Raw genomic sequence first — 140499 nt, forward strand, 5'->3', positions numbered from 1 at the left:
GCAAGGGCCAGTAAGATCTGTGTCCTGTATAAAGCAATATGGAGTTCAGTGGCGGCCACAGGGTTAATAAGAGAAATAAAAAATAAAAGGCTAGAAAAGTTTATTTGGTTTACACTAAAAAACAAGAGGTCGCCCGTTGAGATAACCAAGAGAGGAATTTTCACCCAAAGCAGCAAAAAATGTATTCTTTACCAATTTACGTGATAAATGATATTTAATTTAACCCCTTAAGGACAATGGGCGGTTCCTATACCCATTGAAAACAATGCATTTTGAGCCCGTACATGTAAGGGCTTTGTCATTAAGGGGTTAATAGAGAAATATATTCAGAGTGCGTTGGGCCCTTATACCACAGCTTTACGCCAGCTGGGAAACAGTCCACAAGACAGCGGTCCAGTCGTCCGCCCGGCCTGCCAATGTATTTTCTCTCAAAATAAATTACAGAGATATTGGCCGGCTGAGAAATGCAAATATTTACTCATTCTCAACTTTATTTCCTCATCTCTTGTAGGCGCTTGAAAATTCAACACAAAAATCAAAGGTCGATTCATCAAAGTGAGATTTTTTAAGTTAACAGCCACACACCTTATAAAGCCAAAATAAATACAGACTTTATAAAAGAAACAAAAAAAAACACACGTTCTTTGACACGTTCGTGATCAGGAATATCAAACGGATATAACGTACGTGGTTCATTTTCCTTTATGGTTGTTCCAAGGTAGGTTTAATATATGTTGTGAGCGGCTAACATCGGGCTGCAGTAATCTATTTATTTATAAAAAAATAAAAAATCCTATATTAAAAATTAGCAAAGGGCAGGACAGTGATCATTGTAAATGGAAAACAATGTAGCAATGCGTTTGCAACCAGATTTTCTGGATATTTGCAGTTTGGAAACGGACAATTTTTAATGGAATCTCTTTATAGGCGTACAGAGGCTCTTTATCATTCCCATCACTCCTGTGTTCCAATGGCCCTTTATCATTCCCATCACTCCTGTGTTCCAATGGCCCTTTATCACTCCCATCACTCCTGTGTTCCAGTGGTCCTTTATCACTCCCATCACTCCTGTGTTCTAATGGCCTTTTATCACTCCCATCACTCCTGTGTGCCAATGGCCCTTTATAACTCCCATCACTCCTGTGTTCCAATGGCCCTTTATCACTCCCATCACTCCTGTGTTCCAATGGCCCTTTATCACTCCCATCACTCCTGTGTTCCAATGGCCCTTTATCACTCCCATCACTCCTGTGTTCCAACGCCCCTTTATCACTCCCATCACTCCTGTGTTCCAATGGCCCTTTATCACTTCCATCACTCCTGTGTTCCAATGGCCCTTTATCACTCCCATCACTCCTGTGTTCCAATGACCCTTTATCACTCCCATCACTCATATGTTCCAATGGCCCTTTATCACTCCCATCACTCCTGTGTTCCAATGGCTCTTTATCACTCCCATCACTCCTGTGTTCCAATGGCCCTTTATCACTCCCATCACTCCTGTGTTCCAATGGCCCTTTATAACTCCCATCACTCCTGTGTTCCAATGGCCCTTTATCACTCCCATCACTCCTGTGTTCCAATGGCACGTTGTGTTTGCTGAAGTTTAAGGTTTAAAGGCTAATTGATGGTTAGAAAACCCTTCTGCAATTATGTTACAGCCAGAAATGTCCCACACAGTGGGGTATTTTACGTCAGTGCTGCCCTAGGCCTAAGCCTGAGAAGCACTAACGCCTCCCCACCCCGCGTTGGGGGGTCCTCCATAGTGTTAATACCCTGTTAGGGAGATCAATAACTTCTCATTTAAGCAGCGGGTTGAGCAGCGGTGCTACACGGAGTCTGATCCCCAGTAGGGCTATTGGCTCCCTGTTAGGTGGCAGAGGGGCTTCTGTCCCCCTCGGACCTGCCGCCCTAGACGTTTATATAAAGGCTGATAATTCTTATTATACCAAGTAAATTCAAAGCAGGTCCCTGAGACAGCACCCGGGAACAGACATATGCAGAAACCAAACATGAATGGCACATTGACACAAAAAAAACGTTCTTTTTTTTTTTTCAAAGCACCAAGTTACTTTGCGCCCCCGAGCCAAATTCCGATTATGGCAACGTTACTTTAAGAGTGCAGCAGTTGGTGGCATCTCTTTTACCGAGGAGGCTCAAAGCTTAAGCACAGATCAAAAGCAGCAAAAGTGTTTTAAAGTCTGAAACATTCAAAGCGCTACCGAGGATTTCAGACAACGAAACTGGCGCTGGAGAAGAAAGCAATTACTTTACACGGCAAAGTAGCTTATAATCATAATAATAATTATTATAAATAATAATAACATTAAAATGAATAATTTAACCCCTTCTTTACTGAGAGTGTTTTATGCCCCAAAAACCCAACACTTTTTTGGCATTTTTACACTATGATTCTCCTTTTTTACATTTTTCGTGCACCCACACAAATTATATATATATATATTTTTTTTAAGGACAGATAGAGTTTTCTTTTGATACCATCTTTAGAGTTAAAATTCTAATCTGTTACTACGAGAATGGCCTCCAAACAAGTTCATTTGACCAAAATACCACAAAATGATGCAAAATATAATATTATATATTTTATTTTTTGGACACTTTGAAAAAGCCTTTGTAAAGGCAAAACACGTAGTGTGCTGTTTTATACTTTTTATTCTGCAAAGTATAAATAAATAACCTTTTTACATTGCTCCTGGGACCAAAAAGGAAACCTGCTGTTCCGATATCCTTGGCGGGGATCATAGCACCTACGCCTGTAGGAAAGAGCAACCTTCAATTTGCTCTTAACCCCGATTTTAACCAATACCTGAGTACCACACCATTACTGCTATTTCATCCTTAGGCGAGGATTGTATCGCCGATAGCTGCATTTTGGAGCTAGGATAGCTCCAAAAAATTGTGAATACCACATTTTTATCCATTGTGCTGCTTTTTTTTCTATTTTATATTTATTATATTGCGCAACCACTACCCCCTTTGTGAAGGTTTTAAGGAGTTAACACGTTAGAACTACTAGTAGCGAAATAGAAAAGGATCCTGCCCGTGTGTACTAGTAGTCTTTACAATCTATAAGGAGGTTGAGTGGGAAATGAGACACAAAGAGAGGAAATCAGTATTAGGTCATAATTCTTTACACATATAATATATACACTTCTAAGATGATGTCATAGATGGGGTATCCAAGAGTAGCCTAGGTTCCTTAGCACTTTCCATCAGATTGATTCCTACATATGACCCTTATTAGCCAAAAATGCAAAATCTCCCCTCAAGGGCACTAATGTTACCAGTTACAAGTAACAATCTGTATTATTGAGTAATGGGGCATTTTGTAGCTGATTCTCTCTTGAATCACCATAGTAACGAATGTTTCTGAAATGAAAACCTTAGGTTGTTCTCCTGGCCTGGGGTCCTTCTTGAAGTTGTGATTTCTCGCTTTGTGAACGTATATCGTGTTATGACAACCAAACAAAACGGGCGCCGAATACTGGAACATGCTAAGTGACATAATTCATTCGGAGGAAGAGGTGAATGCATTTGAAGCGATTGTCAGAGTTTCCAGGCATTTTGTGAAAATGGGTCCCAAGGGTCTAAAATCATTTTTTTTGATTCATGGGCACATTAACCCTTTGACCCCCAGAGATATGTGAAACCCCAGCTGGGGAGATTTCAAGCTCAGAAATCTTTACATGAACCTATCAGTTTGCAACAAGCCCTGCTTCCGTATAAGCCAAGCTTAGGTAATTCATATATATGTATATATAATAAAATGTTACGCTAAGTCAATAATCCTGTTTCTGCTCCTGAATAATAGTATGATAGACCCCAACATGTACCAATTATATAAAAATACCAACCCAGTCGTTGTTTGAGGACCGACGCTAGGGGGAGCTCCAGAAACCTGCCAAAAGGGGAATCATCTACTATTATTATTATTATTATTTATATAGCGCCGGTTTCCGCATCGCTTCTTATAGTCCATACATTCAGGGTCTGACCGACCAAGACAAACCGATACATTAGGTAAAGAGGGCCCGGCTCACAAGCTTACAATCTACACATTTTTTTGCATAATTAAATTGATTAATTAAAAAAGTAGCAAATAGGTACATATATGGGGCCAAACTAGACCAACAGCTGCCCTCTCCTCTCTCCTCACTCACCATTATAAAGCCCTCTAGAGTAAGCCTACATCAAACGGGGGAATAACTTAAAATACAGGAGCAATCAGGGGGAGCTTAGAGGTTCTGACCCAGGGGGCAGGTAAATCCAAGTGGCCATATCAGCCCCTTGCCCCCACGTAACTTACAAGCACACGGGCACAGATACTTACACACGCAATCTCACATTTACACAAACGTACACACTCAGACTTACGCATACTCACTAACACACACACACACACCCTCATGCTAACACATACTCCCTCTCACACAAACGTAAACATACACATCCATGCTCGCAATCACTGAAACATACACATTCATGCTCACACAAACATTCCCACTCTATCATGCATACATACAGGTATGTACATACTCCCTCCATTACCCACGCACTCATTTGAAAGTCAGTAAATTACTTTAGAGAGATTTCCCAGATGCATAGAATCACAAACAACATTTAGGCTTTGGACAAACAAGCAAACAATGGCCAAAAACGCATTCATCAGATAATCCTTCTTAGCCAGTCCGACCAAGCCACACTAACCAAAAGGGGGTGTGTCGAAAACCCTTAAAATGAGCACAGAAGTGAATCAGTCGTGGTATAATTGCTGCCTAATGCCCTCTTATTCTAGATAATCTCAGTGTCATATAAAGAATAACAATGCACATAATAAGTTTTTTTTAATATTTTGCTAAAAACCTCAAATCGCACAGCACAACGGGAATTGCCTTCCTTGCCAAACACGCACCGCTCAGATTTTACAGTGGGGAATACATAATACATGTAGGAAATAGGGGTTTCGGTAGCGCTATGTCATTAGTGGGTGGGGCCGATGTCATTGTAGGGCAGGGCTGACATTGTTCATGGGCGGGGTCAGGGACATTGTGGGCAGGGCTAGCCCCAACCACATTATATTTCTATAGAGGTGGGAGGGAAATGGCCTTGGGTGGGGAGTGTGGCATGTCTAAACGGCGTATATATGGCATATATATATATAATAAGTATAAGTATAATAGGTATAATAGGTATATCTACAATGATTCTCAACTAAATGACAAAAAAAGAGCATAATATCTAAATATGTAATTTCAGTCATATGGTTAGGATTCGGAAAAGCCTTGAAATTTTGGTCTAATTAAAAATGATGGAGTCCTCCCTATACACGAACATTACGTATACCTATACGTCTTTTTGAAAGAAGACATTTGGGATCAGCGAGATCATTTGGAGTCACGAGTACATCTGGTCAAATCAATTCCTCTGCGAGAGCGGATAATCCTGAAAACCGTTTTACTGCATTTTTCTTTCTAATTTATTGAGTTTTTGTGGCATGATCCAGCTACGGATACAAAACTTAGTTTAGCGCTTGCTTCCTTTATTCTGCTTTGTTGTCCTCCTGGTATTGAAAGATCATTCCAATCCAGAGCAACCTGAAGTAATCTATTATAGTCCTCCACCCAGGCTTTTGGGACAATAATTAAGAGGAAAATATTCAATAAAAGCCGGCCCCAAGGGAATTTGGATAACAGCTAAGAATTACAGCGAATGAGTCAGTATGGGTGTTCACTGTTCCACTTTTTAACGCTATGGTTGAAAAATATCACAAACCCAAAAGACAGGGAGTATAATCTATGAGAAGAAAGGGAAGAAAGAGCTCAGCTCTTTATATATATTTGCTAAAAGAGGTCTCCGTGCTCAGGGTCAATGCCAACATGCAAACTGCCCAAACTTATTAGTGGAACTTGGTAGAAGCTCCTGGAACCTTGTCCAATCCAGTTTGACCTTTTGTAAATGTTGGAGTTCTCAGAGCTGACAACTGATTTCTTGGGTACCTCGAAAGTGACTCGTAAGAACTAGATACATGGGTCAACAGCATCTTCTCCTGCAGTGAGTCCTAACTTGGAGGAGAAATCTCAGATTTTGGCCAATCTGTGTCATTATTAGGGGAGGGCTTGTAATCCTCATTTTGGAATCAAGACCTCCCAAAGGACCCTGTAATACAGTAGCTGAAAATGACAATTTTCTCAAAAGTTAAAAGGGAATTAGAGGGAAACCAGCCGCACCTCCCTAGCAATGACACAAGATAAGTGAGCGTAACTGTTGAGATGCTCATCAAAGTGCAAACTACTCGTGCATTTGAATTCCGATGAAATAAAATTTTGCCAATTTCGTATGAATGTCCGAAAACATGAGGGTCCCCAACGAAACAAAAACGAAGCAGCGAGCTCCTAATTTTCTCTTGGATTTCACGTTTTTTTTTAAACTCAAACTCTCTCTCATGCTCTCGCACTCTTTCTCAATGTTTAAACATTTCAGCACCTCTAATTCTCCAATGGAAATGAATCTGACCTTTTGGAGTACTTATCCAAAAGGACAGAGCCATGGGGGGCCCATAGGGACAGCCTTTAGCAGGTGGGAAGCAGACCCCCCCCCCAAAAAAAAGAAGAAAGAAGACAGAAGAACAAGTAGCAGCGCTACTGCTGCTACTTGACATGGAAGACATGGAAGAAGAAGGTAGGGAGACATTGAAAGAGAGTGAGAGAAAGCAAAGTTTCCACTTTGCAAACATTCCGTGCAAAATAGATGCTAACATGCATTAAAAATATAATTTTAAGAACTAAATTGTCCTTTTTATTTATTTTTTGTCAAAATGAACTTCCAATCTCCTCGATGACTATCATATAAAAGTTTCCGCAAGGAACCCATTGAAGATACAGCTGTCTTTGAAAGCATGACACATCACTGGCATTTTTCCTTGCTGACATTACAAATAATTAAATGAAGGAAAAGTCTGGTTCTCATATAAAAAAATTATGATGTTTTTGTTTTGTTTTTTATCATCGCTGGTTGGCGGGTCTTTGAAACTTCATTGTTTATCTTTTCTGCTCTGTGAAGCTTTTAAGAACTTGATTTACAATTGTAATTGCAAATTAAACTTATGGACTCAAAATTCTCCCTTTTGAAAGAAAATTATCTTCTAAAAAAACACAAAATAAAAAGCATGATTTCCAGAGGTCTGCCAAACATGCAATTTTGTCTCACAAGAGAAAACATTGATTTTTATTGTATCCTTTTGACCTATTATTTCTCATAAGTAGAAAAGAGACATCTGGACACGCTGCAGAACAAAGGGCCCCCATACGTTAATTTATTTGTTGTATATGCTAATAGAGCCCCCCTCCCTGGTTTATATGCCATTCCATGTGAAGATAGACCAGGGTGTTGAATTTTGGCCTTGAGTGGCATGTCCGGGGGGGTCAACAGCACCAAAACAGTAAGCCTATCTCTCTCTTTGGGTGATTAGGCTCCCTGTAGCACCAGAGTTTAGCAGGTCAGGTAAAAGGGAGATAAGTGATCTCCCCAGCCGGCCCAGTAGCTCTATGGAGGACTGCACAGTCGGTACAGCCTCCATAGTTCACTTCCACCCAGTGCTTGCAGGTCCTGAAACTGCAGAGGACCAGGATATGACATCATGTCCTGGCAATGAGCAGTACGGAAAGGAGCATGCCTAGTCAATGCCGCACTGTATATATGATGTACGTTGGCAGACGTGCAGAGGACTGCACCACAGACTGCCAGACTCAATGGCCAAGGACAGGGAGATAAGGGAAGAAATATGCTGGGTGGGTATGGAGATGATGAGAAGTTATGTTAGGGGGAATGAAGATGGAGGGGGATGATGGTAGGGGATGAAAATTTTGGTGGTTGGGGATAATTATTGTGGTGGGGGGTGTGAATGAATTATGATGGGGGGGTATGATGGGGGGTATGATGATTGCCAGTGCAGCTGTACATTTACACATACACACATACATACACAAACCGCCACTCTAACACTATACACTTACCCATACATACATTTAGTGCACACAATCTTTTGTAATATGAAAAAAAATAGCATAACATAAGAATTTGGTGCACATCAACTTCTAAAACTTAGATCACAGGAGAGCTTTGGAGACCTGTGTACCAATATGGCATCAACTTTTCAATGAGCCTTTATCTTGGGAGTTCATTTAATATTTTTTTTCATAAAAAGTCTTATTTGCAGTTAATAAATACTGTATATATGTATCGTCAGCATCTACAGTCCAGCTAGTTAAGGGTGTGAATCCCATAACACTGCTCCTCAGTACACCCTGAACAATTCTAAACAGTTTTCTGAAATAACTCAGAACTGAGAACTGCCAACAAATCATTGCCATAACTGATGTCACTGAAAGATTCTTTTGTTCTTAGTTTCTGCTACAAATTCATGCTGCTCTTCCTTAGAATGTGGATAATATGACACAATCCCCTTGTTAATTTGATGCAATCAAGTATGAGAAACTGTAAAATGTGGTGAAGTCAATAAGTGTCTGGTAAGACCACTGGATTACTAAATGTAAAATTAAGCAAATCAACAACACGGCACTAGAAGCAGATCTCTTCTTCCATATCATACATTTTACAGTTTAATGCACTAAATAATGCTATGTAATTGTGCCCTTTAGTTTAAAATATGGGAGTACGTATATCAGAAATCCACTGGCCAGGAAGCCATCAGGCAAAAGAGGAGGTCAAGCAAGCCAGGTCGGTAACAGAAGGACACAGTCTACAAGCCAAATCGGGTATCCAGGAGAATGGTCCCAAACAAGCTGGATCAGAACCAGTAGATCAGTTAGGAAGCCACAGCAGTAGGCTGTGCAAAGGCACACACTGGAACAGTTGTCTGCTGGTGGCAATTCTCTTGCAAACACCCCCCCCCCCAAGGTGCACTAAAATGCTGGAGGTTTCTTATGCCATCAGGAGACCATAATTGACTAGTGGGATGCGTATGTTGGCGATGACACCCTTTGTTATGGGAATTACCATGGTGCTGATGATGTCAGCAGTTTAAGTCACATCCCTGACACCTATTCACAACACTCTAAAACTGAGTGTTATAAGGTGAAGAGAAGCGAGTTCCTTGTGTCCAACCTTTCCTATGGCTCCACCACTCCCTGCCTCCAACCACACCAGCAAAGATGTCCTGATTTTGATAACCGAAATTCTGGTCATAGAGCTATGGATCCAAACACCCCTTGTGGACCTGTCTGGTGATATATAAGAATATAGGTTGCTGGTGCACAAATCATCCATAGGCCAATGTCAACTTTTACCAAGAGCAAGACATCACTAAGTCCACATTGAGCTTTTGGATTATGACATGTGGTCACCATATTTTGAATGCTTGTCTTTACATTTCTCGCAGTGACGTTTGAGGTGGATATGTTTCTCCTTTTATTTCAGTTGCAACCAAATATTTCCTGTATAAATATTTATTCAGATTCTCAGTAAAACTTTGCTGGCTCCCTTTTTGACGGCTCAGCAGTTTGCTTGATGAAACAGAACTAAACGTAACAACAATTAGCCTGACAGATTCCACTCTTGGCACAGTTTCAGCAAGATTCCTCCTTAGCAGATTTTCAGCACCCAGCCTCTTTATTTTCAGACTGAGATGGATTTGTTTTACGTGTAAACGCATTTTTCATTACATTGGTCCAGCCAGGGCTGTCTTTATCACAGTGAGAAAGAAGTAGCACAGGGTCTAAACATCTTCAGGGGCCCATACACAGCTGCCCCTTTCCCAACCAATTGTATTCCCATGATCTGCGGGCCCCTGTTGGGGATTAGAGGCAGATAAACTGCAGGGGAACCAAGGAGAATAGATTCCACCACCCTTCCTGACTCAAATGGTTTGCTCCATGGGAACTTCCTGCCAGAAGCAGGGAGTGCTTCCTGTGATTAGGTCACCTGGGCTGTTGTGTCACTTAGTACTGAGTGGGTCTCTATTCCATGCTTGCTGTCTGATGCTCATTGAGATCCAGTAAAAAGGAAAAGTAAATGATGTCCTTCATTTGCTGACCACTCTTTCAAAGGACCATCAACCTTCTGCCCTGTCGCCCCACATCGCACCAGATGTGACACTATCCATAGAATCTAAAGAACCAAGCAAATCTCTCCCACTCCAGCGGCTAGCGACTACAACCCCTAGGAGTCTTGCTAACCATGTTGGGCGTCACCATCTGTGACTAGGGCCTCACATGGCAGAAGATGTGTTCGGCCAACTATAAAATGTTTAATGTTTCATGTATGAGGGGTCTGGAAATACGTGCTACATATGTAATGTTGTCAAAACATACTTAGCATACACTGACACAAAACATGCATTACAATTATACATTTTATGTTAACAGTATATCTAATTCTAAAGACAAAGACGAGAGAGTATCTCCAAAAGGGGACATAATTCACTGCAGCGCTAGGTAAATACGAAACGTTTGTGTCTTAAGCACAGGCTTTCAAAAGGTACGTTTCCAGAACATTTAAACCCAACGCTGCATGTATGTGCTTGAGATCGCTGCTGCTTGTGGTTGCACGATTAGAACACCAGAGAGAACATACTCACTTTCGCCCACTGTCTAGACAAAGGTGCCAATAAAAACACAAGTAGTTTATCTATGACTAAATGATGTCTTTCAATACGTTTCACGGCAGCAACTGTAAAAATATTCCCACTTCCTTCTGAGGTTGTAAAGAAGACACAAAACAGCAACGCCTGATGTGATAATTGAATGAAACTCGTTTTCCACTAACTGTGTGTATTGGGCAGCGCAATGTCCTCCAGCCATCTGCTTAGAGATGGCCCTTGTCAGCTATTTGGGAACAATACAGGGAACAAGTCCAGCGGGTAAAAAACAGTTAGAAGGTTCTTATCCTAAACAAAAGTAAAAAAAATAAGTTTCTGCGGATTATTATCACCCTTGTACTGGGCTCCCTGTTGAGTCCTACACCTGTCCCGCCAGTAATGATTACCTAGCTCTCGGGATTAGATAGGAGATGGCTGGCCCGGTATCTGATATTTGGAGGAACGCTGATCCATGACTATAGATTGCAGCAAATCTTGTATTCTGATTAAGGGGTGCTGGTACCCAATGTGGATTAATGTCTCACCTCCTCAAAACTCTCATAAATCCATGACGGAGAGTCCACAGCAGACAGTATCCTGTCCTACTGAGACACAGTGCTGATCTTTTCTTGGTCAATGAGGAGGTTTCTTTTATTTTATATTTTATTTTTTTATGTATTTTATAAATTGTATTTAAATTGAAAACCAACTGCTACAGGTGAGCTAGGGTGCTAGGACCTTCTTTACGAAGCCTGGCAACTTCTGCTCTTAAATTCTACAGTTGCAAAGTAACAGAAACAATGGTTTGTATCAGATTTGACACGTACAGAATTGTTTCAGTTATGGCTTTAAGTCTTCTAATCATTTTACCCAAGGAACCTGTGGTTTGCAGTCAAATAGGTGGGAACTTGGCAGGTTCCTTGAAAGGTTCCTTCTCTTTACAGCTGGACCTTTCATTCTCCGCAGTCATAGCATTGAATTATTTGTAAGCTATTTTAATATTTTATGACAATATTATATATAATAATAATTATATATATATATATATATATATATATATATATATATATCAGTTTCTTAATCAATAATAAAACTTGAGAAGGCATAGCGTGCTACATTCAGAGGTTACTAGGTGATTAACTGTTTTTGCTATGGCCAGTAGAGGGCAGTAGTTATCAGGCTGCATTGTTCTTCACCTGCTGTCAAAAGGCCACCTCCATAGCTAAGCTTTTTATTTCAAGTTAGGTGATGGTTAGTCGTTCATACAGTCAGTTGAGTCCCAGGAGGGACTTGGGGTTGGGGGGTACACAGCAGAGAAATTATAAGGCACTAACCAAAAAGGTCCACAGCGCATGCTCTGCCCCAGACCCTATATCACTGGTACATTCCTTAATGAAATGAATTCTTATTTTAATGCAAATGTTGAAGTGCCCTTTCTATCGATTGACACTGATAATAAAAAAAATAAAATAAACAATACAGTGAGTATCACTTACATAAATGAGATGTGCAAGAGATCCCTAAAGGTTGCAAAAAAGGTGCAAATAATAATAAAAATAAATACATATTAGAAAGCCCTTACATCCCATTGCCATAGCACTACATGTAGACATTATTGCCCCCTCCAGTTCCCTACCCCCAAACCCTCCTTAGCCAGCAGTGTTAAGAAATACTACCCTATAGGGTACTATGTAAGGGATGGATGGTCTAGAACATAAAAAAGGTATATGTGGGATATGGTGCTGAAAAATAAATGCGGTCATTGTTCATAAGTGGCACCTACCGCGTAGAAGAAACTAAGCGCAATTGCAAAAATAATTGATTTAGTTACGATAATTGATAATTTAAGTATAGTTCTTCGACATACCCACACACACAATTTTTATTTTGTCTAGGATTTCAAAGCCCTATGTTTCCAGTAAAAAAGGATGTACAATTTGTGTGGGTACAATCGCCATCTTAAATAAACCCACATATGGTAAAAATGTATGTTTACTTCTGCCGCTGAAAAGCCTTGGTCAGGAAAGGGTTACACTGTATCGGATGACATATTGGCCATCAAATTCTATATTTCGATGCAGGGTTTAGCAGCCGGCTGTGGTGCGGAGGGTCATATAGCCCTAAAGCGGTGGCAGTTGGATAACCCATTTTTTACAACCAGTGGAACCACCAGCTCTTCAGCATCTAGGACATCTCCAGGAGACCACCTGCTGGAACAAGTGATGGGGGCTAAAGTCCAGAGCAGCTGTGGTTCCGGACGTTGCCTGAGCCTCTTACACAACACAACACAAAGCCACTACAGTTCCTATTGCAAATGACAATAACGCATTGTATCCAAAGCAAAGATGAACTGGCGATGAATGCGCCTGGAGAGTAATGCGCTCCTCAATGGCTTGGTCTGAAAAATGTATTTTAGTGGCAGATTTATGGTTTCATTCATTTTAATCACTCTCTTTGCTTGTATTCATGCTGGGTGGTTTGCTTTGCTGGGCACTGACATCCAAAGCTTATAAACAACATGAATCACGAATTCTCGTATAACTTATTGCAAGGTCAACGCAGCGGGGCCGCACAAATCATTTTGGTGGAGAAACCACTGGTTTCACAATGGGGTCTTATGCCTCGAGTGGGTTCATGTTACACACTACACTTGTCTCAATTTAATTGAGAAACATGTTTTAGTATTCTACCTCGGCCACCTCTTGGCTATACACAACCCGATGATCCACTAATTGCGTGTCTTGCAATGAGATGTAGCATAGTGTTGTCCTTAAAAAATCTTATGACACAAAGACTGCTCTCTTATATATCTTCTAGCAATTTCAGTAGAACATTAGACATAATTAAAAAAATCTTAAAGGTATAGCGCTATACAGTCGCCAGTGTCACCAATAAATCTCCAGGTGTATATTAGAAGCATATTTATTCTTCACTCCCAGACCATAAATAAGAAAATCATTTTAATTAATAAAAAAAGGAAAATTAAAGCTTAAATTGCTTCAGAAGTGGACAGCAACCGGATTTTAAAGAAAAAAAAAATTGCAACCCAGAACTTGGGATCAATATAAAAATACTTTATTATATTTGATAACCTATAAATACATTATTATATATATATATTATAAAATTGAAATAAAAACAATCATTAAACAACCTACACGTTTTAAAAACAATTATGTTCTTCAGCTGGCGTTTGGTCTTTGATGGATTCTGGTCTTTGAAGCGGGTGGTTTTGATCCACTGCAAAGCTCTGATCCTCTACATGGAACTAATTGGTCCTTTCATAAAAAGAATGCCGGTCATGGGAGACCTGAACGATCCAAAAAGCGCAGTAATATTCCACTTTAGAGATTTTTATCCACATTTTTCCACCATCCAAATATTAGTAGCAACAAAACAAACACCAAGGCAAGGAACCAGCAGCAAATGGTACGGTACTTAAAAACACCTGTTGGAGATATCAGCGTTAGGCAATCCATCACATTCTACGGCCATACATTGCTTAACCCATTACTACATGCACATTTTGTTGCATTTAGGGTTTGTGCATCGCTAATGGTGTGTTTAACCGAGATGGTGTCCAAAACCTGATTTCAGGTGCCACCCATTGTCTCCTTGGCATGTATACTTCCCAGTAATAGCTCCTACAATTAGGTTCCCCAAGGTTTCTGTGATGGCCTAGAAGACATCTTCCTCTGGCATACAGATCCCTTGACCTGCTTACACTGCGCCAGGATACAAAGGGTATTCCAGCATTCTGAACAATACAAAAGTGCAAGAGAGCTAACACCAAAAGCTAATGGAGCAGAGATCTCTGATCCTCCACATGCTTTACCACTCGGATAGTCTGCCAGCCTATTGATGGTGCCATTCAACCATCAGTTACGTATTGGGAACAAAAGTCCCTTTAGAAAAACAATGGTGCGGCAACACCATACAAATTGCCATGTCCCATATAAGCCTTTCTAAGCTCCCTCAATGGTCACCTTTCCCCATAACGTTTCTTATCTGATGCTTTGGCTCATGTTTCCAAGGGTGGATAGTATATTGTACTGTCTCTGCCCCTTAGCCCCTGAAGGTGCTAAATAAAAAACGAACTGATTACTGATGGATTCTATGTCAGCTTTTGGTGTTCAACCTCTAAAAAAAAAATAAAAAAAAAAAATATGCTGCTATGGCAACTAAGCATTCCAGCCTTTAAGGGCGTATTCCTAAAGTCGTATTATCAGGTGCAATTTGGCCGAACAAAAATTTAAGTGCGGCACAATTTACAACAGAGACCTAATTATGCAGCTATGGCAAGAGTTTACAATATGAGCAATACGTGAATTATTACTGTGTTTGCGGTCAGATATTTGTTGCATTACGAGGTAATAATTTACTACGCGAAGAAGTCCAGACGTGCAGTCTGTTCTGATCAATAAAACAAGACAGAGAATTTCTGAACCTCACGATTTCTTATCTCAGCTCCCTGTCTTCTTTCCAAGACACCTTTATCAAAAGGACTTCAGGTCAAAGTATTTTATGGTGATCACACGAATCAAATTCATGTAGATTTATTCATTTAGAGAGTGCACGGTTTGGATTTCAGTGCTTTTACACATAAACATTAAACAAAGTTTTTAAAGTAACCGTAAAAAACAAAAAGGGAAGCAAAATCATAAAAATTCTGATTCAGGGGGTGCTGCTGAAATGACCAATATGTATACTCAATAAATCAAGGAATTAGTGCACACTCAACAAGTACTATTTAAAAGCCCCGATCTAGGGCTAAACATTGGGGATTCCGTCACACCATATGGCCATATGTCGTTTAGCCCGTTACTACATCAAAGTACGCCAAGTTTGGCGAGTCCTATCTGATTTTTCATGGATATATCGCTTACCAAGGAGGAGAATTGGTGGGACAGTACTGCACCTTAACACACTATGACTCTCATACAATTAAAAGCCCTCTCCAGGCATCCAGCCTCCAGGTTCTTCCCTGACCAGAATGTGGTAAACCTTAGTTCTTTCTATAACTTTTTCCAGTTTTCATTAAATTACCGAAATAACTCTCCAGCTCCATAATACCCCATAATGCCTTTTTACATTCATTATCAGGCAATACTTTCATCACCAGGACTATTGTTCTGCAATAAGCCTATTGTTCCTATACTAGTTATATTACCATTATTATTATTACTATTATATATTGATTTATACAGCACAATCCAAATCAACAGAGCTGTAGAATGGGACACGTCGTTTTTGTGGTCTTTCTGCACCTTATTCCCTTAGTAGACCCTACTTTTAATCACTTAGAAGTAGACTTGGGCACCAGGGGGCTCTTCGTGTTCATCTTCGTGCTCGTCTTCGGCAAAAAAAAAAACTTCGTATTCCGCGAATATTCGCCTGGTCCTGTCTTCTCTTCGGGCGAATATTCGCGGACATTCTTCGTGTTCAGGTTTTCTTCGTTTTCCCCGGTTAAGGGGTTAATACGGGGTTAAAGCCGCTCTGGCGCCAGGAGTTTAAATGTCCGTATGAGCAACTCTATTGGTCGTCAGCAGGGGGCTTGTCTGCCATCAACCAATAGGGTCGCTCGTACAGACTGTTATACTCCTGGTGCCGTAATTGTCCGGCAGATCCCGCTGGTCTCCCTGTTCTATCATTTATTAACTGATCGAACAGGGAGACCAGCGGGATCTGCCGGGTAAGTTGCAGCATTGGGGTTTTAAAAGTCTGCACGAGCGACTCTGTTGGTCGCTCGTGCAGACTTTTAAAACCCCAACAGGTTTTTTTTTTGTAAACACATGTATGACCACCTTCAGCCGCTATCCTTCTCCTTAACCCTATACTGCTTCCCATGTCTCACTTAGATGTATTGTTTTTGATAAAGGGAAGTTGATTTTCTCGAAAATTTAATTTTTGTCCGATAAAAAAAGTTATTTTTTTGCAATAGTCATTTTTTATGTACACTGCTGTACATTAAAAAAAACATTTTGAAACACTTTTTAATGTAAAAAGAACGGTAACGTGTGTACCTATTTACACTCGAATCCCTAGCGATCTGTGAAAGCTTTCAGGCACACTTGAAATTTTCCAAGTTAATTATTCACATATAATGGATCTGATTAAATGATCTTTCTAAACCTTAATTGGACTTAACAAAGTTGAAAAACGCACGGTTAGCAATTCAGTGTACGATGTATTAAATTAAGACGTTAAGTACCACAAAAGTCTACATGGAGATCAATTAAAGCATCCAGAGCCAATCAATTAAGTGTGCTAAATTATAGCATGTCTATTTTATACAGAGAAAGAAGCTGTTCTAGAAATGTATATATATATATATATATATATATATATATATACGTTTTAAAAATAACCCTTGCAATACTGGCATAATAAGAAAAGACATATTTTAAAGAGAAACTTTGCAGTACTGGCACCTTTTGAAGTTTTTTATTGCATTAAAATTCACCCTTTTACAGTTATTATTTTATTATTAGTATTTATTATTACATTACTACATATACACCTATTTAAATGACCACACTCATATCTATGCAAAACAGTTGTAACTTCAATAGAATGCCAGTGTGTGTATATATATATTCAGATTCAGTTGGTATCAAGTGGATCTGGACACACAAAACTTTTTTGCCCTGTAAGTTGACTGGTTTTTAATTGAGAATGTTTTATTTTTATTCTTTTTGCGTGTCTTCCTTTCATTCAGTCGATGGTGAAAGCCTTACAGAGCCACCCCATCCTAATGGATCTTTAACCCCTAGGAGCTGACCCATGTACCATGATGTGTAGTGTCAATCGGTTGACATCTGGCGTCATCTACGGTCCTTAAGTAGGGGGCTCCAGAGCTAAAAAAAACAAGAGTTTAAAGTTATTTGGCTTAAGTGAATTTTGACCAATTTAACGCAAAAGGCTTAAAACATTTGCTTTAAAAAGGTCCATGGATGGGTGATCAGTATGATCGCTGCCATCATGATTAATGGAAGTCTGCATGCTGTTTAGTGAGGGGCTATTTTGTTAGATTGACTACTCAGTCATACTCAGAGCTGGACCGGGGATATAATTTGGCCCTGACACTTTAACACCAGTAGCCGATAAGTGATCTATGTGCATATATATTTGGCTTGACACTTTTGAAGAGTGCAATCGCATGAATCCAACCATTGCTGCATACAAAGGACGAGACGAGCAGCACAAATGGCCGTGAAGGTGGTTTGGAGACATCAGCCAATGGTCCACTGGGCTTGATAGGCAATCCAGGCCTGATGGTACTAAGCAAGAAGCTTGTGAAACCCTTCAGTGGACAAACACTCACATAACCTTAACAAAACCTCAACATTTAACCATACGATGTAAGAAGAGACATTCTACAAACAAAATGAACCTCTAAGGTCTTGAAAACCTCTTTACACCATGAACATTCATCCACGCCATCTTTGGACATCTACAAGACCTAGATACATCATGCTACATTTTACTTGAAAAAGTATGCTTTGCTAAAATCCTTCTATATCATTTCTATATTTATTTTGCAAATATGGAGTTACCTGAACTGATCTAATGTTTTAAACACAAGATGCGCTCTTTGTACTTCAATGGGCAACTATTCTATAAAGCACTTTGTTTTTTGGCGTCTGGGATGAGCTTTTACAGCGGGAAACATATTGATTTGTTTAAGGAATCAAAGAAAATGGAATTCAGCACTATTTCATTGCCCTAAAATGATTCACTATAGTATATAAACAGAGCGTTTGGTTAGGAGACCTTCAAAGGCTACATATTTCTTTCATTTGGAATTGGGCTCGGAGCGGAGCTCCTCAAACTTCTGCTAAAAGTGCAAATTCTGAATTAATAAGTGGAAACAAGAAAATCTTTAATCTTACAGAACATTACACGGGTTTAACCCATAATACCCCAAAGCTTTTCATTTTAAGGAATGGTCAGAATATTGAGTTTCCCAAAACATCACATTTTCTTGTGTAGCTGTAGCTATAAATTTCCTAAATGGACAGAAATGAAGGAGATCCTTTTTTGGTAGGAAAATGGTTATGAAGAAGAAAATAAATATATTTAGACAGCACAGGTTCCACAACAAGTGCTTTAGTTCCAGGTACAAGGTGATAACCCAAGCTATAGGTCATGTTAATCCATGCTAAAGACTTAACGGTTCCTCTTTAAAGGAGCTATGGCCGCCATACTCAACATATAAGCCCACATTAAAGACAATTCCAATTGAGTTTCAAAAAGGGGAAAAAAATGTGATTTCACTTAAACTATATGTACTTAACCTTGTATTAACCCGATATTATATGTAAAGTGTTTGCTTTAAAAATGGTCACAGGGCAGGAGGTCAGATCATATTAATAATGCAGTTAACGATGGTTAATTGGAATAAAGGGGCAGCCTAATGTCCCACACAGCCTCAACAAACGTCAACGCATATTAAATACTTTAATATGTATTCATGATTTAATTAAGAAATATAATTAAGCCACTTATCTGCTGAAGATCCTGTAGCTGCAGAGCGGCAAAGGAAAGCCTGAATTTTGCAGCAATTTTGGTTCCTAAAAAGCAGCCAAGGGGGGTCTCGTTAGAACCCCCCCATAACGCTCCCATAAGTCAGCCCTGGAGCAGGCCGGTGGCCAGTATTTAGTTAAACGCATCTCGGCAACGCAAATAGCCGGCAATGGGGAAAGAGAGCAAATGTGTAGAGGGGACTCCAAAAATTAGAGGTCACACCGATATATATATATATATGTATACAGTATATTGTAGATATAATGTATACATATATATAAACAGCCCCAGAAGCAACGTGTTTCACATTATACATTAACACAAGGTCTGTACGATGGAAAGCGTTAACGCTGAGTTAAATTAGGAACACGTGCTGAGCTGCAGCCCCCGTGTTTCTGGGTTAGGATTGGAGGGGCAGGTGGGAGTGAGAGTTATGGAATGGAAAACTGGATTCCAACCAGCTACGTCAGGCACGGCATTGGCATGCGCAGGGACCGAGGGTCACCCAGAGCGGCGTATTCAGGAACCGCTCACGGGACAGGCTGCAGCTCAGGCTGAATGAGGGATTTCAGGCTCACGCGGCACAGGTAATGTATCTGCAAGTAAGGAATAAACAAAGACTAACAAAGGCCTGTAGAGATCAAGAAAGAAAACATTGTATATAAATGGAGAGAAAATAGACATTGTTCTATGAAACACAGAAGCATAGAAATCGACAGCAGATAAGAACTATTATAGTCTACCTGATCGGACTTTGGTCAGGTCCTATAGTGAGGAAAGCTTTATGTCTATCCCATTTATGTCTAAATTCCCTCACTGTATTGCCCTCCACCACTTCTGCTGGGAGACTGTTCCATTTATCTACTGGCTTCTGAGTAAAGTAGAACTTCCTTACGTTACATTTAAGCCTCTGACCCTAGCATTTTAGACCATGACCTCTTGTTCTAGTTGAAATGTTTCTATTGCATCCCTCCTCTCTCGTCTTTCCTTCAAGCCCTACATATTAAGATCCTTTAACTTTTCCTGATAATTTCTGTCCTGCAAACCACTCTGCATTTTGGTCGCCCTCCTCTGAACTCTCTCCAATGTATCAATATCCTTCTGGAGATGAGGTCTACAGAACTGAACCGGAGATCTGTAAAGTGGCAGAACCTCCTCCCTCTTCCTGCTACTCATGCCACCGACCATACACCCCAGCACCCTGCGAAGCTTTTTGAGATGCTCTATTGCATTGTCTGCTTGCCCTATAAATTTATTGATGTAAAACATATAGTAATTTTTTTATTTATTTATATATATATATATATATATATATATATATATATATAAAATATATATATATAAATATATTTTATTGTTAAATTTGATTTGATTAATTTTTAATTTTTTTTTTAAATTAAATTAATTAAAAAAATTTAATTATTTAAATAATGCTATGAAAAGTTAGTTGTCTAGAAAGCTATAAACCTGGGTCGAATTTAGGACAGCGCACAAGTTCTTCGATCAATTCATTCTCTCTGTTAAACACTTCTAAGGAAGCAAGAGCCATTTATATAATCAGCCAAATGTTAAAGTACAAAAGAAAATCTAAAAAGTGTTATTTTACAACATTAAGTTACAGAATATTTAAATGGACAAACATAATGCCCCCCCCCCAAAAAAAAATACTTGTTAATTTAACATTTAAATAACAGCATCCATTTATTTCGGTTTAATTCTTGAAAGATAAAATCTGGACTCTTGAAACCAGCTTCGGCCTCAAAGAGTCACAAGCGCTATAAAAAAAAATTTTTGCCTTACACTACTGATAACAAGTATTTTCTTTCCATTTGCAATTAGCCTTAAAGACTAGTAGCCCCCTCATCTAAAAGCATGTCAAATAAAATGGCCTTTGGCCCCCGTGAGCTCACCAGGTCCTTTTTTTGGGCCTAACGTTCCTGAATGCCACGTCAGACCCAATGTGGATTTTCCGATGCAGAAAACAAGCTGTTTGGGCAAATCATGTCAGACGTCCGGGGATATTTTTCACAGGGTCATATCACCTCAGTGCTGTCAACACGCACAATCTGTATTTCGTTACAAAGCTGGTGTTGCGCATGGACAGCGTCCGAAACTCTGACCTGTTATTGGTTAGGACGTTGGATTTTATGTTTTAAGTCATTGTTTAAGACGTTGTTTTGTTTAAATGTCCACGGACTATTTTACCTCATCAGACCCGAATTCATGTGGTGTTTAACCGGCATATAGTAACTAATTAAGAACATGCGCCACATATTACATACGATGTGACACAAAATAACAACATTTGGATCCTCCAAGAAACTTAGTGGATCTCTTAACGTTTTTTATTTCTAGTATCAGATTAAAATATGTTTTCAAAAAATTGTGATGTTTTATTTTATCAAAATAATTCTAGTTTTCATATAATATAATGTTTTCTGGCAGCCCAATTTACTAGACAAACACCCCGACTCATTTTCATACTGTCTTGAGGTAACAATAGAATAGCTCAGTCTTAATCACCCAGCTAGATACTCTGACTAATGAAAGTCTCTGGAGGGACAGATTTCGTTAGTGCTGCCATAAAGCATCAGCTCGGTGTGGTGTTTGAGGAGGAAAAATCACCATAAAATATCACATGACTGTCAGGAATGGCGGCTCCAGGTCTGCAGATCAAGGGAGTTAATTGGAACAAAAAGATATATGACGCAGGAACAGTTAAAGACCATAATTCCACACACAGAGTTATTAACACAGTTCCTTCATGAAGTAAAGCTGAGGATGTTGGGATTTGTAGTCAATGGACAGCTGGTGGGAGGCAGGTTGCTAAATCAAGCCTGATCTTCTCAGTTTACCTGAATGCATTATAATGGAGAACCCTATTAGTATTTGATTTATGTGGAGACGCTGACCCTAAGAGCTTACAGTCTAAAACACAGGTAGTTTTAACTTGGCTGAGCTCTCCAGCTTCTGACTACCACTAGGGTAGGGCTGGTACCTTCTGGCATAGGAGGCAGGTGAAGCCAAGAGGTCCCACCAGCCCCTTGCCTCCCTCTACTAACTAACATGAGCACTGGTACACATTTACACACAAACACTCACGCTTACGCAAACTTACAGAGTTACACACTCATGCTAACACACACTATCTGTCAAACACACATACATATTCACACTCGCACAAACACTTACACATACACATTCACGCTTGCAGAAACACTTACACATACACATTCATGCTCGCACAAACACACTTAAACATACACATTCATGCTCGCACAAACACTTACACATTCATGCTCGCACAAACACACTTACACATTCATGCTCGCACAAACACTTACACGTGCACATTCATGCTCGCAGAAACACTTACACATACACATTCATGCTCGCACAAACACTTACACGTGCACATTCATGCTCGCAGAAACACTTACACATTCACGCTCACACAAACACTCTTATTCTAACATACACAAACACAAACATCCTCCCTCGACGGTGTTACATGACCCTGCTGCATTCGCACCTCAGCAACTGGCCCGGTCCAGCCCAGAACAGCTCTTTGTGACAAATTAAGCCCCTGACTATCACTCCCGGACATATTTTGTGCTTAATTCTCTAATTCTGCGAGTAGCTTTTTGGTATTTTCTAAACAATAATTGATTGATTTCATACTCGTCGAGTGGACCCCCCCTCTCCCACTCCTGTTGTTTTTCTCATGTTTTATTCAGCGGAGAATTATCCAGACTATAGAAACAAATGCTCCAAATCCTCTTGAATTCACAGCGATATTATGTTATTTTCACGGTACCCTGTATCGTTTTTAATATTAATTCTGCTTTACAACATCTGATATGGAAGATTTACGCAGTAGATTTTAGCTGAGAGTTGTGTGGGTGGTTAATGCATTATTTCACTCTTTTTTTCTTTAGTTGTGCATAAATATGGCTCTTAAAGATACTCCGACCAGAGCCCTCGGATCGGTTCGTATTAGCGCTACGGACATTGTTGGCGCTATATAAATAAAAGATGATGATAATAATAATTCCCTATGCCTATCCTGGGCTTTAAATAAATGTTCTGTTTTATCCTTAATTTCTAAGTGCTTTATATAGACACTTAGTAGCTTTTTTAGAAAAAAAATGTATAACATTACATACATCTGCACCTTGTTTAGGTATCTGAGAGTGACAACCTGTGGTCATGGGGTATAACTCCTATCACCCTTTCCCAGCATGGTTCTCTGTAACTGAATCATTCTCCAGTTTAATCCACCGGTAGTAATAGTACGAAGGAGGAGAAATGTTAAAACAAGAGGTCAGAGGGTTACATGGGATGTAAGGAAGTTTTACTTTACTGAGATGGTCGTAGATAAGTGGAACAGCCTCCTAGCAAGTGGTAAAAGGTTTTAATAGAGTCACAGTATGACCCTGAGTCTCAGATTTTTTACCCCAAGCTCAGGATAAAGGGGCAGATTCTTAGGGTCACACAGTCTGGAACTGACTACCTCCTATTCTCCCCTGCCGTGATCGTATCTAAGACTTTTAATTGGTGCTTTTGCTACTCGTACGTTTTATTATTATTATTATTATTATCATTATCTTTTATTTATATATTGCCAACAGTTTACACAGCGCTTAATACAATACATATATTCAAGGGGTATGACAAGACGAGAATTGACAGACTAAGACAAACCGATACACTAGGTGGAGAGAGTTTTAGTTGATGTCCCTGCTTGAATGCAGGTGACTCTAATGTATCTTTAAATAACGACAAGTCAAGGTTCCTATGATGACCAATGTTAGAGTCATTCAGTTAATGCATTTGGTTACTACATACTATCCATGAGGGGCTATTTAAAGGGTTAATATTTCCAGAGTCTCTAGAAAGTTCCCAGATGTGACGAAATGCAAACATGTATGTGGCGCACGGCTTCCCGAATCTAAGACGAGACCAACGACTGATTAAGGTCGGAGTCTTTACAGCAGGAGCAACGGGCCGACTAGACGGGGGCCGAATAGGTTCGCTCTGCCGGCAGATTCTGTTTCTATGTTAACTATGTCTGCGTTAGCATTTTGTACTGCTCAATAAAGTTGTTGAAGAAAAAAAAAGAGACAGAAGCGGTCTCTGGCTCTGCCCTAATAAAGAGAGCTTTAGTTCACTTAACTCCTGCCGTGCCGTGTGCAGCTGCCGGTGCACGCCGAACGCCCGCAGGTAAACGCAACAAACGTCGCCAAACCGGCAGCGTGGGGTCTGCAGCCGGGGCCTCCTCTGTGTGTTTTCACGCGTGTTACAGCCTCGCTTTCCTGCACTTTTACAGAATTAATTAACCTTGTGCTGTTCCTGGCAGGTCTGTGCCTTGTATGTATGTATATAATAATAAATGTATATAATATATATATATATATATATATATATATATATATGTGTGTTTATAATAATAAATATATATATATGTATATATGTACGTCTGCGCTCGTCGTGTAGATGTATACAGATAGATTTTTCTGTATTTCTAGTATTTGTCGGATGCCAGGAGACTGCGGAAGTGACTCATTTTCTTGATGCCCAAAGCTGTTTAACCCTTACCTCCCAGAATAAATTAGTATCGACTCCCCTTAAGGACAATGGGCGGTCCCTAAACCCATTGAAAACAATGCATTTTGAGCTCGTACATGTACGGGCTTTGTCATTAAGGGGTTAAGATGTTTCCCCCCAAATATAATGTATTTACTTTGTACAAGCGAAGCCATTTTTAAACAGGGCGTGTGGATACCATTGGATACAATGTAATATAGAAATGTTTCTTTGTTACTTCACTGGATCCTCACCCGGCGCTGTCAATTTTATCGCTAGATGAAGCATGACGGCTGTTTTATCTGTTAACGTGGTAATTGCAGTAAAAACGTCTGAATGTTTTTATTCCTTTGAGATTCTCGTTTCTTCCCGGGCGTAATCATCTCAGCGGGTAAATACAGTAATTTATCGGGCATTAAATATCATTCGATTTATAGAACATATATGTTTTATTCTTTACTGGTGCAGAACGTGTTGTAGGTTCTGACATGGGCTCCTCGTGTGAAGCTCGGTTAACCAAACCTGTAGGGCTACAAACCCCGCTATTCCTGGAGGCTTTGAGAGGTCCTAATGGTCCTTCTTCCAGGCGTTGGAGTCTTCATTGTTTTACAGTAAGATAAAGTCTTGGTGTCTTTATTTATTGAAGAGTTCTGCACAAAAACTCCAGTGAAGAACATTCCACGACTTTCAATCTATCCAAAGGTCAACACACGGTCATTAGTGGTCCATCCCCAGGAGATGTGGAGATGGATGCTTAAGATTCTCCGAGAGGTTTCCTCTGTTCTATAAGAGCAGGTGATCCCTGTAGAGCGCACGTTGTTCAAACAGAGACTTCAAGGTCAACACAAACCTGCAAAGTCTTGGAGAGAGGGAGTTATTTGTCACTCTTAATCAATGAGTTGGGTCACTTTGAAGCGCCACCGGACCATGAATTAGGCGAGGGTCACAAGGTCAGGATTTTGCTACATATTTTTAATGGAAATCCCGTAACTGTTGAGTATACGTGTTCTTTATCTACTATTCTTTAGATTTGGTCTTCCTAGCGTGGGTTAAACCGCGATCTATTCACAAGCCAAACACAAACTATTGTAAGACTTCCAAAGTTTGAGGTCACTTCAAAATTTCTGTGTTTTTTTAAGAAAAGCACATTTTGTCCATGAAAATAACATGAGATGGATCCGAAATCCAGCGCAGACGGGGTTAATGTTGTAAATCACTATTGTAGCTGTTAATGGAATATCTCTATAGGCGTACAGAGGCCCTTTATCACTCCCATCACTCCTGTGTTCCAATGGCCCTTTATCACTCCCATCACTCCTGTGTTCCAATGGCCCTTTATCACTCCCATCACTCCTGTGTTCCAATGGCCCTTTATCACTCCCATCACTCCTGCGTTCCAATGGCCCTTTATCACTCCCATCACTCCTGTGTTCCAATGACCCTTTATCACTCCCATCACTCCTGTGTTCCAATGACTAGATGGTGAAAAGAAAATCGTAGCAATGCTTGACTCCTACATAATTTGGCTGAGAGTTGTAGGATTTATAGTTCAAATATACCTGGACATGACATAACGGCTATTCCTTTCTTTTCTCATTTAGATAGAAGATGAATTGCTTGATTGGGAAGCACGTGATGTCCGCTCGAGTTGTCGGCTGCGCAGGGAGAGCGCCGTCCTTATTCGCCCTTCTAAAGAATCCCCACCGGGCAACTTTGCCGAGAGTCTGCCATTCAGGGGCAGGAGAAGCCCAGCCGGTCCAAACACAAGCTATTAAGAAGAGGGGCTATGACATCACGAGGAACCCTCAGCTCAACAAAGTAAGAGGAGACCCCATCTGTTTGGGGATCTGAACCGATATTAAGTCTCGTGATGCAACTTATAATGTGAGAAAAAATATTAGACCAGTATGATCTCAAAGTTTATCTGGGACAATGTGTACATTATTCATGAACACGTAATGTGACACGGGAGCCGCTGCCGCCATAGAAATAAAATGACCAGTCAGCTGAGGTTTATTTGTTGAACGTACCAGACGGCTTAATCAATGATTGTTTTAGTGGAACAGCACCTTTAAATGTGGTATACTCCAGCCTGGGCATTGCTAGCGAGATATTAACCAGGTGGGGAGTCTGCCTGGTTTTTTTTTTTGATTTTTTTTTTTCTGGGTGCTATAATTTCCAGATTTTGTGTGTTTATTCCCTTAATCCTAATTCCTGCCCTTGAGGTTGCTTTCCCTGGGAAGATGTTTGCGTTGACCTTATATGTGCGCGATATGAGTTTGAAATGCCTTTTTTAATTTTAACTACAAACCTTATATCTTTTTTCACCCCAATCTGCGTAATGCACTTTTGTGAATGAAGAATTTTTTTTACGTTATATACAAAGTTAGACCAAGTTGCTCGGAACCGAATTCCTTTTAGATTGGCCTTTGATTTACAAATGGGGTAGAAATCATCCATCCTTTACCCTTGGTGAATAACAAGGCTGACCGGGTCCCCCCCTGGCTTTGCAGTGTGGGTGAGGATACTTGGACCCCGTGTCCACCACAAATGTTATAAAATCCACCCCCCCGTCACCCCATTGTGTTTATGATCTTATTCACAACCCTTTCCATCTTGGCCTATCCCACCAGCTCTCCTAATTATTCTCACCTTTTCCGATCCACTTCGTATGGATCATGAGGAGCCCATCCCAATGATCACGGAATACAGGAGGCCCTCACAGCAAAGTGTGGATTGCACAGAAAGTCCATACATGGACCACACAAAGGTTCCAGTAAGTGCGTAGCTGTGACCCTTATTCTATCCTTTTCTATTTAACACAGTAAGGGAAGGTAAACATGCATGGGATACGCATATGGCTCCTGAGTCGAAAAGATAATAGAGTAGTGGGCATTTCTAGCACTTTTGTTGCAAATCTTTGGACCAGCTTGCTGGGTCGTAATAAACCTCGTAATCATACTTATCCCTAAGATTGCCTGTTTTTGGTCGTATGATAACATTTGCTTAGGGAAACGGGTAGGGTTTTCACCAGAGTGATATGTCGTAAAATGCCCGTTACAATCGTCTACACGGCGGCTGTTATCTGCCTCGGCCGGTTTCATTGAACCATCTGAACGATCGCTTGCGGCTTCTGTTTGCTCACGCAGGATACGGACCTTATTGACAGATAACGAAAGCAAACACCGCTCCGGGGTTAAAACAGCAAATTGAGTAAGTGCTGGGTTAAAATGCCGTCTCGCACCTAGAAGCCTTTAGCAGGTTCTAACCTGTAGACACTGGTCGGATTGGCATATCTTGCCATACCTGCCCCCCGAGTATCAGGGGTTTTGCCCCAATCTCAGGGTGATGGGGAAGATTCTCAGGGTCGTACAGAGCGGAGCTGACTCCTTCCTGTTGTACACGGCCATGACCATATAGAAGACTTATAATATATATTATATAATATATATATATATATATATATATATATATTATGGTTGATATCCCTGCTTGAATGTAGGCTTTAAAGGATGTAAATGTTTATTTAACGAGCCAGTACATGGGATCATCATTATGGGCTATTAAAGGGTTAATATCTCAAGTCATCTGATTGAGGAAGTTCTCAGTTATCTATATTATGTTCATGGAGAGTGGGGAAAAAAATTATAACTGTACACAACAAATACACATTTTTATTTTTAACAGAAGACAACCCGTTATGTGCTTATTGTGTAGCAGTTTATTATTATTATTATTTATTAATAATAGCAAATAATAAAATTAACAATAATATTATATTTTATTTGTATAGAGCCAACCTGTGGTGTATTCTGAACTAAGCACAGTCTGGAGTGGCCGGTCCCTTTATCGCCATTTAAAGTAGAGCACCGGGTTATGACATCATAAATTGATTCCAGCTAGAAAGGACAATCACGCCAAAGTATATACTGTTTTGTTAATAATTTTTGTTTTTCATTAAAAAAATATTTTTTTCCCCTTTTGAATAAGAAGAAACAAAGGTTTTTGCAATCACCCACACAAGACTTTGCTCAGCAGAAAGGTTCATGAAATCCACAAAGTTCCTGCCAGGTTTTGTTCCTTTTTTTTAATCAATAAATGTGTTTGCTTCAGCGAATCTGCAGCTTAGCCGCTGAAAATTATCCGCGCCAGCAGATCTTGGCCATAGTTAAACCGTTTACTTGCGCAATTGTCAGAAACGTCTCAGTAACGCGGAATCTAGTCCTTTCCATTTGCTCCCTGTTATGAACCATTTCTCATTCATTGTCAAGTCCCCTCGCAGCAGGAATGTGTATGTGAATCGGGAAGGTCGCTGATAAGCGGCTACAAAAACTTGTATACCGGTTACTGTATTAGAATATGATGTCATAGCTCACTGTTAAAAGCGTTTTAACAAAGTACAGGGTAGTTTATTTTAAAAAGAGGATAAATTATAGAACAAGAGTTCATAATCTATAAATCGGAGGCTTAGATGGAATGTAAGGGAGCTTCTCTTTACGGAGAGGGAGGTAGATAAGGGGAACAGCCTCCCAGCAGAAGTGGTAGAGGCTAATGGCGTGAGGGAATTAAAGCATGCATGGGATGATGATTAAAGTTTGAGTCTTTACATCACAGAGAATCGGCAGACTAGACGGGGGCCGAATCGTTCATATCTGTGTATATTCAGCTTACGTCTTTAGCACCCGTCCTCGCCATAGAGACAATGGCGCGCATGTCTATGCCCTCCTTCCACATTTTTAACTAAAAGCTGGTTTCAGACCGTGACCATACCCAGACCGTGACCCTAAGGCGCTGGAAATATTAACCCTTTAATAGTTTGATGAAGATTCTATGTAGTGACCCAAATGGCTCTAATACCGGCCCTCACTGGCTTGTCATTTATTTTATTTTTTTAAAGATGCGCTTACTTGAGTCGCCTGCATTCAAGCAGAGGTATCAACCATAACATACTGGGGGGCAAAAGCACCAACTGGGAGTCTTATATATAATCACAGCGGGGGGTAGAATCGAGTGATCAGCCCTAGATCCAGGGGGTCACAACGGCTTCTCCAGACCCCCCTTATAGACAATAAAGTACCAAATTGTTATCGTTTGTTTCATCATCGTTAATAGAGGAAAATGTGTTACTCAATATATATATATATATATCTTTTTAAGTATTTAGAACCTTAGTTCCTTCTCTGTACTACAAGACGCAGTATGCCGAGTAATCAGCTTTAAACATCATGGGCAAAGTGAGAGTGAAACAGTAGCCAAATCTTGTGAAACGGTAGCCAAATTCTACGCGTATGTTGCGCCCCCTAAAACTATCCCAAAAATTGCAATCGTCTTCAGTAAGAAAAATCATATTGTTTATTTGGTCAATTTATATTGAGGAACGCCAGACTAATTGACAATTTGGGGATATTTTACTTATTTTAAAGAGACCGTAAGCAAAAAGCTGGCAGTGTATTGTAATGTATTGTCGGATTCTGACATCCAACAGCGAGGACCCGACAAGGTCTATGAACGCTGTGGGCGACCGACCGGCTCTCTCCTTCGGGACACTGAAGGAAATTCTCATTGAAAGATAAATTACTTTGTTTGAACCTTTTTAAGGTCATGTTTTCAAATGTACTGTCCCTTTAAATTGTCCATAACTCCCCTTTTGTTGTCTTCTCGGGGATCAGTGGAACTGTGTTTGTCTACATAGCTATATAGAGCGTTTCTGATGATGATGGGGGGGGTGAGGGATTTTAAGAAGCCTACAGGAACAGTCACGAAACAAAAACATTGACGGGACTGATCCTTTATTTAAGGATAGTGATAGTCGAGACAAAGCCGTGTGCCGTTATTCGAATCCCAAACCCGCTGAGTGTAAATCCATCAAAGCCACCTTCATGTCTTCACATAATGAGATGTCGCCTCGCTTAACGCTGCGTTTAAATGCTTTCTCCGGGAGCTTTCCAAGGCAGCGGCAAAAGCCCTGGCCAGCCTCGAATAACGATCAAATAATGCCGTGAAATTTAGTGGGATTTCCGGACTGGGCACCGCGGGCTGTCATTTAAACGTCTCGTTTCCCGCACTAGTTATGAAATGTATAAAAAGGTATTAAATTAGGAGTGGGTTAGCTGTGTGCTGGGATAACCATCTCACCACAGGAGACAGAAATAAATATTTTATTGCAAATATAACTGAAAGGCTATCAATAGGAATTGAGAGGCGATTATATATATATATATATATATTACAGATGAAATGCTGTTGGTAGAGGATGAGTAACGATCATATTATATGTCACACAGCGATGAGCTTTATGCACCTAGAAGGTTTACTTTACTAGGGCTTCCTTCCCTGAAGTGCCCCAGGGACACTGCGCATGCTCAATCACATTTACTTCTCTCTTACCTGGTGGAAGAGTTTAAGCCAAAGCCACGTTGGCATCTGTTGAGCCCGTTGGCACTCCAGCTCAACATGGAAAAAGCAGGGAAAGGCTGGGGGGCCGATAGATTTCTCATTAAGGAACAATAAGAAACAAATAGTTAAATCGCAGTTAGATGTCTGTTACTTTTGTAACCTCTATTGACATTCATACGCAAAACATTGATTTCAATTCTTCCCCATTCTGTGCCATTTTTTAATGATAGCTGGTCTAAACGTGCCAGCCTGGGTAACGTTAATTTGCCTTATCTTTGTGGTTTTTTGCATATTTCCTGGTAGCCTGTGTAAATATTTCTTTCTGCTCTGAGTACCGGTACATAAGATCTATCTTTTTTTTTTTTTTTTTTTTTTATTATTTTTTTTTATTTTTTTTTATTTTTTTTTACAGAGCCTTTCCAATGCTCATTAAAAAAATCACAGCCATCCATCAGTTACTCTTCCGCCCGTATGGAATCTCCTTTGCGGTGTGTCGCCATGCGACATCAGAGCGAGATAAATGAAACCCCCTGGGGATTTTAATATTTACCTAGCCGAGCTGCTTGCTTACCACTCCGACACCCCCATCGCTTGAAACGATCCTGCTGTTTGATTGCGCAGGCAGTTTTAATGCAAGCAATCTCCATATCATCAATTATTAACCGCGTTCTATACATTTATTTAACATCTGTAAGCTGACTTATTTACCTAAATTACACTTTTTTTGAGCAACAAGTCTTCTTTTTTTTTTTTATTTTTTTTTTATTTATGCGTTTGATCTATGACTATAACCGGGCAAATATATATATTTATTAAAACCCCACTTTATGTGTATCCCAAGGGGTCCGGATGATTATCCATCATCATTAACTCCTTTGTGACCATAGGACGTACTATTTATATAAATATTTTTGGTGCACCGGCGGTGACTTTTCTCGGCTGGTACACAGGAGATGAGACTGTTGTTCCTTATCAGCAGGTACCAGCGTTTCTGACTTCAGGCTGATAGAATAAATGTAATAACACTCTATATTTTAGAGGGATAATCTTATTTACGGTTTACACTTTACCTGGGGATATATATATATATATATCTCGAAAGATCAAAGGCTGCCCCATAGATATATTTGGAAAATATATTGTTATTGGTTACCTAACATTGCTCTGTTATACAGAATGGCACAGAAAATGGTTAAGGATCATAGCTGTTTTTAGATCAGACAGTGGAAGAACAGGGAAGCCAAAACATCAATATTAACTTTCAAATTCTTAGTTTCTAAGTAAATAAACACATGGCTAATTAAATATCTCCCTAAATACTGAAGTTTTCTGTTACTGTACCAGGTAGTTTGCTGCTTTGATCCCTTTCGGAACAACGTGTTTTTCTAGAAACCTTGTATTTGACGGCAGATAAGAACCAGATCCGGTCTGTCTGATTTTTTTGCTCAAACCTCAGTAAGCCGTTAATCTCCTCGTAGGTTCAGGAGCCGTATGTCTATCCCTTGCATGTTTAATACCCTCACTGTATTACCTTCTACCACTGCTAATGGGAGGCTGTTCCACTTTTCTACCACCTCCTTACCATCCTTACATTACATTACAAGCCTGAATTGAAACATTCAGCCGTAATGAATATTCATTCATGCGCCTAAAGTGCTTAACCCAGGTATGGGACCTTTTGCTGATGGAGATTATAATTATATATTGGAAGACCCACCCGCGGTATCTTCTGTTAAGTCAAGCTGCTAATGTTGGCTGTAATGAAGCATCTCAATAAAGTCAACTTGGCTATTGACGTCCAGATCCAAACTCGTGAAGAGTCGCAGTTCTGGTCACAGAATCCAGAATCACTTCGATGTACACGGTCTGTAGCTTTTATGGCTTTCTATCGTGCCTATACCCACCTCATCTATTCTAGACCTCTTGTGATGTAATCATCTTCATCTTTTTATAGGTATTATTTCAAAGGAAAAGCATAGGGCAATTTAGTAATTTTAAGCTTTATTAAAAGCAGTGAATTTTGTTTTAGACATGAGCTTTTATCCTCTAAATATATGCCTCGTTCATGTTTCCGCCCTGCAGAAAGTCATTTTACAACATATAATTAGAAATAATAAGAACGTTATTGAACGTTATTAAAGGTCAAAAATATTAGCAAATCCCTAACCACAAAATGATTGTAATTGCATGTGAAGTAAAAGGCTGTGGCATTACATGACTTGGGGTCCTTTTTGTCCAGGTGATGAAGAATTCTACCGTGTGTTAATCAACGTGATCTTACTTTTGGTGAAAGGCATGCTACCTGACTTCTATACAGGCTATAGAAATGGTCTCCAAACCGGTCCTAAAGGCACACCAATGGTCCATCTCTTCTGAATTTGGCTATTGAACTACAAAGTGGTATTTGGGAAATCCGGCACTGTTAGTGTGTCTTGATGGCTGGGTTGGGAATCTCTGCTCCTCAGGGCATTGTCTACATCTAGACCCGAAACTTGATTAGAATTAACAGATTAGAATTTCAATCACGAAGCCCTTGTAATACAACATAGTAACCTCATATTACACTGCCTAACAGCATATAGTTTTAGCATTAAAAGCTGTATGTGTCCCTCAGCTCCTTCTTCACAATTTGGGCTTTGGACTTTGGGGTCTAGTCACTTGAGGAAGAGTTGTGGCTTCAACTCCTTCACTTCACTGTTCCTTACTAGAGGCCAACGCTGGCAGGTTCCTCCACCAAGTGGGACCAAGTTGACCCTTCATAATGTATAATTTAATGTGTGAGGAAACTTTGAAAATAATCTCACTGATTTCACTATGCATTATACAGGGCCACGTTTTACCTCTGCCCCAAGACATACCAGAGCAGACTCCCGGGTGTCTTGCGGGGCCGGCGGGGGACATCTATGCAATACGCGTATACAACTTCCGGGCGTTGTATACGCGTATTGCGTAGATGTCCCCCTCTGGCCCCGCAAGACACCCGGGAGTCTGCTCTGGTAAGTCGGGGGAGGGGGGCAGAGTGGCAGCAAATCTTGAGGGGGGGTGACAGAATGGCAGCAAATCTCGAGGGGGGGCGACAGAGTGGCAGCAAATCTCGAGGGGGGGCGACAGAGTGGCAGCAAATCTCGAGGGGGGGCGACAGAGTGGCAGCAAATCTCGAGGGGGGGCGACAGAGTGGCAGCAAATCTCGAGGGGGGGCGACAGAGTGGCAGCAAATCTCGAGGGGGGGCGACAGAGTGGCAGCAAATCTCGAGGGGGGGCGACAGAGTGGCAGCAAATCTCGAGGGGGGGCGACAGAGTGGCAGCAAATCTCGAGAAGGGGCGACAGAGTGGCAGCATATCTCGAGAAGGGGCGACAGAGTGGCAGCATATCTCGGGGGAGGGGGCAGAGTGGCAGCATATCTCGGGGGTGGGGGGGACAGAGTGGCAGCATATCTATTACAAAACTTTTTCTTTAAAAAAGCACCAAACTTTTAGGGTGCGGCCTATATCCGAGCCAATACGGTACTTACAAAAAGAGAAATGTGCTCAGAATTTGCTAAGAGCACTGGGGAAAAAAGAAAGTAAAGTTTTACCATTCCGTATTGTGTGAAATAGTATCTATAATTTGCTACAGTCTTATACTCATCTAATTGCTACAAAACCGTTGATACATTTTTCATAACTGAAATTCAATTTTGCTTTATAACGCTCTCAAATTCTAACATTCGCTTCTGTCTGAGGCCTGAGGGATTCCAGTCTTAGAAACAATGCAAAATCAAAGAAAAGATCAAAGAAAAAGAAAAGGTCCTGTGCGTTTCGCCAACATCATTCGGCTTCGCCAGGGAAAAGACAAGAACCGCTATTACCAGGCGCTAAAAGTTAAACAAATAAAAGATCTGATTGGACGGTGGGTGAAGCTTCTCTGTCCTCAAACGCCAAAGCAAATCTTAACCGTATATTAATAATATGTATAATTATGATCATCACAACATGTATGCTCAACAAGGGGCAGTACACCCTCTGTACATTGATGGAGCATCTATACCGCCTTGGAACGCGTGTAATAGTTCTCTTGATGATGAAGTTTGTTGGCGTTCTACAGACTATGGCGGGTCATGGATGAAGGGCAAAACTGGACAGACCTTAATTTACAAGGAAGGGTAAAGGTGGAATTAAGGAAACAGAACTCTGTTTCTCACGTAACGCAACACAATTACATTGTGGCAAACCAAGAGCACATCAGCATATCTAATAATGTATTATTAATGAACTGATGTTTTTTTTTATTGGTCATCATTGAATTTAGTTCAATAGGAAAGTCGTTATAATTTCAGATTTATTTTTATCATTTAGCTTGGAACCTCATTAAATGGAAATCTCATGACAAACATGCGCTTTGTTTTAATGCCTTACAAAGAACACTAAGATTCTAAACTGCCCCAAAGGAGCTCTTAACCTTAGCCAATGTGAGGATGATCCTTCGAAGCACTCAATAGGAGCAATGTTTTAATATTAATTAAGGGTTATATATTAATATAATAGTGATATATATATATTAATATAATCCTAATATATTGAAATTAATTATGGGTGTAAATTGCTGGGTTTCATTGGTTGTCGGGGGGGGGGGTGATGAGGTCCATACTTATTCAGACTCCTATAAACACTGTGTTTATTATGGATTATGGACATTTCTTTTGATGCATGCATCTGGATATTTAACAAAAAGAATACGGCTGGCTATACCCTGCCTCATGTGCTTGAACCTTCAGATTTTGTTTGATAAATATATATGCATATAAATGCCTTTGGAGGTTTGTCAACATTATGTTGTGATTTGTTAGTAAGGGGACAGAGTCGAGGAAGACACCTGGAAATAAACCTTTTGCTACCAGTGCCTACACCATCCCATTACTATTTTTGCATCCAGAAGCTTGACTAATTAGATGAGTCTTTTCTAAATGAAAGGATGTGCTATACTAACGTAGGGAGTTCCTTCTGTGTCTGTGTGAGACTGTGAAGCCCAGGGAGTTGATTGGCATGGCATCTGGGTACAGCTGCTATGCAGATTATACATATGGGTCCCTGGGGTGGAGCAATTGGAGAGCAGGGTGGGCCAATGCTCTGTTTCCCCATTCTGTGGAAATTCCATGCCGGGTTTTCCAGGAGGCAAGAAATCTGCAGGATCCGGTCCGGGTTTCCTATGGGGCCGGCATCAGGCACAGGTGCTGAACATTAAAAACCCCTGGAGCCTGATACTCAGGGAGACTGTTGGGGGAAGAGGAAGTTTCCCTGAGCTCCCAGGGCAGGGAGAGGCCCTGCACAAGAGGACCATCCCGGAGCCAAGTGAGGCAATACCTGCCTGGACCTGTGTGTGCTGTCTGGGGGAGGTTTTCCAGAGCCTGGTGTAGCTGGGTCAGGCTGGGAGGTTGAGGTAGTGGGTGATTAGGCTGGTCAGTCTGGACCAGCATAGTTCAGTTAGAGAGGGCTCCAATTGGGAGCTAGGTTTTCTTTTTATGATTTGGTTTTTGGGGGTTTAAGCGATTAAAATAAAGTGCTGTTTTGTTCAAAGCTGCTGTTCCTGACTCTGATTGCCCTAGAGGACTGTACTTAGGACTAGGGCTGCAACTAACTATTATTTTAATAATCGATTAGTTGGTCGATTTATTTTTTCGATTAATCGGATAAAAAATGCAATTTTTTTTAAATTTAAAATAATGTAATAAACGTACAATTTACACTTTCATCTCTTTATTGCAATAGCCTCTCGCTATTCACCTTCTTATTTTACTGACATAATAAAAGCTACAAGAACCCAAACACAGTGTACAAAGTTATTAGTAAATATAAATTCATATGTTAACTATTTTTCATATTTAATAAAAACTGAGAAAAAAGCCTTGTTTATATTTTCTTTTATTTACCAAACTCCCCCAGTTATGCACATCTGACCCCCAGCTTGCCACTCTGCCCCCATATATGCCTTATACCTCTTATATGCCAGAGATTCCACTGTGCCCCTGATATGCCACTGTGCCCCCGATATGCCTTATACTCCTTATATGCCAGTGATATCCAACTGAGCCCCCTGATATACCTTTTACCCCCAGATATGTCTTATGCCCCCCTGATATGCCTTATAACTTCCAATATGCCACTCGCCCCCATTTATGCCTTATACCTCCCTATATGCCACTGTGCACCATGATATGCCACTCCGCTCCCCATAAATGCCCTGCACCACCCTGAAATTCTCCCTGATTCACACTCTGCCTCCCCCAGATATGCCACTCTGAAATTCATTATACCCCCCATACACCACTCTACCTCCCCTATACACCACTCTACCTCCCCTATACACCACTCTAACTCCCCCAGATATGCCATTCTGCCTCCCTAAAATTCATTATACCCCCCCATACACCACTATAACTCACCCATACACCGCTCTGCCTCCTCCCCCCCCCCATACTCCACTCTGCCCCCCCCTCCCATACTCCACTCTGCCCCCCCCCTCCCATACTCCACTCTGCCTCCTCTCCCCCTTTTGAAAAAAGATGCGTCTTACACATGGGGAAATACGGTACATTTCTTTAACAAGCATCAACTTTTATAATTACTTCCTATGGAATACCACTAACTCTGAGGACTAGGTAGGTTTTGGAGTTTGTTCTTGACCTGCTGTTAATCCCCCAGAGGACAGTCATAATACTGAGAAACACCAAATTAAGTTTTATGTTTTACTTTGTTCTAACTTTTCCCAACTTCAGAAGATGCTCTGAAAGTAATAAGCAGCTGTGACTTTGCTACATTTAGTTATCTTTTGTATTATTTAGGTTCGCTTGCCGATGCGTTCATTTATGATCGTTGTGGGGGGGTTTTCGCCTTCCAGTCTGTGTTATAGGGCCTGCTGAGAAAGAGATTGGCTTATCGTGCGCTTGAGATATAGCCTTTGTCACACACAATATTTTTTGTGCTCAAGAAGGATGGATATTGCTTAAGTTAATGCAAAAAAGTACATTTTAAGTTCTCTAAAGAGAATATCTTTTGAGAATTCAGAAGTGAAGAAATAAAGCCATTCACGGTTAACAGCAAGACTTCCAACCCTCTTCAATTGAATTTGTTCTCTCAACTTGTCTTTAGTTTTTATTTGTTTTTTTATTAGTAGTAGTAGTAGTTATCCAGAAAACTCGACACACTTGAAGTACAGAATAATACATCGACCACTGATAATATAATATATAACTTCATAAAATTAATTTACAATATAGTATGTGGCGCTTGACCAGCGGAAAGATTATATATCGCTGAATTTTCTTTGAATGTGCAGTAATTTATTTTACAAATCATATAAATGCTTATTTCCTCAATGGGTGGGATCCAACACCTACTTATAAGAGGGGAGATATGATCTAATATGATATGATCTGACACATGTATCTGTTATTCTTACAAACGGAATGCGGAAACGACCAGCGAATTGTGAAATGACTCCTTGAATGATATCCCGATGGGAAGGCAGATCTAACGTCTCGTTTGCACTATCCCTTCCTGTGCAGTTGATGGAAACAAAAGATATTTTGACAGGGAAGGACAATGAGGGTGTCGAACCGTACATCAAGACGGGTGTTCCCGGAAACGGGAAATGTGGCATTGTTATAACACTTAAAAAGTAGGGTTCATTCAAGGGTAGCGTAGCGCCGGACTTTAGCTGCTCATCATAGGGGGCTGCCCCGTGTCTGATACGGGTATTTAATTTAAACATAACCAGAGAGCGTTCTCAATGTAACGGTGGGATTTTTCAGAGCAGCGAAATGTTGGGGGTGTTTGTTTTGTTGAAAACCTAACTTTTGTTATATGGAGGCCACATTTGATGGATGAATAGGGCGCATAGAATAGCTTATGTTTTATGTGATGTAAGAGTCTATTGCTTATTTCTGCTCCATGTCATCTTAGAACATGTGGAGAGAGTCCCAAAGAGATGGGGAGTGGGATCATACTTCTATCTCTCTGTAGAAGGCCAGTCTGGGGCCACGTTAGAAATTGACTGACCAAATACAGTGTTTTTTTAAGAAAAATAAGAATGATAAAAATTATTACAAATAACTTTTGGTGTATAAGGTTTGCAGGATCTTCAGGCCGGTGGGGTCGGAATGGACAGTAGTGACTTCTCCTCTAGTTTGAACCCTATACAAGCTCTCCAAAGGAGATTGCAAGGACATTACATTCTGGTACTGTGCATATGGCAACGGCCCAATAAAGCAGATGACAGAGAACATCTCATCTGTCTTATAAGCAGGATCTTCTGGATGACTGCCATCACTCCCAGGGCTGTCCAAGGCTTAGGCTTCATACTACCAAATACTCTTTCATAGCAATTCATTAAATAGATTTCCAGGAGAAAATACAACATAAAAACATGATATTGTGTTACTGACTGCATAGGGCAGGAATAAGCATACATGCCATTGAATTTCTTGGGTTTGTGTACAAACCTAAGAGGTCTTTGCTCTTGTTGGACTCCTCCCCAGCTGTCTCTTCTGAATGGATGGAGCATACCATGGTATGCTCTTTGGACACGGTCAATGGGGGAGCTCCCATTGAAAGTAGCGATATGTATGTATGCTATCAGGGCTGTTTTTGGCAGCAAGAGGGTGAATAACACAAGATTAGGCTGGTGATGATGGTGTTATGGCGGATCGGTGTAAATGCTTCCAGGTTTTAGCAGAGGCAGCTGGGAGAGGCGTTAAACAAGACAGAAGGTTTCATTCCAATGCATTGGACACCATGCAAAATGGACTCCAACATGCATTCATTTAAAAAAAACAAACAATTTTGGAGACTATTCCTTTGATTAAACTTCACTTCTTGAATGAAATTTGCATTCTCATAATCTGAGAGTGACGGAGACCAGCTTATTGTAAATATTTTTATCGTGTGATGTTTCTGGCTTTATAATTCACTCAGCTGATCTGATACTTTTTATAAGGGTCCCGTAATCTTCAAATAGTTCTGAGTAGATCTTTTATGGATATTCCCGGCACAAGAATAGCATACGGTGCCATACAGACTAAGATATTAGGTCATTAAAAGAAATTCCAAGCTAATTTTACAGGAAATCGGCAAATCACTCAGCTCCTATCTGCCATCAGATCCTACCAGTTGACTTTTTTCCCCACCCACACTCTACATGCTTTTTGGCCAAAGGTTATTTCTAAATTCTTGCTTCCGTTCCTCGGTGGTCTGTGTTTGTAAATAAAAGGATGGCATTGCGGTTTTCACTGTTCAGCGTGTTTTCAAGGTTCTACTGTGTTCATTAAATTGTTAAATTAAATTTTTTATTTTTTTTATTTTTTTTTTTATATATAAATTCATGCCAAATGAGTTTCGCTTCTGTTGTAGACAGGGGCGTACCTAGAGTATTTGGCACCCGGGGCGGATCCTGTATGTGGCACCCCCCCCCCACACTTTAAAACTACCTGGCCGAAACTGAATATGACCCCCACACACACCATAAAAAACACTTTTATTTAAAGTAAGTAACACACCAAAATAGGACAAAACAATTAAATAACTATATATATATATATATATATATATATATATATATATATATATATATATATATATATATATATATATATATACATATAATTGTTAACAGCAATCACATTCCTATCATGCCCAGGCATACCCAGATTCCAGGAGGCACTCGCAGACTTGGCATGATAGGAGTATGATTGCCCTATCTACCCCTTCTCGCTCCCTTCTGCCCTATCTACCCCTTCTCACTCCCTTCTGCCCTATCTACCCCTTCTCACTCCCTATCTACCCCTCCTAACTATCTACCCTCTCCCTCTTTGAAGATCACTTACCTTTCAGGAGTCCTGCGAGGGGGTGCAAGGCCTCTGTCTCCCAGCTCTGCCACTGTATGGAACAGTATAGAGTGATGGGAGTTATGATGTACTTTAGAGCATAATTATATAATGAAAAATACATTGGAAATGGTACAGCATAACACCCATCACTCTCACACACTTATCAATCCACACTTACCAATCCACAAACACATACCAATCCACAAACACATACCAATCCACAAACACATACCAATCCACACAGATACACCAATCCACACATATACACCAATCCACACACATACACCAATCCACACACATACACCAATCCACACACATACCAATCCACACACATACCAATCCACACACATACCAATCCACACACATACACCAATCCACACACATACACCAATCCACACACATACACCAATCCACACACATACACCAATCCACACATACCAATCCACACACATACACCAATCCACACATATACACCAATCCACACATTTACACCAATCCACACACATACCAATCCACACACATACACCAATCCACACACATACACCAATCCACACACACATACCAATCCACACACACATAGCAATCCACACACACATAGCAATCCACACACATACACCAATCCACACATACACCAATCCACACACATACACCAATCCACACACATACACCAATCCACACATATACACCAATCCACACACATACACCAATCCACACATATACACCAATCCACACACATACCAATCCACACATACCAATCCACACATACCAATCCACACATACCAATCCACACATACACCAATCCACACACATACCAATCCACACACATACACCAATCCACACACACATACCAATCCACACACATACACCAATCCACTCTCACTGTATGCTTTCCTACCTTTCCTCTTTTCTCCTTACAGCTTCTTTTCCTTCTCTTCGCTCCTCTTCTTCAGTTCTTCTGTCTTCTCTATCTTCTTCCGGGTCAGAGTGCACGGACAGCGGTGGGCGCGGCTTCAGTGTTGTGCGCCGGGATCTGACAACAAACCCCGGCGCACAACAGCTGTTGCCGCGCTGATCGCAAGGGAGCGGTATCGGGGGTCTTTAACAGACCTCCGGCTCCCTTGAGTGATTTTTAAGCCGGGTTCAAGGAAAATCCTTGAACCGGCTTAAAATCACTCAAGGGAGCCGGTGGTCTGTTAAAGACCTCCGATACCGCTCCCTTGCAAGCCTTCTCCTCCAGCGGCGGACATTACTGTCCGTCTCTGGAGGGGTGCCGGGTGCCGGCAAGTTGGCACCCCCTGATGAGCGGCACCCGGTGCGGACCGCCCCCCCCGCCCCCCGCTAGGTACGCTACTGGTTGTAGAGACACATTACAAATTAAATTGATCTCACACTGGCGGTTGCGATAAGCACAAGGCTACCTGTAATAAGTGCTTCGGTACAATAAAAGTATCGCCTTCAAAATAATTGGCTGACTTTGTACTTGTTAGTGTCCATGTCGTCATTCTTTGATCTATGTCTAGTAGAAGGTCACTCACGTGCTCCAAGGAATCATACTGAATCATGAGCTCAAAAAGATTGGCCACGACTATGGATAAGAACAAGGGCGGATAAATATCGGGATCTAGGAAATCTATAGATCTCCCGACCTTACTGGTAACTTTTTATGGTGTTTTGCATCAACCTTTTTGACCTGCTCTAGATCTGTGATTCGTGACTCTTTTGTGCTTGTACAATGTTTGTTGGCTAGGTTTTCTGTTATGAGGATCCATTAGCGTGAGACAAAGGATTTGGCTGAGCAGACAGACATTTCTTATACTTTTGGGGCCACAGGTTAATGGTTTATTGTGGACTGCTATCTACAATAAAATACTGCTTAAACTATTCAAGTTTAATGCATTTTACTACTCCTGGCCGGTGTAGACTGACCAAAGCCTACTTAGCAGCCCCTTGGTTGTTTAACTAGGGGCCCATTGCCCCCTTGGGGAATTTACCCCATAGTACACCTCGCCTTTCAAATGGCTGGTTGGGGAGGTCAGAGATCCCTTCTCAAACCTGTCCATTAAAGGCATTGCAGACCACCTAAGGCTCTTCAAGAAGATGACTCTAAGTGAAGGAGAAGGACTCTGTATGGTAAGTCTTTGATGTCTGGATTAGACCTAAGGCAGCAACCGCTATAAATACCTAGTTGGACCTGTTTTGGGGTGACAAATTCAGGCTTAGAGGGTCAAGCTGTGGTCAGCCTGGCTTGTTTGTGGCTCTCAAGGTCCGCAGTTGAACACCCTTGATGTTTTTTTTTCAATTGTGCGACTTCCAAATTAGAACGCACATTTAATAGAGCAATAAAATATTTTACAACCCAACGGCGCAGTGATATTTTCCTTCAAACCCAAGGCTCTGATTTTAAGCCTGTCCAAAAGAGGAAATTTATTGTGTTTACGCTCCTTCTTTCCAAAGAGCTTGAAATTTCCTACCATCTCGTATTAGTCATCCGAGCTGAGTTGAAGGCCGGTTTTGGAAATAGGCAAATATGAGCATGTTAGATCTGTCTGGCATTCCCAAGCATTGAAAAACCACAAATAGTTTTCCTGGCGGAAAGGTGCAATCCTGTCCTTATTTGTGCGAGAACTGCTTTCCGACGCGGTGACTCAGGAGGCAGAAATGCGATCTTCCATCCAGCTGACTTATAAAAAAAAAAAAAAAAAAAAAAAAAAAAAAGCAAACATTAACACCTGTTTATTGCAGAAATATTATTCTCGTCTCTCCGCGGTCGTTAGACACGTGCAGTAACTTGAAATATACACGTTTTTACCCACATAACACCTCCTAGGGTAATTCTGCCTTCAACGTTTTTTTTTTGAGGTGGGTAAAAGGAGTTCATGGATAGTCACCCCTTCCCAACCTAGGTCCACCCCATCCCAGTTCCTGTATTTAACAGCGGGGAGCACTGCCAGCCGTTCTAGCTGATGCCACAAGGCCTAGGGTGGCAGTTCTAGTGGGTAGTAGTCAATCTGCCCGCATTCCCTGAGGACATACACATATAGAGTATGCAGCTCTGCCTAACTAGTCAAACCTCCTTAGTGAACTTACGGTGTACGTCCTTAGTAAATATATGACATCATATGTGTTGGGTTAACAGAAGTCATCCAAGGGTCCTTGTAAACTTCACCAAAGACTCTAATCCGGTGTTTCTTAACCCGCCGAATATGTAGCACCATACAAGTATACTTTTAATGGCCCCTAGGTTGCCTCTATGTCCCATTTTCGTGTTGACAGCCTAGGAAATAAAACATCGGAGTCTCTGATCCACATTTTAATTTGCTGGGAAATGATGTGGCCCTGTGAGGGGGGACTGGGCAGATGATTGTTCTGTAGACACTTCTCTTCTTCCTTCACTCATTTCCTCATTGCCCCTTCTCTTTCTTTCATCCTCTCTATCCTTTCTTTCTGATTGTTTATCGTTCTCTTCTCTCCCTTCTCTTTTTTTATCTCGGCATGGAAGATAGAGAGCATGGGGATGACCGGTGAGGAAGGCTGGAGTCGCACCCAGCCAACATATGTCACTAGGCCGTTATGGCCCTGATAGAGACTACTCTTTGTAGAACTGCAAACCATCCTGCCATAATAGTCAAATTATCATGTTACATACTACTTGTTATGGCCTGTCTACCCATTGTACAGCGCTAGAGAATATGATGGTGCTATATAAAACAATAAATAATAAAAGGCCCCTTTTTTATATATAGGCTGTACTGGAGACGGCTCCGAGAGTGGCTGCCGCTCTTCGTTATCTGGCACTCATGTCCTGTGTTATTCCAAAACCCACACCTAGTAAATAACTCATTGTCATCAAGAATACCGATAAGCCCTCGCCGTGTGCAGACGAGGCTGCTAGCACCAGATTAACGTGAGATAATGACAGACGAATGGAGCGCTCAGATCAACGGGGGATCCTGACAATTCCCGATCTATAAACCCTTACATGTGAGACGGTGACGTGAGCGGAGCTTCCCACGTACATTCCCCGTCCATGAGCCGCAGGTTCATCTCCATTCACACACATAGCATTTTCTATGTCCGATACAATGTTTTTCTCAAGTTTATTTTCCAACCACGCACTCCGAAAAGCAAAACGTTGTTTTAAGGAGAACCCCTGTTCTCGTGATTTGAGGAACTCCTTCAATTAAATCATCACCCGCTTGCGTATGGAATACCCTATAGGGAATACGTAGCCCTATATGTGAAGGTTTTGTGCAAACTACTCTTTTTCTTTAAAACTACTATAAGGCTTTGCTGCGTTTCGGGAGTGATTATAGATTAAAGGTGCTGTTCCACTCTAACTGCACATACATGCTTAGCAGATTGGTCATTTTGGTCTTTGCTCTGAGGGTTTCATCTTATAAAAATAACATGATTTTGGCCTCCATACGTTGTATTGGTTATTTACTAAGCGCCGATATATTGCGCAGCGCTGTGCAGTTTAAATACGGCGTGGTTACTACTTGGCACAGCCAATCAACCTTGTTTTGAAGGGACACGTCATTGTCCAGACGGCCTCCTCTGTGCTCCAGGATTTATCACCACTCATTGTTTCACTGCTTGGAGCAGCCAACCGGGGGGCCGGAAAGTGGAGTGAAAGTCCACTTTCTGCCCAAGCGCATGGGGGGGGTAAAGTGGGGCTCATTTAATTTGTTGTGTAAGAGGAGCAGCATATTCAATCAGGTGTTGAAGTACCTCTTGGTACATTGATTCCCACCTTTTCCAGGACCCTCTTTGAGAGGTTGGGCTTGACTTGTGTGGTCAGTAAATAGAAAGTAGAAGAGACAGAGATGAGAGATAAAAAAGAAAAAAAGAGAAGGGAGCGAAGAGAACGATAAACAATCAGAGAGGATGAAAAGGAGAGGAGAAGCAAGAATAGAAGTGTTTATGAAACAACTATCTCTTCACGTGTGTTCCAGGGCCCTCCTGAGTCTGGCACCAGTGGCTACGTTGCCCAGGGCCACACCATTTCCGGGGGGGGGGGGAATAAAAAAGGTGGATTAAAAGTATACTTGTATGGTGCTACATATTCGGTGCTACATAGTCGTTGGTGAAGTTTACAAGGACCCTTGGATGACTTCTGTTAACCCAACACATTTGCCTTCAATGATATTCAGCTACTTACAAAAAAACATTTTGACTTCGTAACAAGATATGTATTATTATTTTTTGCCACAAGATTAATGACATGGAATCTGTCCAAGTTACTGACTGAAAACAGCTCGCTGGAACATATCCAAAAAAAAATATCCAAAAAAAAACACGCAGTTTCTACCTTCTATGTATTTTTATCATTTTCCCTTAAAAGGTTCATGTAATATAGATGAGATCTTGAAAGTCGGGTTGATACGACTTGAAAAACAGATTCATTTTTTTCTCAAGATGGAGTGATATCTGCGGTGTAACTAGATTTGTAATGCTCTGCATCGAGACGGGGAATGTGAGAGGAAGATGACCTTCTGATTGGATTGTTTAGAGAAAACACGATACGTCGTTATTGAAGATGTAGAACGCAAGATTGCCACTGTGTGTTATACGAAACCCCTCAGAAGCGAGCTTGAAAAATGATATAAATTCCGTAGATAGGGTTTTTGGACACGAAAAAGAATAAATCAGATTGATTGTACAGAAATAGCCGTTATCTTACCTAGAAATACAATTATTTTTCAGAAATAATCCACAATATCTTTTAGATTTGCTTTTCTTGAAGGGGAAAGATGACCGTTTACAGAAACCTTATCGTATATTAAATTATTGGAGGTAAATGGCTTACAAGTGATGGTCTCTTTGGTAGAATATCTAATGGGGAGGGATAATCACGCAGGCTATGAGAGAAAGGGGCAGCTGCTCCATTGGTATATGGTATATATTGCTTATTTTAATCTGTACAAAAAAAAAACATTACGCATGTTTATTTGGGGTATTTGGTCTAGAAAAAAAAAATGGATTTTTAAGTTGGATATGGTTCCATTTTTTTCGTAAAAAAATCATTATAACATAGAAATAACCATGTTTTGTTTTTCTTATAGAAATTCTCTCCCTGCCACCCCTCAGCTGGTGAGAGTCAGTATGTAAACCTGCCAGCCAGGTCCTAAAAAAATGCTTTTTGGCCCCAAGCCTACAGAGAAGATCTCGGTAACGTCTCCCTCTCCCTGGGCTTAAGACGAGCATCAGGCAGACAGTCTTGGTTGGTCAGAGAAAGCAGCGAGTATAATCAAACTTACACGCTGCTTCATCGCAACTTATAAAAGCTTTGGCCTACACAAAATGTGTGATTTTTAAACTTTATTGATACTTTAAATAGTTTTTTTTTGTGTGAATAGCTGTCTTCAGAAAGGATGTTTTTATTTTTTAAACTGATTAAAGGTTGGATATTTCAGAACTCTAGGTCATCATCTGGTTCATAGTGCTGTTGCATGACCCAATCCAGAGGTACAAAGATTCATTGGAGAAACCCCAGGTAGTACGTTTTATGTTGTATGGAAGTACACCTTTGCTGGCTACTAAAAAGTGACCCTCTTGAAGACACGCTATCGTTCAAAGGTTTGGGGTCACTTAGAAATCTCCTTGTTTCTGAAAGAAAATCACATTTTGTCCATTCATTGGATCAGAAATCCAGAGAAGACTGGGTTAATGTGAATAACTATTGCAGCTGGAACGGCTCATCATAGCTGTATAGTGGCCCTTTATCACTCCCATCACTCCTGTGTTCCAATGGCCCTTTATCACTCCCATCACTCCTGTGTTCCAATGGCCCTTTATCGCTCCCATCACTCCTGTGTTCCAACGGCCCTTTATCACTCCTGTGTTCCAATGGCCCTTTATCACTCCCATCACTCCTGTGTTCCAGTGACCCTTTATCACTCCCATCACTCATGTGTTCCAATAGCTCTTTATCACTCCCATTACTCCTGTGATCCAATGGCCCTTTATCACTCCCATCACTCCTGTGTTCCAATGACCCTTTATCACTCCCATCACTCCTGTGTTCCAAGCGTCCTTCATCACTTACATCACTCCTGTGTTCCAACGGCCCTTTATCACTCCTGTGTTCCAATGGCCCTTTATCACTCCCATCACTCCTGTGTTCCAATGGCCCTTTATCACTCCCATCACTCCTGTGTTCCAATGGCCCTTTATCACTCCCGTCACTCCTGTGTCCCAGTGACCCTTTATCACTCCCATCACTCCTGTGTTCCAATGGCTCTTTATCACTCCCATCACTCCTGTGATCCAATGGCCCTTTATCACTCCCATCACTCCTTTGTTCCAGTGACCCTTTATCACTCCCATCACTCCTGTGTTCCAAGCGTCCTTCATCACTCCCATCACTCCTGTGTTCCAAGCGTCCTTCATCACTCCCATCACTCCTGTGTTCCAACGACCCTTTATCACTCCTGTGTTCCAATGGCCCTTTATCACTCCCATCACTCCTGTGTTCCAATGGCCCTTTATCACTCCCATCACTCCTGTTTTCCAGTGACCCTTTATCACTCCCATCACTCCTGTGTTCCAATGGCCCTTTATCACTCCCATCACTCCTGTGTTCCAAGCGTCCTTTATCACTCCCATCACTCCTGTGTTCCAACGGCCCTTTATCACTCCCATCACTCCTGTGTTCCAAGCGTCCTTTATCACTCCCATCACTCCTGTGTTCCAACGGCCCTTTATCACTCCTGTGTTCCAATGCTACGTTGTGTTCACTGATCCAAGTTTAAGGTTAAAAGTCTAATTTCTAACTCTTTTGCAATTATGTTACAGCCCGCAATGTGCTTGTTTTCCAAAACAACCCCAAACGGTAGTGTATTTGCTAAATTCACCACTGCTAATCACGTCCTGTCAGATGATCAAATATTAAATCTATATTATATTTATATGATATTTTATTTATTGAAAGCCAGTTATTTTCGTAATCACTTGCACCTCGATCCGAGTTACATTCCGTCCAGCGGTAACCTTTTCCGTGATCCTTGGCTCTCGCTCACGGCAATGTCAGGATTCCAAGGTTCAAATATCTAGGGAAAGATTTCCTCCGGAAAACATCAAGCCCTGAATCATCTAGGAAGTGCGTGACATCCCGTGCGATAGGCTTCGGCCATTGTGGTTTTGTTTTTTTTGCACAAGGAATTTAAAATTTGTGTATTATTCCAAATCGGCAGAAATGATGCTGTGGATCAAAGAGTCAGTTTATCCTTTTCTAGTGAAAAAAAAGCAAAGGCAAGGAGTTAAAGGTGCTGTCCCACCTAGAGTGCCTTATAAAATATCACCGGATAAAGAGAAGATAAAATAAACAAATCTGCCTTTTTTAATTTTCTCCTCGCTGCATTAAAAGGTTTATTAGGATACTCGAGATCCGTTCTGGGATCCTTCAAAAGTCCTGCTCTACGTATTACATCCCAGCAGTCTGACCTCCCGCAACCAAGCCCAGTCCCCTATACACCGTCAAGCAAATGCCTCCTTCTGTGATGTCGGAAACTGGCAGGCAGAGCAGAGGGAACAAATTAAGAGACTCTGCCGAAAGGGTTTTAAACGTAAAAAAAAAAACCAGTATATAATTTTAAACAAGAATGTGTTTATTTAATGTTTACAAGTACATAATAATTTAAGTATAAAAGTGGGGAAAACGCATGCGGAGCGGCACCTTTAAAAAGTAGACAAGCAGTTGGTCCTGAGGTGCTATTATTTCTTTAAAAAATGGTTTTATGGTTTTCTGCTGCTATGGCAACAAAGCTTGTCTTTTTTTTTTTTTTTTTTTTGCAATTTTAACTCACAATATAAATATAATACGATATGGAATGTGTAGAGCCAACCCCACAGAGCTTCTCGGCGAAGACCTATGTTGAGCCAGAATAGGTTTCATTTAACTATACGCTAATACGGTATCTTAAGCATCACCTTTCTGAATTATACATTATACAGGGGCCACCTCAGCATTCCTTGCAGCAGAAACCTGTCCCGGTTGGCTCTTCATAATGCATAGTGAATTTGATAAGTTAAATGGGAAATTGGCCACAAACTCTCAGTTAAGTCCCCCTAGTCCACATGGTCACGGTATTGATGGCATTTTTTTAATTGTAGATGTCCATTCAGTATTTGTTTTAGATGTCTGGAATACGGGACCTGAAATGGGCTGATTATTTGCCTTTTTTGTTTCAGGGGATGGCGTTTACCCTTGAAGAAAGGCTTCAGCTTGGTATCCATGGCCTCCTGCCCCCTTGCTTCTTGAGCCAAGATGTCCAAGTCCTGCGTGTTATGAAGAGTTACGAGACCAAGTCCAGTGATCTAGACAAGTATGTGACCGTTTTACATTCATACTAGACTCCAGTTACTAGACTCCAGTAGAATGATTCCACATCCTGGAAATCCATAACCCAAGGTGGGCTGGCCCGGTGGTGGAATGGCCCCTGACCAGATCCTCAAGGGTTGGCCCTCAATCCTAAAAGAAGGTCAGCCCAGCTTGAGCCCACCTACGTTGGAAGGTGGACACTGAGCAGGGTGACATAATGTTCCATCGTTTGTATATGTCTACATGCACACTTTATAATGAATATGCTAGGTTTGACATTATCCTTTATTTCTTTGTCGTTTTAGATATATTATCTTGATGACCTTGCAAGACAGGAACGAGAAGCTTTTCTACCGAGTTCTCACGTCCGACATTGAGAGGTTTATGCCGATTGTATACACCCCCACCGTGGGCCTGGCGTGTCAGCAGTACGGCCTGGCTTTCCGGAGACCGCGGTAACTAATGCCAGTTTCTTCCAGTTATTATTATTTATTGATTTATATAGCGCCATCATATTCCGCAGTGCTGTTGGTGTTCATCAGCATGAACGTACGTGGGTAATAATTAAGGGGCATGCCTGGGAACACTCCGGGTCTTTCCCGGAGACTCCCAGAGAGGTGGCGCTTCTCCGCGTCACCGCCCCTCTGACACGCCCCACTCCCCGCCCATCTCCGCGTGTCCCACCACATTAGCAGGGCTCTCTGCCTGCATCCTACAGAGGGGGGGCTCTGGGTAGGCGGAGCCATAAGGTTCCCAGGTACGCAGGTGGGTAAGGGGAAAATGCATTTGGGGGCAAATCCTGCAGAATCCCCAAAGTGCACATGAGTTGTTGCTTTAAGGCCGTCCATTACTGAGTATTTAGATTAATGTGGGATAGACAAAAAAAATTTCTAAAAAAAAATTCTAAAAAAAAAAGAAATAAATAAACATTTTGAAGCCCCGTATTTTCTATACAGTGGCATCATCTTATAACTTCCAGAATGTTATCGTGATGCCGTCATCGGCTGAATCATGGGGGGTATACACAGAGGTATTGTTCTTATTGTTTCCGTTCCCTTTTTAATTTTTTTACGCATGGTGTTTTTTCAGTATTATGGCACCCCGGTGCCTCGTTAGTGCAGACAATGTACTGTATGTACCCCACCCTTCCTGAGATTAACATCTTCCTTCTGTGACCTCATGTTTTAAGTTCCAATTAAATAGCCCCACGTGTTTTCTTTGCTCACTTTGTTCTGATCGTAAATCACCTGGAACGCAGGCAGATCCTCTTTGTACCGACGTAAAAAATCGGAGTGATGTAAGGTTTTTTTGTCTGATAAAAACAAGGAAATCTGGGTGTATGCGGGGTGGGGGGGTATCCTTGATCTCATCTCTAAGACATGTCGTCGGGAGTTTAGTTCCTGCAGGAACAGGATGCTGATTGTGCACAATTTTCACGCAATACTCACACTAATAGTGGAAGATTTGCATCTTTTGGCCCAAGGTACAGGTAAAATTAAGTGGCCCCCTGCAGACCCCCACCATATACGTTTTACATATTGCTGACCAGCCCAGATGAAATACTGCCCTGCAGTATGTGGGATGTATAGACTCATGGAAGGGAACCAACTAGTCAGTTATACATCCTCCATACTGCAGGGCAGCATTCTATCTGGGCTGGTGAGCAATATAGCTACATAGTACATATTTTGGAAAGAAAAAAAAAAAAAAGACAAAAGTCCATCAAGTTCAACCTTTCTTCCTAACCTTCCTACTAGAGCCATGCGCGGGACTGTTTCTTAATCCCTCTCCCGCTGAATTTCTGACCATTGCCGCCAACGTGTGTGTTCCACTCCCGCAATATATGTGTCCCGCCTGCTCCCACAAACATCATTCACAAACATTAATTCACTCATCCATGTACTCATTAATTCCCTCATTCACAGATACTAATCATTCACAGATGCTCATTCATTCCCTCAATCACGCGTACTCGTTCATACAAACTCCCCCACCTCCTTACCTGAACTGCACATTTCCCGCGCACTCCCGCAAGGCTTCCTTCGAGTTGCTCACACACGGCGTCTCTTCTCTTGTCCCGCCGGAACAGAGCAGAGTCATGTGGCATGGTGTAAATTCACGTGATTCCGCTGGGTTCCTGGGCAGAACAAGAGAAGAGACGCAAAGGCAGCCTTGGAGTGAAGCAACCATCCATTTATTATTATCTTTTATTTATATAGCGCCAACAGTTTACGCAGCGCTTAATACAATACATATATTCAAGGGGTCTGACAAGACGAGAATTGACAGACTAAGACAAACCAATACATTAGGTGGAGAGAGCCCGGCTCGCAAGCTTACAATCTAGAGTCCATAGAGGGGATGTTCTGCTGCAGCTTCTACTTAAGGCAAGTGGATTTTTTCCCCTTTTTTATGCATATGAAAGTACTTCTAAAGTAATTTCATATGCATTGGATGTTCAGGGGGCTCCGTGGGACACCGCAGTGTCCCTTTTAATTGAATTTACAGAGATAAAGCCTGAGCGCGGCTGATTTCATGAATTTGCCTGCAGGAGACCCCGGCGCATTATCCTTATTTAACACCGGGGCAGTCTCGGAGCCCGCCGTCGGCCCAGCTGTCGGAGTAATGATGCCTGTAGACGTCTTCCCGTTTTCTTCTTCCTTCCCCGTTGTTCCGTATTTCCCGTCCTAATTAAGCCTGTCGCGTGATGCCGAATCCAAGCGCCTTGCGACGCGTCACGTCTGTTGTCTTCCTGTGTTCTCGGTCCAGTAGAACGGTGATTCAAGGTTTATTTAAACATTATAAGAACATATTCTGTATTAATAGAACGTTAGCAAGCTGCTTCCTGCACGGCAGCCTCCTGTTTTTCTATGTTGTTTTAGACAAAAGTCTTGTTTATATGAGTTTATTCCAATTATTGTTATCATTATGCGAGTTCACTTCGGGACAGCGGAGGATAGGAGGCTGCGATAGTTTTAGGCTACCACCACAAACTTGATATCTCCGTAGGACGCTTCTAACGATAACTTTAGGTTATTGTCCTCATCAAAGGATCTGTTTGCTACAATTGAAGTCATCGTCTTCTTTCGTTCCCAAGTCAGATGAAAGCATTGTCTCCTCCGGTCATAACCTAAAAGAGAACGCGCACCATCCCCCACCCAGCATCAGATTAAAATACATTTTTCAAACCATTTTGCAGAATATAATGTTTTCAGGCAGCTGCATATTAGCCATTTGTATCGCTCTGTTATCTGACCCCCAATCTACTAGACAACCCCCCAACTCCTTATCATACTGTCTGTGAGAAACAATGGAATGGCTCAGTCTTAATATCCAGCTGGACACTCTGGCTAATGAAAGGAAAGTAGAAACAGATTTAGCATTGCCATAAATAATCAGCTTAGTGTAGTGATTGTGCAGGGAGAGTCAACTAAAATACCACTAGTTGTCAAAGCCGACCAACATTACTGTATACAGCGCTGGGAGTTATTACTGTATACAGTGTTGGGGGTTATATTACTGTGTACAGCGCTGGGGGGTTATATTACTGTATACAGCGCTGGGGGTTATATTACTGTATACAGTGCTGCGGCTTATGCTAAGTTGACAAATATTTTCTCCGATAGCACTTTCCCTTTAAGAATGTGTAAATAAAGAGTATTTTACCTATTTCAGTGGAAGTTCTGCCTTATAAGCGTCTGATTAACCTGAGTACAAGATTCGGTTAAAACACATTCCTGCGGTAACTCCTTATCTTATCGACATTCCAGAAGCAGAAGTGGCTTACAATATGATACAATATGATACAATATGATACAATAGGCCACTTGAGAGCGTGTAAGAGCTCTAACTCCGTACATCGTGAAAGAACATGACAACCGATGAATTGTTACAAGCCGTGGAATTCTTTCCAAATCGTTTACAGAGACCTACATGAGTAATACACATCGTCCTCAATTTAAAATGTACCTCCCGGTCGGAATCGGCGGGCCCCGTACGTTAATATATACTTATTACGTATTAATGTACGGGGCCCGTCCATTCCGACCGGGAGGTACATTTTAAATTGAGCACGATGTGTATTACTCATGTAGGTCTCTGTAAACGATTTGGAAAGATTTGATATTCCTTAATTTTCTGTTCTTCATTTTTCTTATTGATTTTTTTTTTTAACCCCGTTTTCCCGTCTTCACATTTTCTATTGTATATTGTACATTTTCTATTCACTTATGAATACTAGAGACTCTAAAGAATCTTCATGATGGAATCTAGTCCATCACAAAGATTCCATCCCAGTGGATCGCCAGTGGTGTCAATCAAATAGTTCTAATAATGGTCCTTTATGAAAAAACATGACTTTTAAAGAGGTGAAAATATTCTGAATTAAGTCCCCTATATTCAAGGAGGGATTTCAGCTGTTATAAAGTAATGGGACAAGCACTGCAGCACTCAGGTGTCATTAAATCTAGTAGAGTATGGAGGAGTCTGATAAATATCCTAAGATAACAGGGTCTTGACCTCAAGTTTTTTAGACACAAAGCCCTCCATGGTACGGCCCTCATAACAAAATACTCCCCTACTCGATCTTTACCCTCTTCCCATGAGCCAAGGCTTTCCTCCTCCCTTATAACCTCTTCCGTTTCACCCTTACAACTCTGCCCCATACCTCTGGAGCTCACCTCCACCGAACCTCCAGCTTTCCCACTCCCTCTCAGTATTCAAGAAAATAACTCAAAACCCACTTCTTCAGAAAAACTTACAACCCACTCAGCTAGGTCTGCCACTTTTACAACAACTCCATCATTCATCTACGGTACTATCTACACCTCTTATACCTTATTTCTTCGACATTCCAAAACTAATAATAATTATAATAAAATGATAATTATATGTTTTAAAAGCACATAGCTATTTTTATTCTAAACAGTTTATGCAATATCTTTTCTAAAAAAATAAATTTAAAAAAAAAAAATAATTAAATAAAAGAAAAAAAAAAATCTGAATAAAAACATAAAAATATACAGGCTTCTGATCTCCAGTCCCAGTGGGAGGTCTTTAATTCTATAGTTTCAAGCAAAAATGTGGCTGAATCTACACTATAGATGATTCTGGCACACAAACTATTGATGGTTCCCTCTGATTGTGGCGGATCGGGTAACCAGCCCCATCACAGACTCTATTTCTTTTCTGCAACACTTTATCCGTTTCATTATAAGACACTTAGTGGCGATATCGAGTCTCCAAAATGTACAGATGGTAATGAGATAGACGGCAAAAAGAACAAGAGCACGTTTGCTTTGGTAATGGCCTTAATCCACGTGTCCATCTCATTCTAAGAGCAGGCAATGAATGGCTTCCATTCACTGAAACGGGTCACTGGAAATTAGGCTTAACCTACGCCCTTTTTCTTCTTTTTGGTTCCAAAAATACAGATTGTTAAGAAACGAGAAATGTAGCTAGAAAGATGGTATGTGTTGAGTTGGTCAAAGACCAGCTTCTGTAGAGAAGCGAAGGACGAGATGAAAGGTGGAGGTGAGCATCGAAACCTTAGTTTTAATATACGTAAGGTTTGTGTAACCGTTCTAATAACAATTTAAAATCTGATAAAATGTAGGGTTATGTTCCAAATGATTAATAGCTACTAGTTCCTCCAGTCTCTCGCGGCCGGGTATCGGGTCCAGCTAGCTGTCCAGATGTAGGAAGGCACTATTAGCATCGGTATTAAGCGTACTGCCTGCGAAAAAGATATTTCCTCTTTAATGTTAATTATGAAGACAGTAATGTCTAACGGAACAAGTTTCCCATGGATATATCGACCCCCTTCTGTGTTTATTTAGATTTAAATTAATACCTTTTAAATATTAGGTCTTCAGTACATTACAGCAAAGAATGCATGGAATGGTAGATTAATGGTCTACAAAGAGACTTTGTTTTTACAGAAAAAAAACGCATATTTACATAGTTTAATCAGACGGGTCATTGACTCGCGACAGATATAGCGCATTTACTTACGAATAATAGTATTTTTATTTGTGTTTTACTGACTCCTACAAAAAAATATTTACGCATCTAATCTGTGAAAGAAATCTGGTGGCAAATGAAAGGACTTCTCTCCTGGCGACTTCTCTTGCACCTGATTGGCTACTTTGTCCCTTTTACCTTATTGAATCCCTATGTCACCATGAAGCCAGCTTTGGTGTAAGTCAGAGTGCGCTGTTCCTCAGACCTCAGCTTTCCAACGTTTCCAGACCTTTCTCTTCTGGTTTTGGTGTTTGGCCATTCCCACCATGTTTGACCCCAGCCCACCTTCAACTATGAGTACTTCTTGAACCCACGGCTAGAGGTATAGCCACCCCTGTCCCTACGTCACCACTCTGTGCGTCTCTACAGTTGCTGTCGCAGAACCTCTTCAGCCCTAGGTGTCCAGTGTTGGTCGGCAGCTAATTCCTGGCAACATTTCAGTACCTAGGGGCTCAACTTGAATGGGAAACAGGGCTGTCGCAGGTGAATTCCCTGTGATTAGCATCAGACAGCTAGTCCGAGGGTCTGCCTTGAGACATACGTTACACCAGGTAACAGTCTCTATCACCATGGATCTGTTAAAAAAGTCCAAGTAAAGTCCTGAAAGCGCTGACTAGAAGTAGGATTCCAGTAGGAGGGAGTAAATGCTATTTCAGACCACCATGTGTTGCATATTGAATACCAACACCTCTTTTATTTGTTTTAACACGTTAAATGTTAATGCTAATGCTAATAATGTTTGTAAGTGTGGGAATGTTTGCGCCGATTATGACCCCCCCCCATACCATTGATGATCTCTCCACAAATTGTCTTCTCCAATGGTGGCTTGAAACATGCAGCATGTCTTCCTTGACCTCACACCGTCTTTGTGCAAACATTATTCCTTTTATCCGGCGCCCATAAAATGTCTATGTTGATGCCAAGTGTGGACTTGAAATCTCTAAGTGATGTTCTGTATCTTCTCCGTGCTGGAATGCCTTTGGAGTTTTATAAGACATGCGGTATGTTACATTTCACCATATAACAGGGCTTTGAAATGTTGCGTCAGAGGAGCTTGAAATAAAGATAACGTTTATCTAAGCGTGATGATGGGATGGAAGGTGCAAATATTTGCATAAAACCCGATCCACTGTAAAGGTTATAACAATAAGAGGCAGCCGTCGGTAACATTCTACAACTTAATGCAAACATTCTAAAGTCAGTTTTCCTAAATCCTACATTTTACAGGTCTATAATATAAATACGGTATACCGTATTTGCTCGATTATAAGACGACCCTGATTATAAGACGACCCCCCAAAATCTGAATATTAATTTAGGAAAAAAAGAAAAAGTCTGATTATAAGACGACCCTATAGGAAAAAAGTTTTACTAGTAAATAATAATTCATGTCTATTTTTTGTTTTTAATTTCCTTTTATTTACCAACCTGCCCCCCGTTATGCACATCTGCCCCCAGGCATGCCTTATACCCTCCTATATGCCACTCTGCCCCATGTTATGCCTTTTAACCCCCTATATGCCACTCTGGCATATAGGGGGTTAAAAGGCATATCATGGGACAGAGTGGCATATAGGGGGACACTTACATACCCAGACACTAATATACCCACCCAGACACTTACCTACCCACTCTGACACTTACCTACCTACCCAGACACTAATAGACCCACTCAGGCACTTACCTACCCACTGAGACAATTACCTACCCACCCTGACACTAATATACTCAGGCACTTCACTCACCGTGATGCCTCAGCAGGCGCTTGCTGCAGCTCCCACAGGATTTCAGCATGACGCTGTGTGACCCCGCTAGGCCCCGCCTCCTCCCGGAAATTGAAGAGGTCTACCGGATCTGCTTTGGGACGGCACAGTGCCGCCGGGTCCCGGTCCTGCAGCAATCTCCCCCACCGGCTCTGCTTCCCCGCAGTGGGCAGGCTATCCCGGGAGCAGGAAGGTAAGTGTGTATGCAACCTCGGCTGCTGCCGGCACTTTCACCGGCGCTCGGTGATAGACGCCGGCAGCAGCTGAGGTTACCGCACAGGAGGATCCAGGTCCCCTGCAGCGATGCGGGGGATCTGGATCTTAGTCTAATAGTCAGACCTCATTTGAGGTCTGATTAGAAGACGACCCCGATTACAAGACGAGGGGTATTTTTCAGAGCATTTGCTCTGAAAAAAACCTCGTCTTATAATCGAGCAAATACGGTATATTTATAATACGCTTTATGCGTATACCACGGGGAACTGTATCTTAGTTTCAGATTCTAGTGCTCTGCATGATTTTTCCTCCCCGATAAGTTACAAAACGATTGCACTTAATGACGATGGTAGTAATACAACTTTGTCACCGCATTCTCCAAAATAAGACGTTGGGACATCACCAAAATAGCTGCATATTTTAATTAATTATTAAAATAATTAATTTATTGTCCTGATCATTTTTCTTTCAACCAGAAAGTCAGCTGATGAGACACCCAAAGCCATTTCACTTCCCGTTCACAATGTTCTTCTTCCTGTATGACGTATGCATGACACCATCTGAACCATGACGCCATTAAAAGCAGCAGAAAGTTGATGTTGCTTTTACGTTCCTGCTTTCTGTTGGAGAGAAGAGTTGACAGCCTGGTGGATTGGTTCTCGTACCATTATTTCAGGGGTCCAGACCACAAGACCTTCTTTGGAGGGCATGGTTAGAGGTGGACCATCCACCGGCACCTGGGAACTCGCCCGGAGACTCTGGGTGAACCGCTGCTCCTCTGGGTCACTATGGGCACGCCCACTTCCACATTAAAAATAATGTGTGTTCTGTGCCGATGTCAGCCGGACCTCCTACCTGCATCCGGCAAGGGGGGCTCCGGGGTGGTGCACCCACCTACCATGCCCCTCCAGCCTTTTAATAATGCTCAGCTTCAATATACTGTGAGGCCGCCACATACGAGCTGTGGTTGAGGTCTGTGTAGACTTTTGGGTTTCTCTGTAAATTCTTGAGGTAGTGCATCAAGCATGCCAGTTCTATGCCCTTTGTTATTATATTTTTAAAGATTCAAGACTTTATCATAAAATAATTGGAATCCCATCACATTGCCATCTTCCTTGTGAAAGAAAAGGAGCCAAAGGCAAAGTTCTAAAGTGCTCCAGAGTTCTAAAGATTTTCCACCCTCATATAATAATATAATATTTAGTGAGGTCATAAAGATGTACGTATAGAATGGCCTTATAGGTCTCATATATCCGCACCAATTTACTGCTAGTCTAATTACCCCCCCCCCCCTGTGTTGGCTGGGCATCCTATGCGTCATCATCCGCTGTAGCTGGAGAGATGTCACGTCTTGGGGATCACTTAGAAAATATATTGATAAATAAAAACAGCTGTGCAAGTAAACTGATCATTAAGAAATTACTACAAAAATGGGATTGTTTCAAAAAGCAACATTTTTTAGATCTTTACTGTCTGAGCAAGACTCGGTTCGTTCATTCTAATTCTAATGTAGAATGTCCGTACACAAGCTGACCTAGAAAATAATACTTCTTAAGGAACCTGGCTGTATCAAATAGTAACACATATATTGTATTCTATTTCTACCTGCATGGTTGTCAAACCCTTTCAGATGCTTATTCTACACTTGACCCGTCTAAGGAAATAAATTGCTCTGCTTTTGGGCAAAAATCATTGTCGGTTTATTACAACAACACAGTGAGTCACTACATAGACTCTGGTAATCGAAATACCTGCTTTGTCTCAAGTGTATTCAAGTTTTAAACTGGCATTCTAATACTTGGCACCAAGGAAGAGTTGGGAAATTGGAGGGCAAATATAAATATATCTTTGAAAAACTTATAAAAAAGTCTTCACAGATCCCTGCTTTGTCATATTTAAAAAGCCAGGGCTTCTATGTAGGATGTACTGGGTCACAAGGATCGATCCCATAACCGTAGCACCTTATTATATTTATTTTTTGGTTTGGTTTTGGGCACCTGCCTATGATTTCCGCTCACCCAGAATGGTGACCATCTGACCGATGAGGAGGAATTAGAATGTGGCCATTTTTACTAAATCAGGAGGGAAACAATGTATGTTTAAGAGAAGGTTAGCATTAAGTGGAAACTCATACTTTGAAGGAATATAATATGATCAAACCCACAAAACCAAAGCACTCATCTGCACCCCTTTGACTGAGGTGTTCAGTGGGGTCACGTAACGCATCATTATCTGAAGCCACACACAGTAAAAGAGTGTTGGGATATGGTGTTAGAGTAAGTGTGTGTTAGCATACGGTGTTAGAGTGAGTTTCTGTGTGTGTATGTGTGTGAGTTAAGATGGGATTGAGTGTTGAAAGAAATCCTGCACCCAGGCGACAGTAACCCTAGGCTCACCCTTGTACGTTATAGACCCCATGGAGAGGAAAGTGCCTTGCTGTATAGATGTAAAAAAGTCTTTAACCTGAATAATCCATTAATGCTATACATTGGTCTCATATGATTTTTTTTGTTTCCCTTTTAGTGGTCTTTTTATTACTATACACGATAAGGGCCATATAGCAACCATGCTGAACTCATGGCCGGAAGAAGATATCAAGGTAAGGTCTTTGCAATGCAGAACAGTTAGTTTAATGAGTAATGTCAGGAAAATGTAAGAAAATCAGTTATATCCTTAAATGTTGTATCTTTTCATCGCTACAATACTTTTCTTGTGTGTAGAGCTGCCCCCCCCATTCCTTCTCCTAAAGGGTATTTGTATATAGAAGGGACTTCATCTAATCAGGGTCCTCACCAGTGGCCCATAATTATAAAGACTAATATTAGGGGCAAAGCTCTAACTGAATTATTCCTCTGGTTTCCCTTGGGACTCCACTTCTCGACCGATCATAAATAAGACCTTCGGCAGGTGATGTGTAATGAGACCAAGCTGTGGTCCTAGGATTTATTTTTATTTTTTTATAGAAGTGGAAATATTCTGCATATAAATGCATGCGAAAAATCTTTCAGTATTTGTGCATAGGCAGTATTTTTATGGCAAGACCAACCTGAATTTGATGGGACGGGACCCAAAAAACAGGACTGTCGCAAGAAAATTCGGCACTGTTGGCAGGTGTGGGTTAATACAGTGAGATATTTAAAACACGTATGGGACAGGCATACGGCTCCCGAATGTAAGACGAGACCAACGACTGATTTGAGTCTTTACAGCAGGAAAAAATAGACAGACTAGACGGCTCGAATGAAATCCCAGAGATTGCATTTACTTTTTTTTTCTTTAACCTCTTAATGACAAAGCCCGTACATGTACAGGCTCCAAATGCATTGTTTTCAATGGGTTTAGGGACCGCCCATTGCCCTTAAGGGGTTAATCATTTATGATGACCTTTTTTTTTTTATATAAGAATTGTAGCAACCAGAATGTTCTATTGGTGAGCAAATGGATTGCGCATGTGCCGTTCCACAAAACGCTTCCATATCGGATGCGGTTCCAAATGCAACACCTGCCCGCAGGGGCCGCGAGCGTTTTTCTGCCAAGAAAAACAGGAAACTAAATTCAAATAACATTTATGTTGTTTTTTTGGATTTTTATCCCATTCTAGCTTGAAAAAGAAAATAATAAGAGAAAAAAGTTAGACTGAAAGGAGAAAGGAAGTATCCAGCGTGCCGGTGATTAACTGTTCATCCAAAGATTAGTTATTAAGATATTATGAACCGTACATTAAGACGTCCGGGACGGTAAAAGCTTTTTTATGACAAACACCGTAATTGGGCCATTTGGAGGAAATTTCTGCGTAGGAAATGTGCAGGACGAATAGGGCATATACATTAGAAATTGTGCGCAAAGGACATTAATAATGATAATTCCGCGCCCATTACCTATTTATCCCAATTCTATAATGAAGATGCACCTCGCAAAAAAAAAAAAAAAAACCTATTCTGATCATTTTACGTATTATCCTGTCTTTTTCCCCCCATGACTACGTATTGCAGTGAACCTGAACACATTAACACAGCGAGAATATAGATATTAACCAATCCCATCATACACAGCAAACATGGCTGCCTCAGGGTACTGGGAGTTGGTGTTCAAAATCAGCCGGGGAGATAGAAGTTACCTACTCCTGCTGAAAAATATCTTTATATTTATTCAACAAAAATAGTCGTTATCGATCCTGGTAATTTTTCTTGCCGCTTGGCGGCTTTGGAAATGTTTTGTATCTCATATTTCTCTGTTGCAGATCGTAAATTTTTTATTACTAGTATCAGATAAAAAAATGTTTACGCTGATTTCTTTTTAAAGCAGTTCTAGTGTTTAATGTTTTCAGGCAGCTGCGTATAATAGTATGAGTACTATCTAATTATGATTTGTTAAATGGACTCTTTTATATTAATGATAAATACATACTGAAGTCCTTTTTTGGTTTTACCGCATTTTAGTAGATGCAGTCATGCTTTTGGTTATTTGAAGTCTTCTGTCACATTTAACCCCCCCCCCCCCCCGAAAGCAGGGCGCATACCGCAGTATGCTTCGTACACATGCTCAGCGCATGTCCCACTCCAGGCCACACGCAGCTGCAGGCCACATCCTGTAAAAACCACGCCCCCCCCCCCTCACTGTGCCATGTGCCCGGAAATGATGTCACTTTCCAGTGCGGCAGGGTGACAGCGAGGGAACATTCTTACCATACCTGGGCTCCGGCTACCGGGAGACTACCCCTGCGGGAAGCAGCCAGGTCCCGCTGACAGCGGTGGGCGGTCCTGCGGACATCAGTGGCTGGTCTTGCTGATGTCAGGGGGCATTCCCGCTGATATCATAAGGAAACACCCCCATTTAAAGGTGAAATGGGTGGGGTGTGTTAGGCCCTGCTACCGCGTCCCGGAGGATTTGGATGTTGACATGGAAAAGCAGCGCTTCTCCCAGAGTTCTCCTGGCCACGTCCGGAGAGTTCCCAGGTATATGGCTATTGCCAGTGCTGGGCCCCATGAGAGGTATGGGCCCCTCATAGCGCTGGGGCCCTGGATCAATTGCTCCATGTACTCTGCTTTTAATCTGGCTCCGCTCTCACTCTAGCAAGTCGGAATAGCAGCACCCGATGACATGTATGTTATCAGAGCATTGAGTTTTTACATACATATTAGTGGCTGCAGCTTCATTGACTTCAGTGGGAGCAAAATGCAAAATGAACTACAAAACGCGTCAAGCAGGGTTTCATTTATAACGGCAACACACATCAAAAAACTATTAGATATAGTTATTGTCTGGAATATATATTGTCTTTTGTTAGCTAACATTCTTCTGTGTAATAAACAAATATTTATCTCTCCACTCATTTTCACCGGGGTTACCAGGACATTACTGCAAATTCTCCTGATCGCATTATATCTTTAATACTTTTTTCTGCTTACTCGCAGGCAATTGTAGTGACGGACGGCGAGCGTATATTGGGTCTCGGTGACCTGGGAAGTTACGGCATGGGCATTCCCGTGGGAAAACTTGCCCTGTACACAGCCTGCGGTGGGGTTCACCCTCAACAATGTCTACCTGTGCTTCTAGACGTGGGCACAGACAATGAGGTATGGTTCCTGATAATAATTGTGTACATTCCTTCAAATGTGAGGCTGGAAAGTTGGTAAGATGGGCTCTCCTTATCATCGAGGCTTAATCCCAGACCCCTAGGTGCAATAGGGGAATTAATTTATAAAATAACAGAAGCTACCTTGCTCTTAGTCTGTGTGCCTTCAGATCATGCAGAAATATACACTATATGACCAAAAGTATGTGGACACCACACGGTTTTTAGCAAGGCCTTCTCATCCAACATCAGTGGCTGACCTCACAAATGTGCTTTTGGTTTAATCGGCACAAATTGGTCAATAATCCAACATTCTAAACGCTTATGGGATTCCTAACCTATAAATGTTGGTTCCTTTAAAGGTATCATACACTTTGTTTTATTTTAGGGACAAACATTTGGTGAAAAGGTGGGATTTCATAACTGGGGTTGGGGACAATGTGAAATCTTGCACCTCATGACTGTCTCCTTTGTGGGTAATCACATGTTCTTTATCACAACCATCAGCAATTAAACCATCAAACTATATAACACAACTTCTAGAAGAAAATTTGCACCAAAATATATTTACAGCTATTTTATATGAAACATCAGAACCGAAAGAGAGAGGATTTAAGTCAAACCATCTTTGGTTAGGAAAATGCAGCTCTAGCTAAGAAAACAAGACTGAAATAATGTTTCCCTGAATAAACCTTTGCTAACCACTGATGGAATCCTAGAAATCCTGTTACAAGCCAAGAGGATTCATAAGAGAGTAATAAGCAGAAATAATAGATTCAATATAATATTGATAATATACAGCGCGAGAGAAGAAAACGGTGACAGAGAGAGGAAAAAGCAAAAAAAGGGAGACGAAAGAAGAAATGAGAGAAAGAAAAGGAAGAGGGAAGTGAAGAAGAAAGATGGATTGAAAAAAAGTGGGAGAGAGAGAAAAAAAAGAGACGATAAAAAATGCACATCAATTTAATGGCTACATGTATGATAGTACATATAATAAATATATTTGGAATTCCTATTTAGAAAAACACATGGAGATTGAGAAAAACTGAATACTACATTTTAGAGGAAAGGACATTAAATGGCATTACAATTTCTCACTTATTGGGGAAATGTAGATTTTACTAATTACCCTATTATTCAAACAACCAGACATCCTTTGCAGTTGTTTCCTCGTGTCTTTATGTTTGATACATATCCATTTGATCCATACATTTAAGTTCCACGTGGATGAGTTGTGATATATCTACGATCACAGGTGGCACCTTGCATTTATAGCCATACGATCTAGAATGGTGCGTTATGGATGGCAATAATCCACAGTGTTTTGTATATTTGTGTAGGTAGCATAGAGATCTACAATCCCTATAATGTCTGAAATTAATACACAGTAGAGAGGAACCTGAAAAATCACCAGATGCGTCTGCCTGTCCGTCTGACAGCTGCAGTAGCACGAGGAGCTTGTCCAAAAGTCAAACATTTCGATCCATTTGAAGAAGTGCAGCGTTTGTCTGATCAGACTCAAAAGTCAGCAGGAACTCCCATTATCCTCAGGTTTAATGCCCATGGTATACTTGGCCATATGGGAAGCGGAAAGCGATCGTGTGAGACCTGCAGGTACTTATACCCATGGGACCCAGTGGGGTCACATAATATGTGAATATGTGACCCTTCAGTAGTAACGCGGTAGCTGGTATTGAGTGTGAGCAGGAGTGGAGCCATAACTACAGAGTCCCGCAGGTACATGTATCCATAAACTAAGACTCATAGGTTTACAAAACTTTACATACCTATGGACAGAGACCTGTAGGTACACAGACCCGTAGATCGAGATCTATAGGAATCAATACTCTGACAGATCTATAGTTATCTGTGCCAATAAACTGAAACCTATAGGTGCCTGTACTCATAGGCATCTATAACTAGAGACCTGCAGGTACATGTATCCATAAACCTATAAATATACATGCAAATGGACATAGACCTGAAGGTGCACAGAACTATAGATTAAGACCTATTGGAATCAATACTCATAGACTCTACAGGCATTTGTACCCCTAGACTGCGATCTATAGTTATCTGTACTGATAGACCAAGAACTATAGGTACCCCTACCCATAGATAGAGCTATAGGTACTCCTACCCATAGACTGAGAGCTATAGGTACCCCTACCCATAGACTGAGAGCTATAGGTACTCCTACCCATAGACTGAGAGCTATAGGTACCCCTCCCCATAGACTGAGAGCTATAGGTACCCATACCCATAGACTGAGAGCAGCAAAGAAATAGCCATGGCAGGAGCTGATTTTTGTATGCTGGTTCTGTTTTAATATGGGTTGGATGGTTGCATATTCCTTTGCTATTTCATTATTTGCACTTTGTATAACTTTCATACACACAAAAAAAATTGCTTCCCCAAAAATATTTGTAAATGCTCTTTAGTATGCTCCTTACCATCATTATGACACTTACAGGAGGCATGAACTTCAGTGAATTAATGAGAGAGAGAGAGAGAATAACCATGTAAATCAGGTTAAGATGGCTGCCCCACCAAGTCAATACGTAGAGCGACCCTCTAGAACAGGGGTCCTCAAACTGCGGCCCTCCAGCTGCTGCAGGACTACATCTCCCATACTCCTCAGCCAGCCCCTTAGCTGAAGGAGCATTATGGGAGATGTAGTCCTGCAGCAGCTGGAGGACCGCAGTTTGAGGACCCCTGCTCTAGAATGTGGGGAATATGTTACACAGATGTGCAGCGTGTGCAGCGTTCACTCTGTTTATATAAGTGAATAATCGCAAGTACTTGTACCCCTGATTACCAGCTAATTATGGCGGACAGTTATTGGATGCCTTCCTGTTTTGATTATTTTATTGACATCATTGTATGAAGAGGAACAGAGGAGGCCCATGGAAGACGTGTGTGTTCCTTTTATTTGGACGGATCAGCTGTGATAACAGCTGTTTATTATTATCCTGCGATGAAATACGGCCTCAGGAGGGCAGAAAACCTACGACCTGGAACACTCCATCCTCATCTCTAGGAAAAGCATCTAAAAATCCTTTCAGCTCCTGGGGAAGAATAATCATGGAGATCCTAAGAACAAACAGTTAAGATGGCTGCTCCTATGGAACCTGTGTTTTGTAAAACATATATTTTATTTTAAGTTTGTGTGCTCTATCGTATAGGTGCTGATCAGTTAAATTTAGGGTAGGGGTATAGAAGCTCTGTTTAAATGTTGTTGTTTTGACCTGTAAATGTTTGACCTATACTTTAATTTTCTGTTCTTTTTTTTTTTTCAGATCCTTCTGAACGATCCCTTGTATATTGGTTTGAAACACAAGCGGGTTCGCGGTAAGGAGTACGATGAACTGATCGAGGAGTTTATGCAAGCAGTGACCAACAAGTAGGTACACAGGCATGCAATAGCGTATCTTCAGGGGTGCTGGGGGACCAGGTCCACACGGTCCATCTGGTGTGATGATGTGGGCTTCTTCCATTTACTGCCACTGGCGTGGCAGATCAAGTCTTCTGGCCACGCGCTGCAAGTGTAAGCATGTAGCGTGTGGCATTGTGTGTCCAGTAGGCACATCCCAGGTACAAGATCTAATTAGTACTGATATGTAATAAGCATACCAGGTGAGCGCTGCTTCTCCGGTTCTCCGGGTCAAGACCCGAGTCCTCCGGGTTACGGGAGCAGGGCCTTGGCACACCCCGCTCGCCGCCCATTTTCCTTTAAATGGGGGTGTTTCCCACTGTCGCCAGCGGGAACTCCCATCAACATCAGCGAGACCGCCCACCGATGTCAGCGGGACCGCCTGCTGACATCATTGTGCAGTCCTGGCAGTGCCCCACAAGGAGCCCAGAAGTTCCCAGGTATGATAGTAAGGTATAACTGTGACCATTCATTATTGGGGATCGATACTAAGTGAGGTACAATGCAGACGCTATGGTTAGTGCACACTGGCTGATTCCACTGCAGGTACTTACAGGACTGTATTTCCCTGACCTGGACCTGAAATGTAACCCATGCCCTGCTGTTAAATTCTGACTTTTTTTTTTTTAGGAATAAGTCTAATTTGGGGAAAAAGTTAAATATGTAATCATTTCTTTGGTGTGCCTTGGAATGAAAAATATATATCGTTTTTCGTCCATTAAAGATATCATCTTTGGTATATTCTTTACATTTTTAGGTATAGTTTATTTCTGTTTTGTTCTGTTTCTGCACTGTAAGAAAGCTAGAACTTTACATTTTTTTCCTGGTTTACGAAGCAAGCCAGAATAAAGATTAAAATCCAAGAAACCATCAAAATGATAGCAAAACAGTTTTGTGTATTTGAAGTTTTACTTAACGTTTGTAAAGTATTTTCAGAATGTCAAAAACAGGGTCTTTGGATCCTTAGATCAGAAGTAAACTGTAGTTGCCTATGACATTAAATATACACAACCCAAACACAGCATAGAGTTCCAATGAAGGCCATGTGGGATCGCTTAGCGTCCAGAGACAAACTATACCCCCGTTTATTTGGCGAGTAACATGCCTTATGTTTGATTTGGTTTGGGTTTCTGTAGATTTTGTTATTTAGACCTTTTTATAGCGCAACAGCACATATGTAAAATATACTTTCTGACAAGCGTCGTCCCGTGTTTCTGATCTTTCACAGGCCCTTAACAATTCCTATTCTTTTTTGAGATTTTTGTTGGTTCAGCAAAAATGTTTCGTTTCCTGTAATTGTACTTTTTTCTCTATATGAGTTCTAAGAACAAATATATTATTTTTGGTTACTTGTGTTTGGAGAGATTTGATCTTTTTTCCCACCAAACTCTTATATTTCATACTGTGGAAACATGAATGATAATTTACCACACAGCTCCTACGTCAGACTAAATTTAACTAAATGCAAAGTGGGTGAACAGAAGAAAAAAAAAAACAAATTAAAATCAATATTTGTTGTGACCACCCTTTGCTTTCAAAGCAGCATCCATTCTAGCATACAGATCTTTAGGGAACCCGGTAGGTAGGTTGGTTGTTCCAACTATCTTGGAGAACTAACAACGGTTCTTCTGAGGATTTAGGCACCTCACTTGCTACTCTCTTCATGGAATCCCAGACAGACTTTATGATGTTGAGATCGGTGCTCTGTGGGGGCCAAACCATCACTTCCAGGACTCCTTGTTCTTCTTTATACTGAAGATGGTTCTTAATGCCTTTGGCTGTATGTTTGGGGTTGTCATGCTGCAGAATAAAGTTGGGGACTCAGGTGCCTCGCTGATGGTTCTGCATGATGGATAAGTATCTGTCTGTACTTCTCAGCATTGACGCCACCATCAATTCTGGCAAAATCCCCAACTTCATTTGCAAGGAACCTCCACCATGCTTGAAAGTTGTCTTCAAGTAATACTCTCCAGCCCTTCGGTGAACAAATTGCCTTCTGCTACAGCAAAGCATTTCCTCCAGGGCGCCTGCTGCCATCTTTCTGCACCTCAGTTCCTGTGTTTTTGTGAATAGTTGAATCCAATGGCTTTGTTTCCACTTCGGAGGTATGTTTTTTTGGCTGCAAGTCTTTCATGAAGGCCACTTCTTACCCGATTTTCTCAAGCAGTAGATGGGTGTAGCAGGGTCCCACTGATATCTGCCAATGCAGAGCTGATGGCACTGCTGAACCTTTTTGACTACGGTTCTCAACGTTGCCTGTTTCTATGTGCTTCTTCCAAAGAACTTGGACATAACATCTGTGCTTGGTTTTGCCATGGTGTATGACATTGGATATCAAAATATCTTCCTAGGTCACCTAGTGAATGTGGCTGTTTCTGCCCAGTTTTATTCCTCCCACATAGCTGATCATTAGCACCTGTTTGATATAACTACATGCCTCCAAATCCCTGACTTTTTATCATCAGCACTGACCTTGGCTTCAGCCATGGCAGTATCCCGAGCCACCCTCCAGAGCTGCCATGCTTGCTGCTCAGGTTATTGGGAACAGCATGCTTAGAGTCCTCCATAGTAGAAATTGGCCACCTGGGGAAATCGGAGATCTCCCTTGTAACCAGCACATTGATCGGCACCACATTGGGCAATCTGCCCTCATCTTGCCCTCGCCCCCACTGGTCCCACGCCAACAATTTCAACGGTGGACCCCATCCAAGATAGCTGATGAGGAGGCCATTCAAGTTTTGCACCACTAACAATAAAATATTGGTGGTACTATAGTTCCCCTTTATGAGCTCCGGCGATGTTAGAAGAAGGACAAAAAAGGTTTTTTTCTAGAAAACTTTAAACACAAATGCACACAAAATAAACTCCCCCTTAACAAACCATCAGAAAACACAACTATGTAGTAATTTCTCAGTAGGGGCAGAAGGGTATCCTGACCCAACTAAGAAAAATCATTTGAATAAGTTAGTCCAAACTTTTCCTTTATTATTCTTCTCTGGTTTTCTTGATTAACTTTATGTTTCATTCCATATTTTTTCCTGATCCTTGTTATTGAAGATGTTACAGCGTGATGTTATGAGGAATTTCCCTTTGTATGTGGGAATCACTAATGCTTATCTCTCTTTTTTTCCTGTATGGGATTTCCCAGAGCTGTGAGTTACCGGCCGTGTCTTTCCCTGTTTCCAATTACTACGGCAAAATGAAAACCATGTGCTGAGTGTTAGAGGGATGTGCTGTGTCACCACATCGGCTACGGGGGTTTAAAACCGCTTGACATTCAGCCAACTTCATCATAAACAGCTGCATCCCTGATCACCCCCCCGGGGCGGCAAATTATACAATTTCATACTCTTGTCCAAAAAAATGCTTTCTGAGCAAAGGAACTCGTGTTTATCAAAGATATTAACTTGTTAGTTCAATTAACCAACGATGAGAGAATTATGGATACAGTTTGCCTTGACTTTTAATATAGGAGATAACACGGTTGCTGAGTGGTACCCACGTGCGTTGTCATGGTAATGTCAATATTTACCCCATGGGAGCCTGAAATACATACACTGAGAAGTTATGTGTATCCAACCCAGCCTGTGTTTGATTATCGTTTGAAGGGACCTGCAACTTTCACGTTTATCCCAAATCCAAAATTTTATATCCGTTAATCGTTTTTTTTTTTTTTAATTTTCGTTTTAATATAAAATTAATATTTATTTTATGTTTCACTCTATGCTGAGCTTCCATCTTGCTGACACTTCAGGTCTTTCTGTCCCGAGATTCGCTTAAAAATAGCTTTTCTAAGAAAACTACGCAGTTGTAACACTCGGTGGAATCCAGGAAGTTTGCTACAAATTCCTGTTTTGGAAGATTCCATGACGGATCATGGGAAATAGAGTAAGATACGTCTGTGCATGAAATGCCCCCTGGGTATGCCTTTGGGTGCCGCATTTGGAAAAAAATCTATCTAAATCACTTTAAAAGTGAGCGTAATTAAATAATAACACACATACACACTAGTGATAGCAGTTCCCTTTAATGTTCGGCTAAGTAGATTAGTATATATTTCAGAAGTACCACAAGCAGAAAACAGGCTTCATAGACTGGCTTATATAGAAGGTAAGTTATACTTTTCATCAATGTAATGGGACGTTGTGAAGGGCTGGTAATTTGCACCACAATGTCTGTGTTTAGTATAAAGTTAGAATAAAGTGGTACACCATCAGGATTTTTACTTACAAATTGTGGTTGACCACAACAGGAGGCTTAATCCATTGTATGATCCTTCTTTGAGATTTGTAAGAAGGTTTCTGGCGCAGTATACGTAGACTTAGTGGGGACACAACTCATCAAGTGAGTGCCACACTTGGACACAGAGGTCCCAAGTGTCCAGGAAATTCCCTCTCGCTCAAGGTCCCCCTACCTTTTCTGCCGACCATTTCCATGTCTTTGTCTCCTTTCCCGCAGCTCTGCTTCTTCTCTTGCCTTCTTTCTGCTGTCTTCTTTCTTCAGCCGCATCAGCTCTGTTGACCAGGCGTCCCGGAGTACTTCTGCAAAAGGGCAGAGCAGTGGCAGAACTACCGGGGTAGCAGGGGTAGTGACTGCGACCGGGCCCTGGAGTTCTGCCAGTCAGGGGGGCCCAAGGGGTGCCGAGCAGTCGTTTTCAGCAACCGCTCGGCGCCCTTCTGTCTCCTCTGCCGCCGCCTGCCTCAGCGCTGCCCCGACTGCAGTGGTGGGAGCATGAGGCATCTGTCTCGGGTGTCTCATATGACGTCATATTTGCGCACCGCGGCAGAGCAGCAAGACAGAGGCCTCGCGCCCCCACCACAGGACTGCATGGTAAGTGACCTACAAAGGGGGTAGGGAGAGGGTAGATAGTGAGAAGGGAGGGTAGGGAGAGGGAGTGAGAAGGGGGGGTAGGGAGAGAGAGTGAGAAGGGGGTAGGGAGAGGGGGTGAGAAGAGAGGGAGAGGGGGTGAGAAGAGAGAGAGAGGGGGTGAGAAGGGGGTAGATTGGGTTGGGGGTGGGGGGGCCTTAACATATTCTCGCACTGGGGCCCTGAGGCTTCTAGTTACACCCCTGGGGCAGAGCCACGGCGCGCACCACGTGGACAGTCTTTCCCCTGTTCCTCCAAGCAGGGCAGAGGGTGTGTGTGGAGGCTGCTTTAAAGAAGCGCTTTATGAGGCCTGGTCAGCAAAGCTCGTACCGGGGAGAGCCGGACTGTATACTTTATATAATAGAGTAAAAAAACATAGAATTTAATAGCCTGTCGCTGCTTCCTACCTCGTTACCAAGAAGAACACTTTTATTGTGATTTGTACATTTTCTTGAAACTTTTCCTGTTCCGTGGTATAGTCCAAATATTGCCTAAAGGAACATGTCATGATCGCTTTCAATGTTACATCTGCATGATGCTGTTTCTAATTTAATATCCTGCCAAACCATGTTAGCAATTAGGCTAGAACGTATTCTTATCTGTAGTGCAGAGCTCTCTGTTTCCGTTCTGTCGTTGGCCTGACCCCTGACTGTTCGAGGAGGCTGTTTGCCGCTTGGGTTTTGAAGAGTCCGGTCAATTATTGTTTGCCGGGATACGTGGCTCCGATTAATTAAACCAGATTTCTTTGTTTCAGCAGCTCCATCTGTAAGGCATTGCTTCCAATTAGGAGCATTGAAGCTATCTTCATTTTTATTTCATTAGACCCTCGACTGATTTATATCTTGCTTATTATCCCTTTGGTTGTAGGGAAGACACGTAGGGCTGCATTGCAGCTAAATTCCATACGATATAACCCTTATTTCGCTGTACAATAGTTTGAAATTACTTTTTTTCCTCTCAATAATTTAGTGGTAAAACATCTATTTCCTCCCCAGCTTTTATTTAATTTATGCGAACAAAACAGGCTTAGAAGTAAGCTGTGCTTAGAAGGTGAAGCCCCATATTACTCTGGGTTTCTGTGCTATTCTCATTACTAAGTATGATGTAAAATGTGGAGCTGCTTTCATCACTGAGCCATGCCAGCCTTTTAAAGAAACATAGAATTTTATGGCACGTCCATTCGGCCCATTCAGTCTGCCAACTTCGCCTGCCGTAAAGATTCAGACCTTAATCAATCCTTGGCCTTGTCTTAAATTCAGGAGCCATATGCCTATCCCATACATATTCAAATCCCCTCGCTGTGTTAGCCTGTGTTACTTCTGCTGGGAGGCAGTTCCACTAATCTACTACCCTCTCTGCTTCCTCAAACCACTAACCTTTAATTACTGTTGGGGTGAATAATGCAACAATTAATACTACAAGAGAGCCATTACTGCCTCTTTTCACCCCTCCTTGATTGTAAATAATCGTGTGGGCTCTCATAAACCTATCATATGGTATCACATAACCACTTTATATTAACCCCTTAAGGACAATGGACGGTCCCTAAACCTCATGTACGGGCTTTGTCATTAAGGGGTTAAGGAATCTTTTGCGGTTCACGTTTGTAGGTGTCCGTCATCTGCCGTCAGTAATAAAGGCCATTAGTTCAACAGTGGACATCCGGGATAGTTCTTACACAACATTAAATGGTCTTATATGATACATGTTATCCAAACATTTTGAGGTTTAACCAAACGATATGTGCGGAATTTCCAAATCCCTGTCCACACCGACCTGTCTGATAAACAAAGGGGAATTTGAGTTTCCTTCTCGACATTCTTGTCCTTCGCACCAAATCATTAGTCACTTATCACTCAATAAAAAGAACCACACTCACATTCTCTTAAGTTCAAGAAGTCAGTGTTGGAGAATTTAGATTATACTCCCCTGGATCGCACAAAAGTGCTCCCAAGGAAAGTGTTAACAGTATATACAGATATATAGATATATATCATATCTTCGGGAGGGATGGGTATCTATAGAACAAAGCACGTTGAAACCTTGAAGACCTCTCAAGACCTTGGAAGTTCTTTTTTTATTTAGAATTAAACGAGGCCAAGTACTGTAACTAAACACAGCGTTACTGGTAGTCTTTCCAACTATAAATCAGATTCTGCTTCAATACCGAATCATAACTTACATCTCAAAATGGCAGTTTCTTGGCGCTTATTTTTTTGGTTATGGGATTTATTGGATCTAAATGTACCGGATAAGCTTAACAACGATCTGGCTTTGCTTTCAATCGTGTTTTTTTTTTTCTTCTTCTTCTATGTCCTGAGCCAAGCTCTGATTTCCTGTGAAAGGGGGAAAAAAAGGAAGTAAATACTTTTAGTTTTTGAAATATTAGATATTTCAGCGGCGTTTATATTATTATGTAAAATGTTTTATATGGTGCATCCTTTTTATCTGCTAGTTGATGTTAAAAACTCATTCTTTCAAATATTGGAAATCACTGACATGAGAAGAACAAGAGCTTCAGAAGATTGTGATACGGAATGTTATCAGTAAGGATAGTCGAAAGAATATTGATGGTCATTACCAGAATTCAAGAAGTCCAAAGCTAAACTAGTAGTAGTAGAGAACAGAGTAGAAGACAAAGTCTTGGCCAACTTCAAGAGCAGAAATAAGAACTGGAAACTATGATCTCCAGGGAATTTTTGAAGGACAACTAAGATGGCCATGGACTGGTGGAGCGGAAACAGGGATTAGGAGTTCCTACATCTCCAATGCTAACGTTCCTCTGAAGAATCTTGATGACTTGAGGTGTGAAAATAACAAAGAGAAAAGTTAAGGGCTACACAGTAGTTCCTGCACCCACTGAGGCTTTTTTTAACCTCCAGTTAATGCCAACAACTGCCCTGCCTCTAATTAATAAGCAGCAATAATTATACGTCTAAAATACAAGTTTATGCTTCTCGTTTTGTCCACATAAAAGAAAAAAATATTGTTAGCTTAAGCAGTTTAAAATATCGTTAGTAAAGCGTGGCTGTTATGCATGTTATGACATCACGTTACATCATCTTTTGTACATCCCTGGTCCAGCTGTTCTGCTTCCTTTGGACCTGCGTTTCCGTTAATGGACTGGCCTTTAATAGCCGGAATGCTCCAAAGAACTATTAGAAATAATATGGCAATCAACCGCACGTTAAGAACATCATCTCCCGTTATTTAATGTAGCTTTATTATACAGAATAGAATTTAATTTCCTGCTTAACAATTGTAACTCTTAGCAAAATAATATAACTATCTGAAATACGCGAGTGAAGTGGAGCCCGGGGAACATACTGTATTTCCTCAAGGTCTGTCTGTCCGTCTACTGAAGCCTCTTAATCATTCGTTGTATCTACCAACACAAAACCTCAATCCTCAACCGAAGTAAAGAGACCGTTACTAGTATTATGGACATTTTATATTAAATAGAAACCCACAGTAACATTATTAGCAGTTGTACATTAAAAACATGTTATACTATATATATATATATATATATTAAATTACTGTATACACTACAGCTCTTTAATGCTTGAAAAAAACTTACATTTTCTTTGTCAAGTTCTCTGCTCATTTTATTTTGTAAATAGACGTTTTATGCAATTCGTTATTTATAAAAAGTGACCCCTTTGTGCCGCTGATGACCTCATCGTCATATATTCTGGGATGAATAGCATTAAAAAGGCTCATTTTAAAGTCACCTGCGAAATTGCTCCAGCCATCATTTTGGAGATGGCCCGGCACATCGTTCCCCTGATCTTCACAAGGGAAAAAGGAGAGAAAACCCCCCGCCATGTGTCGCCAGCACGTAAACCCGAGAAGCTCCGAGAGGCGTGAATAGAAGTTTTTGGGGACAAGCGTTCTGAATGAATCTCGTACGGTATCGGTTTCTGCTTTCAGGCCGTAGTCAATGCAATGTGTTCACTTCGCGCTTCAATAGAAGAAACGGCAATGAATGCTAGTCTTGTGTGCGTCGCCCACGGCTGAAAAGCAAAATATCTTTTTCTTTTCTGTCCTTTTCTGAAGAACGGTAATTTAAACTCATCCGAGCATAAAAACGCTCGTCAAATAATGCATTCTTAGAACCTTTCTGGGATTTTTTTTCCATTTGCGAGTCAGTGGAAGATCGCTCCTTGTCCTCGTATTATAATTTTGATCCATTATCATCTCGTGCGGTCTGCTGCCGATATCGAGTTCGTATTCCGATTGATAACATCTGTGAATGGGTGTTGTGATTACTTCGGGGGGGGTGGGGGGGTTCTGCATAACCTGAGAATATAACTCGATCTTATTTCAGTTTCAATAGAAATTCTTTCTCGTTCCCTAGATATTCTGGGTTTTTTTTCTTTTAAGCAAATAAAGAGTTTTTTGTTGTTTTTTTTTTCTGGGCAAGAAACTCAATAAAATTGAGTTTTGGGAGTTACTTGATACCGACGGATGGAGTTACAACATTTTCAGCTAATACACCAAAAAAGTCATCTTCCTCTATATTTTCCAGAATTATATATATATATATACCCTATTCAGTACCATTAGTATGCACACCTCAGAACTTTCTAAATGATCGGACCTCAAGACTATCGTATTAACCCTTTAACGACCCAACGTGAAGAATCCGTGTAGCTTCTTGCCAAATGTGTTCACTAAATGGATCTAATATCATGGAACCTTGACTTGTCATTATTTAAAGATACATTATTAAATAGATTAAAGTCTCCTGCATTCAAGCATATCAACTATAAAATGTTAATTAGCAAAAGCCCCGATTGGGGGCGTTCTTTATGATCACCGCAGTGTAGAACAGGATCTCCCTTTTGGTTTGAAATCCCTCTTTTCTCCCAGTTTGCTGGATATGAGTGAACGACAAGGTTCTACAGCCCTAAAAGCCACAATAATATGAAATGAAACTAGACCCGATCATTTATACAGTACTGAATAAAGAACGAGAGGTCGTCCATTCAGACTTGAAGAGAGGAATTTTCACTTAAAGCAGGTGGAAAAAAAGGTTATTTACAATAAGAACGATAAAGAATCCACATCCACTTTTTTACCTTCTTCTGGGTCAACAGTGGGGTTGAACTTGATAGACTTTTGTCACACTTCTAACCCAAAACTAATGTCCCTCTTGGCCATTTGGAATGGTGGTGGATAAGAAATATTATTACGGTGAGACCCTATCGCTGTAAACCTGTTTGGCGTGTCCGTGTATTCTAACTGCCTTCTCATAATCCCTTTTCAATCTCTTTCCAGATACGGGATGAATTGCTTGATCCAATTTGAGGACTTCGCCAACTCCAACGCCTTCCGTCTTCTGAATAAATACCGCAACAAATACTGTACATTTAATGATGACATTCAAGGTAAAATAATGTTTTATGTTTTTTACAGTTTCCTATTGGAGATGAACTTAAAATGTAAGGTTTATTACTCTAGAAAACAGTGGTTTTTACTGGAATTGGGAAAATATTTTGGAATAATGGGAAAAAAACATACAGAAAATGGACCCATACTATATATATATATATAAGTTTTTTTTATTTGATATACCGTATTGGCTCGGATATAGGCCGCCCCCGTATATAGGCCGCACCCTAAAAGTTTGGTGCTTTTTTAAAGAAAAAGTTTTTTTCTTTAAAAAAGCACCAAAAAAACATGCTGCCACTCTGTCCCCCCCCCGAGATATGCTACCACTCTGTCCTCCCTCCCCGAGATATATGCTGCCACTGTCCTCCCTCCCCGAGATATGCTGCCACTGTCCTCCCTCCCCGAGATACGCTACCACTGTCCTCCCTCCCCGAGATATGCTGCCACTGTCCTCCCTCCCCGAGATACGCTGCCACTGTCCTCCCTCCCCGAGATATGCTGCCACTGTCCTCCCTCCCCGAGATATGCTGCCACTGTCCTCCCTCCCCGAGATACGCTGCCACTGTCCTCCCTCCCCGAGATATATGCTGCCACTGTCCTCCCTCCCCGAGATATGCTGCCACTGTCCTCCCTCCCCGAGATATGCTACCACTGTCCTCCCTCCCCGAGATACGCTACCACTGTCCTCCCTCCCCGAGATACGCTACCACTGTCCTCCCTCCCCGAGATACGCTGCCACTGTCCTCCCTCCCCGAGATATATGCTGCCACTGTCCTCCCTCCCCGAGATATGCTGCCACTGTCCTCCCTCCCCGAGATATGCTACCACTGTCCTCCCTCCCCGAGATACGCTACCACTGTCCTCCCTCCCCGAGATACGCTACCACTGTCCTCCCTCCCCGAGATACGCTACCACTGTCCTCCCTCCCCGAGATATGCTACCACTGTCCTCCCTCCCCGAGATATGCTACCACTGTCCTCCCTCCCCGAGATACGCTACCACTGTCCTCCCTCCCCGAGATACGCTACCACTGTCCTCCCTCCCCGAGATATGCTACCACTGTCCTCCCTCCCCGAGATACGCTACCACTGTCCTCCCTCCCCGAGATATGCTGCCACTGTCCTCCCTCCCCGAGATCCGCTGCCACTGTCCTCCTCTGCCCCCTGTGACAGGGCCAGGCTAGCTGGCTCACATGTCATATGAAGTTTAGCCGGGTCATGGAGCACTTTTGTGTCCGGTTCCGTATACTGTGACCCGGTAATATTTTATAAGACGTTTTATTGTGTATTCGGCCCAGAGACTGCATGTGGCTGCAGCTCCAACCTTCAAAGAGACAATCCTGTAATCCGGCTGGGGCTCTTAATCAGGCAGCACAGCCCTGTCTGCCCAGACGGCCCCCGCACTACAGGGGGGATAACACAGGTGGGGGAACCCATTGTATCCCTTAATCCCCTCACCTGATAAATCCCCTGTATACCGATAGGATTTGTGGGTGGATGCGGCTGATGGGATTTGTGATGGGATGTGGCTGATGGGATTGGGGGTTGGGTTCGGTACACATTGCATTGAGATTGTATATAAGTTCTGTGTGTTTGTAATAAAGAGAGTTCTTCTTGGTTTTACTACGAATGGTGGTCTGGATGATCCGTGGATAGCTGAGCGCGATCCGTATGAGGGACTGACTGGTGATTCCTCAGCCCTCAAACAGGGGTACCCAGCCTTGAGTACGGTGACCCTGTAACACCCCTCCCCGACTTACCGGAGCAGACTCCCGGGTGTGCCGGCACCGGAAGTTGTATACGCGTATTGCGTAGATGTCCCCCGCCGGCCCCGCAAGACACCCGGGAGTCTGCTCCGGTAAATCCCGGGGGGGGTGGTAAAACGCACCGTGCGGATGATGCGCTTAGACAACCTCCCGTGCCGGCACCCCCCCCGTGGGAAGTGCTGGCAGGGGAGGCTGTCTGAGCATATTGGGGAGTAGGATGCAGGTCCCCTGCACCGCTGCGGGGGATCTGTATCCTAACCCCGCTGCCTGCCCATGCAGTCCCGGGCGTCGGGCGCTAGACCCCGAATATAGGCCGCACCCCCACTTTAAAGACTTAAAGTGGGGGAAAAAAGTGCGGCCTATATTCGAGCCAATACGGTATGTATATTTTTATATGTGTAGTCGCTGTGAGTAATCAGCCTGCAGAGGGATCATCGGAGCGGTCAGAATTGACACCATGGGATCTATTTTCATCTATTCAGTGTTTCCAAAAGGTGTCAGCATCAACACCAACAGAAGCCAATGTCTGAACTGAAGTTTGACATTCTAGCCGATTTCAAGAATAACTAATGGCCGGTAATACTGGCTCCTTCTCACAGGAGACTCCATGGTTTCATTAGGCTAAAGGTTTTGCCCCAATCTCAATGTAAATCAGCAAGTGGGGGGCAAGACCGATGACTTTGCCCCCCCCAACATGGCGTAGTTGTGGCAGAATCATGGCCCCAGCATACCTAAGAGCACCAGCCCAGACATCCATTGATGTTACAGCTCGCTGGGCCTGTCAGGGGAGATCAGAAATGGTCCATGATCCCCACCGTCCGAAAAAGTAGGACAGCGGGGCAGCTACCATAAGAGACCATCCCGCGAAAACTAGTAGACTCGTGAGATGTGCAACAAGGCATACTAGATGGACCAAATGGCTGTTATCTGCCTCCTAGTTATATGTTTCTATGTAACAAACACCGCAGAAAACAGACTTAAGGGTTTACGTTTGGTGGTCTTTGTATGAAACGTATTCTGTTGCACCACAGATGTGCTGATGTCGGTCTTTCTGGAAAGCCTGCAAACAATTGGGATAAAATGAAAGAAGGGAATGTGGGAATAGCATGAGATTCACATTCGGGCCAAATGCCTGGAGAACAGGTCATCCTCCCTTACTATCGCTTCCAAACTCCGCTTCCAGCCACATCTGTTGATACAGTTACATTGAGACGGAAACAATGTTGTCCTAAACGCCAGAAGAATAGAAACGCCGGTCTGCGGAGATGGCTGCTGTGTTTATTCTCGACACACAAATGAAAAGAGACAGATGTGTACAGTATACAGTATAATAAATGTACAGAACTTGCTATTTGCTATTTTTTAAGAGGAACTATGGGACGCTCCAGCCATTATATGCACTTTAAGGCACATGAAGGGTACAAGGTCCCTTTTAAGTGTTCGTGTTGTCAATTTTACAAATATACGGGGATTCTACAGAATCCCTCCAAAATTCTTTATATGATGATAACAAATTGCAACGGGTCGCCTACAGAAGAAGAGCTTAAAGCAAAGCTTTATCCGACGCACAAAAATAATTAATAAATACTCCATGAATTTAATGCCAGATTTTTTTTTCCCAACATGTTTTCCTCTAAGGTGTAAATATTTGATTCCTGTAATGTGTATATTTTAGCTCGGCAGAATACAGCTGTTACTTCTTCGCTGTTACACAATATGTTTGGTACCGTTCCTGTACACTGCTGACAAGAAGTAGGTGTAAGAAATGGAATTGCTAAAGCTGCGGTTCTATACCCAAAATAAAACTAGGTACCGACATCGAGACAGTTTTACTAAAAACTCACCTTAATTGGGTATCTCGGGAGCAGCAAGTATAACCTATATGATTATTCCTCCCCGTTAAGTTAAACCTTTTCTGTTGTTTGGTTAGGAGAATGGAGAGGAGATTGATGAGATATGCTGGTTCTGAAACAGATCTAAGCAGAGGCGGACGAGCCAGGGGGCAGGGGGGCAATTGCCCCTCTGGCCAGTCCAAGTTGAGTTAAATGCCCCTGTGTTAGTAGATCAAGAACTTTCTAAAGACTGGCTCCGCTTCTTGTATTGTTAAAACTCTGCCTCATTGTGAAAGTTGATGTTACAACTAAGGAGTTTGTCAACAGTTCCTGACAACGTTACCTTAAACATGAAAAGTAACCCAGTAAAAAAAAAGGATTTTTGGGGATTCGTTGTAAAGCCTGTATTGTTGCCAGGTTATCACAGCTGAGTGAAGGTCATCCCAATGGGCAGCCAACTCATGGACGTTCATTGCTTTTCCGTGACCCTTTCTCATAGCGCCGGAGAACGGGCAGCTTCGTTCCACTGCCACGACAGATGGAGGATAATAGAATCTGTTATAATATGCACAGAAACTGGGGGGCTGGAGGTCTGTGTCCTCTTTGACATTCATCCTGCGAGGCTGATGGAAGGTAGTCATTCGTAAAAGCGGACAATGGGAGTTATAATGTATATATAGATACAATTGCCCCCTCTTTTGCCCCAACCTGTGCACTGTGGAGGTGGGAGCCAATGAAAGTATTTTTTTATTCTTTGTGTGGTTTGTTATATGCTGAGAAATAATGGGGGAAAACTCACGGGGAAAGTTTATTATTTTTTTTTTATTTCATTTTTTTAGGACTTCTTGGGACTAGTAGTCCATATCAGCAGGACTTCCAGCAGTAACCTAGCTATAATTACCTATTACTTAGTCCTGAACGTACCCGTATAACCATATAACACATCCACTAAACCATGTTAGTCGGTATAGATCTCAATAGCAGGGTGGGGATCCAGGAAATCCTTTCATAATGTTGGTGGATCCATTAAAAACCTGGATCTTGACAGCAAAGAAAAACCAAATATCACTTCTGACCTTCCACTTCCCTATCGCCAAGTTGCAGCCTTACTTGTCATGTTATTTATTCCTTTGAACAGCTGTGTCTGTCTCCTAAACATTGTAGAACTCCATCAAATCAATGCTTTCACCACCTCCCCTGCAAGCTTTTAGCACGATTCCACCAATTTATGCAAAATAAATGGAAAATTATTTTGTATTTTGAAGCATAAATTTCACACAATCACTTCTTCTTCTGATGGTCTGTTTTCTTTTGCTGATCCTTCCTTTCTTTAACCTCTTTGCGACCAATGTACATCATGATAAAATGGTCCTACGGGACCTATGACATACCTGGTAAGTCATCTGTTAAAATTGCTACCAGTCATCATAATCACCACTGTGGCTGAATGTTCAATGGCCCAAGTGATAGCTTCTACAGCTCTTTTTTTGTTATTTTAGCATATTTTACTTGACCTTAAGAGGTTAATATGACAATTGGGTAAAATTCAGGTCTCAAAAGCTTGGCAAAATATTCTAGGGGATGTCTTTCTTGTGCCTTGGTTTTTTTCTATATGCAGCCTGCAATCTTCCCACCTTCTTTTATCAAGTGTTTTCTGATACTGAGACCGTGTCCGCTCCTGTGTTGTGATTCCCTTCCATTCTAATTACTTTCACCCTCTGGATTTTCGTACCCCCCAATGCGTGTTTTTGTACAGTTAGCTGTTTTAGATCCCACATTTTTTTTTTGGGAAAAGTTATTTTGATGTTGTTAAGACGTTGTTTATTTGATCAGGAACTTGATCACATTTTTGTGTGATACTTCACTGATCACAACCATCTGTTGCCTTTTTTCAGCCAGTACAAAAACTGTATTTTCGTATAGTTTTGAACAGAATGTTTAGTCCATGCAAAACCTAGACAAGCCACGTCTACTGCATGACCCACATCTAAAACTGCAGTACTCTTCATCCTGAAAGACTGGATACTATGTATCTAAACACTCTATGCACCATCTAATGCTACAGCACTCCCAACTAACACTACACAGCAACCATCTAATTCTACACCACAAACAGCTCACGCTAAACAACCATCTAACCCTACACTACTACCATCCAACACTTCACCTCGCAGCCATCTAACCCTACACTACTACCGTCCAACTCTTCACCTCGCAGCCATCTAACCCTACACTACTACCATCCAACACTTCACCATGCAGCCATCTAACCATACACTACTACCATCCAACACTTCACCATGCAGCCATCTAACCCTACACTACTACCGTCCAACTCTTCACCATGCAGCCATCTAACCCTACACTACTACCATCCAACACTTCACCTCGCAGCCATCTAACCGTACACTACTACCATCCAACACTTCACCTCGCAGCCATCTAACCCTACACTACTACCATCCAACACTTCACCATGCAGCCATCTAACCCTACACTACTACCATCCAACACTTCACCATGCAGCCATCTAACCCTACACTACTACCATCCAACACTTCACCATGCAGCCATCTAACCCTACACTACTACCATCCAACACTTCACCATGCAGCCATCTAACCGTACACTACTACCATCCAACACTTCACCATGCAGCCATCTAACCCTACACTACTACCATCCAACACTTCACCATGCAGCCATCTAACCCTACACTACTACCATCCAACACTTCACCATGCAGCCATCTAACATACACTACTACCATCCAAAACTTCACCTCGCAGCCATCTAACCGTACACTACTACCATCCAACACTTCACCTCGCAGCCATCTAACCGTACACTACTACCGTCCAACACTTCACCATGCAGCCATCTAACCCTACACTACTACCATCCAACACTTCACCTCGCAGCCATCTAACCGTACACTACTACCATCCAACACTTCACCTCGCAGCCATCTAACCGTACACTACTACCGTCCAACTCTTCACCATGCAGCCATCTAACCCTACACTACTACCATCCAACACTTCACCATGGAGCCATCTAACCCTACACTACTACCATCCAACACTTCACCATGCAGCCATCTAACCATACACTACTACCATCCAACACTTCACCTCGCAGCCATCTAACCATACACTACTACCATCCAACACTTCACCTCGCAGCCATCTAACCCTACACTACTACCGTCCAACTCTTCACCATGCATCCATCTAACCATATACTACTACCGTCCAACACTTCACCTCGCAGCCATCTAACCATACACTACTACCATCCAACACTTCACCACGCAGCCATCTAACCATACACTACTACCATCCAACACTTCACCATTGCAAACTAACCCTACACTGCAGCCATCTAACCCTACACAACCAACTCACACTACACCACAACCATCTAACCCTAGACCACAACCAACACTACACAATCAGCTAATCATACACAACAGTTATATATAAAAACATAGAATATCATAGAAGAACCACCCGGCCCATCTAGTCTGCCGATTTTTCCTGATGTAGAGACTCTGACCCTAACCAGTCATTGGGCTCGTCTTAGATTCACTGCAGGTTTATGCCTATCCCATGCATGTTTAAATTCTCACACTGTATTAGCCTCTACCACTTCTGATTGGAGGCTGTTCCACTCATCTACAACCGTCTATGTAAAATAAAACCTCCTTGCATTACATCTTAACCTCTGAACCTTCAGCTTTAGATGATGGCCTCTTGTTCTAGCATGTTTCCTCTGAAATAAATGGCCCTTCTGTACTTTGTTAAATCCCTTTAAGTATTTAAATGTTTCTATCAGATCTCCCTTCTCTCCTCCAAGCAGGACATATTCCTTTTATATTTTGTAGCTCTTCTCTGAACTCTCTCCACTGTCCCCATTACTCTAGGTGAGGCCTGACTAACAGTTTTAGTTGACACCATTGCCAGCTAACACTTCACCGCAACCATCTAACACTATGGTAAATGTTACTGTGGCTGTCTGGCATCAGAACAAAACACATATCATTGGCTGATGTATTTAAACTTCAACATTATGCTACAATTTACAAATATAACATGTGTGCTGAACACCATCAACTGCACACATCCCAGTGGGACATAGTGGTCATGATATGGATGATGAGGAATGGAGCAGGACAGATAGTGAGAGCAATTAAAGATAATGGAGAATGGAGTGGGATAGATAATGAGAGGAGTGATGGAGAATGGAGTGGGATAGATAATGAGAGGAGTGATGGAGAATGGAGTGGGATAGATAATGAGAGGAGTGATGGAGAATGGAGTGGGATAGATAATGAGAGGAGTGATGGAGAATGGAGCGGGATAGATAATGAGAGGAGTGATGGAGAATGGAGCGGGATAGATAATGAGAGGAGTGATGGAGAATGGAGTGGGATAGATAATGAGAGGAGTGATGGAGAATGGAGCGGGATAGATAATGAGAGGAGTGATGGAGAATGGAGCGGGATAGATAATGAGAGGAGTGATGGAGAATGGAGCGGGATAGATAATGAGAGGAGTGATGGAGAATGGAGCGGGATAGATAATGAGAGGAGTGATGGAGAATGGAGTGGGATAGATAATGAGAGGAGTGATGGAGAATGGAGTGGGATAGATAATGAGAGGAGTGATGGAGAATGGAGCGGGATAGATAATGAGAGGAGTGATGGAGAATGGAGTGGGATAGATAATGAGAGGAGTGTTGGAGAATGGAGCGGGATAGATAATGAGAGGAGTGTTGGAGAATGGAGCGGGATAGATAATGAGAGGAATTATAGAGAATGGAGCAGGATTGATGGTGACTGGAATGAAAGAGAATGGGGATGGATAGATAATGAGAGGGATGATAGAGAATGGAGAGTGGTAGACGTTGAGAGGAATGAAGAGGATTGCAGCAGGATAGATAGATAGTGTGAGGAATTATAAAGAATGGAGCAGGATAGATAGTGAGAGGGATGATAGAAAGGAGACAGGCAGACGGTGAGAAGAATGATGGGGATTGGAGCAGGATTGTTTTCAGAGCAAAGAGGTGATCACAGCGTTACTTATTTGGCAAAAAAGATCCACACTCATCTTCCTTAGATATAGAAAATTCCTTTTTCCCCATGGAACCTCGGTCACACCTTCACATTGAATCCGCCATTGTGTTTGCTTTAAAGAGCATCGCCATGTATATTCTTTATATTATTACCAAACAGAGCTGTCAAACTGGTGTCGCGGTTATTGATTCCTTTTGCTTTTTGTGCTAAAATTCCAATTTTTCTCCTGTGTCATTGTCATGTCGGCCCCTTTAGCTTTATCTGGGTTTTGATCTCCCATAATTTCAACCTCTCTCCAAGATCTCACTTCTCTATAACTGATTGCTAATAGGACACTGAGACCTAATGGCCTTCTCCATAGAGTTCTCCTGTAACTCAAGGAGGTAATTGCTAGACCTCTTTTCTTAATTTCTAAGGAATCTATGTCTTCTGGCTTTAACTGACCTAGAAGTGGGTATTGAAAACAAAATGTGGGCACTGGGCAGAGATATAGCAGATGGAGGTGCTAGTAGACACAATAATAGTACACAATGTCAAGTGGCAGCTGCTAAAGCAAACAAAATAATAGTGTGCACAAAAAGGGTATTGATACAAAATCTTGTGTTACCATTACACAAAAAACACAACAAAGGAACAAAGGGATTGATTTATGATGATAGAAACAAAATAGCTAGAATCTTGCATATACAACATAGCTTTTATTAGTAGGACGGCCATATCTATTTTGTTACACAGTATCAGTTCTTATTTTAGTGGATACTAATAAAACCACGTTTTAGATACATGATTCTGGCTATTTTGTTTCTATCCGTTACTAACAGTGTTTGATTACCTTTTCAGAATCCTGCAGTTATTTATTTTTGAGCCATCTTTTTGAATAGTGATTTTTGATGAGCGCTTGGCCAGATTGGGTTTAATCACCCTGGGAAAAGGTGCCTCGGATGCAATTTCATTTCAGAGGAAAATTCATTTTTTATCTGTCGAAGAGAGCGCATTGCTGGAGACCGTTATCTAAGACTGGAAGAACAACAGTTCCTTCTTAGGGTATTCTTTACAGTGAGGGCAGTAAAGCTCTGGAATCCGTTACATGCTGAGCGCAGATAATGCAGATGCTTTTACCTTGATACCTTTTAAAGGTTAAACATGATGAACTGACATTTTCTTTCAGCCTCATTACCTTTGAAAGAATGATATTGCCATATAATTTGTCCACATGATCTCAGTACCTCACCTCTTCACCATTACCACCCTTGGCCTTCTTGCCGTGATTATAATTGGTTCGCACATACAGATACAGCTATAAAAACACAAAAGGCTACGGCATTTATTCTTGCGGTCTGTTCATCTAGTCTTCGTTGCAGCGTGTTTGCAGGGCCGGACTGGCACTTTAAGGCCAGCGGCCAACCGATGACGTAAGCGGGGCAAGTGGTTTTCATGCTCACGTAGTATGTGTCCGGCAATATCCAGCCACTGCCCGCACGCTGCAGCCCCTGCTCCTCCGCCGGACGTCAGGTGAGTGTGTGTCATTGTCGGCCGGCAGCTCTCCAGGCATTTGCCGGTGTGCTGGATGGCCAGTCTGGACCTGTATATACGCAAATATAAACTTGTTTTAACCATTTTGGTGCCATAGGAAGCATAGTCCTCTAAAAACTATACGATGACTGGTAATGAAACCACATTTCTCGCGGCAGGGCCTAATGAGGTCAAGAGATGCAGAGGTGACCTGGCTTGACCTCGTTAGAGGTGACCTTTAACAAGGGACGCGGGTGCACGGTTGCTCTAGGAGTATTCCTACGCTGGGTGGTTTTTTAATACGCGTGAAAGCGGGCATCTGGTCACCTTAATGCACGAGGTGCGACTGATCGCTCGGGGACGGCTGTGACTAAGCTCCACGCTGCGGATAATCATGTAAGTGCAGTAATTAGAGCCGCGGCGGATGACTAATGGAACTCCCGCTCCCAGCGGCGCGTTTCACTCAGAAGACAAAGCATACAATATACCGAGTCATAGGAATCTCTCCGCCGATGGTTAACGTTCTGATGCGTCAAGAAAGTGCCAAGACCAATTTCTATTTCCACTCTGGGTTCTGAATGTTAAAACGGTCTGAACGAATGGATCCTCCACAGCAGGGGTTGGGTGTCCTTTACTGTAAAGTAACTTACTGCTTATATCTCATGAAAAATTAGACAGGACTCACCAAACTTGGGGTACTTTGACGTCGTGGCGGGCTAACCAATATATGGCCACAAAGTGTGACGGAATCCCCAATGTTTATTCCTTACCGCCCGTTTTTGCTTATTTCTGCTCAAGAGCAGATTATGCTTGATCCAAGGGGAACACAGGCCAGCTGGGCATGATGGGAGTTACCGGAGATATTCAACCCCGCTGTACAGTATAGTGCTTGAAGTAGAGCCCAAAGATCCGGTGGGCGTTATAGGAGTTGAAGTCTACTGGTACGTTTCAGATAAGTTGTGCAGCCAATATTCCATATTTTATATAAAGGTGTTTTTTTAATGCCGTAATACAGGTGTGCAGCGTATCTGTGAAGCAATGAGGAAATTCTGATTGTTTTTCTCGAAATTATTTACTGTAATAATAAGACATGGTCATAAATAGTTAACATTTTAAGGCAGTGATGATGGGAACACAGTGCCACCTAGTGGTTACTTACATATAGCACTAACAATTATCCCTTCTCTCGAAATGCAAAGATCTCCCTTAAAACTGTTTTGCACTACAGACCTACATAGTATCACTTTAATAAGAACAAACGCAGAACACTGGGATATGACATCATATGATGACATCTAGAAGAAGAAGACCCAGCAGAGGATGAGGTCAGGTCAGCGGCCACCTAAATACACCGCTGGTCAATGCAAAACAGACTTCACTGTGCATTTAACTTGAAAACAGGCTGAAATGGGTGTTTAATAAATAATACACTCTGTTTATGGGCTCAATAAACTTTTATTTTTCCATTTATTTGTTTTTCTTTTGAATTCCAGAATTCTATTAGCCGCCTTGAAATACCTGTATATTTTTAGAAGGCAATCTTCCAGCCACCCACCAATTAATACATAATAAATAAAATAATCCGGCATGTCTCTCTTATATATTCCTGTCTATATTCATTTACATTTTCAGAATTTCTCAGAATATAACAGATGTTCCTGTCATTGAGTTAAGCCTTTGGCTGTTACCTCCGAGAAGAGGAAGAGCTGGGTGTTTTGATAAACGTTCAGTGTTTCCATGTATTGTTACTTACACACACCTTACATACACACACACACACACACACACCACACACCACACATATCACACACACACCGTACATACACACACACATACCCCACACACCACACATATCACACACACACTATATTATATGTATTTGTGCTTTAAATTGTCTTGACTTTGACAGCTATGCAGCCTACGTGGTATATGTACTCCAAAGAAATGATTAGTTTGAATCAGGCTGATAATCGTAGGCACTCATAGTCTTACTGTTTCTGAAAACACAGGAGTGATGGGAGTGATAAAGGGCCATTGGAACACAGGAGTGATGGGAGTGATAAAGGGCCATTGGAACACAGGAGTGATGGGAGTGATAAAGGGCCATTGGAACACAGGAGTGATGGGAGTGATAAAGGGCCATTGGAACACAGGAGTGATGGGAGTGATAAAGGGCCATTGGGACACGGGAGTGATGGGAGTGATAAAGGGCCTCTGTAAGCCTATGAAGAAATTTCATTAACAATCAGCTGTTTCTAGCACTAGGGTTCACTCGCAGGAATTGTGGAAGAACTCACTTTTTGGGGTGATAGTATGAATTGAGGATAACAAGAAATTGAAGGAAAGTTTTGCATGCCGTGGTCTGGCAATTCCTTGGCTGCATGAGGTGGCAAAAAAACATAATTGGATGAAAAACACCATTTAGTATGTAGAAAAAAAACATTTCCATCGAAAATTAATTTTACACTTTTTCTTTATTACCAAAAGTCTGATCATATCGTGTAATTTCCTAAACCGTCTCTTTCCTGTTTCTCCGTAGGAACGGCGTCTGTGGCTGTGGCCGGTATTCTGGCGGCGCTGCGAATCACGAAAAACAAGCTTTCTGACCATAAATTTGTTTTCCAAGGCGCTGGAGAGGTAACGGTCACCTTTATGGATAAACTACGCTCCGCGATATTTATCATGTAAATGGTGGGTACTGAGCAGCCGCGTTCGGGTCAGAATCCGACGGGGTCCTACATACTGATATTTAGTGTAAATTATATAGGACACTTCTATGTATACATCAAGTAACCTATATAAACCCGTAGCGCAGATTATTCATTAAAATACACGTTGACATTTAGTGAATTAGTCATTTTAATCTAACCTGAATGGCCTTGAATCACAAACTCAACATCATGTCAGCTTTATCGGGAGAGACTAAGAGATCTCACTATGTCCGGCTTGGAGGAGAGAGAGGGGATAGAAATAGATAAAGGATACAGGAGGGACGTTTATTTCAAAGGTGGAGAAATGTTAGGACAAGAGACCGTCATCTAAAACTAGAGGATCAGAGGTTTAGATGGAATGTAAGGAAGATTTATTAAGAGGGTGGTGGGTAAACGGAACAGCCTCCCATTGTAAGCGGTATATATTCACACATGAGGCATATGGCTCCTTAAAAACATGTACATTTTGCTTTGTTCACATTTTTTGCCAGGAATATTTTATTGTCATGTGCTGCAAAAAGCAGGCTCTGATAGGTTGTTGCCAAAGATACCAAAAAGCAATATTCTTAAGTGGTTTCTGTTGTATCTATGTGATTGAACTCCCCGCACACACTATTTATTAATAACTGTGCTGTTTAGGCTGCCATGGGAATAGCGCACCTTATTATCATGGCCATGGAGAAAGAAGGCATTTCTAGAGAGGAGGCCACCAAGAAGATCTGGATGGTGGATTCAAAGGGGCTGATTGTAAAGGTAATTGAAAATTGTTCACTCTGTACAGAAACGTATACACTGCCAAGTACCACTTTACTTAAGTGTTTAAGAACACACACACCCAAGTGTCCCGTTTAACGCAGGACAGTCCTGATTTTGGGCTCTGTCCCATTGTCTCTCTTGTGAGCCTCTTAAAGAGATCCCTTGACTGGGTCCTGAAATTGATGACTGCATTGAGTGCTGCGATATGATGTCATATGCAATACATCATGAGGAGGCTGAATGGGTGGGTGGATGGTCCTGTCCCCAGCTCTGTCTCTAACCCACCCCCCAACAAAGGTGCCCTGCTTTGGACACCTGAAATGCCCAGGAGGGGGGGTATGGATGTAGGTTAGGGCTTTATTCACTGAGTAGGAAAAGGAATGCCTCTCGCCCTCTATACAGAAGGGCTGCACCTGCCCTTATGAGCTTTATTTTAGTGTTAAATACAAAGGAACAATCCAACCCCACGTGTCTCCACCTATCCATCAATGTCACCTAAACTGGTACAAACATACGTGTAACCCTGTGATGTCACAGCTGCATCATCTATATAAAACGGATCAAAACATCATTTCCAAATAATAAGTAAGAATAGAAAAAGAAATACGAATAACATCAAATTCCAGAACGAGAAGTTTAGCATCTCTTTATAAGCCACCAAAGAGCAATATTATCCGACAATATTATCAAATAACTACAATTACAAGAAAAATGACTAGTGACGGAGGATAGAGAAGGAAAAACGGGCAGACTGGATTGGAGGAATGGTTCTTATCTGCCGTCACATTCTGTGGGATATTCTTGGCGTCTCGCTCATGCGCTCTTTGGGATGTATATTATTAGTGACATTATATATAAGTGCCGTCATTTAGATGGGGAAAAAGAAATCGCCAAAATACTCCTGTATATAAGAAGAACGGATCATAGCGTGAATATAAACGGGACCAATTTACTGACCATTTATCACCTGGAAACTGCATCGAGCTCTAGAGACCTCTCCAGGAAGAAGAATATCCAGCAGAAAGTGGCAATAATGTAACGTGTCTCCGTCTATATTGCTGCTTTTGATAAGTTCCCAGGAGGTGCATTTTATCGCCAGTAAGATAACCGGTCCCTAAAGACTTGTAAATGATATATTGTGGCGGCTGTGTGTTATTGGGGGAAGAATTGCCAAAACATAATGTGAAAAAAAAGCAATTCTTATCATAAAGTTCTTGAATGTTATTAAGTCAATATTTTCATATACAGTTAGTTTTCCCAAATGCATCTCGAGAATGTTTATGTTGCTCGAAAAATGAAATATGATGGAAATAGTGGGGGTTTTTTCTAGTACTTTTGTAATTTTTTATATCACAAAAGTATACTAGGATCTATTTTCTTTAACTTCAAATTGCTATTGGTTGCTTTGACACTTTTTTCAACTTTTTTTTTTTTTATATATTTCTTTATTTGTTAATTATTATTAATTGAAATAACAGTAAAAAAACATTTTAAAAAAACATTTCTACCCCATGAGAAGGGATTGTATGTGCAGCAGGCTTGGGTAGGGAGCACAACAAAAAACTGACTTCCCCAACTTCTTGGGTGGGGGGGTGCACTGTTCCAATATACTATACTGTGGGGCAGGAATGCTCATTATTGTGTTAGTTTAATAGGCCCTGCCAGGGCCAGACTGGTGATTTCGAGGCAGCCCTGGCACTTTGAGGCCAGTGGCCACCTGCTAGCGTACCCGTGGCCAACGTGCCAGATGGCCAGACTGGGCAATGCATTGGGATACTGAATTTGCGACGCCTTTGTGATTTCATGGACCGTATTCATCAACTCAACAAAATGAAGCTTCACGCATTCAGTAGAGAGAAATCTTCTCTTTTACGCCCTTTGTGTGTTATCCGTCATAATAGTATCTGTTTCTTTCTCAAGGAGCGTTGGCTTCTTCCACTGCACGCCCAGCTGCGTGATTAAAGGTAACCCGTTATCGAACGACTAGATCTAACCATCTCCTTAGCCAATCTCCTTAATCAATCTCCGTAAAGCGTCTTCTTAATACCACTAACACAGAATGCTCACTCACATAGACCCCTCTGATAGAGCGCCCAGATTTTAAACTGTTGATATGTAATTCAGCGGCTGTGAATGGGAATTGTTTTTTTTTCCAGGTAATTTAAAGCTGCTGTAGACCCGATGCTGATTAAGGGCCGCCCCAGTAAGCTTCTCTTGAGGGTGAAGCAGTTGGATAGAATATATGTGTTTTCCTGTAGGAAGAAGGTTTCTTCACGCAGTGCTGTTGTGTTTCTAAATCACCAAAAGTTTCAAATGTTTACAATGTAAGACACAGAGGTCCCTGCAAATTCCCACCATGAAGGGAAGCGGGAGCAGGACCTTCCATGAAACCTTCTGGAAGCCATCAACAGCTGTGAGGCACCACCAGTCATCTTTCTTAATAGTCATGTCTCTCAATATGAAGCTAGAATGTTAGCTTCAACTCTTCTCCCCGGAGATCTTCAGGTTCTTGGTTCTCCAGGATTGTCTTGTCCTGTGTCCCGGGCCTTGTTTGAATTGTTTTCTGTAATATTTCACCTCTGGATTATTTATCATGCGCTACGTTAAACATTTTACGGCATCAGAGGCTGAATCTCACACGTTCTCGGTGTTGTTAGTGTTTTGCCCCCTGGACGGTTTGTGTTCTCTGTCAGAAGGTCTTTTCTATGCCGTTAGTTTCACAGATTGTTAAATATTATTCAGACAAGTCACCTCTGAAGCTGCATGTTCTAATTGGCCCAACGTCAGCCATTTTTGAATGCCAACAGATCTGTCGGACTGGATAATGAAGAGTGGCTCCTGTTTCACTGTTGACGGTCCTTGGAAGGACATTTGCTGGGAATAATTGTTTAGTTTTTATTGGTTTCCAAGACACCTGAATTTTGACGTATTTGCTCATTGCATGATTTATCCATAAAGCATATTTATTAATATTTATTATTGATCCATAACACCTGTATTCAGTGCTGTAAATGTGAACTCTTGGAAGGAGGAAACTCTCTTTTCACGGGAGCTCCTTTCAAAGTGTCTTCAAAAATAGCTGTCAGTTCTAAGAAACTATTTCTCATCCAAGAAGCCACAATAACCCTTGTGATGGGGCAAACAAACCCATTAAAACATGGAGGGAAAGGAAGCTGAGGGCAGTGAAGAAAGGAAAGAAGAAAGAGCCTAAACAGCCAATTGGAGGCACTGTGACCTAAAACCCTCCCACGCTTCCTGTCAGGGCGCGGATGGGAGAGAGGAGCCAGCTCCGCACTGGGTTAATCGGGTCATATCTATACCTGCTGTAGAGCGGCTCCTCTCTGCTCCTCTGGCCGTCCCTCGCGTTAACCCAGAACTCCCAGCCGGCTCAGGCTACTACAACTCAAGTCTACGACACAATGGGGGCTCAGGGGCCCTTAACACCCTAGGGCCCTTGAGCAATTGGTCCACATACAACCCAAAATTCAAACTGATTGGAAATTAATATAGTTCCTTGTTTTAGGACCATCAATTTTAGGGATATGTACATTGTGTTTACAGTTAAGGGTATTGGGGGGGTATAGCTGTACTGTATACATTGAAGCCTTTCTCTAGGTCAGTATAGGTGCACTACTGGATGGGTCTCTCCCTAACCCACCTGAAACCTCACTATGTAAAGACAGGGGGCCACATAACGCAAACAGCAACCAAACCCGTCCTTATCTCCAACCACGAAACTGATTTTGTGAACTTCTGTTAAAGGGAAGAGGAAACCTGAACCACGAGAAGGAGATGTTCGCTCAAGATCACCCCCAAGTGAAGACACTAGAAGAAGTCGTAAAGATCCTGAAGCCGACGGCTCTGATCGGTAAAGTACAGACTGCCACCGGTGTTACCGGCCATGCCGCGCGTGATTAACCTTCATCTTTTGACGGGGACAGAAAGAATCGTCTTGTATTGTCGCCATCATTTCAATGTTTTAAAGTTGGTACTGTGTCTCCGATTTAATTGAAACAAGCATGACATCACCCCGTTCGTAGGGTTCTTTGTATTCCGATCTATTCTTCAAGCCGAACATAATACAGACATAATGCGAAGAGATGAACGGTATATATAATGTGAAGCTAATGACATACGGGGGGGGGGGTTTATTCTCTGTTAACAGGAGCTGCGGCCATTGGAGGAGCTTTCACTGAGAGAATACTGAAGGACATGGCAGCTTTCAATGAACGACCAATTATATTTGCACTTAGCAACCCGACCAGCAAGGCCGAGTGTACAGCCGAGCAATGCTATCAGCTGACGGAGGTACAGTAATAAATGGATCCATATGTGACGGCACTCTCGTGTAACGTAATGGCGGACTCTTGAAGGTCCTGCTTCGGGTTCAGTTGGGTGGAAAATGCTACTTTTTCTGTCTGGTGAAACTTACCAGTTAACCCTTTATAAAAGAAGACTAATCAGCTGCTTATCACCCTGTTAGTCAAAGGGACCTTATTTATGACTGAGCTATGGTTATCGGTCTTCAAGACAAACCTAGATATTGTGGTATGGTCCATGTGGAGATTGTCTCAGTCATACTAGTTGGGGTGTGGAGCAAGATGCAGTTTTTTCTTATCATGTCTTCATTTTCTCTAACTAATGTGGTTTCCTTAGGGCCGCGGTATTTTTGCCAGTGGAAGCCCATTCTCCAAAGTGACTCTTCCAGATGGTCAGACCTTCTACCCGGGGCAGGGAAACAATGCCTACGTGTTCCCGGGGGTGGCGCTGGGAGTCATCGCTTGTGGCGTCCGGCACATCTCTGAAGATATTTTCCTCACAACCGCTGAGGTAGGATTCCCCCTGCAGGACCTACTTTATATTTGTTTTGTTACACATCTGAAATGTATTAGAATGTAACTGAGCAGCGGTCGCCCACCACATTCCAAGTCTGATTAGGCTCACCGCCGTACAGACATCGGCCATGTTACTGAACATAGAACTTCCTGGGTTATTTGGGGTGAACTTAAGGATACGGAAAGGAAAAGCAGTACAAGAAGCCTCTCTCTTCACTAGCCGCTAATGCCTCATTAGAGAGGCTTTTTGTGTGCTTTCGGGAGAAATGTTTTAAACCCCCGCACAACTGCATGTGCCGTCTGTTGTTTTTTTATGAATGAGATCCTGAGGCTCAGGTGTTGTTGGGACTGATTGTCGTCGTAGTTCTATATTTTGAAGCGTTAGAGATTTGCTCATATTGTTACATTTCCGTGTCAGGCTATCGCTGATGATGTCACTGCAGAGCACCTGGCGGAAGGCAGACTGTACCCTCCGCTGAGCACCATCAGAGAAGTGTCCTTCAAGATCGCTGTGAAGGTAATTCCTGCACTAACTGAGCTCCGAATCATCTGCCGGCGTCTGCCGTATCTTCTAACACATGGTTTGTCACCTGTTGGATCTTTATCCCTCGAGCCGTCTGCCTTGCGCGGTATTTTGCCCAAGGAAGAAGCTTTCTGTTCCCATGTATTCGCTTATAAAAGAGAAAAGCCGTCAAAATAGGGATATTCTTTAACCCGTCTTGGGGGCACCAGATATGAGAGCGGAAGGTCAGATAGAATGCGCTTCAGGTATTAGGATCATGGGTGCCGAGGGAGAGCACGCGACCGACTCGAGCGGAGACGTTATGAGCTTTCTAATAATAAACGCCCGCATTCTTTTTTTGTTTTTGTTTTAGATTGTTGACTATGCCTACAAGAACAACCTGGCGTCTTGGTATCCAGAACCCGAGGACAAAGAGTCTTTTGTGCGCTCCCTCATTTACAGCCCCGACTACGACTCTTTCACAATCGACAGCTACCAGTGGCCTAAGCCAGCAATGGAGATCCAGGATGTCTAGTTACTGGCGGCCATTAGTACCCCCTGCTGTTAAATGAATACTCCAGCCGGAGGGGTATGGGGGGTTCACAGGGAGGCTCAAGCAGAGGGTTAACCGTCCCAACAAAAGCATATCCTGTATAGCTCCTAAAAAATAGTTTATTTGCTATATATAAATTATTTAAAGGGGAACTCCAGTCCTTTTTTTAATGCCCATCAAAGGTTCATCGCCTTATATTCGGGACGACGAGCACTACAGCTTATGCGCCGTACACTGCCTGGGTCCATGGAGACATGGAGGGCCAAATGGCCAAACTCCATAAACACATGAAAAAATGGGCCCCAATATTCATTTTCCAAATCAGTGAATAGGTTGAGTGTTCCTTTTAAACTTTTTTTTTGCTAAAAACCATGTCCCACTTTTTATGTTTCCTCTCGGTGGCCCCCAATTTTTTTAATTTCAAATTCTTTTTTTGGATCTACATGATATTTTGGAGGTTTGGCAAACCTGAAGTCTGTACACCAGCACGTAAACTTGTAATTGTATTTTAAGCGCCAGCGTGGTGCCCCCCCAGACCCCAATTATTGGTACAGAACTGGCCTTTCCAGCACTCGTACTGGTAATTTTTTTTATATATATGTAGAATGCTGCCCCCGGCAGTATGTGGGATGTATGAACGTGCTGATCAATAACATGTGACATATATACGTGTCTCTTAAAATGAAGTTTCCCAGAAACCAACCAATATTTACCAGCGTCAGAATATCTAAATCCGGGAGTTGATCTCCTTAAGGTGGGTTACTGAGCTCTCACCGACATATAGGAAAATCAGTTATTGTGTTGCTGTGTTCTCAGGTGTTAATATTTCAATTATGTTACCAACCAATGTATGTACAGTGTGTATATATATATATATATATATATATATATATATATATACACACACACACACACACATATACGGTATATAATTTCAGAATCCAGACATTTGGGTAGACAAAACTATTCATGTTGCAGAATTCTTTGTTATCGTGACAATTATTCTGCATATGTGCTGACTTTGTGCTATTGTTCATTGGGAGTAAGCTGATAACCCAAAGGGTTAAATTAGGACCACTGAGCTCTTTTATGGCTAATGACCGACAACTTAATCATGTAATAATGTAGAATAATTTGAAATGTAACATTCTGGATCTATTGTACTTGTCATCAAAGATAAACCTGACCGATCGCTTCTTAACTCTGTATCGTGTGTAACCTTTATTTTATATCTTCTTATACTATATGGACAAAAGTATTGGGACACCTGAGCATTACACCAACAGGGACTTTGATGACATCACATTCTAAATACACAGACATTCATATGACGTCGGCCCCCCCTTTGCAGCTATAACAGATTCCACTCTTCTGGGGAGGCTTTCCACACGATTTTGGAGAGTATCCGTGAGAATTTTTGCCCATTCATCAAGTAGAGCGTTTGTGAGGTCCGGCACTGATGTTGGATGAGACGTCCGGCTCGCAACCTCCGTTCCAGTTCATCCCAAAGGTGTTCGATGGGGTTGAGGTCAGGGCTCTGTGCCGCCGGTCAAGTTCTTCCACCCCAAACTCATCCAACCATGTCTTTATGGACTTGCTTTGTGCGCTGGGGCAGTCATACTGGAATAGAAAAAAATCTTCCCCAAACTGTTCCCACAAAGTTGGAAGCAGAGCATTGTCCAAAATGTCTTGTCATCTCCCCTTCAGCATACCAAGACATCTGGTTCAATCCAAAGTCCCATCACCAGGGCTAGATTGAGTACGAGAGTAGCCCCTGGCACTTTAACCCCTTCAGCACCGGGACGTACCTGGTACTTCCTGGTTACTGGTCACCGGTAGACCGGGACGTACCAGGTACGTCTCCTCCAAAAAACGCCCCCCACATCACCACGATCGCGGTGATCGTGGAGGCGCTGCTGCTGCTGTCTGCCCAGGAGTCCTGGGCAGACAGCACAGCCTCTCTAAACCCGCCCCCAAGCCTACGATCACTCCCACAGAGTGATTTTGTAGGCAGAAACAGCGATTGCAGAAAGATCTGCAATCGCGGTTTCAGCTGCCACAGGCAGCTTCAGGGAAGGGGGGGGTGTTGAATGGGTCCCCACACAAGTGTGGGGGCCTGATCCAACACTCCCCTGCTGCCTGATCGCTCCATGAGAGCGTCAGTGCAGTGTTAACCCCTTCAATGCCGCGATCGCGGCATTGAATGCCGCAATTGCGGCATTGAAGGGGTTAATTCCCGTTTTGTAGGGGGCTCTGCTGCTGGTGGTCTGCCTGGAAACCCAGGCAGACCAGCAACAGCAAAAAAGAGCCCCCAGAAGTCCTCTCATCAGTCCTGTAGGACTGATCAGAGAGACTCCTCCCCTACAATCTCCAGTCTGTTGGAGATTGTGTCCCAGCTGCCAGAGGCAGCTTCAGGGACAGGGAGACAGGGTTCTTTGGTCTCCACATGAGTGTGGAGACCAGACCCCCCCACCCTTCCTCAGTTAACCCCTACCCCCCTCTTCCTCAATTAACCCCTTCAATGCTGCGATTGTGTATGACCCCCATCGCAGCATTGCAAGGGTTAATATTAGTCCCCACAAGCTTGTGGGGACTAAATACCAGTCAATGCTGTGCTTCAATGGAGCATCAGCATTGAAAGAGTTAAAAAAAAATGTAAAAAATAATAATAAAAAAATAAATTAATTTAAAAAAATTAATAAAATAATAATAATAATAATAAAAAAAATAACAGCATTGACCTGAAAGTCCAGGGTGCTTCCAGGTCAAATGCTGGGCTGATCAGATCGCTCCTGGCCAATAGGAGTGATCGGATCATTATGGCAGCCCACGGATGACCCTGCTCTACAAAGAGAGAGGGGTCATCTAGGGTAATTATGAAAAAACACACATTATTAATAAATGAAAAAATCATAATTATTACCTGATCACTTGTCGGTGACATTTTAAGTCGCTGATTATTGATCGGTCTCCCTGATTGATGTCAGCGGCCTAAACCTGTCACTTACAAGCAATCTGATAAAAAAAATATTTAAAAAAATGTAAATGCACATGTTCCAGTTTTGCCCTCATAGCTTCCTCAAAAAATGCATGAACCATGCATGTGAGGCCTTGTTGGACTCATGGGATGTTGGTGAACAAAATGTGGTGCTTTCCACTGTTGCACTTATGGTGTGCAAGAAATTCAGTGCAACATTGAAATGTATGCGTTAAAAACGCAATAAAATAATTTCCTTGTGAAGTTTGGCAGACATCAGTGAAGAAATGGCTAGCTGAAAACTGTCAAAACTACCCTAGTTGAACACCTTGACTTGTCTACTGTTCATAAATATATACTTTTATGGGGTAATTTACAGTGGGGGGCTTCCAAAATGTCCCAAATGGGATATGGGCCCAGCAAACCAATTTCTGAAAATTCCAAATGTGAAAAAAGAAAATGCGCATGTTCCAGTTTTGCCCTCATAGCTTCTTCAAAAATTGCATGAACCATGCATGTGAGGCCTTGTTGGAACCGGGGGATGTTGGTGAACACAATTTGGTCTTTTTTTCTGCAGTTGCACATATTCTATACAAAATATAATATAAAATCTAAAGCAACATTGCAACATATGCAAAAAAAAAACAAAAAAATATAAAAATACCTCAAAATTTGGCAGCAATTGGCGATAAAATCCCTGTTTGAAAAGTGTCAAAATGACCCTAGTTGTACACCTTGACTTATCTACTGTTCATAAACATATAATTTTGGGGGGATAATCAGTATCTGTGACAACTATTGCAGTTATTAGACTACCATGCCAAATTTGAAAAAAATTACATTTCAAAAACGTAATGCATGCCTTGCAATATTTTCCCCTATACTGGTCAAAATAGATAAAAATCCTGGCCATGTTGGGTGGTTTCCAAATCAGGACAACTTAATGAATATATTTGGGATAATTTTTTCCCATTGGTTCAATGTGTGTACAATTTGTATGTATACAAAACTGTAAAAAAATGCGTTTTTTTCATTTTTTCCCCACTTTTTCCAGTTTATTTCAAATAAAACAATGTACTACCCAGCTTAATATGGTTTCAAATGAAAGCCCTACTTGTGCTGAAAAAAACAATATATGATTTGTGTGGGTGCACCACTTGATAAGAGAAAAATTACAGTTGAAGAAAGACATGGCAAAAACACAAAAACGGCTCCGGTCCTTTAGCGACACCCTAGCTTAAAAATCCCGGTCCTGAAGGGGTTAAGGACAGCAGTCGCCAAATGATGTATGTGCGTTAGCATTAAGCCAAGGGCCACATGCTGAACGATCAGATCTGCTGCTCAAGTGGAACTAAAGGTAAATGTGGGGTCCCACCTTCCTCTGGGACTTCTGAGCTTAAACTTGGATCGCATCCAGAGGATGATCCAGAATAATTTCCAGCTCTAGTATGAAGGGTCATATGTTTAATTCTCACTCTGTTTTGGGACGTAGCGGTTTTATAGTTGGATGGAGAAGTTCGACATCCGCAAACTTTTAATTCAATAAGAAACACAACAACACGTTTAATGCACATCTAAGAAACCTTTATTCTATTTCCTTTATAAGTCACAAAAATTATTACCTAATCGGATTCAAGTATTTGTTGGCTCAACGACGTTGGCTAAGAGGTAGAGTTGGATTTACTCAAGAAGTGTGAGATGGATCAGAATGGTTCATTAGCATTGGAACTTTAGGATAATTATCCCATTTCTTGTTTTCAGACCATTAAGCGAGATCCAGGAATGTATCTCGATTCGCACCATATGTTGGTCTCTCCGCAGTTCGTGGTGCGTCTCTTACACTGGAAGCATCGGCGATACTTTTCAAACTGATCAAGGAGGAGGTGACTTCCAGCTCTGCAAATATAATGCGGTTACGCGGTTACATTGTGAGAGTGTATTCCCAGGAGCCGCGGTGACTGATGGAAAATAGCTACACTGATGTTCAAAAGTTTGGGGTCACTTAGAAATCTCATTGTTTTTGAAAGAAAAGCATGTTTTGTCCATTAAAAAAAAAAACATGAAACAGATCAGAAATCCAGTGCAGACAGGGTTAATGTTGTAAGTGACTATTGTAGCTGGAAACGGCTGATTTTAATGGAATCTCTTCATAGGTGTACAGTGGCCCTTTATCACTCCCATCACTCCTGTGTTCCAATGGCCCTTTATCACTCCCATCACTCCTGCGTTCCAATGGCCCTTTATCACTCCCATCACTCCTGTGTTCCAATGGCCCTTTATCACTCCCATCACTCCTGTGTTCCAACGGCCCTTTATCACTCCCATCACTCCTGTCTTCCAACGGCCCTTCATCACTCCCATCACTCCTGTGTCCCAATGGCCCTTTATCACTCCCATCACTCCTGTGTCCCAAATGGCCCTTTATCACTCCCATCACTCCTGTGTCCCAATGGCCCTTTATCACTCCCATCACTCCTGTGTTCCAATGGCCCTTTATCACTCCCATCACTCCTGGGTTCCAATGGCCCTTTATCACTCCCATCACTCCTGGGTTCCAATGGCCCTTTATCACTCCCATCACTCCTGTGTCCCAATGGCCCTTTATCACTCCCATCAATCCTGTGTTCCAATGGCCCTTTATCACTCCCATCACTCCTGGGTTCCAATGGCCCTTTATCACTCCCATCACTCCTGTGTCCCAATGGCCCTTTATCACTCCCATCACTCCTGGGTTCCAATGGCCCTTTATCACTCCTGTGTTACAATGATTGTTAGAAACTCTTTTTGCAATTATGTTACAGCCAGGAATGTGCTTGTTTTCCCATGAAAAAACGAAATGATCCCAAACTTTTGAACGTTAGCGTAAGCACCTGACACACAGGCATCCACAGCCTTCAAAGCAGCTGACGTTTTGCTGAATGACTACAACTTACATCCAAAAATGTGCACTTTCTCTATTAAACCGACTTATGTACCAAAGGACAAAATGAAAGTTACGACAGATATGGGCGCCTAAAGACAGGCTTTCTGAGGCGATGAAGTCCGAGGCACATCTATAGTCCGATGTGTAATTAAAGTGCTCACCGGTATTTAGGTCTCTGATCCAGAGAGCATTGTGGCTACGGTTACTACTTGGGAGAATAAATCCCAGTTCTATTTGGATCTGTAAAGAAGACTCATATATAATAATATATACAATTATAATATAATGTTGCAGACATGAATGCGCTTCTCCGGACAGACATACATCGCTCCGTTAGTGTCTGTGTTACGAGGCTTTCACGTCCCTTTAATCTTTGCTGTTAATACAGCTGATGCCCAAATACCCCAATGAATCGGTGACTCTGCCTGGGGGCACAAGGAACTGCCCCGGAGCCGTAAAAGATTTTACCTCTCTGGAAACACTTACCGGATGAACTGCTGCTCCTCACAGTCCTTTTGACGCTTTATTTCGGAACTCTTGGCCCAGTCGTCCGTTAGAGCTTTTTGTAACTTGCTTATCTTCTCGTACTGGGCGTTTCTGTCCGCCAGCATTCTGTGAACAGATTGAAACGGAAACCTTAATTCAAGTTTTCCAGAGGATGAGAGACCCTGGATTATTGTAGAGAGATGATACCGGCAGACCTTTAGCTAAACTCTCTAAACATATTATCTATACATTGGACTAGCAGGGACGCTGAACTCTGCTATCAGTTGTGCGTCTTCATTATATAGATCTATTTAATGGTGTATTCGGCGGTGCCTAGGGGGGGTACTTGGGGAGAGTTAGATACATCACTCGCTTCCCCAGGACTGGGTGTATAAACACAGCTGGGAATATACAGTTTTTCCACCCTGCTCAGAGCCAACGCCACCTGTAATAAGGAATGGACTGGGGTTAAGCTGGAGATGAGCTTCCAGAACTCGAGCTCCAAGGCACCTAATCTGGTTTAGCAAGGAGTCGGGTCCACAAGGCGGGGAGTTTCTGCGTTAAACGAAATTCTTCGTCGTAATCATCCGCGCTAACTCAGAGCCCTAATAGCCGCAGCTCGTGTGCGGACCGAAGCAATAATAATTCCGACAATACAGTACGGGTGAGCCCAGTAGCGTACCTAGCGGGGGGCGGGGGGGGCGGTCCGCACCGGGTGCCGCTCATCAGGGGGTGCCAACTTGCCGGCACCCGGCACCCCTCCAGAGACGGACAGTAATGTCCGCCGCTGGAGGAGCAGGCTCGCAAGGGAGCGGTATCGGAGGTCTTTAACAGACCACCGGCTCCCTTGAGTGATTTTAAGCCGGTTCAAGGATTTCCCTTGAACCCGGCTTAAAATCACTCAAGGGAGCCGGTGGTCTGTTAAAGACCTCCGATACCGCTCCCTTGTGATCCACGCAGCAACAGCTGCTGTGCGCCGGGGTTTGTTGTCAGATCCCGGCGCACAACACTGAAGCCGCGCCCACCGCTGTCCGTGCCCTCTGACCCGGAAGAAGACAGAAGAACTAAAGAAGAAGAGGAGCGAAGATCAGGAAAAGGAGCTGTAAGGAGAAAAGAGGAAAGGTAGGAAAGCATTCAGTGAGAGTGGATTGGTGTATGTGTGTGGATTGGTGTATGTGTGTGGATTGGTGTATGTGTGTGGATTGGTATGTGTGTGGATTGGTGTGTGTGTGGATTGGTATGTGTGTGGATTGGTGTATGTGTGTGGATTGGTGTATATGTGTGGATTGGTGTATATGTGTGGATTGGTGTATATGTGTGGATTGGTGTATGTGTGTGGATTGGTATATGTGTGGATTGGTGTATGTGTGTGGATTGGTGTATGTGTGTGGATTAGTATATGTGTGGATTAGTATATGTGTGTGGATTGGTATGTGTGTGGATTGGTATGTGTGTGTGGATTGGTGTATGTGTGTGGATTGGTATGTGTGTGGATTGGTATGTGTGTGGATTAGTATGTGTGTGGATTGGTGTATGTGTGTGGATTGGTGTATGTGTGTGGATTGGTATGTGTGTGGATTGGTATGTGTGTGGATTGGTATGTGTGTGGATTGGTATGTGTGTGGATTGGTGTATGTGTGTGGATTGGTATGTGTGTGTGGATTGGTATGCGTGTGTGGATTGGTATGTGTGTGGATTAGTATGTGTGTGGATTGGTGTATGTGTGTGGATTGGTATGTGTGTGGATTGGTATGTGTGTGTGGATTGGTATGTGTGTGGATTGGTGTATATGTGTGGATTGGTGTATATGTGTGGACTGGTGTATATGTGTGGATTGGTGTATGTGTGTGGATTGGTGTATGTGTGTGGATTGGTGTATGTGTGTGGATTGGTGTATGTGTGTGGATTGGTATGTGTGTGGATTGGTGTATATGTGTGGATTGGTGTATGTGTGTGGATTGGTGTATGTGTGTGGATTGGTATGTGTGTGGATTAGTATATGTGTGGATTGGTATGTGTGGATTAGTATATGTGTGTGGATTGGTATGTGTGTGGATTAGTATGTGTGTGGATTGGTGTATGTGTGTGGATTGGTGTATGTGTGTGGATTGGTGTATGTGTGTGGATTGGTGTATGTGTGTGGATTGGTATGTGTGTGGATTGGTATGTGTGTGGATTGGTATGTGTGTGGATTGGTATGTGTGTGGATTGGTATGTGTGTGTGGATTGGTATGTGTGTGGATTAGTATGTGTGTGGATTGGTGTGTGTGTGTGTGGATTAGTATATGTGTGTGGATTAGTATATGTGTGTGGATTAGTATATGTGTGTGGATTGGTATGTGTGTGGATTAGTATGTGTGTGGATTGGTATGTGTTTGTGGATTGCTATGCGTGTGGATTGGTATGTGTGGATTGGTATGTGTGTGGATTAGTATATGTGTGTGGATTAGTATGTGTTTGTGGATTAGTATGTGTTTGTGGATTAGTATGTGTTTGTGGATTGGTAAGTGTGTGAGAGTGATGGATGTTATGCTGTACCATTTCCAATTTATTTTTCATTATATAATTATGCTCTAAAGTACATCATAACTCCCATCACTCTATACTGTTCCATACAGTGGCAGAGCTGGGAGACAGAGGCCTTGCACCCCCACCGCAGGACTCCTGAAAGGTAAGTGAACTTCAAAGAGGGAGAGGGTAGATAGTTAGGAGGGGTAGATAGGGCAGAAGGGAGTGAGAAGGGGTAGATAGGGCAGAAGGGAGCGAGAAGGGGTAGATAGGGCAATCATACTCCTATTATGCCAAGTCTGCAAGTGCCTCCTGGAATCTGGGTATGCCTGGGCATGACAGGAATGTGATTGCTGTTAACAATTATATATATATATATATATATATATATATATATATATATATATATATATATATATAGTTATTTAATTGTTTTGTCCTATTTTGATGTGTTACTTACTTTAAATAAAAGTGTTAGATTTTTTTATGGTGTGTGGGGGGGTCATATTCAGTTTCGGCCAGGTAGTTTTAAAGTGTGTGTGTGTTTGGGGGGGGGGCCACATACAGGATCCGCCCCGGGTGCCAAATACTCTAGGTACGCCCCTGGGTGAGCCGAGCTCCTAATAACGAGGGTTAAATACATAGAGCGTGACCGGTACGTACTGTTGTTTTGACTTCTGCACCATGTCTGCTTCGTTCCTTTGCTGGACCAGCTCGTTGAGGATAATCAGCCTCCTTCTCTCGGCTGCGGCTTGTGTCTGGTCTTTGTACAAGTCCTGGGCTCGCTTGCTTCTCTCCGCCAGCTTCTCATTGGTCATATCATTCTTACCGAACATTGATTCCGGCAGATCCGCCGGCGGCGTTGGCACGAAGCTCGGCTTCATTTTCACCTATGAAAAAAATATTTGAAATGTATTTCTTTTTAAAGTTTATAGAGAATTATCCAGGATGAATGCATCGAGAACCTGCGTCATTCTCCAGTCGAGGGGGGGTGGTGCAGGACTCTGGGATATTTGGGGGTTTTAGCAAATTAACAACAGCAATTAAAAAGGTTGGATATCCGAGCCAATTTCTGAAAGTCTGTATTATGTCTAAAAAAAATGAAATTTGATCGCAGATGAGACCCTTTCGACCTGTATGGTCTTCTCATTTTTCCTACCGTAAAGATTCAGACCTTAATCAGTCTCGTCTTAGATTAAAGAGCCGTATGTCTATCCCATGCATGTTTAAATGTAATCACTGTATTAGCCTTTACCACTGCTGTGGGGAGGCTGTTACACCCATCCACTACACTCTGAGTAAACTAAAACAGCCCCTATAACATTTGAGCACACAGGGAATTAATGAACACCATCTGGCACACAAAGGTTTTAAGAAGCCCTCCCTGTGAGGTTTATAAAGCGAATGTAAGTGAAGTACCTGGGTGTCCAGGGCAGTTTTGTAGCATTGGGTCTGTTCATTCCGGTCTTTGAAATATTTGGTCCTTTGAGCGGCTAACCTAAGAGAGAGAAACCAAATCACACAAAGTAAGTGGTCTCCTCCAGCATACATATGGATCGCTCACACCCTTCCAAAGGGTTATAGTTTTTTTAAAGCACAGCCACGTTTTTATTTTATGTGTAAATTCAGCTTTATTTCCCGAAAACACGCACGTCATGAAAAAGAATAACAGCTGCTGTATAAAACGTTACCGTGACATGTAAGACTTACAGTCTCGGGTGAATTTGTCTTTTGTCACTTTTAAAGTGTCGTAGGGGTTAAATGTAAGCGAAAAGTTATTTAAAGGGACAGTTTAATGTCCCAGACACCCCCTGCATATTAAAGTACTCTGTGAGTAACCCTAACCCCGCTGTGAGTACTTTAATACGCACTCTTCATAATAAATAGTAAAGGGAGAGAGTTTAAACCGCAGCTCTCCTGCCAGCTCTCCCTTTTGTGAATAAACCCCAACGTGTCGCCCGCGGATGATGTTAAACTCGTCCGAAGGGCCAGGACAGACTTACTCTTCTGCGAGCTGAACCTTCTCCAGTCTGTCCAGCAGTTCCTGGTCTTGTTTTTGCCGTACCTCCTTCTCTTTCCGCCCCGTCATCTGTTTGGTTAAGTACTGGTAATATTCCTTTTGTTTCAGAGCAGCTGGAGGGGTCAGCGGCCTCTCCTCAAAAATATAGGATTTCTGAAAGCGAGAAGATTCCTGGTTATGGAGATCGGGGGCGCCGTGAAAATGTTCAGCCCCAAAATAAAGAGGAAGAGCACCCCAATACAATGGCTGCTTCTACGAGGCGCCCCTTTCTCCATTCAACGTGTTCTATTTGACTCTTTAAATCTCGTCTTACATCACTCTGCTACCAACTGGCCCATGATCCCCACAGCCTGTAGAGCACCCCCCACAGATGCCCCCTATTAAACCCGCTATTCGGTCATATTGTAACCCTTTAAAAGCCCCATTATTTTTTTCCCTCAAGGATGAAGTGGTAAGTATGAGTGTTTGCAGGATAATGGGATGAATTATGATTTCGTAATGAAATAAATTATGTTCTTACATAAAATGCAGTATTTCTCCGATTCTTTTCGTTTCTTATGGCATCAGCTATCCCCAGGTTGTAGGCGGCATCTTTCTGACTCTGTTCCTTATTCATCAGGGAAGCCACCTAAGATAAATGAGAAGGTGATTCGTAACATCGGGGTGAAGAATATTCTACAATGTACAAATGTACCGGGTGACGTAGGAAGAAAGGACACCAACCAATCAGATGAAGCCACTGGCTTACGTGTCTCCAACTGGTTGCTAGGTGTTCTACATTAGAATGTGGGCTTTTAGGACTCATCCACCCATAGAAAAGACATGAAATAGCAGAGCCGCTATGCCAGCCCCTTCACCACGCTGCTACGGGGGGCAACGTTGGGAAGGTAAATAAGAAGAAGGGTGAAACGCTGCACTTTGGCCAATAGCATTAAAGCCCCTTTGATTACATTTTGTGTCCTAAACACATGGCTATAAAAGGGGGATGGAGTTAAAACTGAACTGACTGCTTAGCTTTAAAAGCCATCAGACCATTGCCATGTCCTTGGAAGCCGAGACACAAACGTCATTTAGACAATGATTGTCCTTGTAACATCTAATCATAATTATAGATGTATCAATATCCCTCTACTCTTAAAGATAACATTCAGCGCGGTTGGTCCTGCGTGTTCTAGAATACCTGCGTCTTCTGGAGAGCTTCCTGGTCTTTCATGTGTTGGTACTGCTGCAATACCCGCTCCTCTTCCAGCTCCCTCAGTTTCTTCTCCTCCGTGAAGTACACGGGGATGTTCTTTTTGGCCCGTTGCATGCACAGGTAGCACAGTTCCTGGTGGGAAAAACAAGACGGTAAGGCATGGTCAGTCACAAGACATGCGGGCCATCTAGTCAACCTACTAGTCTGAGACCTTTGTGAGTCGTATGGAGCAGACTCTTCAGAAAGTCCACAGACTAGGATCGCTATCAGCTTCCTCTTTTTTCCTAAAGGGTATATCCATCACGTTGGGAAAACATCTCCAACATCTGGTCTACAGGACCCAGGAGATGACTTCCCAAAGAGAATGATATCACAAGTTCTGGAACGTTCACCCGCATCACCAACTAATAAGGAAGCTCATAGCTTGGTGACTCCTGGCCTGCTTCATTTACTTATGTTTGTTTGAGTTAGTATCACCGCTCAAGCATTGTCAGTAAGTTCAGAGAGAAGAATGAATCTTAGAGATGTGTGAATGTGAAAGTTCTGTGGGTTAAAGCAGTAGATGTGACATGCAGTCCACCTACCGGTCGGATTCCATGCGAGTACAAATCTCTGAATAAAGCGTAATTATTGTCCCGGTACCTGGCCTGCCCGGCAGTGGTCCGAACACCCCGGGGATGGAGGAGGATGGATCTGCAGGACGTCGGCCCGGCTGCTGCATCGCTCGCCCTGAGCCTTCGGGAGACTGGCCGAGAGCGATGACCTCAGTCTTATGAGAATAAAAAACAAATATGTCTGTTAGACCTTATTCTTGAAACCTTAACCTGTAAAAAAAAAGCTTTCCTCAAACCGCTCACCCGTCACAACAGTCCTGACAACTCTGAGTTCCAACACCAAGTTCCTTCTATTTTCCTTTTAGCTTGTGATATCTTATTTATTTATTTATTTATATATATATATCATTTTAGGCAAATGAGTTATCATCGATATATTGGAGAATATGAATACCCAGGACTTTCATGGGAATACTTCTACAGGGGTCCCCTGAATTTATTTTTTGCGTGGTGGCGTCTGGTCACAGCTCGGAGGCGACCTCCGTTTCTCTGTGTAATGAGGGCTCCCCTCGGACGGGACGCAGATCTCCCCCTTCTCTGCACAGACAGACCTGTCACCGTCCCACTGACACGGATCCTTCTGAATAAAGCTCAGGGCATTTTGTTAGCGAGCCTAAATTGTTTATGAGACACATGAGAATGGAGATCGGCGGCCTCGGATAATAAGTGAGGTCATCGCTCGTTCTCCGTGGTGAACGTAGAAAGACGGCTCTAAATTTTAAAGCAGAAATTGGTTTCTAGTTACGCCCCTGCGTTGCCCCCTAGTGGCGATGTTCAGTATTGAATCTGGTTATCAACCAGTACTATTGTCCCAGTTGCATTACCCTTAACGGGGTGGATCCAGGTGTCTCTGCAAAGAGTTGCCATTCACAACAGTCTGTGTGCAACCCTTCGTTCCGCGCGCCCACGTGACTACTGTCCGCATCTATACCATATATAATATGGCGAATATAACACAGGACTGACAGTGAAGATAACTCACCTGCTGCAATCCACTCACCTGCCCCGATATATATTCACCTGCCCCAATATACTGACCTGTGCCGATCTGTTCACCTGCCCAGATATACTCACCTTCCGCGATCCACTCACCTGCCGCGATCTACTCTCCAGGCTTTATATAAATATTGGGGGTATGTAATAAAGTATTCCCTGGCTGAGGATGATGGGAAATGTAGTCATGGCTCGGGGACAGTGCTTTACCCACGATTCTGGCACACATGGGTTACGATCACTGAAGCGTGAGATGTCACTCACCTTTCCGGGGCCGTCTTTGGTTTGATAAAACCATCCAGTTCCCCGTCGAAGCTGATCCCGGTTACTCTGGCCGGAACCATGCGCTGCCGGTTCAGCAAGCGGCGTGAACTTTCTGTGGAATGAATTAAAAGTACTTGATGAAAGTAATCGGTCATTTTATGCCATTAAATCACAAGCAAATTCTTCCTGAGAACCTGAAAGCATATCATGAACCCTCTTGGCAGCAAAGCCCGGGGCCGCTGGCAGCTTCCCTGGGGGCCGTGTCATTTATCTTGAATTTAAAGATCACAGTCAGAAACCGGCCAGGGGGACTTTACATATCAAAAAAAAAAACATTAATCAATATATCTTTATATTAAATATATTAAAACATTCCACCCAAGTAAGTCATAGAAACAGAATCTGACGGCAGATTAGAACCATTCGGCCCATCTAGTCCATTATTCCTGATGTAACGAGTCAACTTGCTCCTTGTTCTTATCTTGGATTCCCATGCATGTTTACATTCCCTTGCTGTATTAGCTCTACCACTTCTGTAAGGGGGCTGATCCACTAATCTACTACCCTCTTGGTAAAGTAAAACTTCATTACATTACATCTGGTCCTTTAGATTAGGACCTTAAACTTCCCTTCTGTACAAATCCCTTTATGCATTTAAATGTTTCTATCCCCCCGCTCTCTTCTCCTCTCAAAGTCGGACACATTGAGACCTTTCCTGATTATCTCTGACCAGAGATTTGTAAAGGGGCCGAACTTTCCTCATCCTGCGACTAACGCTTCCCGTTACACAACCCACTGCTTTTTCTGACACTTTATCGCATTGTCTGCTTACGTTTAAGTTATATTCTGCCTCGGAATTTATATGTCCCAAGTGCATAACTTTACATTTATCAACATTAAACTTCAGCCGCCACATTCTCCACCATTCTCGCATCTAGGAAGAGTCCAAGGACTGATTAAGGTCTGAGTCTTTACAGAAGGAAAAACAGGCAGACTAGACGGGGGCCGAATGGGGCCGTTTCTTTGTAATTACGTCGGACCAGAGACATTTTCGAACGAACCTCTTTTCCTAATATTTTCCTCTTCGCGTTCTTTATCCAGATGTCCGACTTGGTCCTCTGCGGAGTCAGCGCCGGCGGTTTCTTCTGCAATCGTCTCCATCGCGGGGGAATTATGCGCTTCTTTGACCTCGATCCTAAAACATAGAGTGGGGGACCGGCTAAGAACGTCACACAGATCCAGTCCGAATGCTTAATGTAAAGCGATCGTCACGGTAACGCGTCTCGCATTCATAATTCACTGGAATTTCGTCAGCACTTCTAACATTAAGCTAACAATTAACTTTCAAAGTCTTTGCGGCAAAATGATTGATGCTTTCCTCCCAACAGAGAACCAAGTTCATCTATAAGATGGACTTCTCATGTTATATATTTCTATACTTTCTTTATAATTAATAAATACATTTTTTAACTTCAACTTTGAAGAACGGACTTCATTAGCACTGCCATAAAGCATCAGCTCAGTGGGGTGTTTGAGACCCGTCTAGTCTGCCAGCTGGGGGTTATATTACTTTATACAGCGCTGGGGGGTATATTACTGTATACAGCACTGAGGGGGGGTTATATCACTGTATACAGCGCTGGGGGGTTATATTACTATATACAGCGCTGGGGGGGTTATATTACTGTAAACAGCCCTGGGGGTTATATTACTGTATACAGTGCTGTGGGGGGTTATATTGCTATATACAGCGCTGGGGGTTATATTACTGTATACAGCGTGGGGGGTTATATTACTGTATACAGCGCTGGGGGGTTAATTACTGTATACAGCGCGGGGGGATATATGACTGTATACAGCGCTGGGGGGTTTTATTACTCTATACAGCGCTGGGGGGTTATATTACTCTATACAGTGCTGGGGGGTTATATTACTGTATACAGCGCTGGGGGATTATATTACTGTAAACAGCACTGGGGGATTATATTACTGTAAACAGCACTGGGGGGTTATATTACTGTATACAGCGCTGGGGATTATATTACTGTATACAGCTCTGGGGGGGGTTATTACTGTATACAGCACTAGGGGGTTAAATTACTGTATACAGTGCTGGGGGGGTTATATTACTGTATACAGCGCTGGGGGGTTTTATTACTGTATACAGCGCTGGGGGGTTATATTACTGTATACAGCGTTGGGGGTTATATTACTGTATACATCGCTGGAGGGGTTATATTACTGTATACAGCACTGGGGGGTTATATTACTGTATACAGCGCTGGGGGTTATATTACTGTATACAGCGCTGGGGGGTTATATTACTGTATACAGCGCTAGGGGGTTATATTACTGTATACAGCGCTGGGGGGTTATATTACTGTATACAGCGCTGGGGGGTTATATTACTGTATACAGCGCTGGGGGTTATATTACTGTATACAGCACTGGGGTTATATTACTGTAAACAGCACTGGGGGGTTATATTACTGTATACAGCGCTGGGGGTTATATTACTGTATACAGCGCTGGGGGTTATATTACTGTATACAGCGCTGGGGGTTATATTACTGTATACAGCGCTGGGGGTTATATTACGGTATACAGCACTGGGGGTTATATTACTGTATACAGCGCTGGGGGTTATATTACTGTATACAGTGCTGGGGGTTATATTACTGTATACAGCGCTGGGCGTTATATTACTGTATACAGCACTGGGGGTTATATTACTGTATACAGCACTGGGGGTTATATTACTGTATACAGCGCTGGGGGTTATATTACTGTATACAGCGCTGGGGGTTATATTACTGTATACAGTGCTGGGGAGTTATATTACTGTATACAGTGCTGGGGGGGTTATATTACTGTATACAGCACTGGGGGGGTTATATTACTGTATACATCGCTGGAGGGGTTATATTACTGTATACAGCGCTGGGTGTTATATTACTGTATACAGCACTGGGTGTTATATTACTTTATACAGCGCTGGGGGGTTATATTACTGTATACAGCGCTGGGTGTTATATTACTGTATACAGCGCTGGGGGGTTATATTACTGTATACAGCGCTGGGGTTATATTACTGTATATAGCGCTGGAGGGTTATATTACTGTATACAGCGCTGGGGGTTATATTACTGTATACAGCGCTGGGGGGGTTATATTACTGTATACAGAGCTGGGTGTTATATTACTGTATACAGCGCTGGGGGGGTTATATTACTGTATACAGCGCTGGGGGGGGTTATATTACTGTATACAGCGCTGGGTGTTATATTACTGTATACAGCGCTGGGTGTTATATTACTGTATACAGCGCTGGGGGGGTTATATTACTGTATCCAGCGCTGGGGGGGGTTATATTACTGTATACAGCGCTGGGTGTTATATTACTGTATACAGCGCTGGGGGGGTTATATTACTGTATACAGCGCTGGGGGGGTTATATTACTGTATACAGCGCTGGGTGTTATATTACTGTATACAGCCCTGCAGCGAGGTGACGTATGCCAATGTATGTTCACTGTTGGTTCATCGATCCGCTAGAAATGCACTGAAACGTCACCTCTTATTATATACACAGAGGCTTGTATTTCATTTATTCAAAAGACAAAAAAGCTGCTGGCTTTAGAAAACTACTGGACACAGGGTGAAAGAAAAGTAGAACAGCCTCCCAGCAGGTGTTGTAGAGGGCAATACAGTGAGGGCATTTAAACATGCATGGGATAGACACATGGCTATTTGACTCCAGAGATACTCTTTAGCCGTTTAATGTATGTTATTAGTCTTGAGTTACTTACGTGGGGAATAAGACAGCGCTGCAGGATCGGGGGCGCTCCACACTTTGCCGGTCTGACATTACAGAATCGCATGTTCCAGGTCTCTGTACAGAACACAAAAGGTATTACAGGCCGGTGGCGCTGATTAACACAATAGGACAGTTATAGGGGGGGGGCATTATCTGTAATAGTTTATTTCTTATTCACTAAACTGGAAGTTTCCAGGAGAGTTATAGAATTCGCCATACTTTATAAAGGGTGCAAAATAAGCTGAGCTGGCCCTGAATAATGTATAGTTCAATCACTGATTATACTGACCCATCCCAGCAATCCTTGGAAGTGAGGCTCACTGGGATCGGCCGGTCATACTCCAAAAGTCAATGAGATGGAACTGCAGCTTCCCTGCCAACCCTCTCTTATGTGTCGGGTGGGCTGCGTGTCCTCTTTGTCACACATTGCTGCGCACATGCTCACGATGGGACGCAGAGGACCATAGGCGAGCGCTTGCTGTCCGCCAAGTTCACATTTTAACTATACATAAAAGTATATGCTAGCACTGTGTATAGGTGAAACGTTACCCTGCCTGGTGACAGGTGCATTTAAAGGGGTATAAACCCTTATAATTAAACAATTCTTCTTTATATTAGAAGTAAGGTTTGCAGAATCGTTCTTGGACTTCACTGCCATTGCCGGCCCCCGACAGCCAAGCAAGCTTAGCCGGCTCCTGTCCGGTTAGAATCGAGGGGCCCGGTGGTCTAAACATTATAAAAGCAGCAGTCGTGTAATTAGTTCTACATGAATAGGTAATCAACTGTAAAAAGGGTGTTACTGTCCCTTTAAATAAAAGAAAAGGTACAAAAAAGAGCAAATCTGTTATTCTTATATTAATGGCGTGTGAAATGTGAGAACAGTGCAGACGTACATTTGAAAGGGACTTCATCAAACTGCCGGTTCCATCCAGGGAATTGATAAAGTCTTTGAAAAACTTCATTTTGACCTTGAGGTCCCTGATGTGCAGAACCCCGATGCCTTTGAAATTAAATTCCACGTTTTGTTTGGTTGCCACAGAACGGGAGAAAATGTTGATGGTTTCCTTGATGCATCCCTCCACTGTGTCTCTGGTATAGGGGGTCGCCAGCGCCACGGCTACGAAATTCAACGGAACAACGGGAATGTCACCTGTAAATAAAATGGGAGGAAATATTTTCGGTTATCATGAAATTTCGTGCAATGAATAGCGCATCACAGGTGCCAGCAGTCCTGATAGCATATGATGTCATATCCAGAAGCTCAGCACTGAGGGATGAAGGTCTGTAAGAACTGACCTTGTGTCCCACCACAAGAGCACCGGGGATTAAAAGCAAAACGTAGGGAGAAAAAGAGATCGGAGAAAAGGGGAAGAGATAGTGAGAAAAAAGGAAACGAGAGAAAAAAGGATAAGAGATAAAAAGAGAAAAAGAGATCGAAAAAAGGGAAGAGAAAAAAGGATAAGAGATAAAAAGAGAAAAAGAGATCGAAAAAAGGGGAGAGAAAAAAGGATAAGAGATAAAAAGAGAAAAAGAGATCGAAAAAAAGGGAAGAGATAGTGAGAAAAAAGGAAACAAGAGAGAAAAAAGAATAAAGAGATAAAAAGAGAAAAAGAGATAGGAAAAAAGGGAAGAGATAGTGGAAAGAAAAAGGAAAAGAGAAAAAAGGATAAAGAGATAAAAAGAGCGCTGAGAAAAAGGGGAAGAGATAGTGAGAAAAAGGGAAAAGAGAGAGAAAAGGATAAGAGATAAAAAGAGAAAAGGAGCTCTGAGAAAAGGGGGAAGAGATAAAAAGAGATCGGAGAAAAGGGGAAGAGATAGTGAGAAAGAAGGAAAAGAGAGAAAAAGAGCCAGAAAAGGATAAGCGATAAATAAAGGAAAGAGAGAGAGAAAAGGAAAGGGAAGAACGACAGAGAAGAGAGAGTGTTTTGAAAGGGTTTTATGTAAGGTGTATGTTGGGGCCGGTGTACGCTACGATATTTGTGTGTAAGCGTAAGCGTGAATACGTGTGTGTGCGTGTAACACCATGCTTCTCTCCCTGCTGCTGCTGATATCCTGATCAACGGCACGACAGGGCACTGTGGAGTTCACCAACACTCTATGTCAGACCAGATATTGATATTCCAGGTTCCTGGGTGGATTAGCCCTTAAGGACAATGAGCGGTCCCTAAACCCATTGCAAACAATGCATTTGTCATTAAGGGGTTAAAGAACGCCATATCAGTTACACGATCGGCAGACGCCACTCACCTGAGCTGAACGATTTACTAAACGCCACGCCGTGGACCTGCGCGAATTTCTCGGATAAGAGAAAAATCGGCCTCTGCATGACGATAAATTTATTGTTGCCCACGTCTAGTTTGATTCTTGACAGAGTAAACGTCCCGAGTCCCGGGATCTGTACGCCCTACGAAATATAAACCGGTTAATAATACACGCATGTTCCTGATTCCATGTAACGCCACAATTATATCACGCAGCCCCGTCTTTAAAATGTTACGGTTAGCTGCATTCTGATGTTTAGGATATTAATTAAATAGGCCTCAGAGGTCTCTTCTTCATCTGACTGTGATTAAATAATTATGTAGTTATTATAATTAGGTTATAATTATTATAATTATAGCAAAGTCCAAAAGTAACAGCAATGCTGTGTAAAATATATGTTAAAAGGCTAAAAATATATGACTTTTTATAATTATTATACTTATTATATATATTCTATAATATTAATATGATTTTTACAGCAACAGGAATACAAGGCTTTCTAACATGTACGCGTTGCTGGGTAACATGCAATATGAATTATTATTAATTAACACGCTGACATACCTACACACACGCGCTGACATACCCACACGCTGACATACCCACACACACACGCGCTGACATACCCACACACACACGCGCTGAAATACCCACACGCCGACATACTCACACACACACACACGCTGAAATACCCCCACACACACGCTGAAATACCCACATGCTGACATACCCACACACACACACGCTGACATACTCACACACACACACACGCTGACATACCCAGACACACACACACACGCTGACATACTCACACATACACACGCTGACATACCCACACACACGCTGACATACCCACGCCAACATACCCACACGCTGAAATACCCACACACGCCGACATACCCACACACTGAAATACCCACACACACGCCGACATACCCACTCACGCTGACATACCCACTCACACGCCGACATACCCACGCCAACATACCCACACGCTGAAATACACACACACGCTGACATACCCACACACACGCCGACATACCCACACATGCTGACATACCCACACATACACACCCTGACATACCCACACACACGCTGACATACCCATGCCAACATACCCACATGCTGAAATACCCACACACGCCAACATACCCACACGCTGAAATACCCACACACGCTGACATACCCACACACACGCCAACATACCCACACATGCTGATATACCCACACACACACACGCTGACATACCCACACATACATACACACTAACATACCCAGACACACGCTCACTAACATACCCAAAGACACATCTTCACACACTAACATACCCACACAGACATGTTTGCACACTAAAATACTCACATACACTAACACACACACACACACATACACCAACACACACATACACTAACACACACACACACACACATACACCAACACACAGAGACACAGTGATGATTACGTTTATTTCATATTAGAATAAATTACCTTCTGCAGCGCCAGCTGGTTTTCGATGAAGTCGCACACGCATCCCCATACCGAGCAGACATCTGGAAGCAGCAATCACATGTTGGATTATTTCAGTTTGTTATAATGGGGGGGGGGCAATGTGAACATCGGGTCCTCGTCGCTAGATTCTGGATTTGACGCAGGAGAGTCATAAGATTTTAGGAGAACATTCTTAGCCAATCAGGAAATAGCCAGAATTCAGACTGTTCTGATTGGTAACAAAATTCACAAATAGGGGCAAATTCCTAAAGCGTTTACCGGTATATTTTCAGGCCGCTATGATGTCATAGAGTAAAATGATAACACGCTACATAAAAGTCACGTGATCCTAAAATGTCTCTCTCCTACTTTTTCATTGGTCTTTTTCCCCCGCAAGGTCAGAAGGTCCCTTATCTCCTAAACGAGTACATCGATTATAACACAAAGAAACTCAACGCCGTGGGTGGTTCTAATAAACTGATTGCGTTGTGGCAAAAGGTGGCATTTATCTTTCTTCTGCGTGGCGTGTGAGACACATACGTGTTGATATAAGGCGTGTGTTCTCTTCCACCACGTAGGAATCTAATGAGTGGAAAGGGAAAAGCGCCGGATCATGTTACACGGTAAGAAATCTGCTGGATGTTACTAAAAGATTCAGCAGATAGAAACGTAACACCTTATTAATTACGTCCGTTCGCTTCCTTTGTCAGCAAACTTACTTTATCCTAGTGTGGAACAGCCTCCCAGCAGAAGTGGTAGAGGTGACTAGGTGAATACAGTGAGGGGATTTAAACATATATGGGATAGGAATATGGCTCCTGAATCTTAGACGAGACCAACAAGTCTTTATATACAGATGTGGCCGATCCGGTCTGACCCGCCATCACACGCGTGTGTCATACACCGGAGTACAGCTTAAAAAATACTAAATATTTCACGCAAATAGCCTATTAATAGAATTAAAATAGAATTTTATTGTCACGTTAATGTATAGATTATACCATCCGTCGACAGCTTGGAGAGCGCCGGGAAGCCGCTTCGGGAGGATTCCAGTAAAAAGTCCAACATGTTCGCTGATCTCGGAGACGCTGGAAAGAGAGAGCGTGTTACACGGAGGAGGTCACGTCTTTTTCCCACGTAATTGTCGGAATTGACCCCCCACACACGGCTACTGGCGGTGCCCCTCCTAGTGACGCCCTGGCACTAACTGCCAATAGATCCAACAAGGTGCAGGACTGCACACTAAACCCAGGACACCTGGCAGGTATGCAGAGTTATTTTGTGAGATCGGGAAAAATATCTCAGTGATTTTAAAATTGACTAAAGAAACAAAACATAAAGAATCCGAGGCGTTTATTACGACTAAAACATCGACCGATTACACCGCAGCGCATGGATCCTTAACCCGTTCCTCTCCGGCTGTTTGTGAACAACAAATCCCAAGACTCTCTGGAGTTAATTACAGAAACTGCAACCAACGAGATGCCAAGAGACGGCGTTCCCGAAATAAGCCGACCGATGAAATGGTTAGTGCTATATGAATAAAAGATAATAATACTAATAATAATATTAACAATAATACTAATAATACTGGTATCATAGCATAACAATAATAATAATATTAACAATACTAATAAAATTATTATTAACAATAATATCATAGCATAACAATACTACTACTAATACTAATAATATAGCATAACAATAATTATTAATAATAATAATAATAATATCATAAAAATAATATAACATATTATTAATAATAGCATAATAATACTAATACTAATATAGTATTAACAATAACAATAATATCATAGCATAATAATAATAATAATAATATAGCATAATAATAATAATAATAATAATATAGCATAATATATAATAACACTAATAATAGCCCGGTCATATGAATCTACATAAAATAAAAGAGGAGGCAGCGCATGCAGATCGAGGAGGAGCGAGACAATATGTTCTTTTGTCTGCGGTTTGCATTTGCCCCGGAGATCGCTGCATTAGAATAATTGCCCCAGCCAGGGGTATTCAGCGCCCCGTACCCTACCCAGACAGCAGTGTCCGTGGCCAGCAGAAGCCATCGCTGCTTATGAGCCATTTAGTCAAAGAATGCCGCTGGCTACCCGCGGCCCCAGTGGGGCTTCACCAGCAGCTCCCCGAAATATCACGCGCACCCCAAGTATATTGGGCTACATTCTGTGCAGAGATATTGTGGCTTATTCACTATGAGTTATTTACTATGCATTATGAAGGGCTGACTGCTGTAAAGAGAACACAGGTGGCCCTGCGTAACAAATAATCAGACCTTCAAAGAAATGTCACCCGCTGAACGATATACATTGTGCAGGGCCCTCTCATATGCCACAGGAACCACAGATCCCATGATCCTCAGCGTGTCTTACCTGACTTTCCACAGCTAAGGACTGGGAATAGTGGGAGATGCAGATCTCCTCAGAGGCTGCCAGTTACCCCAATGCTGCCAAAGCGCGCAGATTATGGCTGCCCTCCCCCTCTGCTGTCTCTCACCTCAGCGGTCTCTGAGTCGCCGGAGCTGTCTCTCACTGGGTGGGCTCAGCCTTTGCCCTCCATCCTGAGCACCCTCTCCGGCTTCCTCACCCTGCCTCTTACCTGACTGCCACTTTCCCCGGGTGCGCGCCCCGTTGCTAGGACGCACAGTGCGTTGCTACGGGAGATCACTGTGACTTCTGCTCGGGGATTCCACAGGACGGGGGCGTGGCGGTTTTTATGACACATGTGGGGGCGTGGTAAACAGCAGCAGTGTTTAGAAGGCTTTATCTGGATTTTATAATAAATAATAACATGGTATGCACGGCCTGTTATCATTTTTAATATTATAATATATATATAAATACCGGTATATATACACATACATATATATATATTATACACAGCATGTTATTTATTATATTGTATATATTTTTTATACAAAGTATGTTATTTATTATATTGTGTATATATATATATATATATATATATATATATATATATGGTATTCACAGCATGTTATAATTTATTATATAATATACACATATATATACACCGTATATTATCCACAGCATGTTATCATTTATTATTTAATATACATATGTACCGTATATTATCCACAGCATGTTATAATTTATTTTATATATATATATATATATATATATATATATTTCCAAGTCTGTGTGTGAATTTATTAAATTAGTGAGAGAGAGATTAGTGTATTTACAATATTTCCTGCAGTTTCTGTACACATTATCGGGGCTTTTAGCGATATTCTCATTCCCAGCAAACACTCCGTGCTCCGCGAGAAGATGAACGGGGTGATATGAATCCAGTCTGATCAGTCCTGTCATCCAGATGAAAGATATGGGGAGATTAAGCGCTGAATCCTGCGCCTGCATCGCCTCCACACATGCATGCAAGCAGTGCATGCACCTGGTAAGCATTAGCATATATTGGTTTCCATAGCGCCATCATATACTGTGTTGCTGTACAGTGTGATAAGCATGTGTTAGATTGCTTTGGAATGCACTGGAACATGTGACCACAATGCTGGCGCACGAGCATCTAGCAACGCATGCGCAGCTAACCTTGATGCGCTAAAAGATGCCACAGACAGTGCGGGCACTCCATCGCAGGGAGCGGGCACTCCATCGCAGGGAGCGGGCACTCCATCCAACACAACTAAAAATGGACACTTTTACAACATGGATTCCCTCGGCAGCAGTGCCGACTTTCCTAACAATAGAAACGACGACCCAAAATACACGCCACGCGAAACGCTAAAAAAACATCAACAGAAAAAAAGCAGCCCGTGTTTATTACATGAAGTACAGCGAGCGGCCCGTGTTTATTACATGAAGTACAGCGAGCGGCCCGTGTTTATTACATGAAGTACAGCGAGCAGTCCATGATTTAATACAGAAGCCTTAAATACAAATGAATCCGGTTTAATTTACCATTTTCCCCAGTAATTTGTTTCTTATAAACTGGTTATCCGAGGAGACATAAATCCCATCTATACCGATACGCAACACGCGGCATGCACGAGCCGACAAAAAAACAAAAAAACCCCACAAAAATCCATCTTAAAAATGTAGCGTTTATCCTATTCATTTTCTTCATAATTTGGCAGCAAAGCAGAGCGAGGGCGAGCATCACGTGACGGGCGATTAACCTTAAAACAGGTTCAATTACATACTTAATGCAAAAACAAGAGACTCTTTAATCGGTAAAAGCCGCCGGGAGATTATCCAGGTAATACTTTATAACAGAGACGTGTAGAGGAACGCACGGCCCCCGACTCGGCCCCCTCGGGAATCAGGCTTCCGGAGTTCAGTCCAACCCCGCAAAATGCGCCCGTTGTGTAGACCACCCTTAGCTGGAGGAGGCCCCTTCCAGCAAGGAAAGGGTTAAAGAGTAGGCACAATGTCTTCTTCATCTTCTTCCTACCCAAAGTTTTGCACCGGGACCCCCAGCTCGGTCTATGTCTTCCAGAAGAATGGGTTCTGCGTCAGGCGTCTCTGGAAATTCTCGTACCTGCGAGGGGGGAGAAGAAAGGAAGATCCGGACTGAGAGACGCGTTTCACTGCCGCTGCGGGGTTTAAGCCGGTGGAAGCCCCCCCCGTCGCCAGTTTGTTACCGAGCGAGGTCGGGGGGCTCCTGCGGCTTGTAATCGCAGTAAGGTGCCAGTGGTTCTGACATTTTTTATCAGTCCTGATCTAGAGTAGTGGGGACAGTTCCGGGGACCCCGTCTACAGAGGGATATCGACACATCGGGGAGAGTTCAGAGGAGGATCAGGAAAGACTAAGGGGTCTCAATGAGTCCGACTCGGGGAGAGAAGAGAGAGGGGGACGGGAGAGAAACGTTTAAATACATAAAGGGGTTTAACAAAGTACAGGAGGGAAGTTCATCACAAAAGGCAATGATCTCACACTAAAGGGTCAGAGGTTTAGATGGAACGAAAGGAAGTTTAATATTACTGAGAAGGTAGTAAAGTAGTGGAACAGCCTCCCAGCAGTGGTGGTAGAGGATAATACAGTAAGGGGATTTAAACATGCATGGGATAGACATACGGCTCCTGCGGATCTGCCGGCGGGTTCTGTGGGCACGTGTGAGAAAGCAGCAGGTACCGTGTAAACCCAGAACGCGTCGGATCCCAAGAATCTCACTAAACAAGACCCGTCTCTCACCACTTTAGGACGACGTTCGCTGGTATGAAGACTTCGGAAGGGTTTGGCGTCATTTGGGCTTGGGACACGGCGAAGGACGTGGCGAAGTTATAGAAGTTATCCAGCATCTTCTGCGTGAACTGCAAGGAAACGAGACTGGAAACGGTTACTAAACCCACCGGTAAACAGATCAACAGAAAACATTCAGCCAATCAGCCGTCACTCTGTGCGTTGGGTTCCGTTTCCCATAAGCTTACAATCTATGGATTCAGTAGAAACATGCTGAAGGTCACTCCATCCAATTACACCGGGAGCACTTTCTTGACGCTGGTTGGTTGGTTTAAGCAGCCAATCGGTGGCTTGAAAAGCAGACCACAGGGGTACGGCGCTGCAGCTTCCCCCAAACGCAAGTCATTTTAATTAACGGATACATATTGTGGGACCCCCACTACTAATTACCGATTAGACCCTCAATACCATTACTAATTACCGATCAGACCACCAGTAAGAGAAAATCGCGTTTCCATGTTGACCACTTATGCCCACCGTGTGGCTCAGATCCCCACACAGGGAATATTCACCTGAGTGAACGAGTCCACCGTGGATGCGGCCGCGTTGACCACCGGGGTTTGTTGCGCCAACTGATCCAGAAGCTCCACGGAAATCCCGATCTGCGCCACGGACGGGGTCTGGGGTATAGTCATGGCTCCGAAGGGATGCTGGCCGCCTTCCCCTGCGAACACAACCATCCAGCTCGGGGAATAAGAGCGACCAACAGCGCAGGTACGCGACTCGCAGCCTCCAGGGGCAGCGGCAGAGACTTATGCCGGCACATCAGCCCGTTTCTCCTACCATTCAAACCTTAATCAGTCGTTGGTCTCGTCTTAGATTCAGGAGCCATACGCCTATCCCATGCATGTTTAATACTCTCACTGTATTACCCTCTACCACCTCTGATGAAAGTTGTATATCCACGTATCTACTACCCCCTCAGTGAACTAAACCAGATTTAAAGCATCGATTAGCATTAGGAATCACAGATCACATGGGATCGGCATATGGCTCCTGAATCCAAGACGAGACCAACGCTGCACCATTCGCTGGCGATTAGCAAATAAAATGCAATAATATTAATAATAATAATAATAATAATAACATAAAAGTCTAATATTTGAAGTTCTGCAGCAGCGACGCGCTTCTTATTTGGGACAAACTATTTTTTTGGATGAAGAATGGAAATTTTCACCCTACTTCCCAAAATTATATTTTTCTTCCTCGTTCTGCAAGTGTCCGCCGCCCCCCTGGGACGAGGACCTCTGAGGATTAAGCAGCCTTTCCCCTCCTTACCGGACTTCAGGCCGGAGATCTTGAATATGGCGCTGGGCTTCTCGTTGGTGATGAAGCCGAGGAGCTGCCACACCGGCATCCCGCTCTGATCCGGGTACGAGATGTAGACGGACCCCCCCATCCTTTCGGGGAAGGGGATCGTGCCCAACATGAAGACCACCACATGGTTAATGCTGTCGTAGTCGGGCAGGTTGAACACAAACTTGTCCTCCGCTACCTGCTGGGCGTCCGTCTGCACCTACGAGACAAAGCGTGGAAAGAAGCCGGTTACACGAGAAACCTACCGGATCCCACTCACTAAAACACAATGCACATGGGGCCCTATACAGACTCTGCCTGCAGCATCTGCTGAGTTAGCGCAGGAGCTGACACTCTAGTGTCCCACGCAGCTCCGCCACCGCCTGGCAGGAACGCGCAGGGAGACGTGTTCGGCCGGTCACATGTCCTGCATGATAAATATCTGGGGGGGGGCAGAATCCCCCCACGCATTTCCACAGGGGACACCGGAAACATTTAAAGGGGCCACGCAGCGTTCATTTACATTACAATTATTTGTAAAAGAATACATTAACCCCCCACTGGCCTCGCCCAGACCGCCCGCAGAACACGGCCCATCACTCTCAGGCATACACCGCAGCACATTTATGAAAAGCAATTGCAGGGCTGATGCTAAATGTGAAACGATCGCCAAGGAAACCGACGAATCGGCGCCGAACGCCTGCCTCCCAGCTGCAGTATCCTGCGCGGCCCAGCCACGACCACACAAGTCCGTGGGGGCCGCTGCATTATACATTAGATCGCTGGGGGGAGATTGGGAACCACGCACCTGCCTAATGGATAACTCGGCACTCAAAGGGGTTTATTTACTAAATAATGGCATGCAAGTCTGCAGGAGAGCTTCAGTTTCAGCTCACTGTTATCATTAACGCATAATGACCCACGTCACTCCTTTTAGAGTGTAAGCTCACGTGCGGAGCCCTCACAAGCTCACGGGCAGGCTATGTGTAAATGTATCTTTATTGAGTATGTGTTACCCACCCCATATTTACATTGTACAGCGCTGCAGAATATGTTAGCGCTTCATCGCAGGGGTCGCCTCGTCAGAACGAACAGCGAAGTCTGTGACTCGAAACCGCATAGAAAAGGCTAGTGCAATTTACTGAGAAAGTGGTAGATAAGTGGAACACCCCCCAGCAGAAGTGGTAGAGGGTAATACAGTAAAGGAATTTTAACATGCATGGGATAGGCGTATGGCTCCTGAATCTAAGACGAGACCAACGACTGATTAAGGTCAGAGTCTTTACGACAGGAAAGCGGGCGACTAGATGAGCCCCTCCTCCTAATATTACTTTTCTGTCACCCCAGGGCAGCCAAATTCCAAGCACTGTAAATGGTATATCTATAAGATCGGTATTAGAACTCTAACTTACCCCACTAGGCTGGTAACGCCACTGCGGGGGTATATAACCCCATAAGCACCCCACATTCTTATATAACCTATACAGTTTGTCCTGCTAACAGTGATCGCCGATCCACCTGTGCACAAGCAGACGCACCACGCCCCTGTCCATGAATGGGTTAAGTGACAGCGATCCCATTGTACAGCGCTGTGGAACATGATGGCGCTATATATATACACACATCAATAAATCATAATAATATTAACATTATACATCCCTGAGTCTGCAGTATCAGAGCAGATTAATAGATCGAGAGATGGACCCGATATGGTTAATGAGAACAACTTTATTCAGAAATACATTAATCATAATAATAAATATATATATTGATACATACATTCTCTGCACTGTCTCTCCTGCCCCCTCCCGTGGCAGCAAGATGCCAGCCGCCCCCCCATCACACTCACCAGCCTCCCGGCCACTAGGCAGCCGAACATGTCTCCCTGTCAGCACTGGGTTCCGGGCCCGTGGAACAGACACCTATAACCCCCCGTCCGGAAACTTCCAGAAACCTGGCGAACACACGGCGTGAGAGCACCAAAAACACACACACACCCCAATACGCAGACCCCGCACCGCCCCTGAGCCTCGCGCCGCCATGATGGAGACTGGCAAGCCTGCTTGGGCATTCTCCATCTTTGCGTCTGCAAAGGCGCCTAGAAAAGTGTCGGTTGTCGGCCATCTTTGAAAAGGGCAAGAGGCTGTCAGTGATAAACAAAGTAACGCTTACAGTTGACTTCTTGCTGAGGCCGAAGTAAACCATCAGACCGGAGCAAGGTCTATTAAAGGGGGGGCTCATTACGGCCGCTGTCTAATAAGTCAAAACAATTGATATTTCAAGGCTTGGTAGGGGACTTTAAATGGGCGCGTATATAGCGTTGTTTCTATAGTTACTACAACCAGCACTGTCCATTTAACTATTTCCCTTTCAGACTTTATTAAACCAGTTACCCCCCCCCTCAAAATTCCAAATGACCAGTGACGCCTTTACTCTAGGGGCGGTACATGGGGCGTGGCTGGGGCGGAGACATGAGCTAGGGGCGTGGTTTTAGAAAAGTTTCACTATGGCCAGCTGAGTAAGGCATTTAGAATTAGCAATTCTCTTATTTACATTATTTAAAAAAATATGTGCATTTTTGCTGTTTCTATACACATTATCGGGGCTTTTAGGGCTGTAGAGCCCTGCGATACCCTCATACCCAGCAAACATTCCGAGAACATAGACAGGAGGCCTCTGGGTCCCAAAACATCCGGAGCGGACAGACATTCAGCGGTGCCCTTCCAAAATGTGGCCTTTTAACCCCAAACAGCAGTCAAACCCATGCATGGGTGGTATCACTGTACTCGAGAGATGTTGTTGAACACAACATGGGCTGTCTAGTTTTCAAAAATATATGGTTTGATGGGGTAAATTGCATCAGCCGGCTTCAGATACCCGAAATGGCACATGGGGGAAGAATTACCAGATTTGGAAAAAACTGTTTTGAAACGCTACCTGTACTTATTGCCCCATAACGTGTAGAAAAAAGCAAAAGAAACATTTTTTTAGTTTTAGAAACGTGTTTCTAAACTCAGGACAAATAGTAGAATCTATTTAGTAGGTTTTTTTCATTAGCTTTTTTTTGGATGAGTTAAATATTTATTTATTTTTTTTCTTACATTTTTCATCATATTTTATTATTTTTTAATGGGAAATTAGATGATATGATATTACATCTAAACACGAGCGCCGCAAGTGTTAAAAACAGCCTCGGTCCCAAAGGGTACAAAAGGTAAAACACAACCTGGTACTTAAGGGGTTAATATGTATTCTTTTTTTGTACCTACACCAAGACCACAAAAAAAAACTACAACGTACCAGGCCAGTGTTTAAGGAATTTGTTACCTTTCACCATTAATGTTTTTTTAATTTCTATATTTTACACTCATACACTAAATACGCCTCTTTAATTATTATTTATCGTTTTGTATAGCTCCATCAAATTCCGTAGCGCTGTACAATGCCATTTTACATCTTAAATCACGTGAGTAACCATCTTCACCTCCTGCAGTCAGGACCTACACGGTTATTCCTCCCCATTAAGTTATCTCCTCTACCGTTAAGCAGTTGATTAGTTCATGCAGTGTTTGTAAGGACGAGAAGGTATTACATAAGGTCGTTTTGGTGCATGAATTTAGGTGCCAGATCACACCCTTTCAGCCTCGTCTAGTCTAACCGTTTCTCCTTCATCAGTTATTGGTCTCGTCTTAGATTCAGGAGCCATATGCCAGTCCCATGCATGTTTAAATTCTCTCACTGTATTACCCTCTACCACTTCTGCTGGGAGGCTGATCCATTCACTGGAACATAAGTTATGAGGCAGGCATAATATATTATATATTATAAATGTATAATACAAACAACACAGTTTCCTTTCAATGTATTTTTATTGGTTTCCAAAAAAAACGTTGCAGTGATAAATTTCAGGTCACCCTATTAAGGGTAGTTTTGGATTCTTACTGTAAGCATCCATTACAGTAAAAGTTTCACTTAAATTAGCTACTTCAAAAAGGCTACCAAAAAAACAAACAAAAAAAAGGATATTTACAGAAATCGGGTCATTCTCCAGGGTTGGAGCGCGCCCCCCATTAACCAGACCCGCAGAAAATACATTACGATCAATACAAAAAACATACAGACGTTACAGGAAGCTGTACAAAAATAAAGTTTTATTAAAAGCAGCTGCATTGTAGCAAGAACACAGTACAGAGAAAAAGACGAGCTTCACTAGACTCCGCTACGGGCCGGCGGGCCGACTACAAGCCCCCGGCCGCAAAACGCCAAGGCGCGTTACACCCATTTCTTACAAAAAAAGAGGAGAGATTTTCTGCGCAGGGAAACGGCTCACCGGAGCCTGTCCCAGCGCCAGATGCTGGAGTCGTCACACACCGCTATGAGAACGCTGCTGTCTCGGCTGAAGCTGGTCTGTCGGATGGCAGCTGCGCATTTGGGATGCGTTAGGGTCGTACACCTGCGACAAATAAGGACAGGTTACAATGAATCAAGACAGAAAATAGTATATTTGAGATAAATTATAAATATATTTGAGATAAATATTCTACATAAATGTATTTGAGAAATATATATTATATAACTAATAAAAGGGGTGGGTGTCAACTAGATACCCTTTCAAATAAGTCAAAGTTAAAACCTGACATATGACCGAGATGTGATAAAAGGTGGCGTGATTAGCATCATCGGTTGCCTGCTTGGCGATTTCCCCCATTTCATACCCTACCCTTAAAATCGCTGCCCGGACTAACTCGCTTTTATTAATCCCAGCGTTATAGAGCTATAACATTACAGCCTACGCGTAACAGGCAGTCAAGGGTTAAGAAACGCAGGGCTGCCTGGGATAATGCGCAGCCGCAGCTTTGGAATCTGCACATTTGATGTGCCGGGTGTTCTAATCCCGTGAGTAAAAGTGGCATTATCAGAAATACATATACTAGATAATATGTTTTTATAGAGGGTATCGAGCGACCCAGAGTGCGAGTATGAAGAACTTTCACCTTGACTGCCTTTTCAGCTGTAGCAAAAATGCGCAGTATGTCCGCACAACCATACATTTCATTGATTCGAGGACGTAAGGGCAAAATGGCAATAAACTTGCCTCCAGGGCACGACACTGGTTATTAATTATATTCAGTGTATCTTACCTAGAAGGTAAGCAGGAGCTTTGCCGATAGTTTAGCTTTAAAAAGCTGTTACTGAGCTCTCTTGGTTCAAAACAATGCGATGAGATACTGAATTACTCACCGTTACCCAAGTCTATCTTATTATACATAGACTGTATAAAAATAATTGCATTGTTTGCAGGTGGTAAATACGTAACTGACATTCTTTAACTAAAAACCTTCGCTAATACTGTAATATCCAGAGAAGCCGCTTACTTGGCCTTGTGCGGATCTTCTACTTCAAGGTCCCAAACATAGAGCTTTCCAACTTGGTTTCCTAAGGCGAGCATCTAGAAATAACAGAGACATTGAGATAGCTATTAACAGGAATATTGCCGGAGTTCAAAACATAGTGGGGGCCAACCTTATGAATGCAAAAAAATGTGGAGGATGGGTAGGAGGAAGGCTCTGCTTTGTTAGGTAGCATCCAGTAAGGACCGCAGAGGTATTTAGCACAAGAAGCCTTGCTATATTTACACCGCGCGTTAAATATAATTTAGTACCCGGGTAAAAACACTCACCTTTTGCCAGAAGTCCATAGAAAACCGCATATACCAAATATCACACTGGCTGTAATCAAACCTCCCGAGAATGGTTACGTTGGACTCGCTGGGTTTGATCTTGTCGATGTCGTCTTCCATTTTGCCCGGCTTCCAGCACACTATGGCGTTCTCACAAGACTGAAAAATCATCAAATCAAAATGAAGGCAATAAATCCGGATTGCTAACAATATTTCCTGTAAAGTAGTAGGACTTCGGATTGGTCACTCATCTGCGACTGCCACTCAAAGGGTTAAAAGCAGGTTTCACTCGGGTTTTGGGTGGTATTCTTATAAAAGAATGGATTTTTTAACACTTGGATGCTAATTAGTGTTTAAGAACAAAGGCTCACCTTGGACAATATCAAGTCTCCCAGCCACCGCACGCAGTCAACATAATTCCTGTGTATGTCTCTCGTGGAAAAGTCCGGAAAATGAATTTTCTGTGAAATGAACGGCCTGCAAAGAGAGGAGACGCCGTTACAACAGGACGGACGCAAAAAGAAACCGCTTTATACCCGTATCAGAGGACGTTCACTTTAATAAACATTCACTGGAATTCACTGATATTCAATACTGTAGCCACCTATAGTCTGTTCTTGGAGGGGTCTAACAATCAAACCTTCAATGAGTCTTGTCTTAGATTCAGGAGCCGTATGTCTATCCCATGCATCTTTCAATTCCCTCATTGTATTACCCTCTACCACTTCTACTGGGTGGCCGATCCCATTATCGTGGCACAAAACAGGCAAACAAGACTTTTTTTTTTGTTAAGTAGACAAGGGGTTACCTGTTTGTTTTATTGGGGTTGTATTCGTAGGAATCTTTGATGGCCGTCTCCATGCGCTTGGAATTAATCCTCCACAGTTTGAGGGAATGATCCATGCCACATGACATTATTTTCTCCCCCAACAGATCATAATCCTAAAAACAAGGACAGAAACACGCCTAATGTCACACCGCACGTCCTCGGAGTATAAAGCCATCAGCTGTTGAGTTCTGCCGGTAGAACCATCTCTCCTGTCCTTGACACAGCGTGATCGGCAGTTATGGGGGGCTTGCGATATGGGGTCCTGAATTCTTACGCATCTTGGGGTAGTTAAATATCCGATACGCCATCTCCATTCACTTACCGCACTTAGAACTTCATCCCTGTGACCTTCTACACCCCCGAATATGGCAACCAGAGTGTCTGTCTGAATATTCCACAGCCGCAGCGCATGATCTGGCGGAGCACACAAGAAATAAATCATTGCGCTCAACAAATCGATAAATCAGCGCTCCAGACATTTTTTAATCCTCGACAAAAACAAAACATTTTTTGCTTTTGTACAAGCCTGCTATTTTTTTTTTTTTGAAGAATGCTTAAAAAGGAAAAAAAAAAGCTAAACTCTCCTTGAGCATAAACCCCAGTTCTGTATAAAGTAATGTCGATACTGATTTGATCTCGTGTGATGTTTTCGATGAAACACCACACACGGATGAATCTCTCTGGCACCGCTGATAAAGTCTGCTCCTCCATAGACTTATTAGCCAGAGAGCCAGGGACTGGATGATTAAGACTGAGCCATTCTATTGTTTCCAACAAGTAGTATAATAAGGAGTTGGGGTATTTGTCTAGTATACTGGGGCACAGGTAATAGTGCGAGAACTCATACAAACGGCTGATATGCAGCTGCACGAAAGCACTGGAAACTAATCTGATAAGAGTTACAAAGGTTTCCAGCATAGACCGTCGTGAATTTTGGAACATCAAGGACCCGCTTGCACAGAGCGCAAAAACAGCTGGGGCTCGGTAGGCATGTTTTCTGGATCAGCCCTTTGGGAAATAAACCCTTCATTACAGCAACTAAATCACCTAAACCGACCTTTGCTCACTGATAAGAGGAGGTTCGGGTCCCTCGGGTGAAACTTGAGCTCGTTGATAGCGTTCCCATGACCCACATAGTGCTGGGGAGAAAAAAGGAAACATTGAAAAACATGCAACACTGACTATTCTGGCTGCATACAGTACTAAATAATCTATATAGCATTTTTTTTATTTTTTTTTAATACGGGCCAAAAAGATGTTGTTTTCTAAAGTATATAGAAGAGGGCTCATGAAGACAAAGCAAATCCTCAATTAAGGTAAACAAAGTTGACCTGTTATACTACAACTCCCATCATCCTAAGCCCATTCCCAGCCAGATCATAATCAAAATAATTATATAATATACATTTAGTTTGTGTGTTCAGGTTTGTAAATGGATCCCATAGGGAAGCTTACCTTAATACACTGCATTGTTATAGGATTGATTATCCTAATAATTCCCCTGGAGCCGGCCACAGCGAGGAGCGGGTGACTTGTGTTGCTGTCGTACGTCCACGCACAGGTGTAAAAATTCTCATCTGCCTAAGTCTCAGAATTAAGAAAAACTGGCTGTTTGGGCACTGCCGCCAATGTTTTCACGGAGTATTTATCTTTAAATGAACACCAAAGCCAAAAAAAATGGTTTCCCAAGAGGGACTCTATGAAAAAATAAGATCGCAGATGTGAGCACTGAGACGAAGAAGGGGGAAGGAGAATCGTCTGGATGGAGTATAGGTCACGGGAGGAGACTGATGTCCAGCAGATATATAGACATTAGACACCCAAGTACACAAGACACAGAATGAGGGAGCCGTAGCTATGGCATGGCATGTGCAGCGCATCAATCAGGAAGAAACAAGGGCTTCGGGAGCTTATTTATAAAAGGAATATAGTCTGGGGGAGTTGGGGCTTTGACTACAGGAAGGTTCAGCACAAAGGTAATGAAGCGGTGTTAATAAACACACAAGATGTAGAATGGTGGCTGCTATAAAGTTTCTATAGCCTACTGTATCTGTTTGTCTTTGTCTGTCAATTCTCATCTTGTCAGACCCCTTGAATATGTATTGTATTAAGCGCTGGGTAGATTGATGGTGCTATATAAATAAAAGATAATAAATAATACACAATAATATAGCTAAAAGGATACATCAGCATCAACATACGACTGGAGCAGCCGGATTTCTCCCTGCGAGTGGCATTCGTATAAAGTGACCTATAAGGAAAAACAAGAGAGACTTATCGCATCTGTGTGCAAGTATGAACACTCCAAGTCCTAAGAGCTATGGTACCTATCCCTACAAAATAAATGGATATCACAGTCTTTAATGCCACCATAAGGTCAATAAAGAGCGGAATTACACAGCGAAGCAAAAAGAATAAAGGAATCACGGCACTTCCAGAAGGAAAATCATACAGCAGTTTATTAATTTACTGATCACATCAAGAATTACACAACATACTCTGTTACTGCCGACGGTAGCGAACACCAGTGGGTCTCCCTCCTTACTGTGCCAGTTAAATTGGACTCCAAAGAGCGGCTGGTTGTGGTCCTCCTGTGAAGAAAAGGCAAACTGAGTCAGACACTTCACACCACTGAGGTCAGATGACCACGGACTGGGTAAAGCTAGGCTCAATCCTTGGGTAAGTTCTGGGGGCCCGCTGATTCCTGCCACTGATTGGCAATGGAAGGAAAGAGATTCTGGAGAATCCTCCCATTCCTTGGGAAGAGGGACACCATGGAAATTTAAACAGCCCTCGGAGTGCATGATGGCGGCATCTCCCTTCATGTCATGTTCTTTCCCTCTGAAGGTTTATTCTGGGAAGGGTTTGTACATTCAGCTGCACTCCGTTACAAGGTCGAAAATCACTATTACATACACACAGACCGCGTCGCACCCACCTTGAGGCTGTTTACACATTTGAACGAGTATTTGCACTTTTTGGATTTCCATTTTCCTTTGCCCCAGCCCTTTCTTCCAGGGGCATTTGCGGTATTTGTCGGGGTATCCGGGCGTTCGGTGTTCGTGCCGCTCTCTATGCTCACTGTGTCGTCCTAAAGCAGGAGAAAGAAAGCGAAATGAGAAACAGGATATAAATTACAAAAATTACATAAAAGCTCCGAACTGCCATTAAAATGAGAACAGGAAGCTTTGCGTACTTTCCGGGTAAGAGCGAAACTCCACTATTTCACTTTCAGCGATGAGCGAACAAGCAGCAGCTGCATCTTCTGCACGTAGTCTAGTGTTTCATATTAGGAATTATGGCATAAACTACCACCTGAGACAGGCTTAGGTATACTGTTAGGAAGTGTCACTTACTTACGGAGAGGGTGGAACAGCCTCCCAGCAGATGTGGTAGAGGTTAATACAGTAAAGGATTTTAAACACGCATGGGATAGATATACGGTTCCTGAAGCTAAGACGAGACTGATTAAGGTTTGGGGGGGTGGGTGGCGAACTGGTCTGATCTGCTGTCAATGTTTCTATTAGAATGCATTGAAGGTGCATAGGTTTTTTTTTGTATAAATCTGTAATAAATGCCCCGTTTTATCTTGCGGTACGGGATGCCCCTAATAGATGGATCCGCAGGACAAACCTCTAGGTACATTCACAAAGCACAAAATAACAAAGGATTATTGGAGATTCCCACATACAGAAGAGATTGCTGTAGTATTTTTTTACTTTATTATAAATATACATATTTTTTATTATTATTATTATTTTTTTTATATACACGTCATCTTATTCAGTATGTAAGATGCAGGGGAGCTTTTTCTTGGTGCGTCACTCATCCTCATAACGATACTAAGAAACGGACTTGAATGTAATAACGCATCCCAATCATCTCTCGACTCAAATCTGTTCTTTCGCTTTATTTTAAAATAAACCAAAAACGACTAACGCCGAGTTTCAGAATCAGGTTAAGACGTTTTATTTCCCCGCAATATCTTCAGGGGAAAGGTCTGGACATTCAGAGCCGCCGGGTATTACGTTTCTCATGCATTTAAAGTAACTGAATTAAGAGGAATATTTCTTTAGGGGTAATTATACAATTAGTGCGATATTAAATAATAGAAGATAATGGTGGAAAGTTGTCCACTCTTCTCTTACACATCCATAACTCTGTATCTGGGAAAATATATTGTTATATGTCACAAAATCTGAAATAAAAGGATCATTTCTTACTAATGACATTTCGTTAAATAAAAATTAAGCCGTCCAACTAAACATACCAAGAGGACCCGGTACACCTTATAATGAATAAAAATAATAAATAATAATAATAATGATAATAACACAGCACTTTCAGATTTTGTGACAAACAAGTAAATACTAAATTAGCAACGGTGACAAAACGTAAAAGGAAAGTTAAGAATCGCAGATCTAATCAGCTAACATTTATGAAGATACAGGGGCCGGGGTTACATTATATATATAATGCCTACGGCAAATGCTCCTAAGTGCCAACGGACTCAGCAGGCGATGTAGTTTTATATTACAGAGTTTCATATTCTTCCAGTATTCATTCTCAAAATAACCACGTACCGAGTTTAGCTAAATAAGAAATGAGCATACATAGCTGCATAAAAGAGTGATAAAGGAGGGTGATGGGAGTGATAAAGGAGGGTGATGGGCGTGATAAAGGAGGGCGATGGGCGTGATAAAGGAGGGCGATGGGAGTGATAAAGGAGGGCGATGGGAGTGATAAAGGAGGGCGATGGGAGTGATAAAGGAGGGCGATGGGAGTGATAAAGGAGGGCGATGGGAGTGATAAAGGAGGGCGATGGGAGTGATAAAGGAGGGCGATGGGAGTGATAAAGGAGGGCGATGGGAGTGATAAAGGAGGGCGATGGGAGTGATAAAGGAGGGCGATGGGAGTGATAAAGGAGGGCGATGGGAGTGATAAAGGAGCGTGATGGGAGTGATAAAGGAGCGTGATGGGAGTGATAAAGGAGGGTGATGGGAGTGATAAAGGAGCGTGATGGGAGTGATAAAGGAGCGTGATGGGAGTGATAAAGGAGGGTGATGGGAGTGATAAAGGAGGGTGATGGGAGTGATAAAGGAGGGTGATGGGAGTGATAAAGGAGGGTGATGGGAGTGATAAAGGAGGGTGATGGGAGTGATAAAGGACCTCTGTACGCCTATGAAGAGTTTCCAGTAAAAAATAATGACAACATGGACACCGTCTGCGCTGTATTTCTGATCCATTTCATATTATTTTAATGGAAAAATGTAATTATCTTTCAAAAAAAAGGACATTTTTAAGTGACCCAAACTTTTGAATGGTAGTGTACACACACATATATATATACTCGGATTGCAATTTCATTGTAAAATGTATCGCTTACGTAAAAAAATTAAAGGCAATGAAGAAAACTCTGTATTAAAAAACATTTAAATCGCCAGTCTGCACACACCTGTATAGCGTGGAACACACGTCATGGACATGCGCAGCCAGATAACATTTATTTGTTACAGGAACCGTATACTCGCTGTGCAAATACCTAGAGGATTCATATTAAAAAGCACACAAAAAAAGAGCAGCGGGCAGGCGCTGCAGCTTCCCTCACCTGATAATTCTAGACAGTTAAATGGCAGCTACCGAAGTAAACAGGGGCACTTTCTGTGCCCCCCACAATGATCCGCAAACCAGCGGCAGAGATGAATGGCGGTCAGCACATCAGGTGGCATAAGATGCGTTCAGCCGAATACAGATCCTGAAGAGCGGGGGTGGGGTGGGGTGTAGGTGCAAAGGTGTCCGCAAAGGGGCAATTCAAGGAAATGCATTACAGTATATGACGGCTGGGGTGTCCCTTTAACAATGACCGGGTGAACATGGCTCAGAGCCACAGTAAGGCAGTAACCTAGCAACACCATGGTGCATATGTAATGGTTACTTAAATAATTGCTCACCTGCAGTTACCCCCTGGCTCCCGCGCTCCCGGCTGCCTGATGCCCCCTTACCCCTCTAGCTGCCTCTTGCACCCTGGTCTCCCGCCCCCCGGTGGCTTCTGGCTCTCAAGTTCATTCCTGCCCCCTCCATTCCCCTCCTGCGCCGGTTCCCTTCTCGTCTCCCGCTGCCCCTCCGTACCCTCCGTATTACCCGCTCTCCCCCTCACTCACATTCTCATCTCCGGACAGCTCCGGGTTACTGTTCTCGTCGCTGCTCAGCTTCTGCTTCTTGGCCGGCATTTCGTTTCCCGCCGCACGACCGGAAACCTCAGACATCTTCCAACGCCTAGATGTGACGTCAGTATAGCGCGACACCATAGAATATGGGGAGAGCACGTGACACAGAAAGCTTTCCCAGCTCGCGCATGCGTAGTGCGAAAATCCATTCTAAACATAGAAGTAACAGAGTGTGCGTTCTAAGAACATCGCAGGCGACGATGCTATAGTATTTAGAGCGTTTCCACGTGCACTATATGATGTCATTCACTTACTATATGATGTCATTCACTCCCAGATATCCCTGAATTTACATTAATTTTGTAGTTTGAGATTTTAGACCAAATCTATTTTTTTTTATTAATTGGGCTTTTTACAGTTTATAGTATAGGAGGTACAATAGGTGCAGCCAAATAATAACCGTCGTCTACAAACCTTTTGATTGGGGGACATTAGGAAAGGAGGTCCCTGCCCCACGGAGCTTACACTCAAAGTAGTGTAAATCTAGTGTAATCTGTGCGTTTACCATTGGATTGTCAGTATGTGCCGTTATATTAATATAGATACGTTTTTTTCCGCTTTCTTGTACTTTTTCGACATCCTTGGAAACCTCTGTATTATGATTTAAAAGTGCAGACTTTCCATTACATATAAAAAACGTAATCATGTCTTCTCCACAGATCACACACATAGACGGTCATGCACATACATGTATAACGTGGCAGATGAGCTGTGGGCGTGGAGTCAGGGCAGTTGAGTTCTAATTTATTGACTTATTCAAGACCGCAGTAAATCAAACTAAAAATGAATATTTATCTAAATATGGCTAGGAAATTACATCTGGCCGGAAACTGAAATAAAAGTGTCTGCTCGCCAGTCCGCTGTGAGAGAATCGTTGGGCTGGACTATTAAAAGCGAACATACATAATGACATCATCAAGGCAGACTATGAACATCATCAGGATAACCAAGTATACAGAGGCGTCACATGCGTACGTTCAATAACAGAGAAAGCAGCGAAGACATCAACAATCATTTCAACATACGACGGGAGGTGCGAAAGGGGAGTTTGTAGCAGGAATGACAACTGGGGGTGTGTAGGAGAAAAAATGGGGCAAGGGGAATGGTTTATGACAAAGGCCGAGGTCTCAGGGCAGGTGCATACCTCCTGGCAGTCCTGAGTTTTCTGGGACAGTCACAATTTTAAGTGGGCAATGGTGGAGCATGGGCCGTTTGGGGAGATCCTCTGAAGTGAACCTTCCAGATCAAATCAGGGAGGTGTAAAATCAATGGAGGTCCTACTTTGATAGCGCTGTGAGGTGGGTGGGTGGATGAACCACTTCTGGACCGGCTGCATTAGATTGATGAGAGGAACTTCTTTTCCATGGAGTCTTTGAGATAATCAACAAAAGCCTGTGCAAAAGGAACAAGAACAAGTTATCATTAAATGGAGTAAAATCTCTTGCACCATGATGGATTGTGGGCAGTGTCTCTCTAAATCACCTTCCCTGCCATGGGGGATTTAGTGGACCAAGAAGAGGACATGGTCGGGAGTGGACCACCCAGCCTCATATCCGAAGATCCATCATGTGGCCCTTGGTTGGAGTAACACGGTGGCCACATGGTAGATCCAATGGAGGTCAGTGCTACAACAACATAGACCTCCATAGTGTTCAAAGCTTCCTGGGCTGGAGAGATCAGAATATCTCTAAAACTCGCCCATGATCCCCACCGTCCGCAAAAAAAAAGCAGGGCTATTATCTACGCCCTGTGCCAGGAATATTAATAATAAAATAAATATTATTATCTTTTATTTCCGCAGAGCTTCTTACAGCCCATACATTCAGAGGGTCTGACAAAACTAGAACTGACAGACTAAGAGAAACCGATACATTAGATAAAGAGGGCTCGGCTCACAATAAATATTCCTATATATTTTTTTTCATTTTGTGATGCCATTTCCTTTTGAAATATGCATGGAGTATTGAGTTACTTAAAATATTTATGATTATTATTACTGAGTTTTCCCAGAAACATCAATACCTGCAGATAATGGTCTTTTCATCTGAACTCTTGTTATGCACATCTGCTTATTCAGTTGTATTGCCGCATTATGCCATTGTAATACCAAGTAATTGTCACTAGAGGGCAGCAGTGCCCAATGATGTAGTCTAAAAGTTTTTTATTATTATTATTTTATTATTATTATTATTATTGTTAAAGAGCCAACAATTTCCGCATTGCTTCTTACTGTCGATACATTCAACGGATCTGGCAAATCTAGAACTGACAAACTACGGCAAAGAGGACTTTCAGAAATCAGACCATTGAATTAATGAAAGGATTTGTGAATTAACTTTTGAATAATAATAACAATATTAATAATAATAATAATATATTAAGGCCAGATGTGTGGGGAGGGTGTTTATTTTGCCCAGCCTGAAACCCCTTAGCTATCCACCTTTATAGAAGAGGTACATGAAATGTGTGGACTTTGGGACAACTGTCCGGCAAAACATAAATATAAAAATTGAATTTTTTCTACACTATAGGCAAACTATTT

At 42.4% G+C, this 140499-nt stretch overlaps 4 protein-coding genes across 6 annotated transcripts; 1 reads left to right on the forward strand and 3 right to left on the reverse strand.

The window, feature by feature from the left end:
* Positions 1–19601: 19601 nt before the first annotated feature.
* On the forward strand, positions 19602–97478 carry ME3 (malic enzyme 3). Of its 3 annotated transcripts, none has more exons than XM_053456566.1 (15): positions 19602–19728; positions 26329–26545; positions 50176–50309; positions 50611–50760; positions 60829–60904; positions 63720–63881; positions 67180–67283; positions 77463–77572; positions 90302–90399; positions 91113–91226; positions 94992–95097; positions 95395–95537; positions 95886–96059; positions 96483–96581; positions 96940–97478. In XM_053456566.1, exons 2-15 carry the CDS (start codon positions 26336–26338, stop codon positions 97099–97101), a joined length of 1842 nt encoding a protein of 613 aa, XP_053312541.1. In that variant the 5' UTR covers positions 19602–19728; positions 26329–26335; the 3' UTR covers positions 97102–97478. The 3 variants fall into 3 exon arrangements, with proteins under 3 accessions (XP_053312541.1, XP_053312540.1, XP_053312542.1); XM_053456565.1 differs by lacking the exon at positions 19602–19728 and adding an exon at positions 24279–24364; XM_053456567.1 differs by lacking the exon at positions 19602–19728 and adding an exon at positions 24465–24500.
* A 4180-nt stretch (positions 97479–101658) lies between these two features.
* Positions 101659–121308, reverse strand: CCDC81 (coiled-coil domain containing 81). The gene is made up of 16 exons (XM_053456100.1): positions 121205–121308; positions 119668–119754; positions 118667–118728; positions 117164–117320; positions 115810–116066; positions 114909–114991; positions 112161–112294; positions 111100–111211; positions 109871–109997; positions 109214–109360; positions 108554–108661; positions 108017–108186; positions 107433–107511; positions 106677–106903; positions 103506–103631; positions 101659–101992 (listed from the first exon to the last, which is right to left on the reverse strand). Exons 2-16 carry the CDS (start codon positions 119732–119734, stop codon positions 101854–101856), a joined length of 1995 nt encoding a protein of 664 aa, XP_053312075.1. The 5' UTR covers positions 119735–119754; positions 121205–121308; the 3' UTR covers positions 101659–101853.
* A 1842-nt stretch (positions 121309–123150) lies between these two features.
* Positions 123151–127212, reverse strand: HIKESHI (heat shock protein nuclear import factor hikeshi). The gene is made up of 5 exons (XM_053457892.1): positions 127071–127212; positions 125204–125441; positions 124438–124589; positions 123878–123996; positions 123151–123223 (listed from the first exon to the last, which is right to left on the reverse strand). Exons 1-5 carry the CDS (start codon positions 127098–127100, stop codon positions 123169–123171), a joined length of 594 nt encoding a protein of 197 aa, XP_053313867.1. The 5' UTR covers positions 127101–127212; the 3' UTR covers positions 123151–123168.
* A 2140-nt stretch (positions 127213–129352) lies between these two features.
* Positions 129353–138005, reverse strand: EED (embryonic ectoderm development). Its single transcript, XM_053457893.1, has 12 exons — positions 137892–138005; positions 134669–134821; positions 134229–134321; positions 133916–133981; positions 133186–133311; positions 132788–132869; positions 132053–132144; positions 131710–131843; positions 131273–131378; positions 130902–131060; positions 130597–130670; positions 129353–129674 (listed from the first exon to the last, which is right to left on the reverse strand). The coding sequence occupies exons 1-12, from the start codon at positions 137994–137996 to the stop codon at positions 129548–129550; spliced, it is 1317 nt and encodes a 438-aa protein (XP_053313868.1). The 5' UTR covers positions 137997–138005; the 3' UTR covers positions 129353–129547.
* Positions 138006–140499: the final 2494 nt, after the last annotated feature.

The sequence above is a fragment of the Spea bombifrons genome, chromosome 2 (genome assembly GCF_027358695.1).
Source record: "Spea bombifrons isolate aSpeBom1 chromosome 2, aSpeBom1.2.pri, whole genome shotgun sequence".
NCBI lineage: Eukaryota > Metazoa > Chordata > Amphibia > Anura > Pelobatidae > Spea > Spea bombifrons.

Coding starts and splice junctions, on each gene's coding strand:
- ME3 (XM_053456566.1), top strand. CDS start 26,336: ATGAATTGCTTGATTGGGAAGCACGTGATGTCCGCTCGAGTTGTCGGC. Junction 26,546..50,175: donor GGAACCCTCAGCTCAACAAA/GTAAGAGGAGAC, acceptor TTTTTGTTTCAG/GGGATGGCGTTTACCCTTGA. Junction 50,761..60,828: donor CTGGCTTTCCGGAGACCGCG/GTAACTAATGCC, acceptor TTTCCCTTTTAG/TGGTCTTTTTATTACTATAC.
- CCDC81 (XM_053456100.1), bottom strand. CDS start 119,734: ATGTTGGACTTTTTACTGGAATCCTCCCGAAGCGGCTTCCCGGCGCTC. Junction 117,321..118,666: donor ACCAGCTGGCGCTGCAGAAG/GTAATTTATTCT, acceptor TATATTTCGTAG/GGCGTACAGATCCCGGGACT. Junction 111,212..112,160: donor GGAAAATATTAGGAAAAGAG/GTTCGTTCGAAA, acceptor TTCATTCCACAG/AAAGTTCACGCCGCTTGCTG.
- HIKESHI (XM_053457892.1), bottom strand. CDS start 127,100: ATGTTCGGCTGCCTAGTGGCCGGGAGGCTG. Junction 125,442..127,070: donor GCCTAGTGGCCGGGAGGCTG/GTGAGTGTGATG, acceptor TTTGTCTCGTAG/GTGCAGACGGACGCCCAGCA. Junction 123,224..123,877: donor GCGAACGTCGTCCTAAAGTG/GTGAGAGACGGG, acceptor CCCCCCTCGCAG/GTACGAGAATTTCCAGAGAC.
- EED (XM_053457893.1), bottom strand. CDS start 137,996: ATGTCTGAGGTTTCCGGTCGTGCGGCGGGAAACGAAATGCCGGCCAAG. Junction 132,145..132,787: donor CCTCTTATCAGTGAGCAAAG/GTCGGTTTAGGT, acceptor GTGCTCCGCCAG/ATCATGCGCTGCGGCTGTGG. Junction 129,675..130,596: donor GAAGATCCGCACAAGGCCAA/GTAAGCGGCTTC, acceptor TATTTGTCGCAG/GTGTACGACCCTAACGCATC.